Below are 144,179 nucleotides of genomic sequence, written 5' to 3' on the forward strand. Positions count from 1 at the left end.
TATTCATGCTTAGTTACCATGGAAGTTATCATAACAATAAATTAAACAATCTATTTGTGCATGATTGCAGTCGTTGTAGTGGATATTTGAAATAACCACTTTCATTGTTGAAACAATGTAATACATCCTTGGAATCACGTTTTAAAAAAAAAAATTATATAAAATTTCAAACTCGCATATCTCCGTTACTATAGAAGATACAGATGTGATTTTACACTCAATGGAATCAGGTCGAAGCTCTCTATTGGCTCATCCGGAAAAAATTTTCCCATGTGTAATATTCATGCTTAGTTACCATGGAAACTATCATAACAATAAAGTAAACAATCTATTTGTGCATGATTGTAGTCGTTGTAGTGGAGATTTGAAATAACCACTTTCATTGTTGAAACAATGTAATACATCCTTGGAATCACGTTTTACGAAAACATTATATGAAATTTCAAACTCGCATATCTCCGTTAGTATAGAAGATGCAGATGTGATTTTACACTCAATGTAATCAGGTCGAAGCTCTCTATTGGCTCATCCGGAAAAAAAATTCCCATGATTAATATTCAAGCTTAGTTACCAAGGAAACTATCATAACAATAAAGTAAACAATCTATTTGTGCATGATTGTAGTCGTTGTCGTGGAGATTTGAAATAACCACTTTCATTGTTGAAACAATGTAATACATCCTTGGAATCACGTTTTAAAAAAACATTATATAAAATTTCAAACTCGCATATCTCCGTAACTATAGAAGATACAGAAGTGATTTTACCCTCAATGTAATCATGTCGAAGCTCTCTATTGGCTCATCCGGAAAAATTTTACCCATGTGTAATATTCATGCTTAGTTACCATGGAAACTATCATAACAATAAAGTAAACAATCTATTTGTGCATGATTGTAATCGTTGTAGTGGATATTTGAAATAACCACTTTCATTGTTGAAACAATGTAATACATCCTTGGAATCACGTTTTACAAAAACATTATATAAAATTTCAAACTCGCATATCTCCGTTAGTATAGAAGATGCAGATGTGATTTTACACTCAATGTAATCAGGTCGAAGCTCTCTATTGGCTCATCCGGAGAAAATTTTCCCATGATTAATATTCAAGCTTAGTTACCAAGGAAACTATCATAACAATAAAGTAAACAATCTATTTGTGCATGATTGCAGTCGTTGTAGTGGATATTTGAAATAACCACTTTCATTGTTGAAACAATGTAATACATCCTTATAATCACGTTTTACAAAAACATTATATAAAAATTCAAACTCGCATATCTCCGTTACTATAGAAGATACAGATGTGATTTTACACTCAATGGAATCAGGTCGAAGCTCTCTATTGGCTCTTCCGGAAAACTTTTACCCATGTGTAATATTCATGCTTAGTTACCATGGAAACTATCATAACAATAAAGTAAACAATCTATTTGTGCATGATTGTAATCGTTGTAGTGGATATTTGAAATAACCACTTTCATTGTTGAAACAATGTAATACATCCTTGGAATCACGTTTTAAAAAAACATTATATAAAATTTCAAACTCGCATATCTCCGTTACTATAGAAGATACAGAAGTGATTTTACACTCAATGTAATCATGTCGAAGCTCTCTATTGGCTCATCCGGAAAAATTTTACCCATGTGTAATATTCATGCTTAGTTACCATGGAAACTCTCATAACAATAAAGTAAACAATCTATTTGTGCATGATTGTAGTCGTTGTCGTGGAGATTTGAAATAAACACTTTCATTGTTGAAACAATGTAATACATCCTTGGAATCACGTTTTACAAAAACATTATATAAAATTTCAAACTCGCATATCTCCGTTACTATAGAAGATACAGAAGTGATTTTACACTCAATGTAATCATGTCGAAGTTCTCTATTGGCTCATCCTGAAAAATTTTACCCATGTGTAATATTCATGCTTAGTTACCATGGAAGTTATCATAACAATAAATTAAACAATCTATTTGTGCATGATTGCAGTCGTTGTAGTGGATATTTGAAATAACCACTTTCATTGTTGAAACAATGTAATACATCCTTGGAATCACGTTTTAAAAAAAAAATTATATAAAATTTCAAACTCGCATATCTCCGTTACTATAGAAGATACAGATGTGATTTTACACTCAATGGAATCAGGTCGAAGCTCTCTATTGGCTCATCCGGAAAAATTTTACCCATGTGTAATATTCATGCTTAGTTACCATGGAAGTTATCATAACAATAAATTAAACAATCTATTTGTGCATGATTGCAGTCGTTGTAGTGGATATTTGAAATAACCACTTTCATTGTTGAAACAATGTAATACATCCTTGGAATCACGTTTTAAAAAAAAAAATTATATAAAATTTCAAACTCGCATATCTCCGTTACTATAGAAGATACAGATGTGATTTTACACTCAATGGAATCAGGTCGAAGCTCTCTATTGGCTCATCCGGAAAAAAATTTCCCATGTGTAATATTCATGCTTAGTTACCATGGAAACTATCATAACAATAAAGTAAACAATCTATTTGTGCATGATTGTAGTCGTTGTAGTGGAGATTTGAAATAACCACTTTCATTGTTGAAACAATGTAATACATCCTTGGAATCACGTTTTACGAAAACATTATATGAAATTTCAAACTCGCATATCTCCGTTAGTATAGAAGATGCAGATGTGATTTTACACTCAATGTAATCAGGTCGAAGCTCTCTATTGGCTCATCCGGAAAAAAAATTCCCATGATTAATATTCAAGCTTAGTTACCAAGGAAACTATCATAACAATAAAGTAAACAATCTATTTGTGCATGATTGTAGTCGTTGTCGTGGAGATTTGAAATAACCACTTTCATTGTTGAAACAATGTAATACATCCTTGGAATCACGTTTTAAAAAAACATTATATAAAATTTCAAACTCGCATATCTCCGTAACTATAGAAGATACAGAAGTGATTTTACCCTCAATGTAATCATGTCGAAGCTCTCTATTGGCTCATCCGGAAAAATTTTACCCATGTGTAATATTCATGCTTAGTTACCATGGAAACTATCATAACAATAAAGTAAACAATCTATTTGTGCATGATTGTAATCGTTGTAGTGGATATTTGAAATAACCACTTTCATTGTTGAAACAATGTAATACATCCTTGGAATCACGTTTTACAAAAACATTATATAAAATTTCAAACTCGCATATCTCCGTTAGTATAGAAGATGCAGATGTGATTTTACACTCAATGTAATCAGGTCGAAGCTCTCTATTGGCTCATCCGGAGAAAATTTTCCCATGATTAATATTCAAGCTTAGTTACCAAGGAAACTATCATAACAATAAAGTAAACAATCTATTTGTGCATGATTGCAGTCGTTGTAGTGGATATTTGAAATAACCACTTTCATTGTTGAAACAATGTAATACATCCTTATAATCACGTTTTACAAAAACATTATATAAAAATTCAAACTCGCATATCTCCGTTACTATAGAAGATACAGATGTGATTTTACACTCAATGGAATCAGGTCGAAGCTCTCTATTGGCTCTTCCGGAAAACTTTTACCCATGTGTAATATTCATGCTTAGTTACCATGGAAACTATCATAACAATAAAGTAAACAATCTATTTGTGCATGATTGTAATCGTTGTAGTGGATATTTGAAATAACCACTTTCATTGTTGAAACAATGTAATACATCCTTGGAATCACGTTTTAAAAAAACATTATATAAAATTTCAAACTCGCATATCTCCGTTACTATAGAAGATACAGAAGTGATTTTACACTCAATGTAATCATGTCGAAGCTCTCTATTGGCTCATCCGGAAAAATTTTACCCATGTGTAATATTCATGCTTAGTTACCATGGAAACTCTCATAACAATAAAGTAAACAATCTATTTGTGCATGATTGTAGTCGTTGTCGTGGAGATTTGAAATAAACACTTTCATTGTTGAAACAATGTAATACATCCTTGGAATCACGTTTTACAAAAACATTATATAAAATTTCAAACTCGCATATCTCCGTTACTATAGAAGATACAGAAGTGATTTTACACTCAATGTAATCATGTCGAAGTTCTCTATTGGCTCATCCTGAAAAATTTTACCCATGTGTAATATTCATGCTTAGTTACCATGGAAACTCTCATAACAATAAAGTAAACAATCTATTTGTGCATGATTGTAGTCGTTTTCGTCGAGATTTGAAATAACCACTTTCATTGTTGAAACAATGTAATACATCCTTGGAATCACGTTTTACAAAAACATTATATAAAATTTCAAACTCGCATATCTCCGTTACTATAGAAGATACAGAAGTGATTTTACACTCAAAGGAATCAGGTCGAAGCTCTCTATTGGCTCATCCGGAAAAATTTTACCCATGTGTAATATTCATGCTTAGTTACCATGGAAACTATCATAACAATAAACTAAACAATCAATTTGTGCATGATTGTAGTCGTTGTAGTGGAGATTTGAAAAAACCTCTTTCATTGTTGAAACAATGTAATACATCCTTGGAATCACGTTTTACGAAAACATTATATGAAATTTCAAACTCGCAAATCTCCGTTAGTATAGAAGATACAGAAGTGATTTTACCCTCAATGTAATCATGTCGAAGCTCTCTATTGGCTCATCCGGAAAAAATTTTCCCATGATTAATATTCAAGCTTAGTTACCAAGGAAACTATCATAACAATAAAGTAAACAATCTATTTGTGCATGATTGCAGTCGTTGTAGTGGATATTTGAAATAACCACTTTCATTGTTGAAACAATGTAATACATCCTTGGAATCACGTTTTAAAAAAACATTATATAAAATTTCAAACTCGCATATCTCCGTTACTATAGAAGATACAGAAGTGATTTTACACTCAATGTAATCATGTCGAAGCTCTCTATTGGCTCATCCGGAAAAATTTTACCCATGTGTAATATTCATGCTTAGTTACCATGGAAACTCTCATAACAATAAAGTAAACAATCTATTTGTGCATGATTGTAGTCGTTGTCGTGGAGATTTGAAATAACCACTTTCATTGTTGAAACAATGTAATACATCCTTGGAATCACGTTTTAAAAAAACATTATATAAAATTTCAAACTCGCATATCTCCGTTACTATAGAAGATACAGAAGTGATTTTACACTCAATGTAATCATGTCGAAGCTCTCTATTGGCTCATCCGGAAAAATTTTACCCATGTGTAATATTCATGCTTAGTTAACATGGAAGTTATCATAACAATAAATTAAACAATCTATTTGTGCATGATTGCAGTCGTTGTAGTGGAGATTTGAAATAACCACTTTCATTGTTGAAACAATGTAATACATCCTTGGAATCACGTTTTACGAAAACATTATATGAAATTTCAAACTCGCATATCTCCGTTAGTATAGAAGATGCAGATGTGATTTTACACTCAATGTAATCAGGTCGAAGCTCTCTATTGGCTCATCCGGAAAAAAAATTCCCATGATTAATATTCAAGCTTAGTTACCAAGGAAACTATCATAACAATAAAGTAAACAATCTATTTGTGCATGATTGTAGTCGTTGTCGTGGAGATTTGAAATAACCACTTTCATTGTTGAAACAATGTAATACATCCTTGGAATCACGTTTTAAAAAAACATTATATAAAATTTCAAACTCGCATATCTCCGTAACTATAGAAGATACAGAAGTGATTTTACACTCAATGTAATCATGTCGAAGCTCTCTATTGGCTCATCCGGAAAAATTTTACCCATGTGTAATATTCATGCTTAGTTACCATGGAAGTTATCATAACAATAAATTAAACAATCTATTTGTGCATGATTGCAGTCGTTGTAGTGGATATTTGAAATAACCACTTTCATTGTTGAAACAATGTAATACATCCTTGGAATCACGTTTTAAAAAAAAAAATTATATAAAATTTCAAACTCGCATATCTCCGTTACTATAGAAGATACAGATGTGATTTTACACTCAATGGAATCAGGTCGAAGCTCTCTATTGGCTCATCCGGAAAAAATTTTCCCATGTGTAATATTCATGCTTAGTTACCATGGAAACTATCATAACAATAAAGTAAACAATCTATTTGTGCATGATTGTAGTCGTTGTAGTGGAGATTTGAAATAACCACTTTCATTGTTGAAACAATGTAATACATCCTTGGAATCACGTTTTACGAAAACATTATATGAAATTTCAAACTCGCATATCTCCGTTAGTATAGAAGATGCAGATGTGATTTTACACTCAATGTAATCAGGTCGAAGCTCTCTATTGGCTCATCCGGAAAAAAAATTCCCATGATTAATATTCAAGCTTAGTTACCAAGGAAACTATCATAACAATAAAGTAAACAATCTATTTGTGCATGATTGTAGTCGTTGTCGTGGAGATTTGAAATAACCACTTTCATTGTTGAAACAATGTAATACATCCTTGGAATCACGTTTTAAAAAAACATTATATAAAATTTCAAACTCGCATATCTCCGTAACTATAGAAGATACAGAAGTGATTTTACCCTCAATGTAATCATGTCGAAGCTCTCTATTGGCTCATCCGGAAAAATTTTACCCATGTGTAATATTCATGCTTAGTTACCATGGAAACTATCATAACAATAAAGTAAACAATCTATTTGTGCATGATTGTAATCGTTGTAGTGGATATTTGAAATAACCACTTTCATTGTTGAAACAATGTAATACATCCTTGGAATCACGTTTTACAAAAACATTATATAAAATTTCAAACTCGCATATCTCCGTTAGTATAGAAGATGCAGATGTGATTTTACACTCAATGTAATCAGGTCGAAGCTCTCTATTGGCTCATCCGGAGAAAATTTTCCCATGATTAATATTCAAGCTTAGTTACCAAGGAAACTATCATAACAATAAAGTAAACAATCTATTTGTGCATGATTGCAGTCGTTGTAGTGGATATTTGAAATAACCACTTTCATTGTTGAAACAATGTAATACATCCTTATAATCACGTTTTACAAAAACATTATATAAAAATTCAAACTCGCATATCTCCGTTACTATAGAAGATACAGATGTGATTTTACACTCAATGGAATCAGGTCGAAGCTCTCTATTGGCTCTTCCGGAAAACTTTTACCCATGTGTAATATTCATGCTTAGTTACCATGGAAACTATCATAACAATAAAGTAAACAATCTATTTGTGCATGATTGTAATCGTTGTAGTGGATATTTGAAATAACCACTTTCATTGTTGAAACAATGTAATACATCCTTGGAATCACGTTTTAAAAAAACATTATATAAAATTTCAAACTCGCATATCTCCGTTACTATAGAAGATACAGAAGTGATTTTACACTCAATGTAATCATGTCGAAGCTCTCTATTGGCTCATCCGGAAAAATTTTACCCATGTGTAATATTCATGCTTAGTTACCATGGAAACTCTCATAACAATAAAGTAAACAATCTATTTGTGCATGATTGTAGTCGTTGTCGTGGAGATTTGAAATAAACACTTTCATTGTTGAAACAATGTAATACATCCTTGGAATCACGTTTTACAAAAACATTATATAAAATTTCAAACTCGCATATCTCCGTTACTATAGAAGATACAGAAGTGATTTTACACTCAATGTAATCATGTCGAAGTTCTCTATTGGCTCATCCTGAAAAATTTTACCCATGTGTAATATTCATGCTTAGTTACCATGGAAGTTATCATAACAATAAATTAAACAATCTATTTGTGCATGATTGCAGTCGTTGTAGTGGATATTTGAAATAACCACTTTCATTGTTGAAACAATGTAATACATCCTTGGAATCACGTTTTACAAAAACATCATATAAAATTTCAAACTCGCATATCTCCGTTAGTATAGAAGATGCAGATGTGATTTTACACTCAATGTAATCAGGTCGAAGCTCTCTATTGGCTCATCCGGAAAAAAATTTCCCATGTGTAATATTCATGCTTAGTTACCATGGAAACTATCATAACAATAAAGTAAACAATCTATTTGTGCATGATTGTAGTCGTTGTAGTGGAGATTTGAAATAACCACTTTCATTGTTGAAACAATGTAATACATCCTTGGAATCACGTTTTACGAAAACATTATATGAAATTTCAAACTCGCATATCTCCGTTAGTATAGAAGATGCAGATGTGATTTTACACTCAATGTAATCAGGTCGAAGCTCTCTATTGGCTCATCCGGAAAAAAAATTCCCATGATTAATATTCAAGCTTAGTTACCAAGGAAACTATCATAACAATAAAGTAAACAATCTATTTGTGCATGATTGTAGTCGTTGTCGTGGAGATTTGAAATAACCACTTTCATTGTTGAAACAATGTAATACATCCTTGGAATCACGTTTTAAAAAAACATTATATAAAATTTCAAACTCGCATATCTCCGTAACTATAGAAGATACAGAAGTGATTTTACACTCAATGTAATCAGGTCGAAGCTCTCTATTGGCTCATCCGGAAAAAATTTTCCCATGTTTAATATTCAAGCTTAGTTACCAAGGAAACTATCATAACAATAAAGTAAACAATCTATTTGTGCATGATTGTAATCGTTGTAGTGGATATTTGAAATAACCACTTTCATTGTTGAAACAATGTAATACATCCTTGGAATCACGTTTTACAAAAACATTATATAAAATTTCAAACTCGCATATCTCCGTTAGTATAGAAGATGCAGATGTGATTTTACACTCAATGTAATCAGGTCGAAGCTCTCTATTGGCTCATCCAAAGAAAATTTTCCCATGATTAATATTCAAGCTTAGTTACCAAGGAAACTATCATAACAATAAAGTAAACAATCTATTTGTGCATGATTGCAGTCGTTGTAGTGGATATTTGAAATAACCACTTTCATTGTTGAAACAATGTAATACATCCTTATAATCACGTTTTACAAAAACATTATATAAAAATTCAAACTCGCATATCTCCGTTACTATAGAAGATACAGATGTGATTTTACACTCAATGGAATCAGGTCGAAGCTCTCTATTGGCTCTTCCGGAAAACTTTTACCCATGTGTAATATTCATGCTTAGTTACCATGGAAACTATCATAACAATAAAGTAAACAATCTATTTGTGCATGATTGTAATCGTTGTAGTGGATATTTGAAATAACCACTTTCATTGTTGAAACAATGTAATACATCCTTGGAATCACGTTTTAAAAAAACATTATATAAAATTTCAAACTCGCATATCTCCGTTACTATAGAAGATACAGAAGTGATTTTACACTCAATGTAATCATGTCGAAGCTCTCTATTGGCTCATCCGGAAAAATTTTACCCATGTGTAATATTCATGCTTAGTTACCATGGAAACTCTCATAACAATAAAGTAAACAATCTATTTGTGCATGATTGTAGTCGTTGTCGTGGAGATTTGAAATAAACACTTTCATTGTTGAAACAATGTAATACATCCTTGGAATCACGTTTTACAAAAACATTATATAAAATTTCAAACTCGCATATCTCCGTTACTATAGAAGATACAGAAGTGATTTTACACTCAATGTAATCATGTCGAAGTTCTCTATTGGCTCATCCTGAAAAATTTTACCCATGTGTAATATTCATGCTTAGTTACCATGGAAACTCTCATAACAATAAAGTAAACAATCTATTTGTGCATGATTGTAGTCGTTTTCGTCGAAATTTGAAATAACCACTTTCATTGTTGAAACAATGTAATACATCCTTGGAATCACGTTTTACAAAAACATTATATAAAATTTCAAACTCGCATATCTCCGTTACTATAGAAGATACAGAAGTGATTTTACACTCAAAGGAATCAGGTCGAAGCTCTCTATTGGCTCATCCGGAAAAATTTTACCCATGTGTAATATTCATGCTTAGTTACCATGGAAACTATCATAACAATAAACTAAACAATCAATTTGTGCATGATTGTAGTCGTTGTAGTGGAGATTTGAAAAAACCTCTTTCATTGTTGAAACAATGTAATACATCCTTGGAATCACGTTTTACGAAAACATTATATGAAATTTCAAACTCGCAAATCTCCGTTAGTATAGAAGATACAGAAGTGATTTTACACTCAATGTAATCATGTCGAAGCTCTCTATTGGCTCATCCGGAAAAATTTTACCCATGTGTAATATTCATGCTTAGTTACCATGGAAACTATCATAACAATAAAGTAAACAATCTATTTGTGCATGATTGTAATCGTTGTAGTGGATATTTGAAATAACCACTTTCATTGTTGAAACAATGTAATACATCCTTGGAATCACGTTTTAAAAAAACATTATATAAAATTTCAAACTCGCATATCTCCGTTACTATAGAAGATACAGAAGTGATTTTACACTCAATGTAATCATGTCGAAGCTCTCTATTGGCTCATCCGGAAAAATTTTACCCATGTGTAATATTCATGCTTAGTTACCATGGAAACTCTCATAACAATAAAGTAAACAATCTATTTGTGCATGATTGTAGTCGTTGTCGTGGAGATTTGAAATAACCACTTTCATTGTTGAAACAATGTAATACATCCTTGGAATCACGTTTTAAAAAAACATTATATAAAATTTCAAACTCGCATATCTCCGTTACTATAGAAGATACAGAAGTGATTTTACACTCAATGTAATCATGTCGAAGCTCTCTATTGGCTCATCCGGAAAAATTTTACCCATGTGTAATATTCATGCTTAGTTAACATGGAAGTTATCATAACAATAAATTAAACAATCTATTTGTGCATGATTGCAGTCGTTGTAGTGGAGATTTGAAATAACCACTTTCATTGTTGAAACAATGTAATACATCCTTGGAATCACGTTTTACGAAAACATTATATGAAATTTCAAACTCGCATATCTCCGTTAGTATAGAAGATGCAGATGTGATTTTACACTCAATGTAATCAGGTCGAAGCTCTCTATTGGCTCATCCGGAAAAAAATTTCCCATGATTAATATTCAAGCTTAGTTACCAAGGAAACTATCATAACAATAAAGTAAACAATCTATTTGTGCATGATTGCAGTCGTTGTAGTGGATATTTGAAATAACCACTTTCATTGTTGAAACAATGTAATACATCCTTGGAATCACGTTTTACAAAAACATTATATAAAAATTCAAACTCGCATATCTCCGTAACTATAGAAGATACAGAAGTGATTTTACCCTCAATGTAATCATGTCGAAGCTCTCTATTGGCTCATCCGGAAAAATTTTACCCATGTGTAATATTCATGCTTAGTTACCATGGAAACTCTCATAACAATAAAGTAAACAATCTATTTGTGCATGATTGTAGTCGTTTTCGTCGAGATTTGAAATAACCACTTTCATTGTTGAAACAATGTAATACATCCTTGGAATCACGTTTTACAAAAACATTATATAAAATTTCAAACTCGCATATCTCCGTTACTATAGAAGATACAGAAGTGATTTTACACTCAAAGGAATCAGGTCGAAGCTCTCTATTGGCTCATCCGGAAAAATTTTACCCATGTGTAATATTCATGCTTAGTTACCATGGAAACTATCATAACAATAAACTAAACAATCAATTTGTGCATGATTGTAGTCGTTGTAGTGGAGATTTGAAAAAACCTCTTTCATTGTTGAAACAATGTAATACATCCTTGGAATCACGTTTTACGAAAACATTATATGAAATTTCAAACTCGCAAATCTCCGTTAGTATAGAAGATACAGAAGTGATTTTACACTCAATGTAATCATGTCGAAGCTCTCTATTGGCTCATCCGGAAAAATTTTACCCATGTGTAATATTCATGCTTAGTTACCATGGAAACTATCATAACAATAAAGTAAACAATCTATTTGTGCATGATTGTAATCGTTGTAGTGGATATTTGAAATAACCACTTTCATTGTTGAAACAATGTAATACATCCTTGGAATCACGTTTTAAAAAAACATTATATAAAATTTCAAACTCGCATATCTCCGTTACTATAGAAGATACAGAAGTGATTTTACACTCAATGTAATCATGTCGAAGCTCTCTATTGGCTCATCCGGAAAAATTTTACCCATGTGTAATATTCATGCTTAGTTACCATGGAAACTCTCATAACAATAAAGTAAACAATCTATTTGTGCATGATTGTAGTCGTTGTCGTGGAGATTTGAAATAACCACTTTCATTGTTGAAACAATGTAATACATCCTTGGAATCACGTTTTAAAAAAACATTATATAAAATTTCAAACTCGCATATCTCCGTTACTATAGAAGATACAGAAGTGATTTTACACTCAATGTAATCATGTCGAAGCTCTCTATTGGCTCATCCGGAAAAATTTTACCCATGTGTAATATTCATGCTTAGTTAACATGGAAGTTATCATAACAATAAATTAAACAATCTATTTGTGCATGATTGCAGTCGTTGTAGTGGAGATTTGAAATAACCACTTTCATTGTTGAAACAATGTAATACATCCTTGGAATCACGTTTTACGAAAACATTATATGAAATTTCAAACTCGCATATCTCCGTTAGTATAGAAGATGCAGATGTGATTTTACACTCAATGTAATCAGGTCGAAGCTCTCTATTGGCTCATCCGGAAAAAAATTTCCCATGATTAATATTCAAGCTTAGTTACCAAGGAAACTATCATAACAATAAAGTAAACAATCTATTTGTGCATGATTGCAGTCGTTGTAGTGGATATTTGAAATAACCACTTTCATTGTTGAAACAATGTAATACATCCTTGGAATCACGTTTTACGAAAACATTATATGAAATTTCAAACTCGCATATCTCCGTTAGTATAGAAGATGCAGATGTGATTTTACACTCAATGTAATCAGGTCGAAGCTCTCTATTGGCTCATCCGGAAAAAAAATTCCCATGATTAATATTCAAGCTTAGTTACCAAGGAAACTATCATAACAATAAAGTAAACAATCTATTTGTGCATGATTGTAGTCGTTGTCGTGGAGATTTGAAATAACCACTTTCATTGTTGAAACAATGTAATACATCCTTGGAATCACGTTTTAAAAAAACATTATATAAAATTTCAAACTCGCATATCTCCGTAACTATAGAAGATACAGAAGTGATTTTACCCTCAATGTAATCATGTCGAAGCTCTCTATTGGCTCATCCGGAAAAATTTTACCCATGTGTAATATTCATGCTTAGTTACCATGGAAACTATCATAACAATAAAGTAAACAATCTATTTGTGCATGATTGTAATCGTTGTAGTGGATATTTGAAATAACCACTTTCATTGTTGAAACAATGTAATACATCCTTGGAATCACGTTTTACAAAAACATTATATAAAATTTCAAACTCGCATATCTCCGTTAGTATAGAAGATGCAGATGTGATTTTACACTCAATGTAATCAGGTCGAAGCTCTCTATTGGCTCATCCGGAGAAAATTTTCCCATGATTAATATTCAAGCTTAGTTACCAAGGAAACTATCATAACAATAAAGTAAACAATCTATTTGTGCATGATTGCAGTCGTTGTAGTGGATATTTGAAATAACCACTTTCATTGTTGAAACAATGTAATACATCCTTATAATCACGTTTTACAAAAACATTATATAAAAATTCAAACTCGCATATCTCCGTTACTATAGAAGATACAGATGTGATTTTACACTCAATGGAATCAGGTCGAAGCTCTCTATTGGCTCTTCCGGAAAACTTTTACCCATGTGTAATATTCATGCTTAGTTACCATGGAAACTATCATAACAATAAAGTAAACAATCTATTTGTGCATGATTGTAATCGTTGTAGTGGATATTTGAAATAACCACTTTCATTGTTGAAACAATGTAATACATCCTTGGAATCACGTTTTAAAAAAACATTATATAAAATTTCAAACTCGCATATCTCCGTTACTATAGAAGATACAGAAGTGATTTTACACTCAATGTAATCATGTCGAAGCTCTCTATTGGCTCATCCGGAAAAATTTTACCCATGTGTAATATTCATGCTTAGTTACCATGGAAACTCTCATAACAATAAAGTAAACAATCTATTTGTGCATGATTGTAGTCGTTGTCGTGGAGATTTGAAATAAACACTTTCATTGTTGAAACAATGTAATACATCCTTGGAATCACGTTTTACAAAAACATTATATAAAATTTCAAACTCGCATATCTCCGTTACTATAGAAGATACAGAAGTGATTTTACACTCAATGTAATCATGTCGAAGTTCTCTATTGGCTCATCCTGAAAAATTTTACCCATGTGTAATATTCATGCTTAGTTACCATGGAAACTCTCATAACAATAAAGTAAACAATCTATTTGTGCATGATTGTAGTCGTTTTCGTCGAGATTTGAAATAACCACTTTCATTGTTGAAACAATGTAATACATCCTTGGAATCACGTTTTACAAAAACATTATATAAAATTTCAAACTCGCATATCTCCGTTACTATAGAAGATACAGAAGTGATTTTACACTCAAAGGAATCAGGTCGAAGCTCTCTATTGGCTCATCCGGAAAAATTTTACCCATGTGTAATATTCATGCTTAGTTACCATGGAAACTATCATAACAATAAACTAAACAATCAATTTGTGCATGATTGTAGTCGTTGTAGTGGAGATTTGAAAAAACCTCTTTCATTGTTGAAACAATGTAATACATCCTTGGAATCACGTTTTACGAAAACATTATATGAAATTTCAAACTCGCAAATCTCCGTTAGTATAGAAGATACAGAAGTGATTTTACACTCAATGTAATCATGTCGAAGCTCTCTATTGGCTCATCCGGAAAAATTTTACCCATGTGTAATATTCATGCTTAGTTACCATGGAAACTATCATAACAATAAAGTAAACAATCTATTTGTGCATGATTGTAGTCGTTGTCGTGGAGATTTGAAATAAACACTTTCATTGTTGAAACAATGTAATACATCCTTGGAATCACGTTTTACAAAAACATTATATAAAATTTCAAACTCGCATATCTCCGTTACTATAGAAGATACAGAAGTGATTTTACACTCAATGTAATCATGTCGAAGTTCTCTATTGGCTCATCCTGAAAAATTTTACCCATGTGTAATATTCATGCTTAGTTACCATGGAAACTCTCATAACAATAAAGTAAACAATCTATTTGTGCATGATTGTAGTCGTTTTCGTCGAGATTTGAAATAACCACTTTCATTGTTGAAACAATGTAATACATCCTTGGAATCACGTTTTACAAAAACATTATATAAAATTTCAAACTCGCATATCTCCGTTACTATAGAAGATACAGAAGTGATTTTACACTCAAAGGAATCAGGTCGAAGCTCTCTATTGGCTCATCCGGAAAAATTTTACCCATGTGTAATATTCAAGCTTAGTTACCAAGGAAACTATCATAACAATAAAGTAAACAATCTATTTGTGCATGATTGCAGTCGTTGTAGTGGATATTTGAAATAACCACTTTCATTGTTGAAACAATGTAATACATCCTTATAATCACGTTTTACAAAAACATTATATAAAAATTCAAACTCGCATATCTCCGTTACTATAGAAGATACAGATGTGATTTTACACTCAATGGAATCAGGTCGAAGCTCTCTATTGGCTCTTCCGGAAAACTTTTACCCATGTGTAATATTCATGCTTAGTTACCATGGAAACTATCATAACAATAAACTAAACAATCAATTTGTGCATGATTGTAGTCGTTGTAGTGGAGATTTGAAAAAACCTCTTTCATTGTTGAAACAATGTAATACATCCTTGGAATCACGTTTTACGAAAACATTATATGAAATTTCAAACTCGCAAATCTCCGTTAGTATAGAAGATACAGAAGTGATTTTACACTCAATGTAATCATGTCGAAGCTCTCTATTGGCTCATCCGGAAAAATTTTACCCATGTGTAATATTCATGCTTAGTTACCATGGAAACTATCATAACAATAAAGTAAACAATCTATTTGTGCATGATTGTAATCGTTGTAGTGGATATTTGAAATAACCACTTTCATTGTTGAAACAATGTAATACATCCTTGGAATCACGTTTTAAAAAAACATTATATAAAATTTCAAACTCGCATATCTCCGTTACTATAGAAGATACAGAAGTGATTTTACACTCAATGTAATCATGTCGAAGCTCTCTATTGGCTCATCCGGAAAAATTTTACCCATGTGTAATATTCATGCTTAGTTACCATGGAAACTCTCATAACAATAAAGTAAACAATCTATTTGTGCATGATTGTAGTCGTTGTCGTGGAGATTTGAAATAACCACTTTCATTGTTGAAACAATGTAATACATCCTTGGAATCACGTTTTAAAAAAACATTATATAAAATTTCAAACTCGCATATCTCCGTTACTATAGAAGATACAGAAGTGATTTTACACTCAATGTAATCATGTCGAAGCTCTCTATTGGCTCATCCGGAAAAATTTTACCCATGTGTAATATTCATGCTTAGTTAACATGGAAGTTATCATAACAATAAATTAAACAATCTATTTGTGCATGATTGCAGTCGTTGTAGTGGAGATTTGAAATAACCACTTTCATTGTTGAAACAATGTAATACATCCTTGGAATCACGTTTTACGAAAACATTATATGAAATTTCAAACTCGCATATCTCCGTTAGTATAGAAGATGCAGATGTGATTTTACACTCAATGTAATCAGGTCGAAGCTCTCTATTGGCTCATCCGGAAAAAAATTTCCCATGATTAATATTCAAGCTTAGTTACCAAGGAAACTATCATAACAATAAAGTAAACAATCTATTTGTGCATGATTGCAGTCGTTGTAGTGGATATTTGAAATAACCACTTTCATTGTTGAAACAATGTAATACATCCTTGGAATCACGTTTTACGAAAACATTATATGAAATTTCAAACTCGCATATCTCCGTTAGTATAGAAGATGCAGATGTGATTTTACACTCAATGTAATCAGGTCGAAGCTCTCTATTGGCTCATCCGGAAAAAAAATTCCCATGATTAATATTCAAGCTTAGTTACCAAGGAAACTATCATAACAATAAAGTAAACAATCTATTTGTGCATGATTGCAGTCGTTGTAGTGGATATTTGAAATAACCACTTTCATTGTTGAAACAATGTAATACATCCTTATAATCACGTTTTACAAAAACATTATATAAAAATTCAAACTCGCATATCTCCGTTACTATAGAAGATACAGATGTGATTTTACACTCAATGGAATCAGGTCGAAGCTCTCTATTGGCTCTTCCGGAAAACTTTTACCCATGTGTAATATTCATGCTTAGTTACCATGGAAACTATCATAACAATAAAGTAAACAATCTATTTGTGCATGATTGTAATCGTTGTAGTGGATATTTGAAATAACCACTTTCATTGTTGAAACAATGTAATACATCCTTGGAATCACGTTTTAAAAAAACATTATATAAAATTTCAAACTCGCATATCTCCGTTACTATAGAAGATACAGAAGTGATTTTACACTCAATGTAATCATGTCGAAGCTCTCTATTGGCTCATCCGGAAAAATTTTACCCATGTGTAATATTCATGCTTAGTTACCATGGAAACTCTCATAACAATAAAGTAAACAATCTATTTGTGCATGATTGTAGTCGTTGTCGTGGAGATTTGAAATAAACACTTTCATTGTTGAAACAATGTAATACATCCTTGGAATCACGTTTTACAAAAACATTATATAAAATTTCAAACTCGCATATCTCCGTTACTATAGAAGATACAGAAGTGATTTTACACTCAATGTAATCATGTCGAAGTTCTCTATTGGCTCATCCTGAAAAATTTTACCCATGTGTAATATTCATGCTTAGTTACCATGGAAACTCTCATAACAATAAAGTAAACAATCTATTTGTGCATGATTGTAGTCGTTTTCGTCGAGATTTGAAATAACCACTTTCATTGTTGAAACAATGTAATACATCCTTGGAATCACGTTTTACAAAAACATTATATAAAATTTCAAACTCGCATATCTCCGTTACTATAGAAGATACAGAAGTGATTTTACACTCAAAGGAATCAGGTCGAAGCTCTCTATTGGCTCATCCGGAAAAATTTTACCCATGTGTAATATTCAAGCTTAGTTACCAAGGAAACTATCATAACAATAAAGTAAACAATCTATTTGTGCATGATTGCAGTCGTTGTAGTGGATATTTGAAATAACCACTTTCATTGTTGAAACAATGTAATACATCCTTATAATCACGTTTTACAAAAACATTATATAAAATTTCAAACTCGCATATCTCCGTTACTATAGAAGATACAGAAGTGATTTTACACTCAATGTAATCATGTCGAAGTTCTCTATTGGCTCATCCTGAAAAATTTTACCCATGTGTAATATTCATGCTTAGTTACCATGGAAACTCTCATAACAATAAAGTAAACAATCTATTTGTGCATGATTGTAGTCGTTTTCGTCGAGATTTGAAATAACCACTTTCATTGTTGAAACAATGTAATACATCCTTGGAATCACGTTTTACAAAAACATTATATAAAATTTCAAACTCGCATATCTCCGTTACTATAGAAGATACAGAAGTGATTTTACACTCAAAGGAATCAGGTCGAAGCTCTCTATTGGCTCATCCGGAAAAATTTTACCCATGTGTAATATTCATGCTTAGTTACCATGGAAACTCTCATAACAATAAAGTAAACAATCTATTTGTGCATGATTGTAGTCGTTGTAGTGGATATTTGAAATAACCACTTTCATTGTTGAAACAATGTAATACATCCTTGGAATCACGTTTTACAAAAACATTATATAAAATTTCAAACTCGCATATCTCCGTTACTATAGAAGATACAGAAGTGATTTTACACTCAAAGGAATCAGGTCGAAGCTCTCTATTGGCTCATCCGGAAAAATTTTACCCATGTGTAATATTCATGCTTAGTTACCATGGAAACTATCATAACAATAAAGTAAACAATCTATTTGTGCATGATTGTAGTCGTTGTCGTGGAGATTTGAAATAAACACTTTCATTGTTGAAACAATGTAATACATCCTTGGAATCACGTTTTACAAAAACATTATATAAAATTTCAAACTCGCATATCTCCGTTACTATAGAAGATACAGAAGTGATTTTACACTCAATGTAATCATGTCGAAGTTCTCTATTGGCTCATCCTGAAAAATTTTACCCATGTGTAATATTCATGCTTAGTTACCATGGAAACTCTCATAACAATAAAGTAAACAATCTATTTGTGCATGATTGTAGTCGTTTTCGTCGAGATTTGAAATAACCACTTTCATTGTTGAAACAATGTAATACATCCTTGGAATCACGTTTTACAAAAACATTATATAAAATTTCAAACTCGCATATCTCCGTTACTATAGAAGATACAGAAGTGATTTTACACTCAAAGGAATCAGGTCGAAGCTCTCTATTGGCTCATCCGGAAAAATTTTACCCATGTGTAATATTCAAGCTTAGTTACCAAGGAAACTATCATAACAATAAAGTAAACAATCTATTTGTGCATGATTGCAGTCGTTGTAGTGGATATTTGAAATAACCACTTTCATTGTTGAAACAATGTAATACATCCTTATAATCACGTTTTACAAAAACATTATATAAAAATTCAAACTCGCATATCTCCGTTACTATAGAAGATACAGATGTGATTTTACACTCAATGGAATCAGGTCGAAGCTCTCTATTGGCTCATCCGGAAAAATTTTACCCATGTGTAATATTCAAGCTTAGTTACCATGGAAACTCTCATAACAATAAAGTAAACAATCTATTTGTGCATGATTGTAGTCGTTTTCGTCGAGATTTGAAATAACCACTTTCATTGTTGAAACAATGTAATACATCCTTGGAATCACGTTTTACAAAAACATTATATAAAATTTCAAACTCGCATATCTCCGTTACTATAGAAGATACAGAAGTGATTTTACACTCAAAGGAATCAGGTCGAAGCTCTCTATTGGCTCATCCGGAAAAATTTTACCCATGTGTAATATTCAAGCTTAGTTACCAAGGAAACTATCATAACAATAAAGTAAAGAATCTATTTGTGCATGATTGCAGTCGTTGTAGTGGATATTTGAAATAACCACTTTCATTGTTGAAACAATGTAATACATCCTTATAATCACGTTTTACAAAAACATTATATAAAATTTCAAACTCGCATATCTCCGTTACTATAGAAGATACAGAAGTGATTTTACACTCAATGTAATCATGTCGAAGTTCTCTATTGGCTCATCCTGAAAAATTTTACCCATGTGTAATATTCATGCTTAGTTACCATGGAAACTCTCATAACAATAAAGTAAACAATCTATTTGTGCATGATTGTAGTCGTTTTCGTCGAGATTTGAAATAACCACTTTCATTGTTGAAACAATGTAATACATCCTTGGAATCACGTTTTACAAAAACATTATATAAAATTTCAAACTCGCATATCTCCGTTACTATAGAAGATACAGAAGTGATTTTACACTCAAAGGAATCAGGTCGAAGCTCTCTATTGGCTCATCCGGAAAAATTTTACCCATGTGTAATATTCATGCTTAGTTACCATGGAAACTCTCATAACAATAAAGTAAACAATCTATTTGTGCATGATTGTAGTCGTTGTAGTGGATATTTGAAATAACCACTTTCATTGTTGAAACAATGTAATACATCCTTGGAATCACGTTTTACAAAAACATTATATAAAATTTCAAACTCGCATATCTCCGTTACTATAGAAGATACAGAAGTGATTTTACACTCAATGTAATCATGTCGAAGTTCTCTATTGGCTCATCCTGAAAAATTTTACCCATGTGTAATATTCATGCTTAGTTACCATGGAAACTCTCATAACAATAAACTAAACAATCAATTTGTGCATGATTGTAGTCGTTGTAGTGGAGATTTGAAAAAACCTCTTTCATTGTTGAAACAATGTAATACATCCTTGGAATCACGTTTTACGAAAACATTATATGAAATTTCAAACTCGCAAATCTCCGTTAGTATAGAAGATACAGAAGTGATTTTACACTCAATGTAATCATGTCGAAGCTCTCTATTGGCTCATCCGGAAAAATTTTACCCATGTGTAATATTCATGCTTAGTTACCATGGAAACTATCATAACAATAAAGTAAACAATCTATTTGTGCATGATTGTAGTCGTTGTCGTGGAGATTTGAAATAAACACTTTCATTGTTGAAACAATGTAATACATCCTTGGAATCACGTTTTACAAAAACATTATATAAAATTTCAAACTCGCATATCTCCGTTACTATAGAAGATACAGAAGTGATTTTACACTCAATGTAATCATGTCGAAGTTCTCTATTGGCTCATCCTGAAAAATTTTACCCATGTGTAATATTCATGCTTAGTTACCATGGAAACTCTCATAACAATAAAGTAAACAATCTATTTGTGCATGATTGTAGTCGTTTTCGTCGAGATTTGAAATAACCACTTTCATTGTTGAAACAATGTAATACATCCTTGGAATCACGTTTTACAAAAACATTATATAAAATTTCAAACTCGCATATCTCCGTTACTATAGAAGATACAGAAGTGATTTTACACTCAAAGGAATCAGGTCGAAGCTCTCTATTGGCTCATCCGGAAAAATTTTACCCATGTGTAATATTCAAGCTTAGTTACCATGGAAACTATCATAACAATAAAGTAAACAATCTATTTGTGCATGATTGCAGTCGTTGTAGTGGATATTTGAAATAACCACTTTCATTGTTGAAACAATGTAATACATCCTTATAATCACGTTTTACAAAAACATTATATAAAAATTCAAACTCGCATATCTCCGTTACTATAGAAGATACAGATGTGATTTTACACTCAATGGAATCAGGTCGAAGCTCTCTATTGGCTCTTCCGGAAAACTTTTACCCATGTGTAATATTCATGCTTAGTTACCATGGAAACTATCATAACAATAAACTAAACAATCAATTTGTGCATGATTGTAGTCGTTGTAGTGGAGATTTGAAAAAACCTCTTTCATTGTTGAAACAATGTAATACATCCTTGGAATCACGTTTTACGAAAACATTATATGAAATTTCAAACTCGCAAATCTCCGTTAGTATAGAAGATACAGAAGTGATTTTACACTCAATGTAATCATGTCGAAGCTCTCTATTGGCTCATCCGGAAAAATTTTACCCATGTGTAATATTCATGCTTAGTTACCATGGAAACTCTCATAACAATAAAGTAAACAATCTATTTGTGCATGATTGTAGTCGTTTTCGTCGAGATTTGAAATAACCACTTTCATTGTTGAAACAATGTAATACATCCTTGGAATCACGTTTTACAAAAACATTATATAAAATTTCAAACTCGCATATCTCCGTTACTATAGAAGATACAGAAGTGATTTTACACTCAAAGGAATCAGGTCGAAGCTCTCTATTGGCTCATCCGGAAAAATTTTACCCATGTGTAATATTCAAGCTTAGTTACCAAGGAAACTATCATAACAATAAAGTAAACAATCTATTTGTGCATGATTGCAGTCGTTGTAGTGGATATTTGAAATAACCACTTTCATTGTTGAAACAATGTAATACATCCTTATAATCACGTTTTACAAAAACATTATATAAAATTTCAAACTCGCATATCTCCGTTACTATAGAAGATACAGAAGTGATTTTACACTCAATGTAATCATGTCGAAGTTCTCTATTGGCTCATCCTGAAAAATTTTACCCATGTGTAATATTCATGCTTAGTTACCATGGAAACTCTCATAACAATAAAGTAAACAATCTATTTGTGCATGATTGTAGTCGTTTTCGTCGAGATTTGAAATAACCACTTTCATTGTTGAAACAATGTAATACATCCTTGGAATCACGTTTTACAAAAACATTATATAAAATTTCAAACTCGCATATCTCCGTTACTATAGAAGATACAGAAGTGATTTTACACTCAAAGGAATCAGGTCGAAGCTCTCTATTGGCTCATCCGGAAAAATTTTACCCATGTGTAATATTCATGCTTAGTTACCATGGAAACTCTCATAACAATAAAGTAAACAATCTATTTGTGCATGATTGTAGTCGTTGTAGTGGATATTTGAAATAACCACTTTCATTGTTGAAACAATGTAATACATCCTTGGAATCACGTTTTACAAAAACATTATATAAAATTTCAAACTCGCATATCTCCGTTACTATAGAAGATACAGAAGTGATTTTACACTCAATGTAATCATGTCGAAGTTCTCTATTGGCTCATCCTGAAAAATTTTACCCATGTGTAATATTCATGCTTAGTTACCATGGAAACTCTCATAACAATAAACTAAACAATCAATTTGTGCATGATTGTAGTCGTTGTAGTGGAGATTTGAAAAAACCTCTTTCATTGTTGAAACAATGTAATACATCCTTGGAATCACGTTTTACGAAAACATTATATGAAATTTCAAACTCGCAAATCTCCGTTAGTATAGAAGATACAGAAGTGATTTTACACTCAATGTAATCATGTCGAAGCTCTCTATTGGCTCATCCGGAAAAATTTTACCCATGTGTAATATTCATGCTTAGTTACCATGGAAACTATCATAACAATAAAGTAAACAATCTATTTGTGCATGATTGTAGTCGTTGTCGTGGAGATTTGAAATAAACACTTTCATTGTTGAAACAATGTAATACATCCTTGGAATCACGTTTTACAAAAACATTATATAAAATTTCAAACTCGCATATCTCCGTTACTATAGAAGATACAGAAGTGATTTTACACTCAATGTAATCATGTCGAAGTTCTCTATTGGCTCATCCTGAAAAATTTTACCCATGTGTAATATTCATGCTTAGTTACCATGGAAACTCTCATAACAATAAAGTAAACAATCTATTTGTGCATGATTGTAGTCGTTTTCGTCGAGATTTGAAATAACCACTTTCATTGTTGAAACAATGTAATACATCCTTGGAATCACGTTTTACAAAAACATTATATAAAATTTCAAACTCGCATATCTCCGTTACTATAGAAGATACAGAAGTGATTTTACACTCAAAGGAATCAGGTCGAAGCTCTCTATTGGCTCATCCGGAAAAATTTTACCCATGTGTAATATTCAAGCTTAGTTACCAAGGAAACTATCATAACAATAAAGTAAACAATCTATTTGTGCATGATTGCAGTCGTTGTAGTGGATATTTGAAATAACCACTTTCATTGTTGAAACAATGTAATACATCCTTATAATCACGTTTTACAAAAACATTATATAAAAATTCAAACTCGCATATCTCCGTTACTATAGAAGATACAGATGTGATTTTACACTCAATGGAATCAGGTCGAAGCTCTCTATTGGCTCATCCGGAAAAATTTTACCCATGTGTAATATTCAAGCTTAGTTACCATGGAAACTCTCATAACAATAAAGTAAACAATCTATTTGTGCATGATTGTAGTCGTTTTCGTCGAGATTTGAAATAACCACTTTCATTGTTGAAACAATGTAATACATCCTTGGAATCACGTTTTACAAAAACATTATATAAAATTTCAAACTCGCATATCTCCGTTACTATAGAAGATACAGAAGTGATTTTACACTCAAAGGAATCAGGTCGAAGCTCTCTATTGGCTCATCCGGAAAAATTTTACCCATGTGTAATATTCAAGCTTAGTTACCAAGGAAACTATCATAACAATAAAGTAAAGAATCTATTTGTGCATGATTGCAGTCGTTGTAGTGGATATTTGAAATAACCACTTTCATTGTTGAAACAATGTAATACATCCTTATAATCACGTTTTACAAAAACATTATATAAAATTTCAAACTCGCATATCTCCGTTACTATAGAAGATACAGAAGTGATTTTACACTCAATGTAATCATGTCGAAGTTCTCTATTGGCTCATCCTGAAAAATTTTACCCATGTGTAATATTCATGCTTAGTTACCATGGAAACTCTCATAACAATAAAGTAAACAATCTATTTGTGCATGATTGTAGTCGTTTTCGTCGAGATTTGAAATAACCACTTTCATTGTTGAAACAATGTAATACATCCTTGGAATCACGTTTTACAAAAACATTATATAAAATTTCAAACTCGCATATCTCCGTTACTATAGAAGATACAGAAGTGATTTTACACTCAAAGGAATCAGGTCGAAGCTCTCTATTGGCTCATCCGGAAAAATTTTACCCATGTGTAATATTCATGCTTAGTTACCATGGAAACTCTCATAACAATAAAGTAAACAATCTATTTGTGCATGATTGTAGTCGTTGTAGTGGATATTTGAAATAACCACTTTCATTGTTGAAACAATGTAATACATCCTTGGAATCACGTTTTACAAAAACATTATATAAAATTTCAAACTCGCATATCTCCGTTACTATAGAAGATACAGAAGTGATTTTACACTCAATGTAATCATGTCGAAGTTCTCTATTGGCTCATCCTGAAAAATTTTACCCATGTGTAATATTCATGCTTAGTTACCATGGAAACTCTCATAACAATAAACTAAACAATCAATTTGTGCATGATTGTAGTCGTTGTAGTGGAGATTTGAAAAAACCTCTTTCATTGTTGAAACAATGTAATACATCCTTGGAATCACGTTTTACGAAAACATTATATGAAATTTCAAACTCGCAAATCTCCGTTAGTATAGAAGATACAGAAGTGATTTTACACTCAATGTAATCATGTCGAAGCTCTCTATTGGCTCATCCGGAAAAATTTTACCCATGTGTAATATTCATGCTTAGTTACCATGGAAACTATCATAACAATAAAGTAAACAATCTATTTGTGCATGATTGTAGTCGTTGTCGTGGAGATTTGAAATAAACACTTTCATTGTTGAAACAATGTAATACATCCTTGGAATCACGTTTTACAAAAACATTATATAAAATTTCAAACTCGCATATCTCCGTTACTATAGAAGATACAGAAGTGATTTTACACTCAATGTAATCATGTCGAAGTTCTCTATTGGCTCATCCTGAAAAATTTTACCCATGTGTAATATTCATGCTTAGTTACCATGGAAACTCTCATAACAATAAAGTAAACAATCTATTTGTGCATGATTGTAGTCGTTTTCGTCGAGATTTGAAATAACCACTTTCATTGTTGAAACAATGTAATACATCCTTGGAATCACGTTTTACAAAAACATTATATAAAATTTCAAACTCGCATATCTCCGTTACTATAGAAGATACAGAAGTGATTTTACACTCAAAGGAATCAGGTCGAAGCTCTCTATTGGCTCATCCGGAAAAATTTTACCCATGTGTAATATTCAAGCTTAGTTACCAAGGAAACTATCATAACAATAAAGTAAACAATCTATTTGTGCATGATTGCAGTCGTTGTAGTGGATATTTGAAATAACCACTTTCATTGTTGAAACAATGTAATACATCCTTATAATCACGTTTTACAAAAACATTATATAAAAATTCAAACTCGCATATCTCCGTTACTATAGAAGATACAGATGTGATTTTACACTCAATGGAATCAGGTCGAAGCTCTCTATTGGCTCTTCCGGAAAACTTTTACCAATGTGTAATATTCATGCTTAGTTACCATGGAAACTATCATAACAATAAACTAAACAATCAATTTGTGCATGATTGTAGTCGTTGTAGTGGAGATTTGAAAAAACCTCTTTCATTGTTGAAACAATGTAATACATCCTTGGAATCACGTTTTACGAAAACATTATATGAAATTTCAAACTCGCAAATCTCCGTTAGTATAGAAGATACAGAAGTGATTTTACACTCAATGTAATCATGTCGAAGCTCTCTATTGGCTCATCCGGAAAAATTTTACCCATGTGTAATATTCATGCTTAGTTACCATGGAAACTATCATAACAATAAAGTAAACAATCTATTTGTGCATGATTGTAATCGTTGTAGTGGATATTTGAAATAACCACTTTCATTGTTGAAACAATGTAATACATCCTTGGAATCACGTTTTAAAAAAACATTATATAAAATTTCAAACTCGCATATCTCCGTTACTATAGAAGATACAGAAGTGATTTTACACTCAATGTAATCATGTCGAAGCTCTCTATTGGCTCATCCGGAAAAATTTTACCCATGTGTAATATTCATGCTTAGTTACCATGGAAACTCTCATAACAATAAAGTAAACAATCTATTTGTGCATGATTGTAGTCGTTGTCGTGGAGATTTGAAATAACCACTTTCATTGTTGAAACAATGTAATACATCCTTGGAATCACGTTTTAAAAAAACATTATATAAAATTTCAAACTCGCATATCTCCGTTACTATAGAAGATACAGAAGTGATTTTACACTCAATGTAATCATGTCGAAGCTCTCTATTGGCTCATCCGGAAAAATTTTACCCATGTGTAATATTCATGCTTAGTTAACATGGAAGTTATCATAACAATAAATTAAACAATCTATTTGTGCATGATTGCAGTCGTTGTAGTGGAGATTTGAAATAACCACTTTCATTGTTGAAACAATGTAATACATCCTTGGAATCACGTTTTACGAAAACATTATATGAAATTTCAAACTCGCATATCTCCGTTAGTATAGAAGATGCAGATGTGATTTTACACTCAATGTAATCAGGTCGAAGCTCTCTATTGGCTCATCCGGAAAAAAATTTCCCATGATTAATATTCAAGCTTAGTTACCAAGGAAACTATCATAACAATAAAGTAAACAATCTATTTGTGCATGATTGCAGTCGTTGTAGTGGATATTTGAAATAACCACTTTCATTGTTGAAACAATGTAATACATCCTTGGAATCACGTTTTACGAAAACATTATATGAAATTTCAAACTCGCATATCTCCGTTAGTATAGAAGATGCAGATGTGATTTTACACTCAATGTAATCAGGTCGAAGCTCTCTATTGGCTCATCCGGAAAAAAAATTCCCATGATTAATATTCAAGCTTAGTTACCAAGGAAACTATCATAACAATAAAGTAAACAATCTATTTGTGCATGATTGTAGTCGTTGTCGTGGAGATTTGAAATAACCACTTTCATTGTTGAAACAATGTAATACATCCTTGGAATCACGTTTTAAAAAAACATTATATAAAATTTCAAACTCGCATATCTCCGTAACTATAGAAGATACAGAAGTGATTTTACCCTCAATGTAATCATGTCGAAGCTCTCTATTGGCTCATCCGGAAAAATTTTACCCATGTGTAATATTCATGCTTAGTTACCATGGAAACTATCATAACAATAAAGTAAACAATCTATTTGTGCATGATTGTAATCGTTGTAGTGGATATTTGAAATAACCACTTTCATTGTTGAAACAATGTAATACATCCTTGGAATCACGTTTTACAAAAACATTATATAAAATTTCAAACTCGCATATCTCCGTTAGTATAGAAGATGCAGATGTGATTTTACACTCAATGTAATCAGGTCGAAGCTCTCTATTGGCTCATCCGGAGAAAATTTTCCCATGATTAATATTCAAGCTTAGTTACCAAGGAAACTATCATAACAATAAAGTAAACAATCTATTTGTGCATGATTGCAGTCGTTGTAGTGGATATTTGAAATAACCACTTTCATTGTTGAAACAATGTAATACATCCTTATAATCACGTTTTACAAAAACATTATATAAAAATTCAAACTCGCATATCTCCGTTACTATAGAAGATACAGATGTGATTTTACACTCAATGGAATCAGGTCGAAGCTCTCTATTGGCTCTTCCGGAAAACTTTTACCCATGTGTAATATTCATGCTTAGTTACCATGGAAACTATCATAACAATAAAGTAAACAATCTATTTGTGCATGATTGTAATCGTTGTAGTGGATATTTGAAATAACCACTTTCATTGTTGAAACAATGTAATACATCCTTGGAATCACGTTTTAAAAAAACATTATATAAAATTTCAAACTCGCATATCTCCGTTACTATAGAAGATACAGAAGTGATTTTACACTCAATGTAATCATGTCGAAGCTCTCTATTGGCTCATCCGGAAAAATTTTACCCATGTGTAATATTCATGCTTAGTTACCATGGAAACTCTCATAACAATAAAGTAAACAATCTATTTGTGCATGATTGTAGTCGTTGTCGTGGAGATTTGAAATAAACACTTTCATTGTTGAAACAATGTAATACATCCTTGGAATCACGTTTTACAAAAACATTATATAAAATTTCAAACTCGCATATCTCCGTTACTATAGAAGATACAGAAGTGATTTTACACTCAATGTAATCATGTCGAAGTTCTCTATTGGCTCATCCTGAAAAATTTTACCCATGTGTAATATTCATGCTTAGTTACCATGGAAACTCTCATAACAATAAAGTAAACAATCTATTTGTGCATGATTGTAGTCGTTTTCGTCGAGATTTGAAATAACCACTTTCATTGTTGAAACAATGTAATACATCCTTGGAATCACGTTTTACAAAAACATTATATAAAATTTCAAACTCGCATATCTCCGTTACTATAGAAGATACAGAAGTGATTTTACACTCAAAGGAATCAGGTCGAAGCTCTCTATTGGCTCATCCGGAAAAATTTTACCCATGTGTAATATTCATGCTTAGTTACCATGGAAACTATCATAACAATAAACTAAACAATCAATTTGTGCATGATTGTAGTCGTTGTAGTGGAGATTTGAAAAAACCTCTTTCATTGTTGAAACAATGTAATACATCCTTGGAATCACGTTTTACGAAAACATTATATGAAATTTCAAACTCGCAAATCTCCGTTAGTATAGAAGATACAGAAGTGATTTTACACTCAATGTAATCATGTCGAAGCTCTCTATTGGCTCATCCGGAAAAATTTTACCCATGTGTAATATTCATGCTTAGTTACCATGGAAACTATCATAACAATAAAGTAAACAATCTATTTGTGCATGATTGTAATCGTTGTAGTGGATATTTGAAATAACCACTTTCATTGTTGAAACAATGTAATACATCCTTGGAATCACGTTTTAAAAAAACATTATATAAAATTTCAAACTCGCATATCTCCGTTACTATAGAAGATACAGAAGTGATTTTACACTCAATGTAATCATGTCGAAGCTCTCTATTGGCTCATCCGGAAAAATTTTACCCATGTGTAATATTCATGCTTAGTTACCATGGAAACTCTCATAACAATAAAGTAAACAATCTATTTGTGCATGATTGTAGTCGTTGTCGTGGAGATTTGAAATAACCACTTTCATTGTTGAAACAATGTAATACATCCTTGGAATCACGTTTTAAAAAAACATTATATAAAATTTCAAACTCGCATATCTCCGTTACTATAGAAGATACAGAAGTGATTTTACACTCAATGTAATCATGTCGAAGCTCTCTATTGGCTCATCCGGAAAAATTTTACCCATGTGTAATATTCATGCTTAGTTAACATGGAAGTTATCATAACAATAAATTAAACAATCTATTTGTGCATGATTGCAGTCGTTGTAGTGGAGATTTGAAATAACCACTTTCATTGTTGAAACAATGTAATACATCCTTGGAATCACGTTTTACGAAAACATTATATGAAATTTCAAACTCGCATATCTCCGTTAGTATAGAAGATGCAGATGTGATTTTACACTCAATGTAATCAGGTCGAAGCTCTCTATTGGCTCATCCGGAAAAAAATTTCCCATGATTAATATTCAAGCTTAGTTACCAAGGAAACTATCATAACAATAAAGTAAACAATCTATTTGTGCATGATTGCAGTCGTTGTAGTGGATATTTGAAATAACCACTTTCATTGTTGAAACAATGTAATACATCCTTGGAATCACGTTTTACAAAAACATTATATAAAAATTCAAACTCGCATATCTCCGTAACTATAGAAGATACAGAAGTGATTTTACCCTCAATGTAATCATGTCGAAGCTCTCTATTGGCTCATCCGGAAAAATTTTACCCATGTGTAATATTCATGCTTAGTTACCATGGAAACTCTCATAACAATAAAGTAAACAATCTATTTGTGCATGATTGTAGTCGTTTTCGTCGAGATTTGAAATAACCACTTTCATTGTTGAAACAATGTAATACATCCTTGGAATCACGTTTTACAAAAACATTATATAAAATTTCAAACTCGCATATCTCCGTTACTATAGAAGATACAGAAGTGATTTTACACTCAAAGGAATCAGGTCGAAGCTCTCTATTGGCTCATCCGGAAAAATTTTACCCATGTGTAATATTCATGCTTAGTTACCATGGAAACTATCATAACAATAAACTAAACAATCAATTTGTGCATGATTGTAGTCGTTGTAGTGGAGATTTGAAAAAACCTCTTTCATTGTTGAAACAATGTAATACATCCTTGGAATCACGTTTTACGAAAACATTATATGAAATTTCAAACTCGCAAATCTCCGTTAGTATAGAAGATACAGAAGTGATTTTACACTCAATGTAATCATGTCGAAGCTCTCTATTGGCTCATCCGGAAAAATTTTACCCATGTGTAATATTCATGCTTAGTTACCATGGAAACTATCATAACAATAAAGTAAACAATCTATTTGTGCATGATTGTAATCGTTGTAGTGGATATTTGAAATAACCACTTTCATTGTTGAAACAATGTAATACATCCTTGGAATCACGTTTTAAAAAAACATTATATAAAATTTCAAACTCGCATATCTCCGTTACTATAGAAGATACAGAAGTGATTTTACACTCAATGTAATCATGTCGAAGCTCTCTATTGGCTCATCCGGAAAAATTTTACCCATGTGTAATATTCATGCTTAGTTACCATGGAAACTCTCATAACAATAAAGTAAACAATCTATTTGTGCATGATTGTAGTCGTTGTCGTGGAGATTTGAAATAACCACTTTCATTGTTGAAACAATGTAATACATCCTTGGAATCACGTTTTAAAAAAACATTATATAAAATTTCAAACTCGCATATCTCCGTTACTATAGAAGATACAGAAGTGATTTTACACTCAATGTAATCATGTCGAAGCTCTCTATTGGCTCATCCGGAAAAATTTTACCCATGTGTAATATTCATGCTTAGTTAACATGGAAGTTATCATAACAATAAATTAAACAATCTATTTGTGCATGATTGCAGTCGTTGTAGTGGAGATTTGAAATAACCACTTTCATTGTTGAAACAATGTAATACATCCTTGGAATCACGTTTTACGAAAACATTATATGAAATTTCAAACTCGCATATCTCCGTTAGTATAGAAGATGCAGATGTGATTTTACACTCAATGTAATCAGGTCGAAGCTCTCTATTGGCTCATCCGGAAAAAAATTTCCCATGATTAATATTCAAGCTTAGTTACCAAGGAAACTATCATAACAATAAAGTAAACAATCTATTTGTGCATGATTGCAGTCGTTGTAGTGGATATTTGAAATAACCACTTTCATTGTTGAAACAATGTAATACATCCTTGGAATCACGTTTTACAAAAACATTATATAAAAATTCAAACTCGCATATCTCCGTTACTATAGAAGATACAGATGTGATTTTACACTCAATGGAATCAGGTCGAAGCTCTCTATTGGCTCTTCCGGAAAAAATTTACCCATGTGTAATATTCATGCTTAGTTACCATGGAAACTATCATAACAATAAAGTAAACAATCTATTTGTGCATGATTGTAATCGTTGTAGTGGATATTTGAAATAACCACTTTCATTGTTGAAACAATGTAATACATCCTTGGAATCACGTTTTAAAAAAACATTATATAAAATTTCAAACTCGCATATCTCCGTTACTATAGAAGATACAGAAGTGATTTTACACTCAATGTAATCATGTCGAAGCTCTCTATTGGCTCATCCGGAAAAATTTTACCCATGTGTAATATTCATGCTTAGTTACCATGGAAACTCTCATAACAATAAAGTAAACAATCTATTTGTGCATGATTGTAGTCGTTGTCGTGGAGATTTGAAATAAACACTTTCATTGTTGAAACAATGTAATACATCCTTGGAATCACGTTTTACAAAAACATTATATAAAATTTCAAACTCGCATATCTCCGTTACTATAGAAGATACAGAAGTGATTTTACACTCAATGTAATCATGTCGAAGTTCTCTATTGGCTCATCCTGAAAAATTTTACCCATGTGTAATATTCATGCTTAGTTACCATGGAAACTCTCATAACAATAAAGTAAACAATCTATTTGTGCATGATTGTAGTCGTTGTCGTGGAGATTTGAAATAACCACTTTCATTGTTGAAACAATGTAATACATCCTTGGAATCACGTTTTAAAAAAACATTATATAAAATTTCAAACTCGCATATCTCCGTAACTATAGAAGATACAGAAGTGATTTTACCCTCAATGTAATCATGTCGAAGCTCTCTATTGGCTCATCCGGAAAAATTTTACCCATGTGTAATATTCATGCTTAGTTACCATGGAAACTATCATAACAATAAAGTAAACAATCTATTTGTGCATGATTGTAATCGTTGTAGTGGATATTTGAAATAACCACTTTCATTGTTGAAACAATGTAATACATCCTTGGAATCACGTTTTACAAAAACATTATATAAAATTTCAAACTCGCATATCTCCGTTAGTATAGAAGATGCAGATGTGATTTTACACTCAATGTAATCAGGTCGAAGCTCTCTATTGGCTCATCCGGAGAAAATTTTCCCATGATTAATATTCAAGCTTAGTTACCAAGGAAACTATCATAACAATAAAGTAAACAATCTATTTGTGCATGATTGCAGTCGTTGTAGTGGATATTTGAAATAACCACTTTCATTGTTGAAACAATGTAATACATCCTTATAATCACGTTTTACAAAAACATTATATAAAAATTCAAACTCGCATATCTCCGTTACTATAGAAGATACAGATGTGATTTTACACTCAATGGAATCAGGTCGAAGCTCTCTATTGGCTCTTCCGGAAAAAATTTACCCATGTGTAATATTCATGCTTAGTTACCATGGAAACTATCATAACAATAAAGTAAACAATCTATTTGTGCATGATTGTAATCGTTGTAGTGGATATTTGAAATAACCACTTTCATTGTTGAAACAATGTAATACATCCTTGGAATCACGTTTTAAAAAAACATTATATAAAATTTCAAACTCGCATATCTCCGTTACTATAGAAGATACAGAAGTGATTTTACACTCAATGTAATCATGTCGAAGCTCTCTATTGGCTCATCCGGAAAAATTTTACCCATGTGTAATATTCATGCTTAGTTACCATGGAAACTCTCATAACAATAAAGTAAACAATCTATTTGTGCATGATTGTAGTCGTTGTCGTGGAGATTTGAAATAAACACTTTCATTGTTGAAACAATGTAATACATCCTTGGAATCACGTTTTACAAAAACATTATATAAAATTTCAAACTCGCATATCTCCGTTACTATAGAAGATACAGAAGTGATTTTACACTCAATGTAATCATGTCGAAGTTCTCTATTGGCTCATCCTGAAAAATTTTACCCATGTGTAATATTCATGCTTAGTTACCATGGAAACTCTCATAACAATAAAGTAAACAATCTATTTGTGCATGATTGTAGTCGTTTTCGTCGAGATTTGAAATAACCACTTTCATTGTTGAAACAATGTAATACATCCTTGGAATCACGTTTTACAAAAACATTATATAAAATTTCAAACTCGCATATCTCCGTTACTATAGAAGATACAGAAGTGATTTTACACTCAAAGGAATCAGGTCGAAGCTCTCTATTGGCTCATCCGGAAAAATTTTACCCATGTGTAATATTCATGCTTAGTTACCATGGAAACTATCATAACAATAAACTAAACAATCAATTTGTGCATGATTGTAGTCGTTGTAGTGGAGATTTGAAAAAACCTCTTTCATTGTTGAAACAATGTAATACATCCTTGGAATCACGTTTTACGAAAACATTATATGAAATTTCAAACTCGCATATCTCCGTTACTATAGAAGATACAGATGTGATTTTACACTCAATGGAATCAGGTCGAAGCTCTCTATTGGCTCTTCCGGAAAAAATTTACCCATGTGTAATATTCATGCTTAGTTACCATGGAAACTATCATAACAATAAAGTAAACAATCTATTTGTGCATGATTGTAATCGTTGTAGTGGATATTTGAAATAACCACTTTCATTGTTGAAACAATGTAATACATCCTTGGAATCACGTTTTACAAAAACATTATATAAAAATTCAAACTCGCATATCTCCGTTACTATAGAAGATACAGATGTGATTTTACACTCAATGGAATCAGGTCGAAGCTCTCTATTGGCTCTTCCGGAAAAAATTTACCCATGTGTAATATTCATGCTTAGTTACCATGGAAACTATCATAACAATAAAGTAAACAATCTATTTGTGCATGATTGTAATCGTTGTAGTGGATATTTGAAATAACCACTTTCATTGTTGAAACAATGTAATACATCCTTGGAATCACGTTTTAAAAAAACATTATATAAAATTTCAAACTCGCATATCTCCGTTACTATAGAAGATACAGAAGTGATTTTACACTCAATGTAATCATGTCGAAGCTCTCTATTGGCTCATCCGGAAAAATTTTACCCATGTGTAATATTCATGCTTAGTTACCATGGAAACTCTCATAACAATAAAGTAAACAATCTATTTGTGCATGATTGTAGTCGTTGTCGTGGAGATTTGAAATAAACACTTTCATTGTTGAAACAATGTAATACATCCTTGGAATCACGTTTTACAAAAACATTATATAAAATTTCAAACTCGCATATCTCCGTTACTATAGAAGATACAGAAGTGATTTTACACTCAATGTAATCATGTCGAAGTTCTCTATTGGCTCATCCTGAAAAATTTTACCCATGTGTAATATTCATGCTTAGTTACCATGGAAACTCTCATAACAATAAAGTAAACAATCTATTTGTGCATGATTGTAGTCGTTGTCGTGGAGATTTGAAATAACCACTTTCATTGTTGAAACAATGTAATACATCCTTGGAATCACGTTTTAAAAAAACATTATATAAAATTTCAAACTCGCATATCTCCGTAACTATAGAAGATACAGAAGTGATTTTACCCTCAATGTAATCATGTCGAAGCTCTCTATTGGCTCATCCGGAAAAATTTTACCCATGTGTAATATTCATGCTTAGTTACCATGGAAACTATCATAACAATAAAGTAAACAATCTATTTGTGCATGATTGTAATCGTTGTAGTGGATATTTGAAATAACCACTTTCATTGTTGAAACAATGTAATACATCCTTGGAATCACGTTTTACAAAAACATTATATAAAATTTCAAACTCGCATATCTCCGTTAGTATAGAAGATGCAGATGTGATTTTACACTCAATGTAATCAGGTCGAAGCTCTCTATTGGCTCATCCGGAGAAAATTTTCCCATGATTAATATTCAAGCTTAGTTACCAAGGAAACTATCATAACAATAAAGTAAACAATCTATTTGTGCATGATTGCAGTCGTTGTAGTGGATATTTGAAATAACCACTTTCATTGTTGAAACAATGTAATACATCCTTATAATCACGTTTTACAAAAACATTATATAAAAATTCAAACTCGCATATCTCCGTTACTATAGAAGATACAGATGTGATTTTACACTCAATGGAATCAGGTCGAAGCTCTCTATTGGCTCTTCCGGAAAAAATTTACCCATGTGTAATATTCATGCTTAGTTACCATGGAAACTATCATAACAATAAAGTAAACAATCTATTTGTGCATGATTGTAATCGTTGTAGTGGATATTTGAAATAACCACTTTCATTGTTGAAACAATGTAATACATCCTTGGAATCACGTTTTAAAAAAACATTATATAAAATTTCAAACTCGCATATCTCCGTTACTATAGAAGATACAGAAGTGATTTTACACTCAATGTAATCATGTCGAAGCTCTCTATTGGCTCATCCGGAAAAATTTTACCCATGTGTAATATTCATGCTTAGTTACCATGGAAACTCTCATAACAATAAAGTAAACAATCTATTTGTGCATGATTGTAGTCGTTGTCGTGGAGATTTGAAATAAACACTTTCATTGTTGAAACAATGTAATACATCCTTGGAATCACGTTTTACAAAAACATTATATAAAATTTCAAACTCGCATATCTCCGTTACTATAGAAGATACAGAAGTGATTTTACACTCAATGTAATCATGTCGAAGTTCTCTATTGGCTCATCCTGAAAAATTTTACCCATGTGTAATATTCATGCTTAGTTACCATGGAAACTCTCATAACAATAAAGTAAACAATCTATTTGTGCATGATTGTAGTCGTTTTCGTCGAGATTTGAAATAACCACTTTCATTGTTGAAACAATGTAATACATCCTTGGAATCACGTTTTACAAAAACATTATATAAAATTTCAAACTCGCATATCTCCGTTACTATAGAAGATACAGAAGTGATTTTACACTCAAAGGAATCAGGTCGAAGCTCTCTATTGGCTCATCCGGAAAAATTTTACCCATGTGTAATATTCATGCTTAGTTACCATGGAAACTATCATAACAATAAACTAAACAATCAATTTGTGCATGATTGTAGTCGTTGTAGTGGAGATTTGAAAAAACCTCTTTCATTGTTGAAACAATGTAATACATCCTTGGAATCACGTTTTACGAAAACATTATATGAAATTTCAAACTCGCAAATCTCCGTTAGTATAGAAGATACAGAAGTGATTTTACACTCAATGTAATCATGTCGAAGCTCTCTATTGGCTCATCCGGAAAAATTTTACCCATGTGTAATATTCATGCTTAGTTACCATGGAAACTATCATAACAATAAAGTAAACAATCTATTTGTGCATGATTGTAATCGTTGTAGTGGATATTTGAAATAACCACTTTCATTGTTGAAACAATGTAATACATCCTTGGAATCACGTTTTAAAAAAACATTATATAAAATTTCAAACTCGCATATCTCCGTTACTATAGAAGATACAGAAGTGATTTTACACTCAATGTAATCATGTCGAAGCTCTCTATTGGCTCATCCGGAAAAATTTTACCCATGTGTAATATTCATGCTTAGTTACCATGGAAACTCTCATAACAATAAAGTAAACAATCTATTTGTGCATGATTGTAGTCGTTGTCGTGGAGATTTGAAATAACCACTTTCATTGTTGAAACAATGTAATACATCCTTGGAATCACGTTTTAAAAAAACATTATATAAAATTTCAAACTCGCATATCTCCGTTACTATAGAAGATACAGAAGTGATTTTACACTCAATGTAATCATGTCGAAGCTCTCTATTGGCTCATCCGGAAAAATTTTACCCATGTGTAATATTCATGCTTAGTTAACATGGAAGTTATCATAACAATAAATTAAACAATCTATTTGTGCATGATTGCAGTCGTTGTAGTGGAGATTTGAAATAACCACTTTCATTGTTGAAACAATGTAATACATCCTTGGAATCACGTTTTACGAAAACATTATATGAAATTTCAAACTCGCATATCTCCGTTAGTATAGAAGATGCAGATGTGATTTTACACTCAATGTAATCAGGTCGAAGCTCTCTATTGGCTCATCCGGAAAAAAATTTCCCATGATTAATATTCAAGCTTAGTTACCAAGGAAACTATCATAACAATAAAGTAAACAATCTATTTGTGCATGATTGCAGTCGTTGTAGTGGATATTTGAAATAACCACTTTCATTGTTGAAACAATGTAATACATCCTTGGAATCACGTTTTACAAAAACATTATATAAAAATTCAAACTCGCATATCTCCGTTACTATAGAAGATACAGATGTGATTTTACACTCAATGGAATCAGGTCGAAGCTCTCTATTGGCTCTTCCGGAAAAAATTTACCCATGTGTAATATTCATGCTTAGTTACCATGGAAACTATCATAACAATAAAGTAAACAATCTATTTGTGCATGATTGTAATCGTTGTAGTGGATATTTGAAATAACCACTTTCATTGTTGAAACAATGTAATACATCCTTGGAATCACGTTTTAAAAAAACATTATATAAAATTTCAAACTCGCATATCTCCGTTACTATAGAAGATACAGAAGTGATTTTACACTCAATGTAATCATGTCGAAGCTCTCTATTGGCTCATCCGGAAAAATTTTACCCATGTGTAATATTCATGCTTAGTTACCATGGAAACTCTCATAACAATAAAGTAAACAATCTATTTGTGCATGATTGTAGTCGTTGTCGTGGAGATTTGAAATAAACACTTTCATTGTTGAAACAATGTAATACATCCTTGGAATCACGTTTTACAAAAACATTATATAAAATTTCAAACTCGCATATCTCCGTTACTATAGAAGATACAGAAGTGATTTTACACTCAATGTAATCATGTCGAAGTTCTCTATTGGCTCATCCTGAAAAATTTTACCCATGTGTAATATTCATGCTTAGTTACCATGGAAACTCTCATAACAATAAAGTAAACAATCTATTTGTGCATGATTGTAGTCGTTGTCGTGGAGATTTGAAATAACCACTTTCATTGTTGAAACAATGTAATACATCCTTGGAATCACGTTTTAAAAAAACATTATATAAAATTTCAAACTCGCATATCTCCGTAACTATAGAAGATACAGAAGTGATTTTACCCTCAATGTAATCATGTCGAAGCTCTCTATTGGCTCATCCGGAAAAATTTTACCCATGTGTAATATTCATGCTTAGTTACCATGGAAACTATCATAACAATAAAGTAAACAATCTATTTGTGCATGATTGTAATCGTTGTAGTGGATATTTGAAATAACCACTTTCATTGTTGAAACAATGTAATACATCCTTGGAATCACGTTTTACAAAATCATTATATAAAATTTCAAACTCGCATATCTCCGTTAGTATAGAAGATGCAGATGTGATTTTACACTCAATGTAATCAGGTCGAAGCTCTCTATTGGCTCATCCGGAAAAAAATTTCCCATGATTAATATTCAAGCTTAGTTACCAAGGAAACTATCATAACAATAAAGTAAACAATCTATTTGTGCATGATTGCAGTCGTTGTAGTGGATATTTGAAATAACCACTTTCATTGTTGAAACAATGTAATACATCCTTGGAATCACGTTTTACAAAAACATTATATAAAAATTCAAACTCGCATATCTCCGTTACTATAGAAGATACAGATGTGATTTTACACTCAATGGAATCAGGTCGAAGCTCTCTATTGGCTCTTCCGGAAAAAATTTACCCATGTGTAATATTCATGCTTAGTTACCATGGAAACTATCATAACAATAAAGTAAACAATCTATTTGTGCATGATTGTAATCGTTGTAGTGGATATTTGAAATAACCACTTTCATTGTTGAAACAATGTAATACATCCTTGGAATCACGTTTTAAAAAAACATTATATAAAATTTCAAACTCGCATATCTCCGTTACTATAGAAGATACAGAAGTGATTTTACACTCAATGTAATCATGTCGAAGCTCTCTATTGGCTCATCCGGAAAAATTTTACCCATGTGTAATATTCATGCTTAGTTACCATGGAAACTCTCATAACAATAAAGTAAACAATCTATTTGTGCATGATTGTAGTCGTTGTCGTGGAGATTTGAAATAAACACTTTCATTGTTGAAACAATGTAATACATCCTTGGAATCACGTTTTACAAAAACATTATATAAAATTTCAAACTCGCATATCTCCGTTACTATAGAAGATACAGAAGTGATTTTACACTCAATGTAATCATGTCGAAGTTCTCTATTGGCTCATCCTGAAAAATTTTACCCATGTGTAATATTCATGCTTAGTTACCATGGAAACTCTCATAACAATAAAGTAAACAATCTATTTGTGCATGATTGTAGTCGTTTTCGTCGAGATTTGAAATAACCACTTTCATTGTTGAAACAATGTAATACATCCTTGGAATCACGTTTTACAAAAACATTATATAAAATTTCAAACTCGCATATCTCCGTTACTATAGAAGATACAGAAGTGATTTTACACTCAAAGGAATCAGGTCGAAGCTCTCTATTGGCTCATCCGGAAAAATTTTACCCATGTGTAATATTCATGCTTAGTTACCATGGAAACTATCATAACAATAAACTAAACAATCAATTTGTGCATGATTGTAGTCGTTGTAGTGGAGATTTGAAAAAACCTCTTTCATTGTTGAAACAATGTAATACATCCTTGGAATCACGTTTTACGAAAACATTATATGAAATTTCAAACTCGCAAATCTCCGTTAGTATAGAAGATACAGAAGTGATTTTACACTCAATGTAATCATGTCGAAGCTCTCTATTGGCTCATCCGGAAAAATTTTACCCATGTGTAATATTCATGCTTAGTTACCATGGAAACTATCATAACAATAAAGTAAACAATCTATTTGTGCATGATTGTAATCGTTGTAGTGGATATTTGAAATAACCACTTTCATTGTTGAAACAATGTAATACATCCTTGGAATCACGTTTTAAAAAAACATTATATAAAATTTCAAACTCGCATATTTCCGTTACTATAGAAGATACAGAAGTGATTTTACACTCAATGTAATCATGTCGAAGCTCTCTATTGGCTCATCCGGAAAAATTTTACCCATGTGTAATATTCATGCTTAGTTACCATGGAAACTCTCATAACAATAAAGTAAACAATCTATTTGTGCATGATTGTAGTCGTTGTCGTGGAGATTTGAAATAACCACTTTCATTGTTGAAACAATGTAATACATCCTTGGAATCACGTTTTAAAAAAACATTATATAAAATTTCAAACTCGCATATCTCCGTTACTATAGAAGATACAGAAGTGATTTTACACTCAATGTAATCATGTCGAAGCTCTCTATTGGCTCATCCGGAAAAATTTTACCCATGTGTAATATTCATGCTTAGTTACCATGGAAACTATCATAACAATAAAGTAAACAATCTATTTGTGCATGATTGTAATCGTTGTAGTGGATATTTGAAATAACCACTTTCATTGTTGAAACAATGTAATACATCCTTGGAATCACGTTTTACAAAAACATTATATAAAATTTCAAACTCGCATATCTCCGTTAGTATAGAAGATGCAGATGTGATTTTACACTCAATGTAATCAGGTCGAAGCTCTCTATTGGCTCATCCGGAAAAAAATTTCCCATGATTAATATTCAAGCTTAGTTACCAAGGAAACTATCATAACAATAAAGTAAACAATCTATTTGTGCATGATTGCAGTCGTTGTAGTGGATATTTGAAATAACCACTTTCATTGTTGAAACAATGTAATACATCCTTGGAATCACGTTTTACAAAAACATTATATAAAAATTCAAACTCGCATATCTCCGTTACTATAGAAGATACAGATGTGATTTTACACTCAATGGAATCAGGTCGAAGCTCTCTATTGGCTCTTCCGGAAAAATTTTACCCATGTGTAATATTCATGCTTAGTTACCATGGAAACTATCATAACAATAAAGTAAACAATCTATTTGTGCATGATTGTAATCGTTGTAGTGGATATTTGAAATAACCACTTTCATTGTTGAAACAATGTAATACATCCTTGGAATCACGTTTTAAAAAAACATTATATAAAATTTCAAACTCGCATATCTCCGTTACTATAGAAGATACAGAAGTGATTTTACACTCAATGTAATCATGTCGAAGCTCTCTATTGGCTCATCCGGAAAAATTTTACCCATGTGTAATATTCATGCTTAGTTACCATGGAAACTCTCATAACAATAAAGTAAACAATCTATTTGTGCATGATTGTAGTCGTTGTCGTGGAGATTTGAAATAAACACTTTCATTGTTGAAACAATGTAATACATCCTTGGAATCACGTTTTACAAAAACATTATATAAAATTTCAAACTCGCATATCTCCGTTACTATAGAAGTTACAGAAGTGATTTTACACTCAATGTAATCATGTCGAAGTTCTCTATTGGCTCATCCTGAAAAATTTTACCCATGTGTAATATTCATGCTTAGTTACCATGGAAACTCTCATAACAATAAAGTAAACAATCTATTTGTGCATGATTGTAGTCGTTTTCGTCGAGATTTGAAATAACCACTTTCATTGTTGAAACAATGTAATACATCCTTGGAATCACGTTTTAAAAAAACATTATATAAAATTTCAAACTCGCATATCTCCGTAACTATAGAAGATACAGAAGTGATTTTACCCTCAATGTAATCATGTCGAAGCTCTCTATTGGCTCATCCGGAAAAATTTTACCCATGTGTAATATTCATGCTTAGTTACCATGGAAACTATCATAACAATAAAGTAAACAATCTATTTGTGCATGATTGTAATCGTTGTAGTGGATATTTGAAATAACCACTTTCATTGTTGAAACAATGTAATACATCCTTGGAATCACGTTTTACAAAAACATTATATAAAATTTCAAACTCGCATATCTCCGTTAGTATAGAAGATGCAGATGTGATTTTACACTCAATGTAATCAGGTCGAAGCTCTCTATTGGCTCATCCGGAAAAAAATTTCCCATGATTAATATTCAAGCTTAGTTACCAAGGAAACTATCATAACAATAAAGTAAACAATCTATTTGTGCATGATTGCAGTCGTTGTAGTGGATATTTGAAATAACCACTTTCATTGTTGAAACAATGTAATACATCCTTGGAATCACGTTTTACAAAAACATTATATAAAAATTCAAACTCGCATATCTCCGTTACTATAGAAGATACAGATGTGATTTTACACTCAATGGAATCAGGTCGAAGCTCTCTATTGGCTCTTCCGGAAAAATTTTACCCATGTGTAATATTCATGCTTAGTTACCATGGAAACTATCATAACAATAAAGTAAACAATCTATTTGTGCATGATTGTAATCGTTGTAGTGGATATTTGAAATAACCACTTTCATTGTTGAAACAATGTAATACATCCTTGGAATCACGTTTTAAAAAAACATTATATAAAATTTCAAACTCGCATATCTCCGTTACTATAGAAGATACAGAAGTGATTTTACACTCAATGTAATCATGTCGAAGCTCTCTATTGGCTCATCCGGAAAAATTTTACCCATGTGTAATATTCATGCTTAGTTACCATGGAAACTCTCATAACAATAAAGTAAACAATCTATTTGTGCATGATTGTAGTCGTTGTCGTGGAGATTTGAAATAAACACTTTCATTGTTGAAACAATGTAATACATCCTTGGAATCACGTTTTACAAAAACATTATATAAAATTTCAAACTCGCATATCTCCGTTACTATAGAAGATACAGAAGTGATTTTACACTCAATGTAATCATGTCGAAGCTCTCTATTGGCTCATCCGGAAAAATTTTACCCATGTGTAATATTCATGCTTAGTTACCATGGAAACTATCATAACAATAAAGTAAACAATCTATTTGTGCATGATTGTAATCGTTGTAGTGGATATTTGAAATAACCACTTTCATTGTTGAAACAATGTAATACATCCTTGGAATCACGTTTTAAAAAAACATTATATAAAATTTCAAACTCGCATATCTCCGTTACTATAGAAGATACAGAAGTGATTTTACACTCAATGTAATCATGTCGAAGCTCTCTATTGGCTCATCCGGAAAAATTTTACCCATGTGTAATATTCATGCTTAGTTACCATGGAAACTCTCATAAGAATAAAGTAAACAATCTATTTGTGCATGATTGTAGTCGTTGTCGTGGAGATTTGAAATAACCACTTTCATTGTTGAAACAATGTAATACATCCTTGGAATCACGTTTTAAAAAAACATTATATAAAATTTCAAACTCGCATATCTCCGTTACTATAGAAGATACAGAAGTGATTTTACACTCAATGTAATCATGTCGAAGCTCTCTATTGGCTCATCCGGAAAAATTTTACCCATGTGTAATATTCATGCTTAGTTAACATGGAAGTTATCATAACAATAAATTAAACAATCTATTTGTGCATGATTGCAGTCGTTGTAGTGGAGATTTGAAATAACCACTTTCATTGTTGAAACAATGTAATACATCCTTGGAATCACGTTTTACGAAAACATTATATGAAATTTCAAACTCGCATATCTCCGTTAGTATAGAAGATGCAGATGTGATTTTACACTCAATGTAATCAGGTCGAAGCTCTCTATTGGCTCATCCGGAAAAAAAATTCCCATGATTAATATTCAAGCTTAGTTACCAAGGAAACTATCATAACAATAAAGTAAACAATCTATTTGTGCATGATTGTAGTCGTTGTCGTGGAGATTTGAAATAACCACTTTCATTGTTGAAACAATGTAATACATCCTTGGAATCACGTTTTAAAAAAACATTATACAAAATTTCAAACTCGCATATCTCCGTAACTATAGAAGATACAGAAGTGATTTTACCCTCAATGTAATCATGTCGAAGCTCTCTATTGGCTCATCCGGAAAAATTTTACCCATGTGTAATATTCATGCTTAGTTACCATGGAAACTATCATAACAATAAAGTAAACAATCTATTTGTGCATGATTGTAATCGTTGTAGTGGATATTTGAAATAACCACTTTCATTGTTGAAACAATGTAATACATCCTTGGAATCACGTTTTACAAAAACATTATATAAAATTTCAAACTCGCATATCTCCGTTAGTATAGAAGATGCAGATGTGATTTTACACTCAATGTAATCAGGTCGAAGCTCTCTATTGGCTCATCCGGAAAAAAATTTCCCATGATTAATATTCAAGCTTAGTTACCAAGGAAACTATCATAACAATAAAGTAAACAATCTATTTGTGCATGATTGCAGTCGTTGTAGTGGATATTTGAAATAACCACTTTCATTGTTGAAACAATGTAATACATCCTTGGAATCACGTTTTACAAAAACATTATATAAAAATTCAAACTCGCATATCTCCGTTACTATAGAAGATACAGATGTGATTTTACACTCAATGGAATCAGGTCGAAGCTCTCTATTGGCTCTTCCGGAAAAATTTTACCCATGTGTAATATTCATGCTTAGTTACCATGGAAACTATCATAACAATAAAGTAAACAATCTATTTGTGCATGATTGTAATCGTTGTAGTGGATATTTGAAATAACCACTTTCATTGTTGAAACAATGTAATACATCCTTGGAATCACGTTTTAAAAAAACATTATATAAAATTTCAAACTCGCATATCTCCGTTACTATAGAAGATACAGAAGTGATTTTACACTCAATGTAATCATGTCGAAGCTCTCTATTGGCTCATCCGTGAACATTTTACCCATGTGTAATATTCATGCTTAGTTACCATGGAGACTCTCATAACAATAAAGTAAACAATCTATTTGTGCATGATTGTAGTCGTTGTCGTGGAGATTTGAAATAAACACTTTCATTGTTGAAACAATGTAATACATCCTTGGAATCACGTTTTACAAAAACATTATATAAAATTTCAAACTCGCATATCTCCGTTACTATAGAAGTTACAGAAGTGATTTTACACTCAATGTAATCATGTCGAAGTTCTCTATTGGCTCATCCTGAAAAATTTTACCCATGTGTAATATTCATGCTTAGTTACCATGGAAACTCTCATAACAATAAAGTAAACAATCTATTTGTGCATGATTGTAGTCGTTTTCGTCGAGATTTGAAATAACCACTTTCATTGTTGAAACAATGTAATACATCCTTGGAATCACGTTTTAAAAAAACATTATATAAAATTTCAAACTCGCATATCTCCGTAACTATAGAAGATACAGAAGTGATTTTACCCTCAATGTAATCATGTCGAAGCTCTCTATTGGCTCATCCGGAAAAATTTTACCCATGTGTAATATTCATGCTTAGTTACCATGGAAACTATCATAACAATAAAGTAAACAATCTATTTGTGCATGATTGTAATCGTTGTAGTGGATATTTGAAATAACCACTTTCATTGTTGAAACAATGTAATACATCCTTGGAATCACGTTTTACAAAAACATTATATAAAATTTCAAACTCGCATATCTCCGTTAGTATAGAAGATGCAGATGTGATTTTACACTCAATGTAATCAGGTGGAAGCTCTCTATTGGCTCATCCGGAAAAAAATTTCCCATGATTAATATTCAAGCTTAGTTACCAAGGAAACTATCATAACAATAAAGTAAACAATCTATTTGTGCATGATTGCAGTCGTTGTAGTGGATATTTGAAATAACCACTTTCATTGTTGAAACAATGTAATACATCCTTGGAATCACGTTTTACAAAAACATTATATAAAAATTCAAACTCGCATATCTCCGTTACTATAGAAGATACAGATGTGATTTTACACTCAATGGAATCAGGTCGAAGCTCTCTATTGGCTCTTCCGGAAAAATTTTACCCATGTGTAATATTCATGCTTAGTTACCATGGAAACTATCATAACAATAAAGTAAACAATCTATTTGTGCATGATTGTAATCGTTGTAGTGGATATTTGAAATAACCACTTTCATTGTTGAAACAATGTAATACATCCTTGGAATCACGTTTTAAAAAAACATTATATAAAATTTCAAACTCGCATATCTCCGTTACTATAGAAGATACAGAAGTGATTTTACACTCAATGTAATCATGTCGAAGCTCTCTATTGGCTCATCCGGAAAAATTTTACCCATGTGTAATATTCATGCTTAGTTACCATGGAAACTCTCATAACAATAAAGTAAACAATCTATTTGTGCATGATTGTAGTCGTTGTCGTGGAGATTTGAAATAAACACTTTCATTGTTGAAACAATGTAATACATCCTTGGAATCACGTTTTACAAAAACATTATATAAAATTTCAAACTCGCATATCTCCGTTACTATAGAAGATACAGAAGTGATTTTACACTCAATGTAATCATGTCGAAGTTCTCTATTGGCTCATCCTGAAAAATTTTACCCATGTGTAATATTCATGCTTAGTTACCATGGAAACTCGCATAACAATAAAGTAAACAATCTATTTGTGCATGATTGTAGTCGTTGTAGTGGATATTTGAAATAACCACTTTCATTGTTGAAACAATGTAATACATCCTTGGAATCACGTTTTACAAAAACATTATATAAAATTTCAAACTCGCATATCTCCGTTACTATAGAAGATACAGAAGTGATTTTACACTCAAAGGAATCAGGTCGAAGCTCTCTATTGGCTCATCCGGAAAAATTTTACCCATGTGTAATATTCATGCTTAGTTACCATGGAAACTATCATAACAATAAACTAAACAATCAATTTGTGCATGATTGTAGTCGTTGTAGTGGAGATTTGAAAAAACCTCTTTCATTGTTGAAACAATGTAATACATCCTTGGAATCACGTTTTACGAAAACATTATATGAAATTTCAAACTCGCAAATCTCCGTTAGTATAGAAGATACAGAAGTGATTTTACACTCAATGTAATCATGTCGAAGCTCTCTATTGGCTCATCCGGAAAAATTTTACCCATGTGTAATATTCATGCTTAGTTACCATGGAAACTATCATAACAATAAAGTAAACAATCTATTTGTGCATGATTGTAATCGTTGTAGTGGATATTTGAAATAACCACTTTCATTGTTGAAACAATGTAATACATCCTTGGAATCACGTTTTAAAAAAACATTATATAAAATTTCAAACTCGCATATCTCCGTTACTATAGAAGATACAGAAGTGATTTTACACTCAATGTAATCATGTCGAAGCTCTCTATTGGCTCATCCGGAAAAATTTTACCCATGTGTAATATTCATGCTTAGTTACCATGGAAACTCTCATAACAATAAAGTAAACAATCTATTTGTGCATGATTGTAGTCGTTGTCGTGGAGATTTGAAATAACCACTTTCATTGTTGAAACAATGTAATACATCCTTGGAATCACGTTTTAAAAAAACATTATATAAAATTTCAAACTCGCATATCTCCGTTACTATAGAAGATACAGAAGTGATTTTACACTCAATGTAATCATGTCGAAGCTCTCTATTGGCTCATCCGGAAAAATTTTACCCATGTGTAATATTCATGCTTAGTTAACATGGAAGTTATCATAACAATAAATTAAACAATCTATTTGTGCATGATTGCAGTCGTTGTAGTGGAGATTTGAAATAACCACTTTCATTGTTGAAACAATGTAATACATCCTTGGAATCACGTTTTACGAAAACATTATATGAAATTTCAAACTCGCATATCTCCGTTAGTATAGAAGATGCAGATGTGATTTTACACTCAATGTAATCAGGTCGAAGCTCTCTATTGGCTCATCCGGAAAAAAAATTCCCATGATTAATATTCAAGCTTAGTTACCAAGGAAACTATCATAACAATAAAGTAAACAATCTATTTGTGCATGATTGTAGTCGTTGTCGTGGAGATTTGAAATAACCACTTTCATTGTTGAAACAATGTAATACATCCTTGGAATCACGTTTTACAAAAACATTATATAAAAATTCAAACTCGCATATCTCCGTTACTATAGAAGATACAGATGTGATTTTACACTCAATGGAATCAGGTCGAAGCTCTCTATTGGCTCTTCCGGAAAAATTTTACCCATGTGTAATATTCATGCTTAGTTACCATGGAAACTATCATAACAATAAAGTAAACAATCTATTTGTGCATGATTGTAATCGTTGTAGTGGATATTTGAAATAACCACTTTCATTGTTGAAACAATGTAATACATCCTTGGAATCACGTTTTAAAAAAACATTATATAAATTTTCAAACTCGCATATCTCCGTTACTATAGAAGATACAGAAGTGATTTTACACTCAATGTAATCATGTCGAAGCTCTCTATTGGCTCATCCGGAAAAATTTTACCCATGTGTAATATTCATGCTTAGTTACCATGGAAACTCTCATAACAATAAAGTAAACAATCTATTTGTGCATGATTGTAGTCGTTGTCGTGGAGATTTGAAATAAACACTTTCATTGTTGAAACAATGTAATACATCCTTGGAATCACGTTTTACAAAAACATTATATAAAATTTCAAACTCGCATATCTCCGTTACTATAGAAGATACAGAAGTGATTTTACACTCAATGTAATCATGTCGAAGTTCTCTATTGGCTCATCCTGAAAAATTTTACCCATGTGTAATATTCATGCTTAGTTACCATGGAAACTATCATAACAATAAAGTAAACAATCTATTTGTGCATGATTGTAATCGTTGTAGTGGATATTTGAAATAACCACTTTCATTGTTGAAACAATGTAATACATCCTTGGAATCACGTTTTACAAAAACATTATATAAAATTTCAAACTCGCATATCTCCGTTAGTATAGAAGATGCAGATGTGATTTTACACTCAATGTAATCAGGTCGAAGCTCTCTATTGGCTCATCCGGAAAAAAATTTCCCATGATTAATATTCAAGCTTAGTTACCAAGGAAACTATCATAACAATAAAGTAAACAATCAATTTGTGCATGATTGTAGTCGTTGTAGTGGAGATTTGAAAAAACCTCTTTCATTGTTGAAACAATGTAATACATCCTTGGAATCACGTTTTACGAAAACATTATATGAAATTTCAAACTCGCAAATCTCCGTTAGTATAGAAGATACAGAAGTGATTTTACACTCAATGTAATCATGTCGAAGCTCTCTATTGGCTCATCCGGAAAAATTTTACCCATGTGTAATATTCATGCTTAGTTACCATGGAAACTATCATAACAATAAAGTAAACAATCTATTTGTGCATGATTGTAATCGTTGTAGTGGATATTTGAAATAACCACTTTCATTGTTGAAACAATGTAATACATCCTTGGAATCACGTTTTAAAAAAACATTATATAAAATTTCAAACTCGCATATCTCCGTTACTATAGAAGATACAGAAGTGATTTTACACTCAATGTAATCATGTCGAAGCTCTCTATTGGCTCATCCGGAAAAATTTTACCCATGTGTAATATTCATGCTTAGTTACCATGGAAACTCTCATAACAATAAAGTAAACAATCTATTTGTGCATGATTGTAGTCGTTGTCGTGGAGATTTGAAATAACCACTTTCATTGTTGAAACAATGTAATACATCCTTGGAATCACGTTTTAAAAAAACATTATATAAAATTTCAAACTCGCATATCTCCGTTACTATAGAAGATACAGAAGTGATTTTACACTCAATGTAATCATGTCGAAGCTCTCTATTGGCTCATCCGGAAAAATTTTACCCATGTGTAATATTCATGCTTAGTTAACATGGAAGTTATCATAACAATAAATTAAACAATCTATTTGTGCATGATTGCAGTCGTTGTAGTGGAGATTTGAAATAACCACTTTCATTGTTGAAACAATGTAATACATCCTTGGAATCACGTTTTACGAAAACATTATATGAAATTTCAAACTCGCATATCTCCGTTAGTATAGAAGATGCAGATGTGATTTTACACTCAATGTAATCAGGTCGAAGCTCTCTATTGGCTCATCCGGAAAAAAAATTCCCATGATTAATATTCAAGCTTAGTTACCAAGGAAACTATCATAACAATAAAGTAAACAATCTATTTGTGCATGATTGTAGTCGTTGTCGTGGAGATTTGAAATAACCACTTTCATTGTTGAAACAATGTAATACATCCTTGGAATCACGTTTTACAAAAACATTATATAAAAATTCAAACTCGCATATCTCCGTTACTATAGAAGATACAGATGTGATTTTACACTCAATGGAATCAGGTCGAAGCTCTCTATTGGCTCTTCCGGAAAAATTTTACCCATGTGTAATATTCATGCTTAGTTACCATGGAAACTATCATAACAATAAAGTAAACAATCTATTTGTGCATGATTGTAATCGTTGTAGTGGATATTTGAAATAACCACTTTCATTGTTGAAACAATGTAATACATCCTTGGAATCACGTTTTAAAAAAACATTATATAAATTTTCAAACTCGCATATCTCCGTTACTATAGAAGATACAGAAGTGATTTTACACTCAATGTAATCATGTCGAAGCTCTCTATTGGCTCATCCGGAAAAATTTTACCCATGTGTAATATTCATGCTTAGTTACCATGGAAACTCTCATAACAATAAAGTAAACAATCTATTTGTGCATGATTGTAGTCGTTGTCGTGGAGATTTGAAATAAACACTTTCATTGTTGAAACAATGTAATACATCCTTGGAATCACGTTTTACAAAAACATTATATAAAATTTCAAACTCGCATATCTCCGTTACTATAGAAGATACAGAAGTGATTTTACACTCAATGTAATCATGTCGAAGTTCTCTATTGGCTCATCCTGAAAAATTTTACCCATGTGTAATATTCATGCTTAGTTACCATGGAAACTATCATAACAATAAAGTAAACAATCTATTTGTGCATGATTGTAATCGTTGTAGTGGATATTTGAAATAACCACTTTCATTGTTGAAACAATGTAATACATCCTTGGAATCACGTTTTACAAAAACATTATATAAAATTTCAAACTCGCATATCTCCGTTAGTATAGAAGATGCAGATGTGATTTTACACTCAATGTAATCAGGTCGAAGCTCTCTATTGGCTCATCCGGAAAAAAATTTCCCATGATTAATATTCAAGCTTAGTTACCAAGGAAACTATCATAACAATAAAGTAAACAATCTATTTGTGCATGATTGTAGTCGTTGTCGTGGAGATTTGAAATAACCACTTTCATTGTTGAAACAATGTAATACATCCTTGGAATCACGTTTTAAAAAAACATTATATAAAATTTCAAACTCGCATATCTCCGTAACTATAGAAGATACAGAAGTGATTTTACCCTCAATGTAATCATGTCGAAGCTCTCTATTGGCTCATCCGGAAAAATTTTACCCATGTGTAATATTCATGCTTAGTTACCATGGAAACTATCATAACAATAAAGTAAACAATCTATTTGTGCATGATTGTAATCGTTGTAGTGGATATTTGAAATAACCACTTTCATTGTTGAAACAATGTAATACATCCTTGGAATCACGTTTTACAAAAACATTATATAAAATTTCAAACTCGCATATCTCCGTTAGTATAGAAGATGCAGATGTGATTTTACACTCAATGTAATCAGGTCGAAGCTCTCTATTGGCTCATCCGGAAAAAAATTTCCCATGATTAATATTCAAGCTTAGTTACCAAGGAAACTATCATAACAATAAAGTAAACAATCTATTTGTGCATGATTGCAGTCGTTGTAGTGGATATTTGAAATAACCACTTTCATTGTTGAAACAATGTAATACATCCTTGGAATCACGTTTTACAAAAACATTATATAAAAATTCAAACTCGCATATCTCCGTTACTATAGAAGTTACAGAAGTGATTTTACACTCAATGTAATCATGTCGAAGTTCTCTATTGGCTCATCCTGAAAAATTTTACCCATGTGTAATATTCATGCTTAGTTACCATGGAAACTCTCATAACAATAAAGTAAACAATCTATTTGTGCATGATTGTAGTCGTTTTCGTCGAGATTTGAAATAACCACTTTCATTGTTGAAACAATGTAATACATCCTTGGAATCACGTTTTAAAAAAACATTATATAAAATTTCAAACTCGCATATCTCCGTAACTATAGAAGATACAGAAGTGATTTTACCCTCAATGTAATCATGTCGAAGCTCTCTATTGGCTCATCCGGAAAAATTTTACCCATGTGTAATATTCATGCTTAGTTACCATGGAAACTATCATAACAATAAAGTAAACAATCTATTTGTGCATGATTGTAATCGTTGTAGTGGATATTTGAAATAACCACTTTCATTGTTGAAACAATGTAATACATCCTTGGAATCACGTTTTACAAAAACATTATATAAAATTTCAAACTCGCATATCTCCGTTAGTATAGAAGATGCAGATGTGATTTTACACTCAATGTAATCAGGTGGAAGCTCTCTATTGGCTCATCCGGAAAAAAATTTCCCATGATTAATATTCAAGCTTAGTTACCAAGGAAACTATCATAACAATAAAGTAAACAATCTATTTGTGCATGATTGCAGTCGTTGTAGTGGATATTTGAAATAACCACTTTCATTGTTGAAACAATGTAATACATCCTTGGAATCACGTTTTACAAAAACATTATATAAAAATTCAAACTCGCATATCTCCGTTACTATAGAAGATACAGATGTGATTTTACACTCAATGGAATCAGGTCGAAGCTCTCTATTGGCTCTTCCGGAAAAATTTTACCCATGTGTAATATTCATGCTTAGTTACCATGGAAACTATCATAACAATAAAGTAAACAATCTATTTGTGCATGATTGTAATCGTTGTAGTGGATATTTGAAATAACCACTTTCATTGTTGAAACAATGTAATACATCCTTGGAATCACGTTTTAAAAAAACATTATATAAAATTTCAAACTCGCATATCTCCGTTACTATAGAAGATACAGAAGTGATTTTACACTCAATGTAATCATGTCGAAGCTCTCTATTGGCTCATCCGGAAAAATTTTACCCATGTGTAATATTCATGCTTAGTTACCATGGAAACTCTCATAACAATAAAGTAAACAATCTATTTGTGCATGATTGTAGTCGTTGTCGTGGAGATTTGAAATAAACACTTTCATTGTTGAAACAATGTAATACATCCTTGGAATCACGTTTTAAAAAAACATTATATAAAATTTCAAACTCGCATATCTCCGTTACTATAGAAGATACAGAAGTGATTTTACACTCAATGTAATCATGTCGAAGCTCTCTATTGGCTCATCCGGAAAAATTTTACCCATGATTAATATTCAAGCTTAGTTACCAAGGAAACTATCATAACAATAAAGTAAACAATCTATTTGTGCATGATTGTAGTCGTTGTCGTGGAGATTTGAAATAACCACTTTCATTGTTGAAACAATGTAATACATCCTTGGAATCACGTTTTACAAAAACATTATATAAAAATTCAAACTCGCATATCTCCGTTACTATAGAAGATACAGATGTGATTTTACACTCAATGGAATCAGGTCGAAGCTCTCTATTGGCTCTTCCGGAAAAATTTTACCCATGTGTAATATTCATGCTTAGTTACCATGGAAACTATCATAACAATAAAGTAAACAATCTATTTGTGCATGATTGTAATCGTTGTAGTGGATATTTGAAATAACCACTTTCATTGTTGAAACAATGTAATACATCCTTGGAATCACGTTTTAAAAAAACATTATATAAAATTTCAAACTCGCATATCTCCGTTACTATAGAAGATACAGAAGTGATTTTACACTCAATGTAATCATGTCGAAGCTCTCTATTGGCTCATCCGGAAAAATTTTACCCATGTGTAATATTCATGCTTAGTTACCATGGAAACTCTCATAACAATAAAGTAAACAATCTATTTGTGCATGATTGTAGTCGTTGTCGTGGAGATTTGAAATAAACACTTTCATTGTTGAAACAATGTAATACATCCTTGGAATCACGTTTTACAAAAACATTATATAAAATTTCAAACTCGCATATCTCCGTTACTATAGAAGATACAGAAGTGATTTTACACTCAATGTAATCATGTCGAAGTTCTCTATTGGCTCATCCTGAAAAATTTTACCCATGTGTAATATTCATGCTTAGTTACCATGGAAACTATCATAACAATAAAGTAAACAATCTATTTGTGCATGATTGTAATCGTTGTAGTGGATATTTGAAATAACCACTTTCATTGTTGAAACAATGTAATACATCCTTGGAATCACGTTTTACAAAAACATTATATAAAATTTCAAACTCGCATATCTCCGTTAGTATAGAAGATGCAGATGTGATTTTACACTCAATGTAATCAGGTCGAAGCTCTCTATTGGCTCATCCGGAAAAAAATTTCCCATGATTAATATTCAAGCTTAGTTACCAAGGAAACTATCATAACAATAAAGTAAACAATCTATTTGTGCATGATTGTAGTCGTTGTCGTGGAGATTTGAAATAACCACTTTCATTGTTGAAACAATGTAATACATCCTTGGAATCACGTTTTAAAAAAACATTATATAAAATTTCAAACTCGCATATCTCCGTAACTATAGAAGATACAGAAGTGATTTTACCCTCAATGTAATCATGTCGAAGCTCTCTATTGGCTCATCCGGAAAAATTTTACCCATGTGTAATATTCATGCTTAGTTACCATGGAAACTATCATAACAATAAAGTAAACAATCTATTTGTGCATGATTGTAATCGTTGTAGTGGATATTTGAAATAACCACTTTCATTGTTGAAACAATGTAATACATCCTTGGAATCACGTTTTACAAAAACATTATATAAAATTTCAAACTCGCATATCTCCGTTAGTATAGAAGATGCAGATGTGATTTTACACTCAATGTAATCAGGTCGAAGCTCTCTATTGGCTCATCCGGAAAAAAATTTCCCATGATTAATATTCAAGCTTAGTTACCAAGGAAACTATCATAACAATAAAGTAAACAATCTATTTGTGCATGATTGCAGTCGTTGTAGTGGATATTTGAAATAACCACTTTCATTGTTGAAACAATGTAATACATCCTTGGAATCACGTTTTACAAAAACATTATATAAAAATTCAAACTCGCATATCTCCGTTACTATAGAAGTTACAGAAGTGATTTTACACTCAATGTAATCATGTCGAAGTTCTCTATTGGCTCATCCTGAAAAATTTTACCCATGTGTAATATTCATGCTTAGTTACCATGGAAACTCTCATAACAATAAAGTAAACAATCTATTTGTGCATGATTGTAGTCGTTTTCGTCGAGATTTGAAATAACCACTTTCATTGTTGAAACAATGTAATACATCCTTGGAATCACGTTTTAAAAAAACATTATATAAAATTTCAAACTCGCATATCTCCGTAACTATAGAAGATACAGAAGTGATTTTACCCTCAATGTAATCATGTCGAAGCTCTCTATTGGCTCATCCGGAAAAATTTTACCCATGTGTAATATTCATGCTTAGTTACCATGGAAACTATCATAACAATAAAGTAAACAATCTATTTGTGCATGATTGTAATCGTTGTAGTGGATATTTGAAATAACCACTTTCATTGTTGAAACAATGTAATACATCCTTGGAATCACGTTTTACAAAAACATTATATAAAATTTCAAACTCGCATATCTCCGTTAGTATAGAAGATGCAGATGTGATTTTACACTCAATGTAATCAGGTGGAAGCTCTCTATTGGCTCATCCGGAAAAAAATTTCCCATGATTAATATTCAAGCTTAGTTACCAAGGAAACTATCATAACAATAAAGTAAACAATCTATTTGTGCATGATTGCAGTCGTTGTAGTGGATATTTGAAATAACCACTTTCATTGTTGAAACAATGTAATACATCCTTGGAATCACGTTTTACAAAAACATTATATAAAAATTCAAACTCGCATATCTCCGTTACTATAGAAGATACAGATGTGATTTTACACTCAATGGAATCAGGTCGAAGCTCTCTATTGGCTCTTCCGGAAAAATTTTACCCATGTGTAATATTCATGCTTAGTTACCATGGAAACTATCATAACAATAAAGTAAACAATCTATTTGTGCATGATTGTAATCGTTGTAGTGGATATTTGAAATAACCACTTTCATTGTTGAAACAATGTAATACATCCTTGGAATCACGTTTTAAAAAAACATTATATAAAATTTCAAACTCGCATATCTCCGTTACTATAGAAGATACAGAAGTGATTTTACACTCAATGTAATCATGTCGAAGCTCTCTATTGGCTCATCCGGAAAAATTTTACCCATGTGTAATATTCATGCTTAGTTACCATGGAAACTCTCATAACAATAAAGTAAACAATCTATTTGTGCATGATTGTAGTCGTTGTCGTGGAGATTTGAAATAAACACTTTCATTGTTGAAACAATGTAATACATCCTTGGAATCACGTTTTAAAAAAACATTATATAAAATTTCAAACTCGCATATCTCCGTTACTATAGAAGATACAGAAGTGATTTTACACTCAATGTAATCATGTCGAAGCTCTCTATTGGCTCATCCGGAAAAATTTTACCCATGTGTAATATTCATGCTTAGTTACCATGGAAACTCTCATAACAATAAAGTAAACAATCTATTTGTGCATGATTGTAGTCGTTGTCGTGGAGATTTGAAATAAACACTTTCATTGTTGAAACAATGTAATACATCCTTGGAATCACGTTTTACAAAAACATTATATAACATTTCAAACTCGCATATCTCCGTTACTATAGAAGATACAGAAGTGATTTTACACTCAATGTAATCATGTCGAAGTTCTCTATTGGCTCATCCTGAAAAATTTTACCCATGTGTAATATTCATGCTTAGTTACCATGGAAACTATCATAACAATAAAGTAAACAATCTATTTGTGCATGATTGTAATCGTTGTAGTGGATATTTGAAATAACCACTTTCATTGTTGAAACAATGTAATACATCCTTGGAATCACGTTTTACAAAAACATTATATAAAATTTCAAACTCGCATATCTCCGTTAGTATAGAAGATGCAGATGTGATTTTACACTCAATGTAATCAGGTCGAAGCTCTCTATTGGCTCATCCGGAAAAAAATTTCCCATGATTAATATTCAAGCTTAGTTACCAAGGAAACTATCATAACAATAAAGTAAACAATCTATTTGTGCATGATTGTAGTCGTTGTCGTGGAGATTTGAAATAACCACTTTCATTGTTGAAACAATGTAATACATCCTTGGAATCACGTTTTAAAAAAACATTATATAAAATTTCAAACTCGCATATCTCCGTAACTATAGAAGATACAGAAGTGATTTTACCCTCAATGTAATCATGTCGAAGCTCTCTATTGGCTCATCCGGAAAAATTTTACCCATGTGTAATATTCATGCTTAGTTACCATGGAAACTATCATAACAATAAAGTAAACAATCTATTTGTGCATGATTGTAATCGTTGTAGTGGATATTTGAAATAACCACTTTCATTGTTGAAACAATGTAATACATCCTTGGAATCACGTTTTACAAAAACATTATATAAAATTTCAAACTCGCATATCTCCGTTAGTATAGAAGATGCAGATGTGATTTTACACTCAATGTAATCAGGTCGAAGCTCTCTATTGGCTCATCCGGAAAAAAATTTCCCATGATTAATATTCAAGCTTAGTTACCAAGGAAACTATCATAACAATAAAGTAAACAATCTATTTGTGCATGATTGCAGTCGTTGTAGTGGATATTTGAAATAACCACTTTCATTGTTGAAACAATGTAATACATCCTTGGAATCACGTTTTACAAAAACATTATATAAAAATTCAAACTCGCATATCTCCGTTACTATAGAAGTTACAGAAGTGATTTTACACTCAATGTAATCATGTCGAAGTTCTCTATTGGCTCATCCTGAAAAATTTTACCCATGTGTAATATTCATGCTTAGTTACCATGGAAACTCTCATAACAATAAAGTAAACAATCTATTTGTGCATGATTGTAGTCGTTTTCGTCGAGATTTGAAATAACCACTTTCATTGTTGAAACAATGTAATACATCCTTGGAATCACGTTTTAAAAAAACATTATATAAAATTTCAAACTCGCATATCTCCGTAACTATAGAAGATACAGAAGTGATTTTACCCTCAATGTAATCATGTCGAAGCTCTCTATTGGCTCATCCGGAAAAATTTTACCCATGTGTAATATTCATGCTTAGTTACCATGGAAACTATCATAACAATAAAGTAAACAATCTATTTGTGCATGATTGTAATCGTTGTAGTGGATATTTGAAATAACCACTTTCATTGTTGAAACAATGTAATACATCCTTGGAATCACGTTTTACAAAAACATTATATAAAATTTCAAACTCGCATATCTCCGTTAGTATAGAAGATGCAGATGTGATTTTACACTCAATGTAATCAGGTGGAAGCTCTCTATTGGCTCATCCGGAAAAAAATTTCCCATGATTAATATTCAAGCTTAGTTACCAAGGAAACTATCATAACAATAAAGTAAACAATCTATTTGTGCATGATTGCAGTCGTTGTAGTGGATATTTGAAATAACCACTTTCATTGTTGAAACAATGTAATACATCCTTGGAATCACGTTTTACAAAAACATTATATAAAAATTCAAACTCGCATATCTCCGTTACTATAGAAGATACAGATGTGATTTTACACTCAATGGAATCAGGTCGAAGCTCTCTATTGGCTCTTCCGGAAAAATTTTACCCATGTGTAATATTCATGCTTAGTTACCATGGAAACTATCATAACAATAAAGTAAACAATCTATTTGTGCATGATTGTAATCGTTGTAGTGGATATTTGAAATAACCACTTTCATTGTTGAAACAATGTAATACATCCTTGGAATCACGTTTTAAAAAAACATTATATAAAATTTCAAACTCGCATATCTCCGTTACTATAGAAGATACAGAAGTGATTTTACACTCAATGTAATCATGTCGAAGCTCTCTATTGGCTCATCCGGAAAAATTTTACCCATGTGTAATATTCATGCTTAGTTACCATGGAAACTCTCATAACAATAAAGTAAACAATCTATTTGTGCATGATTGTAGTCGTTGTCGTGGAGATTTGAAATAAACACTTTCATTGTTGAAACAATGTAATACATCCTTGGAATCACGTTTTACAAAAACATTATATAAAATTTCAAACTCGCATATCTCCGTTACTATAGAAGATACAGAAGTGATTTTACACTCAATGTAATCATGTCGAAGTTCTCTATTGGCTCATCCTGAAAAATTTTACCCATGTGTAATATTCATGCTTAGTTACCATGGAAACTCGCATAACAATAAAGTAAACAATCTATTTGTGCATGATTGTAGTCGTTGTAGTGGATATTTGAAATAACCACTTTCATTGTTGAAACAATGTAATACATCCTTGGAATCACGTTTTACAAAAACATTATATAAAATTTCAAACTCGCATATCTCCGTTACTATAGAAGATACAGAAGTGATTTTACACTCAAAGGAATCAGGTCGAAGCTCTCTATTGGCTCATCCGGAAAAATTTTACCCATGTGTAATATTCATGCTTAGTTACCATGGAAACTATCATAACAATAAACTAAACAATCAATTTGTGCATGATTGTAGTCGTTGTAGTGGAGATTTGAAAAAACCTCTTTCATTGTTGAAACAATGTAATACATCCTTGGAATCACGTTTTACGAAAACATTATATGAAATTTCAAACTCGCAAATCTCCGTTAGTATAGAAGATACAGAAGTGATTTTACACTCAATGTAATCATGTCGAAGCTCTCTATTGGCTCATCCGGAAAAATTTTACCCATGTGTAATATTCATGCTTAGTTACCATGGAAACTATCATAACAATAAAGTAAACAATCTATTTGTGCATGATTGTAATCGTTGTAGTGGATATTTGAAATAACCACTTTCATTGTTGAAACAATGTAATACATCCTTGGAATCACGTTTTAAAAAAACATTATATAAAATTTCAAACTCGCATATCTCCGTTACTATAGAAGATACAGAAGTGATTTTACACTCAATGTAATCATGTCGAAGCTCTCTATTGGCTCATCCGGAAAAATTTTACCCATGTGTAATATTCATGCTTAGTTACCATGGAAACTCTCATAACAATAAAGTAAACAATCTATTTGTGCATGATTGTAGTCGTTGTCGTGGAGATTTGAAATAACCACTTTCATTGTTGAAACAATGTAATACATCCTTGGAATCACGTTTTAAAAAAACATTATATAAAATTTCAAACTCGCATATCTCCGTTACTATAGAAGATACAGAAGTGATTTTACACTCAATGTAATCATGTCGAAGCTCTCTATTGGCTCATCCGGAAAAATTTTACCCATGTGTAATATTCATGCTTAGTTAACATGGAAGTTATCATAACAATAAATTAAACAATCTATTTGTGCATGATTGCAGTCGTTGTAGTGGAGATTTGAAATAACCACTTTCATTGTTGAAACAATGTAATACATCCTTGGAATCACGTTTTACGAAAACATTATATGAAATTTCAAACTCGCATATCTCCGTTAGTATAGAAGATGCAGATGTGATTTTACACTCAATGTAATCAGGTCGAAGCTCTCTATTGGCTCATCCGGAAAAAAAATTCCCATGATTAATATTCAAGCTTAGTTACCAAGGAAACTATCATAACAATAAAGTAAACAATCTATTTGTGCATGATTGTAGTCGTTGTCGTGGAGATTTGAAATAACCACTTTCATTGTTGAAACAATGTAATACATCCTTGGAATCACGTTTTACAAAAACATTATATAAAAATTCAAACTCGCATATCTCCGTTACTATAGAAGATACAGATGTGATTTTACACTCAATGGAATCAGGTCGAAGCTCTCTATTGGCTCTTCCGGAAAAATTTTACCCATGTGTAATATTCATGCTTAGTTACCATGGAAACTATCATAACAATAAAGTAAACAATCTATTTGTGCATGATTGTAATCGTTGTAGTGGATATTTGAAATAACCACTTTCATTGTTGAAACAATGTAATACATCCTTGGAATCACGTTTTAAAAAAACATTATATAAAATTTCAAACTCGCATATCTCCGTTACTATAGAAGATACAGAAGTGATTTTACACTCAATGTAATCATGTCGAAGCTCTCTATTGGCTCATCCGGAAAAATTTTACCCATGTGTAATATTCATGCTTAGTTACCATGGAAACTCTCATAACAATAAAGTAAACAATCTATTTGTGCATGATTGTAGTCGTTGTCGTGGAGATTTGAAATAAACACTTTCATTGTTGAAACAATGTAATACATCCTTGGAATCACGTTTTACAAAAACATTATATAAAATTTCAAACTCGCATATCTCCGTTACTATAGAAGATACAGAAGTGATTTTACACTCAATGTAATCATGTCGAAGTTCTCTATTGGCTCATCCTGAAAAATTTTACCCATGTGTAATATTCATGCTTAGTTACCATGGAAACTATCATAACAATAAAGTAAACAATCTATTTGTGCATGATTGTAATCGTTGTAGTGGATATTTGAAATAACCACTTTCATTGTTGAAACAATGTAATACATCCTTGGAATCACGTTTTACAAAAACATTATATAAAATTTCAAACTCGCATATCTCCGTTAGTATAGAAGATGCAGATGTGATTTTACACTCAATGTAATCAGGTCGAAGCTCTCTATTGGCTCATCCGGAAAAAAATTTCCCATGATTAATATTCAAGCTTAGTTACCAAGGAAACTATCATAACAATAAAGTAAACAATCTATTTGTGCATGATTGCAGTCGTTGTAGTGGATATTTGAAATAACCACTTTCATTGTTGAAACAATGTAATACATCCTTGGAATCACGTTTTACAAAAACATTATATAAAAATTCAAACTCGCATATCTCCGTTACTATAGAAGATACAGATGTGATTTTACACTCAATGGAATCAGGTCGAAGCTCTCTATTGGCTCTTCCGGAAAAATTTTACCCATGTGTAATATTCATGCTTAGTTACCATGGAAACTATCATAACAATAAAGTAAACAATCTATTTGTGCATGATTGTAATCGTTGTAGTGGATATTTGAAATAACCACTTTCATTGTTGAAACAATGTAATACATCCTTGGAATCACGTTTTAAAAAAACATTATATAAAATTTCAAACTCGCATATCTCCGTTACTATAGAAGATACAGAAGTGATTTTACACTCAATGTAATCATGTCGAAGCTCTCTATTGGCTCATCCGGAAAAATTTTACCCATGTGTAATATTCATGCTTAGTTACCATGGAAACTCTCATAACAATAAAGTAAACAATCTATTTGTGCATGATTGTAGTCGTTTTCGTCGAGATTTGAAATAACCACTTTCATTGTTGAAACAATGTAATACATCCTTGGAATCACGTTTTAAAAAAACATTATATAAAATTTCAAACTCGCATATCTCCGTAACTATAGAAGATACAGAAGTGATTTTACCCTCAATGTAATCATGTCGAAGCTCTCTATTGGCTCATCCGGAAAAATTTTACCCATGTGTAATATTCATGCTTAGTTACCATGGAAACTATCATAACAATAAAGTAAACAATCTATTTGTGCATGATTGTAATCGTTGTAGTGGATATTTGAAATAACCACTTTCATTGTTGAAACAATGTAATACATCCTTGGAATCACGTTTTACAAAAACATTATATAAAATTTCAAACTCGCATATCTCCGTTAGTATAGAAGATGCAGATGTGATTTTACACTCAATGTAATCAGGTCGAAGCTCTCTATTGGCTCATCCGGAAAAAAATTTCCCATGATTAATATTCAAGCTTAGTTACCAAGGAGACTATCATAACAATAAAGTAAACAATCTATTTGTGCATGATTGCAGTCGTTGTAGTGGATATTTGAAATAACCACTTTCATTGTTGAAACAATGTAATACATCCTTGGAATCACGTTTTACAAAAACATTATATAAAAATTCAAACTCGCATATCTCCGTTACTATAGAAGATACAGATGTGATTTTACACTCAATGGAATCAGGTCGAAGCTCTCTATTGGCTCTTCCGGAAAAATTTTACCCATGTGTAATATTCATGCTTAGTTACCATGGAAACTATCATAACAATAAAGTAAACAATCTATTTGTGCATGATTGTAATCGTTGTAGTGGATATTTGAAATAACCACTTTCATTGTTGAAACAATGTAATACATCCTTGGAATCACGTTTTAAAAAAACATTATATAAAATTTCAAACTCGCATATCTCCGTTACTATAGAAGATACAGAAGTGATTTTACACTCAATGTAATCATGTCGAAGCTCTCTATTGGCTCATCCGGAAAAATTTTACCCATGTGTAATATTCATGCTTAGTTACCATGGAAACTCTCATAACAATAAAGTAAACAATCTATTTGTGCATGATTGTAGTCGTTGTCGTGGAGATTTGAAATAAACACTTTCATTGTTGAAACAATGTAATACATCCTTGGAATCACGTTTTACAAAAACATTATATAAAATTTCAAACTCGCATATCTCCGTTACTATAGAAGATACAGAAGTGATTTTACACTCAATGTATTAATGTCGAAGTTCTCTATTGGCTCATCCTGAAAAATTTTACCCATGTGTAATATTCATGCTTAGTTACCATGGAAACTCTCATAACAATAAAGTAAACAATCTATTTGTGCATGATTGTAGTCGTTTTCGTCGAGATTTGAAATAACCACTTTCATTGTTGAAACAATGTAATACATCCTTGGAATCACGTTTTACAAAAACATTATATAAAATTTCAAACTCGCATATCTCCGTTACTATAGAAGATACAGAAGTGATTTTACACTCAAAGGAATCAGGTCGAAGCTCTCTATTGGCTCATCCGGAAAAATTTTACCCATGTGTAATATTCATGCTTAGTTACCATGGAAACTATCATAACAATAAACTAAACAATCAATTTGTGCATGATTGTAGTCGTTGTAGTGGAGATTTGAAAAAACCTCTTTCATTGTTGAAACAATGTAATACATCCTTGGAATCACGTTTTACGAAAACATTATATGAAATTTCAAACTCGCAAATCTCCGTTAGTATAGAAGATGCAGATGTGATTTTACACTCAATGTAATCAGGTCGAAGCTCTCTATTGGCTCATCCGGAAAAAATTTTCCCATGTTTAATATTCAAGCTTAGTTACCAAGGAAACTATCATAACAATAAAGTAAACAATCTATTTGTGCATGATTGTAGTCGTTGTCGTGGAGATTTGAAATAAACACTTTCATTGTTGAAACAATGTAATACATCCTTGGAATCACGTTTTACAAAAACATTATATAAAAATTCAAACTCGCATATCTCCGTTACTATAGAAGATACAGATGTGATTTTACACTCAATGGAATCAGGTCGAAGCTCTCTATTGGCTCTTCCGGAAAAATTTTACCCATGTGTAATATTCATGCTTAGTTACCATGGAAACTATCATAACAATAAAGTAAACAATCTATTTGTGCATGATTGTAATCGTTGTAGTGGATATTTGAAATAACCACTTTCATTGTTGAAACAATGTAATACATCCTTGGAATCACGTTTTAAAAAAACATTATATAAAATTTCAAACTCGCATATCTCCGTTACTATAGAAGATACAGAAGTGATTTTACACTCAATGTAATCATGTCGAAGCTCTCTATTGGCTCATCCGGAAAAAAATTTCCCATGATTAATATTCAAGCTTAGTTACCAAGGAAACTATCATAACAATAAAGTAAACAATCTATTTGTGCATGATTGCAGTCGTTGTAGTGGATATTTGAAATAACCACTTTCATTGTTGAAACAATGTAATACATCCTTGGAATCACGTTTTACAAAAACATTATATAAAAATTCAAACTCGCATATCTCCGTTACTATAGAAGATACAGATGTGATTTTACACTCAATGGAATCAGGTCGAAGCTCTCTATTGGCTCTTCCGGAAAAATTTTACCCATGTGTAATATTCATGCTTAGTTACCATGGAAACTATCATAACAATAAAGTAAACAATCTATTTGTGCATGATTGTAATCGTTGTAGTGGATATTTGAAATAACCACTTTCATTGTTGAAACAATGTAATACATCCTTGGAATCACGTTTTAAAAAAACATTATATAAAATTTCAAACTCGCATATCTCCGTTACTATAGAAGATACAGAAGTGATTTTACACTCAATGTAATCATGTCGAAGCTCTCTATTGGCTCATCCGGAAAAATTTTACCCATGTGTAATATTCATGCTTAGTTACCATGGAAACTCTCATAACAATAAAGTAAACAATCTATTTGTGCATGATTGTAGTCGTTGTCGTGGAGATTTGAAATAAACACTTTCATTGTTGAAACAATGTAATACATCCTTGGAATCACGTTTTACAAAAACATTATATAAAATTTCAAACTCGCATATCTCCGTTACTATAGAAGATACAGAAGTGATTTTACACTCAATGTAATCATGTCGAAGTTCTCTATTGGCTCATCCTGAAAAATTTTACCCATGTGTAATATTCATGCTTAGTTACCATGGAAACTCTCATAACAATAAAGTAAACAATCTATTTGTGCATGATTGTAGTCGTTTTCGTCGAGATTTGAAATAACCACTTTCATTGTTGAAACAATGTAATACATCCTTGGAATCACGTTTTACAAAAACATTATATAAAATTTCAAACTCGCATATCTCCGTTACTATAGAAGATACAGAAGTGATTTTACACTCAAAGGAATCAGGTCGAAGCTCTCTATTGGCTCATCCGGAAAAATTTTACCCATGTGTAATATTCATGCTTAGTTACCATGGAAACTATCATAACAATAAACTAAACAATCAATTTGTGCATGATTGTAGTCGTTGTAGTGGAGATTTGAAAAAACCTCTTTCATTGTTGAAACAATGTAATACATCCTTGGAATCACGTTTTACGAAAACATTATATGAAATTTCAAACTCGCAAATCTCCGTTAGTATAGAAGATACAGAAGTGATTTTACACTCAATGTAATCATGTCGAAGCTCTCTATTGGCTCATCCGGAAAAATTTTACCCATGTGTAATATTCATGCTTAGTTACCATGGAAACTATCATAACAATAAAGTAAACAATCTATTTGTGCATGATTGTAATCGTTGTAGTGGATATTTGAAATAACCACTTTCATTGTTGAAACAATGTAATACATCCTTGGAATCACGTTTTAAAAAAACATTATATAAAATTTCAAACTCGCATATCTCCGTTACTATAGAAGATACAGAAGTGATTTTACACTCAATGTAATCATGTCGAAGCTCTCTATTGGCTCATCCGGAAAAATTTTACCCATGTGTAATATTCATGCTTAGTTAACATGGAAGTTATCATAACAATAAATTAAACAATCTATTTGTGCATGATTGCAGTCGTTGTAGTGGAGATTTGAAATAACCACTTTCATTGTTGAAACAATGTAATACATCCTTGGAATCACGTTTTACGAAAACATTATATGAAATTTCAAACTCGCATATCTCCGTTAGTATAGAAGATGCAGATGTGATTTTACACTCAATGTAATCAGGTCGAAGCTCTCTATTGGCTCATCCGGAAAAAAAATTCCCATGATTAATATTCAAGCTTAGTTACCAAGGAAACTATCATAACAATAAAGTAAACAATCTATTTGTGCATGATTGTAGTCGTTGTCGTGGAGATTTGAAATAACCACTTTCATTGTTGAAACAATGTAATACATCCTTGGAATCACGTTTTAAAAAAACATTATATAAAATTTCAAACTCGCATATCTCCGTTACTATAGAAGATACAGAAGTGATTTTACACTCAATGTAATCATGTCGAAGCTCTCTATTGGCTCATCCGGAAAAATTTTACCCATGTGTAATATTCATGCTTAGTTACCATGGAAACTCTCATAACAATAAAGTAAACAATCTATTTGTGCATGATTGTAGTCGTTGTCGTGGAGATTTGAAATAAACACTTTCATTGTTGAAACAATGTAATACATCCTTGGAATCACGTTTTACAAAAACATTATATAAAATTTCAAACTCGCATATCTCCGTTACTATAGAAGATACAGAAGTGATTTTACACTCAATGTAATCATGTCGAAGCTCTCTATTGGCTCATCCGGAAAAATTTTACCCATGTGTAATATTCATGCTTAGTTACCATGGAAACTCTCATAACAATAAAGTAAACAATCTATTTGTGCATGATTGTAGTCGTTGTCGTGGAGATTTGAAATAAACACTTTCATTGTTGAAACAATGTAATACATCCTTGGAATCACGTTTTACAAAAACATTATATAAAATTTCAAACTCGCATATCTCCGTTACTATAGAAGATACAGAAGTGATTTTACACTCAATGTATTAATGTCGAAGTTCTCTATTGGCTCATCCTGAAAAATTTTACCCATGTGTAATATTCATGCTTAGTTACCATGGAAACTCTCATAACAATAAAGTAAACAATCTATTTGTGCATGATTGTAGTCGTTTTCGTCGAGATTTGAAATAACCACTTTCATTGTTGAAACAATGTAATACATCCTTGGAATCACGTTTTACAAAAACATTATATAAAATTTCAAACTCGCATATCTCCGTTACTATAGAAGATACAGAAGTGATTTTACACTCAAAGGAATCAGGTCGAAGCTCTCTATTGGCTCATCCGGAAAAATTTTACCCATGTGTAATATTCATGCTTAGTTACCATGGAAACTATCATAACAATAAACTAAACAATCAATTTGTGCATGATTGTAGTCGTTGTAGTGGAGATTTGAAAAAACCTCTTTCATTGTTGAAACAATGTAATACATCCTTGGAATCACGTTTTACGAAAACATTATATGAAATTTCAAACTCGCAAATCTCCGTTAGTATAGAAGATGCAGATGTGATTTTACACTCAATGTAATCAGGTCGAAGCTCTCTATTGGCTCATCCGGAAAAAATTTTCCCATGTTTAATATTCAAGCTTAGTTACCAAGGAAACTATCATAACAATAAAGTAAACAATCTATTTGTGCATGATTGTAGTCGTTGTCGTGGAGATTTGAAATAAACACTTTCATTGTTGAAACAATGTAATACATCCTTGGAATCACGTTTTACAAAAACATTATATAAAAATTCAAACTCGCATATCTCCGTTACTATAGAAGATACAGATGTGATTTTACACTCAATGGAATCAGGTCGAAGCTCTCTATTGGCTCTTCCGGAAAAATTTTACCCATGTGTAATATTCATGCTTAGTTACCATGGAAACTATCATAACAATAAAGTAAACAATCTATTTGTGCATGATTGTAATCGTTGTAGTGGATATTTGAAATAACCACTTTCATTGTTGAAACAATGTAATACATCCTTGGAATCACGTTTTAAAAAAACATTATATAAAATTTCAAACTCGCATATCTCCGTTACTATAGAAGATACAGAAGTGATTTTACACTCAATGTAATCATGTCGAAGCTCTCTATTGGCTCATCCGGAAAAAAATTTCCCATGATTAATATTCAAGCTTAGTTACCAAGGAAACTATCATAACAATAAAGTAAACAATCTATTTGTGCATGATTGCAGTCGTTGTAGTGGATATTTGAAATAACCACTTTCATTGTTGAAACAATGTAATACATCCTTGGAATCACGTTTTACAAAAACATTATATAAAAATTCAAACTCGCATATCTCCGTTACTATAGAAGATACAGATGTGATTTTACACTCAATGGAATCAGGTCGAAGCTCTCTATTGGCTCTTCCGGAAAAATTTTACCCATGTGTAATATTCATGCTTAGTTACCATGGAAACTATCATAACAATAAAGTAAACAATCTATTTGTGCATGATTGTAATCGTTGTAGTGGATATTTGAAATAACCACTTTCATTGTTGAAACAATGTAATACATCCTTGGAATCACGTTTTAAAAAAACATTATATAAAATTTCAAACTCGCATATCTCCGTTACTATAGAAGATACAGAAGTGATTTTACACTCAATGTAATCATGTCGAAGCTCTCTATTGGCTCATCCGGAAAAATTTTACCCATGTGTAATATTCATGCTTAGTTACCATGGAAACTCTCATAACAATAAAGTAAACAATCTATTTGTGCATGATTGTAGTCGTTGTCGTGGAGATTTGAAATAAACACTTTCATTGTTGAAACAATGTAATACATCCTTGGAATCACGTTTTACAAAAACATTATATAAAATTTCAAACTCGCATATCTCCGTTACTATAGAAGATACAGAAGTGATTTTACACTCAATGTAATCATGTCGAAGTTCTCTATTGGCTCATCCTGAAAAATTTTACCCATGTGTAATATTCATGCTTAGTTACCATGGAAACTCTCATAACAATAAAGTAAACAATCTATTTGTGCATGATTGTAGTCGTTTTCGTCGAGATTTGAAATAACCACTTTCATTGTTGAAACAATGTAATACATCCTTGGAATCACGTTTTACAAAAACATTATATAAAATTTCAAACTCGCATATCTCCGTTACTATAGAAGATACAGAAGTGATTTTACACTCAAAGGAATCAGGTCGAAGCTCTCTATTGGCTCATCCGGAAAAATTTTACCCATGTGTAATATTCATGCTTAGTTACCATGGAAACTATCATAACAATAAACTAAACAATCAATTTGTGCATGATTGTAGTCGTTGTAGTGGAGATTTGAAAAAACCTCTTTCATTGTTGAAACAATGTAATACATCCTTGGAATCACGTTTTACGAAAACATTATATGAAATTTCAAACTCGCAAATCTCCGTTAGTATAGAAGATACAGAAGTGATTTTACACTCAATGTAATCATGTCGAAGCTCTCTATTGGCTCATCCGGAAAAATTTTACCCATGTGTAATATTCATGCTTAGTTACCATGGAAACTATCATAACAATAAAGTAAACAATCTATTTGTGCATGATTGTAATCGTTGTAGTGGATATTTGAAATAACCACTTTCATTGTTGAAACAATGTAATACATCCTTGGAATCACGTTTTAAAAAAACATTATATAAAATTTCAAACTCGCATATCTCCGTTACTATAGAAGATACAGAAGTGATTTTACACTCAATGTAATCATGTCGAAGCTCTCTATTGGCTCATCCGGAAAAATTTTACCCATGTGTAATATTCATGCTTAGTTAACATGGAAGTTATCATAACAATAAATTAAACAATCTATTTGTGCATGATTGCAGTCGTTGTAGTGGAGATTTGAAATAACCACTTTCATTGTTGAAACAATGTAATACATCCTTGGAATCACGTTTTACGAAAACATTATATGAAATTTCAAACTCGCATATCTCCGTTAGTATAGAAGATGCAGATGTGATTTTACACTCAATGTAATCAGGTCGAAGCTCTCTATTGGCTCATCCGGAAAAAAAATTCCCATGATTAATATTCAAGCTTAGTTACCAAGGAAACTATCATAACAATAAAGTAAACAATCTATTTGTGCATGATTGTAGTCGTTGTCGTGGAGATTTGAAATAACCACTTTCATTGTTGAAACAATGTAATACATCCTTGGAATCACGTTTTAAAAAAACATTATATAAAATTTCAAACTCGCATATCTCCGTTACTATAGAAGATACAGAAGTGATTTTACACTCAATGTAATCATGTCGAAGCTCTCTATTGGCTCATCCGGAAAAATTTTACCCATGTGTAATATTCATGCTTAGTTACCATGGAAACTCTCATAACAATAAAGTAAACAATCTATTTGTGCATGATTGTAGTCGTTGTCGTGGAGATTTGAAATAAACACTTTCATTGTTGAAACAATGTAATACATCCTTGGAATCACGTTTTACAAAAACATTATATAAAATTTCAAACTCGCATATCTCCGTTACTATAGAAGATACAGAAGTGATTTTACACTCAATGTAATCATGTCGAAGTTCTCTATTGGCTCATCCTGAAAAATTTTACCCATGTGTAATATTCATGCTTAGTTACCATGGAAACTCTCATAACAATAAAGTAAACAATCTATTTGTGCATGATTGTAGTCGTTTTCGTCGAGATTTGAAATAACCACTTTCATTGTTGAAACAATGTAATACATCCTTGGAATCACGTTTTACAAAAACATTATATAAAATTTCAAACTCGCATATCTCCGTTACTATAGAAGATACAGAAGTGATTTTACACTCAAAGGAATCAGGTCGAAGCTCTCTATTGGCTCATCCGGAAAAATTTTACCCATGTGTAATATTCATGCTTAGTTACCATGGAAACTATCATAACAATAAACTAAACAATCAATTTGTGCATGATTGTAGTCGTTGTAGTGGAGATTTGAAAAAACCTCTTTCATTGTTGAAACAATGTAATACATCCTTGGAATCACGTTTTACGAAAACATTATATGAAATTTCAAACTCGCAAATCTCCGTTAGTATAGAAGATGCAGATGTGATTTTACACTCAATGTAATCAGGTCGAAGCTCTCTATTGGCTCATCCGGAAAAAATTTTCCCATGTTTAATATTCAAGCTTAGTTACCAAGGAAACTATCATAACAATAAAGTAAACAATCTATTTGTGCATGATTGTAGTCGTTGTCGTGGAGATTTGAAATAAACACTTTCATTGTTGAAACAATGTAATACATCCTTGGAATCACGTTTTACAAAAACATTATATAAAAATTCAAACTCGCATATCTCCGTTACTATAGAAGATACAGATGTGATTTTACACTCAATGGAATCAGGTCGAAGCTCTCTATTGGCTCTTCCGGAAAAATTTTACCCATGTGTAATATTCATGCTTAGTTACCATGGAAACTATCATAACAATAAAGTAAACAATCTATTTGTGCATGATTGTAATCGTTGTAGTGGATATTTGAAATAACCACTTTCATTGTTGAAACAATGTAATACATCCTTGGAATCACGTTTTAAAAAAACATTATATAAAATTTCAAACTCGCATATCTCCGTTACTATAGAAGATACAGAAGTGATTTTACACTCAATGTATTAATGTCGAAGTTCTCTATTGGCTCATCCTGAAAAATTTTACCCATGTGTAATATTCATGCTTAGTTACCATGGAAACTCTCATAACAATAAAGTAAACAATCTATTTGTGCATGATTGTAGTCGTTTTCGTCGAGATTTGAAATAACCACTTTCATTGTTGAAACAATGTAATACATCCTTGGAATCACGTTTTACAAAAACATTATATAAAATTTCAAACTCGCATATCTCCGTTACTATAGAAGATACAGAAGTGATTTTACACTCAAAGGAATCAGGTCGAAGCTCTCTATTGGCTCATCCGGAAAAATTTTACCCATGTGTAATATTCATGCTTAGTTACCATGGAAACTATCATAACAATAAACTAAACAATCAATTTGTGCATGATTGTAGTCGTTGTAGTGGAGATTTGAAAAAACCTCTTTCATTGTTGAAACAATGTAATACATCCTTGGAATCACGTTTTACGAAAACATTATATGAAATTTCAAACTCGCAAATCTCCGTTAGTATAGAAGATGCAGATGTGATTTTACACTCAATGTAATCAGGTCGAAGCTCTCTATTGGCTCATCCGGAAAAAATTTTCCCATGTTTAATATTCAAGCTTAGTTACCAAGGAAACTATCATAACAATAAAGTAAACAATCTATTTGTGCATGATTGTAGTCGTTGTCGTGGAGATTTGAAATAAACACTTTCATTGTTGAAACAATGTAATACATCCTTGGAATCACGTTTTACAAAAACATTATATAAAAATTCAAACTCGCATATCTCCGTTACTATAGAAGATACAGATGTGATTTTACACTCAATGGAATCAGGTCGAAGCTCTCTATTGGCTCTTCCGGAAAAATTTTACCCATGTGTAATATTCATGCTTAGTTACCATGGAAACTATCATAACAATAAAGTAAACAATCTATTTGTGCATGATTGTAATCGTTGTAGTGGATATTTGAAATAACCACTTTCATTGTTGAAACAATGTAATACATCCTTGGAATCACGTTTTAAAAAAACATTATATAAAATTTCAAACTCGCATATCTCCGTTACTATAGAAGATACAGAAGTGATTTTACACTCAATGTAATCATGTCGAAGCTCTCTATTGGCTCATCCGGAAAAAAATTTCCCATGATTAATATTCAAGCTTAGTTACCAAGGAAACTATCATAACAATAAAGTAAACAATCTATTTGTGCATGATTGCAGTCGTTGTAGTGGATATTTGAAATAACCACTTTCATTGTTGAAACAATGTAATACATCCTTGGAATCACGTTTTACAAAAACATTATATAAAAATTCAAACTCGCATATCTCCGTTACTATAGAAGATACAGATGTGATTTTACACTCAATGGAATCAGGTCGAAGCTCTCTATTGGCTCTTCCGGAAAAATTTTACCCATGTGTAATATTCATGCTTAGTTACCATGGAAACTATCATAACAATAAAGTAAACAATCTATTTGTGCATGATTGTAATCGTTGTAGTGGATATTTGAAATAACCACTTTCATTGTTGAAACAATGTAATACATCCTTGGAATCACGTTTTAAAAAAACATTATATAAAATTTCAAACTCGCATATCTCCGTTACTATAGAAGATACAGAAGTGATTTTACACTCAATGTAATCATGTCGAAGCTCTCTATTGGCTCATCCGGAAAAATTTTACCCATGTGTAATATTCATGCTTAGTTACCATGGAAACTCTCATAACAATAAAGTAAACAATCTATTTGTGCATGATTGTAGTCGTTGTCGTGGAGATTTGAAATAAACACTTTCATTGTTGAAACAATGTAATACATCCTTGGAATCACGTTTTACAAAAACATTATATAAAATTTCAAACTCGCATATCTCCGTTACTATAGAAGATACAGAAGTGATTTTACACTCAATGTAATCATGTCGAAGTTCTCTATTGGCTCATCCTGAAAAATTTTACCCATGTGTAATATTCATGCTTAGTTACCATGGAAACTCTCATAACAATAAAGTAAACAATCTATTTGTGCATGATTGTAGTCGTTTTCGTCGAGATTTGAAATAACCACTTTCATTGTTGAAACAATGTAATACATCCTTGGAATCACGTTTTACAAAAACATTATATAAAATTTCAAACTCGCATATCTCCGTTACTATAGAAGATACAGAAGTGATTTTACACTCAAAGGAATCAGGTCGAAGCTCTCTATTGGCTCATCCGGAAAAATTTTACCCATGTGTAATATTCATGCTTAGTTACCATGGAAACTATCATAACAATAAACTAAACAATCAATTTGTGCATGATTGTAGTCGTTGTAGTGGAGATTTGAAAAAACCTCTTTCATTGTTGAAACAATGTAATACATCCTTGGAATCACGTTTTACGAAAACATTATATGAAATTTCAAACTCGCAAATCTCCGTTAGTATAGAAGATACAGAAGTGATTTTACACTCAATGTAATCATGTCGAAGCTCTCTATTGGCTCATCCCGAAAAATTTTACCCATGTGTAATATTCATGCTTAGTTACCATGGAAACTATCATAACAATAAAGTAAACAATCTATTTGTGCATGATTGTAATCGTTGTAGTGGATATTTGAAATAACCACTTTCATTGTTGAAACAATGTAATACATCCTTGGAATCACGTTTTAAAAAAACATTATATAAAATTTCAAACTCGCATATCTCCGTTACTATAGAAGATACAGAAGTGATTTTACACTCAATGTAATCATGTCGAAGCTCTCTATTGGCTCATCCGGAAAAATTTTACCCATGTGTAATATTCATGCTTAGTTAACATGGAAGTTATCATAACAATAAATTAAACAATCTATTTGTGCATGATTGCAGTCGTTGTAGTGGAGATTTGAAATAACCACTTTCATTGTTGAAACAATGTAATACATCCTTGGAATCACGTTTTACGAAAACATTATATGAAATTTCAAACTCGCATATCTCCGTTAGTATAGAAGATGCAGATGTGATTTTACACTCAATGTAATCAGGTCGAAGCTCTCTATTGGCTCATCCGGAAAAAAAATTCCCATGATTAATATTCAAGCTTAGTTACCAAGGAAACTATCATAACAATAAAGTAAACAATCTATTTGTGCATGATTGTAGTCGTTGTCGTGGAGATTTGAAATAACCACTTTCATTGTTGAAACAATGTAATACATCCTTGGAATCACGTTTTAAAAAAACATTATATAAAATTTCAAACTCGCATATCTCCGTTACTATAGAAGATACAGAAGTGATTTTACACTCAATGTAATCATGTCGAAGCTCTCTATTGGCTCATCCGGAAAAATTTTACCCATGTGTAATATTCATGCTTAGTTACCATGGAAACTCTCATAACAATAAAGTAAACAATCTATTTGTGCATGATTGTAGTCGTTGTCGTGGAGATTTGAAATAAACACTTTCATTGTTGAAACAATGTAATACATCCTTGGAATCACGTTTTACAAAAACATTATATAAAATTTCAAACTCGCATATCTCCGTTACTATAGAAGATACAGAAGTGATTTTACACTCAATGTAATCATGTCGAAGTTCTCTATTGGCTCATCCTGAAAAATTTTACCCATGTGTAATATTCATGCTTAGTTACCATGGAAACTCTCATAACAATAAAGTAAACAATCTATTTGTGCATGATTGTAGTCGTTTTCGTCGAGATTTGAAATAACCACTTTCATTGTTGAAACAATGTAATACATCCTTGGAATCACGTTTTACAAAAACATTATATAAAATTTCAAACTCGCATATCTCCGTTACTATAGAAGATACAGAAGTGATTTTACACTCAAAGGAATCAGGTCGAAGCTCTCTATTGGCTCATCCGGAAAAATTTTACCCATGTGTAATATTCATGCTTAGTTACCATGGAAACTATCATAACAATAAACTAAACAATCAATTTGTGCATGATTGTAGTCGTTGTAGTGGAGATTTGAAAAAACCTCTTTCATTGTTGAAACAATGTAATACATCCTTGGAATCACGTTTTACGAAAACATTATATGAAATTTCAAACTCGCAAATCTCCGTTAGTATAGAAGATGCAGATGTGATTTTACACTCAATGTAATCAGGTCGAAGCTCTCTATTGGCTCATCCGGAAAAAATTTTCCCATGTTTAATATTCAAGCTTAGTTACCAAGGAAACTATCATAACAATAAAGTAAACAATCTATTTGTGCATGATTGTAGTCGTTGTCGTGGAGATTTGAAATAAACACTTTCATTGTTGAAACAATGTAATACATCCTTGGAATCACGTTTTACAAAAACATTATATAAAAATTCAAACTCGCATATCTCCGTTACTATAGAAGATACAGATGTGATTTTACACTCAATGGAATCAGGTCGAAGCTCTCTATTGGCTCTTCCGGAAAAATTTTACCCATGTGTAATATTCATGCTTAGTTACCATGGAAACTATCATAACAATAAAGTAAACAATCTATTTGTGCATGATTGTAATCGTTGTAGTGGATATTTGAAATAACCACTTTCATTGTTGAAACAATGTAATACATCCTTGGAATCACGTTTTAAAAAAACATTATATAAAATTTCAAACTCGCATATCTCCGTTACTATAGAAGATACAGAAGTGATTTTACACTCAATGTATTAATGTCGAAGTTCTCTATTGGCTCATCCTGAAAAATTTTACCCATGTGTAATATTCATGCTTAGTTACCATGGAAACTCTCATAACAATAAAGTAAACAATCTATTTGTGCATGATTGTAGTCGTTTTCGTCGAGATTTGAAATAACCACTTTCATTGTTGAAACAATGTAATACATCCTTGGAATCACGTTTTACAAAAACATTATATAAAATTTCAAACTCGCATATCTCCGTTACTATAGAAGATACAGAAGTGATTTTACACTCAAAGGAATCAGGTCGAAGCTCTCTATTGGCTCATCCGGAAAAATTTTACCCATGTGTAATATTCATGCTTAGTTACCATGGAAACTATCATAACAATAAACTAAACAATCAATTTGTGCATGATTGTAGTCGTTGTAGTGGAGATTTGAAAAAACCTCTTTCATTGTTGAAACAATGTAATACATCCTTGGAATCACGTTTTACGAAAACATTATATGAAATTTCAAACTCGCAAATCTCCGTTAGTATAGAAGATGCAGATGTGATTTTACACTCAATGTAATCAGGTCGAAGCTCTCTATTGGCTCATCCGGAAAAAATTTTCCCATGTTTAATATTCAAGCTTAGTTACCAAGGAAACTATCATAACAATAAAGTAAACAATCTATTTGTGCATGATTGTAGTCGTTGTCGTGGAGATTTGAAATAAACACTTTCATTGTTGAAACAATGTAATACATCCTTGGAATCACGTTTTACAAAAACATTATATAAAAATTCAAACTCGCATATCTCCGTTACTATAGAAGATACAGATGTGATTTTACACTCAATGGAATCAGGTCGAAGCTCTCTATTGGCTCTTCCGGAAAAATTTTACCCATGTGTAATATTCATGCTTAGTTACCATGGAAACTATCATAACAATAAAGTAAACAATCTATTTGTGCATGATTGTAATCGTTGTAGTGGATATTTGAAATAACCACTTTCATTGTTGAAACAATGTAATACATCCTTGGAATCACGTTTTAAAAAAACATTATATAAAATTTCAAACTCGCATATCTCCGTTACTATAGAAGATACAGAAGTGATTTTACACTCAATGTAATCATGTCGAAGCTCTCTATTGGCTCATCCGGAAAAAAATTTCCCATGATTAATATTCAAGCTTAGTTACCAAGGAAACTATCATAACAATAAAGTAAACAATCTATTTGTGCATGATTGCAGTCGTTGTAGTGGATATTTGAAATAACCACTTTCATTGTTGAAACAATGTAATACATCCTTGGAATCACGTTTTACAAAAACATTATATAAAAATTCAAACTCGCATATCTCCGTTACTATAGAAGATACAGATGTGATTTTACACTCAATGGAATCAGGTCGAAGCTCTCTATTGGCTCTTCCGGAAAAATTTTACCCATGTGTAATATTCATGCTTAGTTACCATGGAAACTATCATAACAATAAAGTAAACAATCTATTTGTGCATGATTGTAATCGTTGTAGTGGATATTTGAAATAACCACTTTCATTGTTGAAACAATGTAATACATCCTTGGAATCACGTTTTAAAAAAACATTATATAAAATTTCAAACTCGCATATCTCCGTTACTATAGAAGATACAGAAGTGATTTTACACTCAATGTAATCATGTCGAAGCTCTCTATTGGCTCATCCGGAAAAATTTTACCCATGTGTAATATTCATGCTTAGTTACCATGGAAACTCTCATAACAATAAAGTAAACAATCTATTTGTGCATGATTGTAGTCGTTTTCGTCGAGATTTGAAATAACCACTTTCATTGTTGAAACAATGTAATACATCCTTGGAATCACGTTTTAAAAAAACATTATATAAAATTTCAAACTCGCATATCTCCGTAACTATAGAAGATACAGAAGTGATTTTACCCTCAATGTAATCATGTCGAAGCTCTCTATTGGCTCATCCGGAAAAATTTTACCCATGTGTAATATTCATGCTTAGTTACCATGGAAACTATCATAACAATAAAGTAAACAATCTATTTGTGCATGATTGTAATCGTTGTAGTGGATATTTGAAATAACCACTTTCATTGTTGAAACAATGTAATACATCCTTGGAATCACGTTTTACAAAAACATTATATAAAATTTCAAACTCGCATATCTCCGTTAGTATAGAAGATGCAGATGTGATTTTACACTCAATGTAATCAGGTCGAAGCTCTCTATTGGCTCATCCGGAAAAAAATTTCCCATGATTAATATTCAAGCTTAGTTACCAAGGAGACTATCATAACAATAAAGTAAACAATCTATTTGTGCATGATTGCAGTCGTTGTAGTGGATATTTGAAATAACCACTTTCATTGTTGAAACAATGTAATACATCCTTGGAATCACGTTTTACAAAAACATTATATAAAAATTCAAACTCGCATATCTCCGTTACTATAGAAGATACAGATGTGATTTTACACTCAATGGAATCAGGTCGAAGCTCTCTATTGGCTCTTCCGGAAAAATTTTACCCATGTGTAATATTCATGCTTAGTTACCATGGAAACTATCATAACAATAAAGTAAACAATCTATTTGTGCATGATTGTAATCGTTGTAGTGGATATTTGAAATAACCACTTTCATTGTTGAAACAATGTAATACATCCTTGGAATCACGTTTTAAAAAAACATTATATAAAATTTCAAACTCGCATATCTCCGTTACTATAGAAGATACAGAAGTGATTTTACACTCAATGTAATCATGTCGAAGCTCTCTATTGGCTCATCCGGAAAAATTTTACCCATGTGTAATATTCATGCTTAGTTACCATGGAAACTCTCATAACAATAAAGTAAACAATCTATTTGTGCATGATTGTAGTCGTTGTCGTGGAGATTTGAAATAAACACTTTCATTGTTGAAACAATGTAATACATCCTTGGAATCACGTTTTACAAAAACATTATATAAAATTTCAAACTCGCATATCTCCGTTACTATAGAAGATACAGAAGTGATTTTACACTCAATGTATTAATGTCGAAGTTCTCTATTGGCTCATCCTGAAAAATTTTACCCATGTGTAATATTCATGCTTAGTTACCATGGAAACTCTCATAACAATAAAGTAAACAATCTATTTGTGCATGATTGTAGTCGTTTTCGTCGAGATTTGAAATAACCACTTTCATTGTTGAAACAATGTAATACATCCTTGGAATCACGTTTTACAAAAACATTATATAAAATTTCAAACTCGCATATCTCCGTTACTATAGAAGATACAGAAGTGATTTTACACTCAAAGGAATCAGGTCGAAGCTCTCTATTGGCTCATCCGGAAAAATTTTACCCATGTGTAATATTCATGCTTAGTTACCATGGAAACTATCATAACAATAAACTAAACAATCAATTTGTGCATGATTGTAGTCGTTGTAGTGGAGATTTGAAAAAACCTCTTTCATTGTTGAAACAATGTAATACATCCTTGGAATCACGTTTTACGAAAACATTATATGAAATTTCAAACTCGCAAATCTCCGTTAGTATAGAAGATGCAGATGTGATTTTACACTCAATGTAATCAGGTCGAAGCTCTCTATTGGCTCATCCGGAAAAAATTTTCCCATGTTTAATATTCAAGCTTAGTTACCAAGGAAACTATCATAACAATAAAGTAAACAATCTATTTGTGCATGATTGTAGTCGTTGTCGTGGAGATTTGAAATAAACACTTTCATTGTTGAAACAATGTAATACATCCTTGGAATCACGTTTTACAAAAACATTATATAAAAATTCAAACTCGCATATCTCCGTTACTATAGAAGATACAGATGTGATTTTACACTCAATGGAATCAGGTCGAAGCTCTCTATTGGCTCTTCCGGAAAAATTTTACCCATGTGTAATATTCATGGTTAGTTACCATGGAAACTATCATAACAATAAAGTAAACAATCTATTTGTGCATGATTGTAATCGTTGTAGTGGATATTTGAAATAACCACTTTCATTGTTGAAACAATGTAATACATCCTTGGAATCACGTTTTAAAAAAACATTATATAAAATTTCAAACTCGCATATCTCCGTTACTATAGAAGATACAGAAGTGATTTTACACTCAATGTAATCATGTCGAAGCTCTCTATTGGCTCATCCGGAAAAAAATTTCCCATGATTAATATTCAAGCTTAGTTACCAAGGAAACTATCATAACAATAAAGTAAACAATCTATTTGTGCATGATTGCAGTCGTTGTAGTGGATATTTGAAATAACCACTTTCATTGTTGAAACAATGTAATACATCCTTGGAATCACGTTTTACAAAAACATTATATAAAAATTCAAACTCGCATATCTCCGTTACTATAGAAGATACAGATGTGATTTTACACTCAATGGAATCAGGTCGAAGCTCTCTATTGGCTCTTCCGGAAAAATTTTACCCATGTGTAATATTCATGCTTAGTTACCATGGAAACTATCATAACAATAAAGTAAACAATCTATTTGTGCATGATTGTAATCGTTGTAGTGGATATTTGAAATAACCACTTTCATTGTTGAAACAATGTAATACATCCTTGGAATCACGTTTTAAAAAAACATTATATAAAATTTCAAACTCGCATATCTCCGTTACTATAGAAGATACAGAAGTGATTTTACACTCAATGTAATCATGTCGAAGCTCTCTATTGGCTCATCCGGAAAAATTTTACCCATGTGTAATATTCATGCTTAGTTACCATGGAAACTCTCATAACAATAAAGTAAACAATCTATTTGTGCATGATTGTAGTCGTTGTCGTGGAGATTTGAAATAAACACTTTCATTGTTGAAACAATGTAATACATCCTTGGAATCACGTTTTACAAAAACATTATATAAAATTTCAAACTCGCATATCTCCGTTACTATAGAAGATACAGAAGTGATTTTACACTCAATGTAATCATGTCGAAGTTCTCTATTGGCTCATCCTGAAAAATTTTACCCATGTGTAATATTCATGCTTAGTTACCATGGAAACTCTCATAACAATAAAGTAAACAATCTATTTGTGCATGATTGTAGTCGTTTTCGTCGAGATTTGAAATAACCACTTTCATTGTTGAAACAATGTAATACATCCTTGGAATCACGTTTTACAAAAACATTATATAAAATTTCAAACTCGCATATCTCCGTTACTATAGAAGATACAGAAGTGATTTTACACTCAAAGGAATCAGGTCGAAGCTCTCTATTGGCTCATCCGGAAAAATTTTACCCATGTGTAATATTCATGCTTAGTTACCATGGAAACTATCATAACAATAAACTAAACAATCAATTTGTGCATGATTGTAGTCGTTGTAGTGGAGATTTGAAAAAACCTCTTTCATTGTTGAAACAATGTAATACATCCTTGGAATCACGTTTTACGAAAACATTATATGAAATTTCAAACTCGCAAATCTCCGTTAGTATAGAAGATACAGAAGTGATTTTACACTCAATGTAATCATGTCGAAGCTCTCTATTGGCTCATCCGGAAAAATTTTACCCATGTGTAATATTCATGCTTAGTTACCATGGAAACTATCATAACAATAAAGTAAACAATCTATTTGTGCATGATTGTAATCGTTGTAGTGGATATTTGAAATAACCACTTTCATTGTTGAAACAATGTAATACATCCTTGGAATCACGTTTTAAAAAAACATTATATAAAATTTCAAACTCGCATATCTCCGTTACTATAGAAGATACAGAAGTGATTTTACACTCAATGTAATCATGTCGAAGCTCTCTATTGGCTCATCCGGAAAAATTTTACCCATGTGTAATATTCATGCTTAGTTAACATGGAAGTTATCATAACAATAAATTAAACAATCTATTTGTGCATGATTGCAGTCGTTGTAGTGGAGATTTGAAATAACCACTTTCATTGTTGAAACAATGTAATACATCCTTGGAATCACGTTTTACGAAAACATTATATGAAATTTCAAACTCGCATATCTCCGTTAGTATAGAAGATGCAGATGTGATTTTACACTCAATGTAATCAGGTCGAAGCTTTCTATTGGCTCATCCGGAAAAAAAATTCCCATGATTAATATTCAAGCTTAGTTACCAAGGAAACTATCATAACAATAAAGTAAACAATCTATTTGTGCATGATTGTAGTCGTTGTCGTGGAGATTTGAAATAACCACTTTCATTGTTGAAACAATGTAATACATCCTTGGAATCACGTTTTAAAAAAACATTATATAAAATTTCAAACTCGCATATCTCCGTTACTATAGAAGATACAGAAGTGATTTTACACTCAATGTAATCATGTCGAAGCTCTCTATTGGCTCATCCGGAAAAATTTTACCCATGTGTAATATTCATGCTTAGTTACCATGGAAACTCTCATAACAATAAAGTAAACAATCTATTTGTGCATGATTGTAGTCGTTGTCGTGGAGATTTGAAATAAACACTTTCATTGTTGAAACAATGTAATACATCCTTGGAATCACGTTTTACAAAAACATTATATAAAATTTCAAACTCGCATATCTCCGTTACTATAGAAGATACAGAAGTGATTTTACACTCAATGTAATCATGTCGAAGTTCTCTATTGGCTCATCCTGAAAAATTTTACCCATGTGTAATATTCATGCTTAGTTACCATGGAAACTCTCATAACAATAAAGTAAACAATCTATTTGTGCATGATTGTAGTCGTTTTCGTCGAGATTTGAAATAACCACTTTCATTGTTGAAACAATGTAATACATCCTTGGAATCACGTTTTACAAAAACATTATATAAAATTTCAAACTCGCATATCTCCGTTACTATAGAAGATACAGAAGTGATTTTACACTCAAAGGAATCAGGTCGAAGCTCTCTATTGGCTCATCCGGAAAAATTTTACCCATGTGTAATATTCATGCTTAGTTACCATGGAAACTATCATAACAATAAACTAAACAATCAATTTGTGCATGATTGTAGTCGTTGTAGTGGAGATTTGAAAAAACCTCTTTCATTGTTGAAACAATGTAATACATCCTTGGAATCACGTTTTACGAAAACATTATATGAAATTTCAAACTCGCAAATCTCCGTTAGTATAGAAGATGCAGATGTGATTTTACACTCAATGTAATCAGGTCGAAGCTCTCTATTGGCTCATCCGGAAAAAATTTTCCCATGTTTAATATTCAAGCTTAGTTACCAAGGAAACTATCATAACAATAAAGTAAACAATCTATTTGTGCATGATTGTAGTCGTTGTCGTGGAGATTTGAAATAAACACTTTCATTGTTGAAACAATGTAATACATCCTTGGAATCACGTTTTACAAAAACATTATATAAAAATTCAAACTCGCATATCTCCGTTACTATAGAAGATACAGATGTGATTTTACACTCAATGGAATCAGGTCGAAGCTCTCTATTGGCTCTTCCGGAAAAATTTTACCCATGTGTAATATTCATGCTTAGTTACCATGGAAACTATCATAACAATAAAGTAAACAATCTATTTGTGCATGATTGTAATCGTTGTAGTGGATATTTGAAATAACCACTTTCATTGTTGAAACAATGTAATACATCCTTGGAATCACGTTTTAAAAAAACATTATATAAAATTTCAAACTCGCATATCTCCGTTACTATAGAAGATACAGAAGTGATTTTACACTCAATGTATTAATGTCGAAGTTCTCTATTGGCTCATCCTGAAAAATTTTACCCATGTGTAATATTCATGCTTAGTTACCATGGAAACTCTCATAACAATAAAGTAAACAATCTATTTGTGCATGATTGTAGTCGTTTTCGTCGAGATTTGAAATAACCACTTTCATTGTTGAAACAATGTAATACATCCTTGGAATCACGTTTTACAAAAACATTATATAAAATTTCAAACTCGCATATCTCCGTTACTATAGAAGATACAGAAGTGATTTTACACTCAAAGGAATCAGGTCGAAGCTCTCTATTGGCTCATCCGGAAAAATTTTACCCATGTGTAATATTCATGCTTAGTTACCATGGAAACTATCATAACAATAAACTAAACAATCAATTTGTGCATGATTGTAGTCGTTGTAGTGGAGATTTGAAAAAACCTCTTTCATTGTTGAAACAATGTAATACATCCTTGGAATCACGTTTTACGAAAACATTATATGAAATTTCAAACTCGCAAATCTCCGTTAGTATAGAAGATGCAGATGTGATTTTACACTCAATGTAATCAGGTCGAAGCTCTCTATTGGCTCATCCGGAAAAAATTTTCCCATGTTTAATATTCAAGCTTAGTTACCAAGGAAACTATCATAACAATAAAGTAAACAATCTATTTGTGCATGATTGTAGTCGTTGTCGTGGAGATTTGAAATAAACACTTTCATTGTTGAAACAATGTAATACATCCTTGGAATCACGTTTTACAAAAACATTATATAAAAATTCAAACTCGCATATCTCCGTTACTATAGAAGATACAGATGTGATTTTACACTCAATGGAATCAGGTCGAAGCTCTCTATTGGCTCTTCCGGAAAAATTTTACCCATGTGTAATATTCATGCTTAGTTACCATGGAAACTATCATAACAATAAAGTAAACAATCTATTTGTGCATGATTGTAATCGTTGTAGTGGATATTTGAAATAACCACTTTCATTGTTGAAACAATGTAATACATCCTTGGAATCACGTTTTAAAAAAACATTATATAAAATTTCAAACTCGCATATCTCCGTTACTATAGAAGATACAGAAGTGATTTTACACTCAATGTAATCATGTCGAAGCTCTCTATTGGCTCATCCGGAAAAATTTTACCCATGTGTAATATTCATGCTTAGTTACCATGGAAACTCTCATAACAATAAAGTAAACAATCTATTTGTGCATGATTGTAGTCGTTGTCGTGGAGATTTGAAATAAACACTTTCATTGTTGAAACAATGTAATACATCCTTGGAATCACGTTTTACAAAAACATTATATAAAATTTCAAACTCGCATATCTCCGTTACTATAGAAGATACAGAAGTGATTTTACACTCAATGTAATCATGTCGAAGTTCTCTATTGGCTCATCCTGAAAAATTTTACCCATGTGTAATATTCATGCTTAGTTACCATGGAAACTCTCATAACAATAAAGTAAACAATCTATTTGTGCATGATTGTAGTCGTTTTCGTCGAGATTTGAAATAACCACTTTCATTGTTGAAACAATGTAATACATCCTTGGAATCACGTTTTACAAAAACATTATATAAAATTTCAAACTCGCATATCTCCGTTACTATAGAAGATACAGAAGTGATTTTACACTCAAAGGAATCAGGTCGAAGCTCTCTATTGGCTCATCCGGAAAAATTTTACCCATGTGTAATATTCATGCTTAGTTACCATGGAAACTATCATAACAATAAACTAAACAATCAATTTGTGCATGATTGTAGTCGTTGTAGTGGAGATTTGAAAAAACCTCTTTCATTGTTGAAACAATGTAATACATCCTTGGAATCACGTTTTACGAAAACATTATATGAAATTTCAAACTCGCAAATCTCCGTTAGTATAGAAGATACAGAAGTGATTTTACACTCAATGTAATCATGTCGAAGCTCTCTATTGGCTCATCCGGAAAAATTTTACCCATGTGTAATATTCATGCTTAGTTACCATGGAAACTATCATAACAATAAAGTGAACAATCTATTTGTGCATGATTGTAATCGTTGTAGTGGATATTTGAAATAACCACTTTCATTGTTGAAACAATGTAATACATCCTTGGAATCACGTTTTAAAAAAACATTATATAAAATTTCAAACTCGCATATCTCCGTTACTATAGAAGATACAGAAGTGATTTTACACTCAATGTAATCATGTCGAAGCTCTCTATTGGCTCATCCGGAAAAATTTTACCCATGTGTAATATTCATGCTTAGTTAACATGGAAGTTATCATAACAATAAATTAAACAATCTATTTGTGCATGATTGCAGTCGTTGTAGTGGAGATTTGAAATAACCACTTTCATTGTTGAAACAATGTAATACATCCTTGGAATCACGTTTTACGAAAACATTATATGAAATTTCAAACTCGCATATCTCCGTTAGTATAGAAGATGCAGATGTGATTTTACACTCAATGTAATCAGGTCGAAGCTTTCTATTGGCTCATCCGGAAAAAAAATTCCCATGATTAATATTCAAGCTTAGTTACCAAGGAAACTATCATAACAATAAAGTAAACAATCTATTTGTGCATGATTGTAGTCGTTGTCGTGGAGATTTGAAATAACCACTTTCATTGTTGAAACAATGTAATACATCCTTGGAATCACGTTTTAAAAAAACATTATATAAAATTTCAAACTCGCATATCTCCGTTACTATAGAAGATACAGAAGTGATTTTACACTCAATGTAATCATGTCGAAGCTCTCTATTGGCTCATCCGGAAAAATTTTACCCATGTGTAATATTCATGCTTAGTTACCATGGAAACTCTCATAACAATAAAGTAAACAATCTATTTGTGCATGATTGTAGTCGTTGTCGTGGAGATTTGAAATAAACACTTTCATTGTTGAAACAATGTAATACATCCTTGGAATCACGTTTTACAAAAACATTATATAAAATTTCAAACTCGCATATCTCCGTTACTATAGAAGATACAGAAGTGATTTTACACTCAATGTAATCATGTCGAAGTTCTCTATTGGCTCATCCTGAAAAATTTTACCCATGTGTAATATTCATGCTTAGTTACCATGGAAACTCTCATAACAATAAAGTAAACAATCTATTTGTGCATGATTGTAGTCGTTTTCGTCGAGATTTGAAATAACCACTTTCATTGTTGAAACAATGTAATACATCCTTGGAATCACGTTTTACAAAAACATTATATAAAATTTCAAACTCGCATATCTCCGTTACTATAGAAGATACAGAAGTGATTTTACACTCAAAGGAATCAGGTCGAAGCTCTCTATTGGCTCATCCGGAAAAATTTTACCCATGTGTAATATTCATGCTTAGTTACCATGGAAACTATCATAACAATAAACTAAACAATCAATTTGTGCATGATTGTAGTCGTTGTAGTGGAGATTTGAAAAAACCTCTTTCATTGTTGAAACAATGTAATACATCCTTGGAATCACGTTTTACGAAAACATTATATGAAATTTCAAACTCGCAAATCTCCGTTAGTATAGAAGATGCAGATGTGATTTTACACTCAATGTAATCAGGTCGAAGCTCTCTATTGGCTCATCCGGAAAAAATTTTCCCATGTTTAATATTCAAGCTTAGTTACCAAGGAAACTATCATAACAATAAAGTAAACAATCTATTTGTGCATGATTGTAGTCGTTGTCGTGGAGATTTGAAATAAACACTTTCATTGTTGAAACAATGTAATACATCCTTGGAATCACGTTTTACAAAAACATTATATAAAAATTCAAACTCGCATATCTCCGTTACTATAGAAGATACAGATGTGATTTTACACTCAATGGAATCAGGTCGAAGCTCTCTATTGGCTCTTCCGGAAAAATTTTACCCATGTGTAATATTCATGCTTAGTTACCATGGAAACTATCATAACAATAAAGTAAACAATCTATTTGTGCATGATTGTAATCGTTGTAGTGGATATTTGAAATAACCACTTTCATTGTTGAAACAATGTAATACATCCTTGGAATCACGTTTTAAAAAAACATTATATAAAATTTCAAACTCGCATATCTCCGTTACTATAGAAGATACAGAAGTGATTTTACACTCAATGTATTAATGTCGAAGTTCTCTATTGGCTCATCCTGAAAAATTTTACCCATGTGTAATATTCATGCTTAGTTACCATGGAAACTCTCATAACAATAAAGTAAACAATCTATTTGTGCATGATTGTAGTCGTTTTCGTCGAGATTTGAAATAACCACTTTCATTGTTGAAACAATGTAATACATCCTTGGAATCACGTTTTACAAAAACATTATATAAAATTTCAAACTCGCATATCTCCGTTACTATAGAAGATACAGAAGTGATTTTACACTCAAAGGAATCAGGTCGAAGCTCTCTATTGGCTCATCCGGAAAAATTTTACCCATGTGTAATATTCATGCTTAGTTACCATGGAAACTATCATAACAATAAACTAAACAATCAATTTGTGCATGATTGTAGTCGTTGTAGTGGAGATTTGAAAAAACCTCTTTCATTGTTGAAACAATGTAATACATCCTTGGAATCACGTTTTACGAAAACATTATATGAAATTTCAAACTCGCAAATCTCCGTTAGTATAGAAGATGCAGATGTGATTTTACACTCAATGTAATCAGGTCGAAGCTCTCTATTGGCTCATCCGGAAAAAATTTTCCCATGTTTAATATTCAAGCTTAGTTACCAAGGAAACTATCATAACAATAAAGTAAACAATCTATTTGTGCATGATTGTAGTCGTTGTCGTGGAGATTTGAAATAAACACTTTCATTGTTGAAACAATGTAATACATCCTTGGAATCACGTTTTACAAAAACATTATATAAAAATTCAAACTCGCATATCTCCGTTACTATAGAAGATACAGATGTGATTTTACACTCAATGGAATCAGGTCGAAGCTCTCTATTGGCTCTTCCGGAAAAATTTTACCCATGTGTAATATTCATGCTTAGTTACCATGGAAACTATCATAACAATAAAGTAAACAATCTATTTGTGCATGATTGTAATCGTTGTAGTGGATATTTGAAATAACCACTTTCATTGTTGAAACAATGTAATACATCCTTGGAATCACGTTTTAAAAAAACATTATATAAAATTTCAAACTCGCATATCTCCGTTACTATAGAAGATACAGAAGTGATTTTACACTCAATGTAATCATGTCGAAGCTCTCTATTGGCTCATCCGGAAAAAAATTTCCCATGATTAATATTCAAGCTTAGTTACCAAGGAAACTATCATAACAATAAAGTAAACAATCTATTTGTGCATGATTGCAGTCGTTGTAGTGGATATTTGAAATAACCACTTTCATTGTTGAAACAATGTAATACATCCTTGGAATCACGTTTTACAAAAACATTATATAAAAATTCAAACTCGCATATCTCCGTTACTATAGAAGATACAGATGTGATTTTACACTCAATGGAATCAGGTCGAAGCTCTCTATTGGCTCTTCCGGAAAAATTTTACCCATGTGTAATATTCATGCTTAGTTACCATGGAAACTATCATAACAATAAAGTAAACAATCTATTTGTGCATGATTGTAATCGTTGTAGTGGATATTTGAAATAACCACTTTCATTGTTGAAACAATGTAATACATCCTTGGAATCACGTTTTAAAAAAACATTATATAAAATTTCAAACTCGCATATCTCCGTTACTATAGAAGATACAGAAGTGATTTTACACTCAATGTAATCATGTCGAAGCTCTCTATTGGCTCATCCGGAAAAATTTTACCCATGTGTAATATTCATGCTTAGTTACCATGGAAACTCTCATAACAATAAAGTAAACAATCTATTTGTGCATGATTGTAGTCGTTGTCGTGGAGATTTGAAATAAACACTTTCATTGTTGAAACAATGTAATACATCCTTGGAATCACGTTTTACAAAAACATTATATAAAATTTCAAACTCGCATATCTCCGTTACTATAGAAGATACAGAAGTGATTTTACACTCAATGTAATCATGTCGAAGTTCTCTATTGGCTCATCCTGAAAAATTTTACCCATGTGTAATATTCATGCTTAGTTACCATGGAAACTCTCATAACAATAAAGTAAACAATCTATTTGTGCATGATTGTAGTCGTTTTCGTCGAGATTTGAAATAACCACTTTCATTGTTGAAACAATGTAATACATCCTTGGAATCACGTTTTACAAAAACATTATATAAAATTTCAAACTCGCATATCTCCGTTACTATAGAAGATACAGAAGTGATTTTACACTCAAAGGAATCAGGTCGAAGCTCTCTATTGGCTCATCCGGAAAAATTTTACCCATGTGTAATATTCATGCTTAGTTACCATGGAAACTATCATAACAATAAACTAAACAATCAATTTGTGCATGATTGTAGTCGTTGTAGTGGAGATTTGAAAAAACCTCTTTCATTGTTGAAACAATGTAATACATCCTTGGAATCACGTTTTACGAAAACATTATATGAAATTTCAAACTCGCAAATCTCCGTTAGTATAGAAGATACAGAAGTGATTTTACACTCAATGTAATCATGTCGAAGCTCTCTATTGGCTCATCCGGAAAAATTTTACCCATGTGTAATATTCATGCTTAGTTACCATGGAAACTATCATAACAATAAAGTAAACAATCTATTTGTGCATGATTGTAATCGTTGTAGTGGATATTTGAAATAACCACTTTCATTGTTGAAACAATGTAATACATCCTTGGAATCACGTTTTAAAAAAACATTATATAAAATTTCAAACTCGCATATCTCCGTTACTATAGAAGATACAGAAGTGATTTTACACTCAATGTAATCATGTCGAAGCTCTCTATTGGCTCATCCGGAAAAATTTTACCCATGTGTAATATTCATGCTTAGTTAACATGGAAGTTATCATAACAATAAATTAAACAATCTATTTGTGCATGATTGCAGTCGTTGTAGTGGAGATTTGAAATAACCACTTTCATTGTTGAAACAATGTAATACATCCTTGGAATCACGTTTTACGAAAACATTATATGAAATTTCAAACTCGCATATCTCCGTTAGTATAGAAGATGCAGATGTGATTTTACACTCAATGTAATCAGGTCGAAGCTCTCTATTGGCTCATCCGGAAAAAAAATTCCCATGATTAATATTCAAGCTTAGTTACCAAGGAAACTATCATAACAATAAAGTAAACAATCTATTTGTGCATGATTGTAGTCGTTGTCGTGGAGATTTGAAATAACCACTTTCATTGTTGAAACAATGTAATACATCCTTGGAATCACGTTTTAAAAAAACATTATATAAAATTTCAAACTCGCATATCTCCGTTACTATAGAAGATACAGAAGTGATTTTACACTCAATGTAATCATGTCGAAGCTCTCTATTGGCTCATCCGGAAAAATTTTACCCATGTGTAATATTCATGCTTAGTTACCATGGAAACTCTCATAACAATAAAGTAAACAATCTATTTGTGCATGATTGTAGTCGTTGTCGTGGAGATTTGAAATAAACACTTTCATTGTTGAAACAATGTAATACATCCTTGGAATCACGTTTTACAAAAACATTATATAAAATTTCAAACTCGCATATCTCCGTTACTATAGAAGATACAGAAGTGATTTTACACTCAATGTAATCATGTCGAAGTTCTCTATTGGCTCATCCTGAAAAATTTTACCCATGTGTAATATTCATGCTTAGTTACCATGGAAACTCTCATAACAATAAAGTAAACAATCTATTTGTGCATGATTGTAGTCGTTTTCGTCGAGATTTGAAATAACCACTTTCATTGTTGAAACAATGTAATACATCCTTGGAATCACGTTTTACAAAAACATTATATAAAATTTCAAACTCGCATATCTCCGTTACTATAGAAGATACAGAAGTGATTTTACACTCAAAGGAATCAGGTCGAAGCTCTCTATTGGCTCATCCGGAAAAATTTTACCCATGTGTAATATTCATGCTTAGTTACCATGGAAACTATCATAACAATAAACTAAACAATCAATTTGTGCATGATTGTAGTCGTTGTAGTGGAGATTTGAAAAAACCTCTTTCATTGTTGAAACAATGTAATACATCCTTGGAATCACGTTTTACGAAAACATTATATGAAATTTCAAACTCGCAAATCTCCGTTAGTATAGAAGATACAGAAGTGATTTTACACTCAATGTAATCATGTCGAAGCTCTCTATTGGCTCATCCGGAAAAATTTTACCCATGTGTAATATTCATGCTTAGTTACCATGGAAACTATCATAACAATAAAGTAAACAATCTATTTGTGCATGATTGTAATCGTTGTAGTGGATATTTGAAATAACCACTTTCATTGTTGAAACAATGTAATACATCCTTGGAATCACGTTTTAAAAAAACATTATATAAAATTTCAAACTCGCATATCTCCGTTACTATAGAAGATACAGAAGTGATTTTACACTCAATGTAATCATGTCGAAGCTCTCTATTGGCTCATCCGGAAAAATTTTACCCATGTGTAATATTCATGCTTAGTTAACATGGAAGTTATCATAACAATAAATTAAACAATCTATTTGTGCATGATTGCAGTCGTTGTAGTGGAGATTTGAAATAACCACTTTCATTGTTGAAACAATGTAATACATCCTTGGAATCACGTTTTACGAAAACATTATATGAAATTTCAAACTCGCATATCTCCGTTAGTATAGAAGATGCAGATGTGATTTTACACTCAATGTAATCAGGTCGAAGCTCTCTATTGGCTCATCCGGAAAAAAAATTCCCATGATTAATATTCAAGCTTAGTTACCAAGGAAACTATCATAACAATAAAGTAAACAATCTATTTGTGCATGATTGTAGTCGTTGTCGTGGAGATTTGAAATAACCACTTTCATTGTTGAAACAATGTAATACATCCTTGGAATCACGTTTTAAAAAAACATTATATAAAATTTCAAACTCGCATATCTCCGTTACTATAGAAGATACAGAAGTGATTTTACACTCAATGTAATCATGTCGAAGCTCTCTATTGGCTCATCCGGAAAAATTTTACCCATGTGTAATATTCATGCTTAGTTACCATGGAAACTCTCATAACAATAAAGTAAACAATCTATTTGTGCATGATTGTAGTCGTTGTCGTGGAGATTTGAAATAAACACTTTCATTGTTGAAACAATGTAATACATCCTTGGAATCACGTTTTACAAAAACATTATATAAAATTTCAAACTCGCATATCTCCGTTACTATAGAAGATACAGAAGTGATTTTACACTCAATGTAATCATGTCGAAGTTCTCTATTGGCTCATCCTGAAAAATTTTACCCATGTGTAATATTCATGCTTAGTTACCATGGAAACTCTCATAACAATAAAGTAAACAATCTATTTGTGCATGATTGTAGTCGTTTTCGTCGAGATTTGAAATAACCACTTTCATTGTTGAAACAATGTAATACATCCTTGGAATCACGTTTTACAAAAACATTATATAAAATTTCAAACTCGCATATCTCCGTTACTATAGAAGATACAGAAGTGATTTTACACTCAAAGGAATCAGGTCGAAGCTCTCTATTGGCTCATCCGGAAAAATTTTACCCATGTGTAATATTCATGCTTAGTTACCATGGAAACTATCATAACAATAAACTAAACAATCAATTTGTGCATGATTGTAGTCGTTGTAGTGGAGATTTGAAAAAACCTCTTTCATTGTTGAAACAATGTAATACATCCTTGGAATCACGTTTTACGAAAACATTATATGAAATTTCAAACTCGCAAATCTCCGTTAGTATAGAAGATGCAGATGTGATTTTACACTCAATGTAATCAGGTCGAAGCTCTCTATTGGCTCATCCGGAAAAAATTTTCCCATGTTTAATATTCAAGCTTAGTTACCAAGGAAACTATCATAACAATAAAGTAAACAATCTATTTGTGCATGATTGTAGTCGTTGTCGTGGAGATTTGAAATAAACACTTTCATTGTTGAAACAATGTAATACATCCTTGGAATCACGTTTTACAAAAACATTATATAAAAATTCAAACTCGCATATCTCCGTTACTATAGAAGATACAGATGTGATTTTACACTCAATGGAATCAGGTCGAAGCTCTCTATTGGCTCTTCCGGAAAAATTTTACCCATGTGTAATATTCATGCTTAGTTACCATGGAAACTATCATAACAATAAAGTAAACAATCTATTTGTGCATGATTGTAATCGTTGTAGTGGATATTTGAAATAACCACTTTCATTGTTGAAACAATGTAATACATCCTTGGAATCACGTTTTAAAAAAACATTATATAAAATTTCAAACTCGCATATCTCCGTTACTATAGAAGATACAGAAGTGATTTTACACTCAATGTAATCATGTCGAAGCTCTCTATTGGCTCATCCGGAAAAAAATTTCCCATGATTAATATTCAAGCTTAGTTACCAAGGAAACTATCATAACAATAAAGTAAACAATCTATTTGTGCATGATTGCAGTCGTTGTAGTGGATATTTGAAATAACCACTTTCATTGTTGAAACAATGTAATACATCCTTGGAATCACGTTTTACAAAAACATTATATAAAAATTCAAACTCGCATATCTCCGTTACTATAGAAGATACAGATGTGATTTTACACTCAATGGAATCAGGTCGAAGCTCTCTATTGGCTCTTCCGGAAAAATTTTACCCATGTGTAATATTCATGCTTAGTTACCATGGAAACTATCATAACAATAAAGTAAACAATCTATTTGTGCATGATTGTAATCGTTGTAGTGGATATTTGAAATAACCACTTTCATTGTTGAAACAATGTAATACATCCTTGGAATCACGTTTTAAAAAAACATTATATAAAATTTCAAACTCGCATATCTCCGTTACTATAGAAGATACAGAAGTGATTTTACACTCAATGTAATCATGTCGAAGCTCTCTATTGGCTCATCCGGAAAAATTTTACCCATGTGTAATATTCATGCTTAGTTACCATGGAAACTCTCATAACAATAAAGTAAACAATCTATTTGTGCATGATTGTAGTCGTTGTCGTGGAGATTTGAAATAAACACTTTCATTGTTGAAACAATGTAATACATCCTTGGAATCACGTTTTACAAAAACATTATATAAAATTTCAAACTCGCATATCTCCGTTACTATAGAAGATACAGAAGTGATTTTACACTCAATGTAATCATGTCGAAGTTCTCTATTGGCTCATCCTGAAAAATTTTACCCATGTGTAATATTCATGCTTAGTTACCCTGGAAACTCTCATAACAATAAAGTAAACAATCTATTTGTGCATGATTGTAGTCGTTTTCGTCGAGATTTGAAATAACCACTTTCATTGTTGAAACAATGTAATACATCCTTGGAATCACGTTTTACAAAAACATTATATAAAATTTCAAACTCGCATATCTCCGTTACTATAGAAGATACAGAAGTGATTTTACACTCAAAGGAATCAGGTCGAAGCTCTCTATTGGCTCATCCGGAAAAATTTTACCCATGTGTAATATTCATGCTTAGTTACCATGGAAACTATCATAACAATAAACTAAACAATCAATTTGTGCATGATTGTAGTCGTTGTAGTGGAGATTTGAAAAAACCTCTTTCATTGTTGAAACAATGTAATACATCCTTGGAATCACGTTTTACGAAAACATTATATGAAATTTCAAACTCGCAAATCTCCGTTAGTATAGAAGATGCAGATGTGATTTTACACTCAATGTAATCAGGTCGAAGCTCTCTATTGGCTCATCCGGAAAAAATTTTCCCATGTTTAATATTCAAGCTTAGTTACCAAGGAAACTATCATAACAATAAAGTAAACAATCTATTTGTGCATGATTGTAGTCGTTGTCGTGGAGATTTGAAATAAACACTTTCATTGTTGAAACAATGTAATACATCCTTGGAATCACGTTTTACAAAAACATTATATAAAATTTCAAACTCGCATATCTCCGTTACTATAGAAGATACAGAAGTGATTTTACACTCAATGGAATCAGGTCGATGGTCTCTATTGGCTCATCCGGAAAAATTTTACCCATGTGTAATATTCATGCTTAGTTACCATGGAAACTATCATAACAATAAAGTAAACAATCTATTTGTGCATGATTGTAATCGTTGTAGTGGATATTTGAAATAACCACTTTCATTGTTGAAACAATGTAATACATCCTTGGAATCACGTTTTACAAAAACATTATATAAAATTTCAAACTCGCATATCTCCGTTAGTATAGAAGATGCAGATGTGATTTTACACTCAATGTAATCAGGTCGAAGCTCTCTATTGGCTCATCCGGAAAAATTTTACCCATGTGTAATATTCATGCTTAGTTACCATGGAAGTTATCATAACAATAAATTAAACAATCTATTTGTGCATGATTGCAGTCGTTGTAGTGGATATTTGAAATAACCACTTTCATTGTTGAAACAATGTAATACATCCTTGGAATCACGTTTTAAAAAAAAAAATTATATAAAATTTCAAACTCGCATATCTCCGTTACTATAGAAGATACAGATGTGATTTTACACTCAATGTAATCAGGTCGAAGCTCTCTATTGGCTCATCCGGAAAAAATTTTCCCATGATTAATATTCAAGCTTAGTTACCAAGGAAACTATCATAACAATAAAGTAAACAATCTATTTGTGCATGATTGCAGTCGTTGTAGTGGATATTTGAAATAACCACTTTCATTGTTGAAAAAATGTAATACATCCTTGGAATCACGTTTTACAAAAACATTATATAAAAATTCAAACTCGCATATCTCCGTTACTATAGACGATACAGATGTGATTTTACACTCAATGGAATCAGGTCGAAGCTCTCTATTGGCTCTTCCGGAAAAATTTTACCCATGTGTAATATTCATGCTTAGTTACCATGGAAACTATCATAACAATAAAGTAAACAATCTATTTGTGCATGATTGTAATCGTTGTAGTGGATATTTGAAATAACCACTTTCATTGTTGAAACAATGTAATACATCCTTGGAATCACGTTTTAAAGAAACATTATATAAAATTTCAAACTCGCATATCTCCGTTACTATAGAAGATACAGAAGTGATTTTACACTCAATGCAATCATGTCGAAGCTCTCTATTGGCTCATCCGGAAAAATTTTACCCATGTGTAATATTCATGCTTAGTTACCATGGAAACTCTCATAACAATAAAGTAAACAATCTATTTGTGCATGATTGTAGTCGTTGTCGTGGAGATTTGAAATAACCACTTTCATTGTTGAAACAATGTAATACATCCTTGGAATCACGTTTTAAAAAAACATTATATAAAATTTCAAACTCGCATATCTCCGTTACTATAGAAGATAGAGAAGTGATTTTACACTCAATGTAATCATGTCGAAGTTCTCTATTGGCTCATCCGGAAAAATTTTACCCATGTGTAATATTCATGCTTAGTTACCCTGGAAACTCTCATAACAATAAAGTAAACAATCTATTTGTGCATGATTGTAGTCGTTTTCGTCGAGATTTGAAATAACCACTTTCATTGTTGAAACAATGTAATACATCCTTGGAATCACGTTTTACAAAAACATTATATAAAATTTCAAACTCGCATATCTCCGTTACTATAGAAGATACAGAAGTGATTTTACACTCAAAGGAATCAGGTCGAAGCTCTCTATTGGCTCATCCGGAAAAATTTTACCCATGTGTAATATTCATGCTTAGTTACCATGGAAACTATCATAACAATAAACTAAACAATCAATTTGTGCATGATTGTAGTCGTTGTAGTGGAGATTTGAAAAAACCTCTTTCATTGTTGAAACAATGTAATACATCCTTGGAATCACGTTTTACGAAAACATTATATGAAATTTCAAACTCGCAAATCTCCGTTAGTATAGAAGATGCAGATGTGATTTTACACTCAATGTAATCAGGTCGAAGCTCTCTATTGGCTCATCCGGAAAAAATTTTCCCATGTTTAATATTCAAGCTTAGTTACCAAGGAAACTATCATAACAATAAAGTAAACAATCTATTTGTGCATGATTGTAGTCGTTGTCGTGGAGATTTGAAATAAACACTTTCATTGTTGAAACAATGTAATACATCCTTGGAATCACGTTTTACAAAAACATTATATAAAATTTCAAACTCGCATATCTCCGTTACTATAGAAGATACAGAAGTGATTTTACACTCAATGGAATCAGGTCGATGGTCTCTATTGGCTCATCCGGAAAAATTTTACCCATGTGTAATATTCATGCTTAGTTACCATGGAAACTATCATAACAATAAAGTAAACAATCTATTTGTGCATGATTGTAATCGTTGTAGTGGATATTTGAAATAACCACTTTCATTGTTGAAACAATGTAATACATCCTTGGAATCACGTTTTACAAAAACATTATATAAAATTTCAAACTCGCATATCTCCGTTAGTATAGAAGATGCAGATGTGATTTTACACTCAATGTAATCAGGTCGAAGCTCTCTATTGGCTCATCCGGAAAAATTTTACCCATGTGTAATATTCATGCTTAGTTACCATGGAAACTCTCATAACAATAAAGTAAACAATCTATTTGTGCATGATTGTAGTCGTTGTAGTGGAGATTTGAAATAACCACTTTCATTGTTGAAACAATGTAATACATCCTTGGAATCACGTTTTACGAAAACATTATATGAAATTTCAAACTCGCATATCTCCGTTAGTATAGAAGATGCAGATGTGATTTTACACTCAATGTAATCAGGTCGAAGCTCTCTATTGGCTCATCCGGAAAAAAAATTCCCATGATTAATATTCAAGCTTAGTTACCAAGGAAACTATCATAACAATAAAGTAAACAATCTATTTGTGCATGATTGTAGTCGTTGTCGTGGAGATTTGAAATAACCACTTTCATTGTTGAAACAATGTAATACATCCTTGGAATCACGTTTTAAAAAAACATTATATAAAATTTCAAACTCGCATATCTCCGTAACTATAGAAGATACAGAAGTGATTTTACCCTCAATGTAATCATGTCGAAGCTCTCTATTGGCTCATCCGGAAAAAATTTACCCATGTGTAATATTCATGCTTAGTTACCATGGAAACTATCATAACAATAAAGTAAACAATCTATTTGTGCATGATTGTAATCGTTGTAGTGGATATTTGAAATAACCACTTTCATTGTTGAAACAATGTAATACATCCTTGGAATCACGTTTTAAAAAAACATTATATAAAATTTCAAACTCGCATATCTCCGTTACTATAGAAGATACAGAAGTGATTTTACACTCAATGTAATCATGTCGAAGCTCTCTATTGGCTCATCCGGAAAAATTTTACCCATGTGTAATATTCATGCTTAGTTACCATGGAAACTCTCATAACAATAAAGTAAACAATCTATTTGTGCATGATTGTAGTCGTTGTCGTGGAGATTTGAAATAAACACTTTCATTGTTGAAACAATGTAATACATCCTTGGAATCACGTTTTACAAAAACATTATATAAAATTTCAAACTCGCATATCTCCGTTACTATAGAAGATACAGAAGTGATTTTACACTCAATGTAATCATGTCGAAGTTCTCTATTGGCTCATCCTGAAAAATTTTACCCATGTGTAATATTCATGCTTAGTTACCCTGGAAACTCTCATAACAATAAAGTAAACAATCTATTTGTGCATGATTGTAGTCGTTTTCGTCGAGATTTGAAATAACCACTTTCATTGTTGAAACAATGTAATACATCCTTGGAATCACGTTTTACAAAAACATTATATAAAATTTCAAACTCGCATATCTCCGTTACTATAGAAGATACAGAAGTGATTTTACACTCAAAGGAATCAGGTCGAAGCTCTCTATTGGCTCATCCGGAAAAATTTTACCCATGTGTAATATTCATGCTTAGTTACCATGGAAACTATCATAACAATAAACTAAACAATCAATTTGTGCATGATTGTAGTCGTTGTAGTGGAGATTTGAAAAAACCTCTTTCATTGTTGAAACAATGTAATACATCCTTGGAATCACGTTTTACGAAAACATTATATGAAATTTCAAACTCGCAAATCTCCGTTAGTATAGAAGATGCAGATGTGATTTTACACTCAATGTAATCAGGTCGAAGCTCTCTATTGGCTCATCCGGAAAAAATTTTCCCATGTTTAATATTCAAGCTTAGTTACCAAGGAAACTATCATAACAATAAAGTAAACAATCTATTTGTGCATGATTGTAGTCGTTGTCGTGGAGATTTGAAATAAACACTTTCATTGTTGAAACAATGTAATACATCCTTGGAATCACGTTTTACAAAAACATTATATAAAATTTCAAACTCGCATATCTCCGTTACTATAGAAGATACAGAAGTGATTTTACACTCAATGGAATCAGGTCGATGGTCTCTATTGGCTCATCCGGAAAAATTTTACCCATGTGTAATATTCATGCTTAGTTACCATGGAAACTATCATAACAATAAAGTAAACAATCTATTTGTGCATGATTGTAATCGTTGTAGTGGATATTTGAAATAACCACTTTCATTGTTGAAACAATGTAATACATCCTTGGAATCACGTTTTACAAAAACATTATATAAAATTTCAAACTCGCATATCTCCGTTAGTATAGAAGATGCAGATGTGATTTTACACTCAATGTAATCAGGTCGAAGCTCTCTATTGGCTCATCCGGAAAAATTTTACCCATGTGTAATATTCATGCTTAGTTACCATGGAAGTTATCATAACAATAAATTAAACAATCTATTTGTGCATGATTGCAGTCGTTGTAGTGGATATTTGAAATAACCACTTTCATTGTTGAAACAATGTAATACATCCTTGGAATCACGTTTTAAAAAAAAAAATTATATAAAATTTCAAACTCGCATATCTCCGTTACTATAGAAGATACAGATGTGATTTTACACTCAATGGAATCAGGTCGAAGCTCTCTATTGGCTCATCCGTAAAAAATTTTCCCATGTGTAATATTCATGCTTAGTTACCATGGAAACTATCATAACAATAAAGTAAACAATCTATTTGTGCATGATTGTAGTCGTTGTAGTGGAGATTTGAAATAACCACTTTCATTGTTGAAACAATGTAATACATCCTTGGAATCACGTTTTACGAAAACATTATATGAAATTTCAAACTCGCATATCTCCGTTAGTATAGAAGATGCAGATGTGATTTTACACTCAATGTAATCAGGTCGAAACTCTCTATTGGCTCATCCGGAAAAAAAATTTCCATGATTAATATTCAAGCTTAGTTACCAAGGAAACTATCATAACAATAAAGTAAACAATCTATTTGTGCATGATTGTAGTCGTTGTCGTGGAGATTTGAAATAACCACTTTCATTGTTGAAACAATGTAATACATCCTTGGAATCACGTTTTAAAAAAACATTATATAAAATTTCAAACTCGCATATCTCCGTAACTATAGAAGATACAGAAGTGATTTTACCCTCAATGTAATCATGTCGAAGCTCTCTATTGGCTCATCCGGAAAAATTTTACCCATGTGTAATATTCATGCTTAGTTACCATGGAAACTATCATAACAATAAAGTAAACAATCTATTTGTGCATGATTGTAATCGTTGTAGTGGATATTTGAAATAACCACTCTCATTGTTGAAACAATGTAATACATCCTTGGAATCACGTTTTACAAAAACATTATATAAAATTTCAAACTCGCATATCTCCGTTAGTATAGAAGATGGAGATGTGATTTTACACTCAATGTAATCAGGTCGAAGCTCTCTATTGGCTCATCCGGAAAAAATTTTCCCATGATTAATATTCAAGCTTAGTTACCAAGGAAACTATCATAACAATAAAGTAAACAATCTATTTGTGCATGATTGCAGTCGTTGTAGTGGATATTTGAAATAACCACTTTCATTGTTGAAAAAATGTAATACATCCTTGGAATCACGTTTTACAAAAACATTATATAAAAATTCAAACTCGCATATCTCCGTTACTATAGACGATACAGATGTGATTTTACACTCAATGGAATCAGGTCGAAGCTCTCTATTGGCTCTTCCGGAAAAATTTTACCCATGTGTAATATTCATGCTTAGTTACCATGGAAACTATCATAACAATAAAGTAAACAATCTATTTGTGCATGATTGTAATCGTTGTAGTGGATATTTGAAATAACCACTTTCATTGTTGAAACAATGTAATACATCCTTGGAATCACGTTTTAAAGAAACATTATATAAAATTTCAAACTCGCATATCTCCGTTACTATAGAAGATACAGAAGTGATTTTACACTCAATGCAATCATGTCGAAGCTCTCTATTGGCTCATCCGGAAAAATTTTACCCATGTGTAATATTCATGCTTAGTTACCATGGAAACTCTCATAACAATAAAGTAAACAATCTATTTGTGCATGATTGTAGTCGTTGTCGTGGAGATTTGAAATAACCACTTTCATTGTTGAAACAATGTAATACATCCTTGGAATCACGTTTTAAAAAAACATTATATAAAATTTCAAACTCGCATATCTCCGTTACTATAGAAGATACAGAAGTGATTTTACACTCAATGTAATCATGTCGAAGCTCTCTATTGGCTCATCCGGAAAAATTTTACCCATGTGTAATATTCATGCTTAGTTAACATGGAAGTTATCATAACAATAAATTAAACAATCTATTTGTGCATGATTGCAGTCGTTGTAGTGGATATTTGAAATAACCACTTTCATTGTTGAAACAATGTAATACATCCTTGGAATCACGTTTTACAAAAAAAAAATATATAAAATTTCAAACTCGCATATCTCCGTTACTATAGAAGATACAGATGTGATTTTACACTCAATGGAATCAGGTCGAAGCTCTCTATTGGCTCATCCGGAAAAAATTTCCCATGTGTAATATTCATGCTTAGTTACCATGGAAACTATCATAACAATAAAGTAAACAATCTATTTGTGCATGATTGTAGTCGTTGTAGTGGAGATTTGAAATAACCACTTTCATTGTTGAAACAATGTAATACATCCTTGGAATCACGTTTTACGAAAACATTATATGAAATTTCAAACTCGCATATCTCCGTTAGTATAGAAGATGCAGATGTGATTTTACACTCAATGTAATCAGGTCGAAGCTCTCTATTGGCTCATCCGGAAAAAATTTACCCATGTGTAATATTCATGCTTAGTTACCATGGAAACTATCATAACAATAAAGTAAACAATCTATTTGTGCATGATTGTAATCGTTGTAGTGGATATTTGAAATAACCACTTTCATTGTTGAAACAATGTAATACATCCTTGGAATCACGTTTTACAAAAACATTATATAAAATTTCAAACTCGCATATCTCCGTTAGTATAGAAGATGCAGATGTGATTTTACACTCAATGTAATCAGGTCGAAGCTCTCTATTGGCTCATCCGGAAAAAAATTTCCCATGATTAATATTCAAGCTTAGTTACCAAGGAAACTATCATAACAATAAAGTAAACAATCTATTTGTGCATGATTGCAGTCGTTGTAGTGGATATTTGAAATAACCACTTTCATTGTTGAAACAATGTAATACATCCTTGGAATCACGTTTTACAAAAACATTATATAAAAATTCAAACTCGCATATCTCCGTTACTATAGAAGATACAGATGTGATTTTACACTCAATGGAATCAGGTCGAAGCTCTCTATTGGCTCTTCCGGAAAAATTTTACCCATGTGTAATATTCATGCTTAGTTACCATGGAAACTATCATAACAATAAAGTAAACAATCTATTTGTGCATGATTGTAATCGTTGTAGTGGATATTTGAAATAACCACTTTCATTGTTGAAACAATGTAATACATCCTTGGAATCACGTTTTAAAAAAACATTATATAAAATTTCAAACTCGCATATCTCCGTTACTATAGAAGATACAGAAGTGATTTTACACTCAATGTAATCATGTCGAAGCTCTCTATTGGCTCATCCGGAAAAATTTTACCCATGTGTAATATTCATGCTTAGTTACCATGGAAACTCTCATAACAATAAAGTAAACAATCTATTTGTGCATGATTGTAGTCGTTTTCGTCGAGATTTGAAATAACCACTTTCATTGTTGAAACAATGTAATACATCCTTGGAATCACGTTTTACAAAAACATTATATAAAATTTCAAACTCGCATATCTCCGTTACTATAGAAGATACAGAAGTGATTTTACACTCAAAGGAATCAGGTCGAAGCTCTCTATTGGCTCATCCGGAAAAATTTTACCCATGTGTAATATTCATGCTTAGTTACCATGGAAACTATCATAACAATAAACTAAACAATCAATTTGTGCATGACTGTAGTCGTTGTAGTGGAGATTTGAAAAAACCTCTTTCATTGTTGAAACAATGTAATACATCCTTGGAATCACGTTTTACGAAAAACATTATATGAAATTTCAAACTCGCAAATCTCCGTTAGTATAGAAGATGCAGATGTGATTTTACACTCAATGTAATCAGGTCGAAGCTCTCTATTGGCTCATCCGGAAAAAATTTTCCCATGTTTAATATTCAAGCTTAGTTACCAAGGAAACTATCATAACAATAAAGTAAACAATCTATTTGTGCATGATTGTAGTCGTTGTCGTGGAGATTTGAAATAAACACTTTCATTGTTGAAACAATGTAATACATCCTTGGAATCACGTTTTACAAAAACATTATATAAAATTTCAAACTCGCATATCTCCGTTATTATAGAAGATACAGAAGTGATTTTACACTCAATGGAATCAGGTCGAAGGTCTCTATTGGCTCATCCGGAAAAAAAATTCCCATGTGTAATATTCATGCTTAGTTACCATGGAAACTATCATAACAATAAAGTAAACAATCTATTTGTGCATGATTGTAGTCGTTGTAGTGGAGATTTGAAAAAACCTCTTTCATTGTTGAAACAATGTAATACATCCTTGGAATCACGTTTTACGAAAACATTATATGAAATTTCAAACTCGCATATCTCCGTTAGTATAGAAGATGCAGATGTGATTTTACACTCAATGTAATCAGGTCGAAGCTCTCTATTGGCTCATCCGGAAAAAATTTTCCCATGATTAATATTCAAGCTTAGTTACCAAGGAAACTATCATAACAATAAAGTAAACAATGTATTTGTGCATGATTGTAGTCGTTGTCGTGGAGATTTGAAATAACCACTTTCATTGTTGAAACAATGTAATACATCCTTGGAATCACGTTTTAAAAAAACATTATATAAAATTTCAAACTCGCATATCTCCGTAACTATAGAAGATACAGAAGTGATTTTACCCTCAATGTAATCATGTCGAAGCTCTCTATTGGCTCATCCGGAAAAATTTTACCCATGTGTAATATTCATGCTTAGTTACCATGGAAACTATCATAACAATAAAGTAAACAATCTATTTGTGCATGATTGTAATCGTTGTAGTGGATATTTGAAATAACCACTTTCATTGTTGAAACAATGTAATACATCCTTGGAATCACGTTTTACAAAAACATTATATAAAATTTCAAACTCGCATATCTCCGTTAGTATAGAAGATGCAGATGTGATTTTACACTCAATGTAATCAGGTCGAAGCTCTCTATTGGCTCATCCGGAAAAAAATTTCCCATGATTAATATTCAAGCTTAGTTACCAAGGAAACTATCATAACAATAAAGTAAACAATCTATTTGTGCATGATTGTAGTCGTTGTCGTGGAGATTTGAAATAACCACTTTCATTGTTGAAACAATGTAATACATCCTTGGAATCACGTTTTAAAAAAACATTATATAAAATTTCAAACTCGCATATCTCCGTTACTATAGAAGATACAGAAGTGATTTTACACTCAATGTAATCATGTCGAAGCTCTCTATTGGCTCATCCGGAAAAATTTTACCCATGTGTAATATTCATGCTTAGTTACCATGGAAGTTATCATAACAATAAATTAAACAATCTATTTGTGCATGATTGCAGTCGTTGTAGTGGATATTTGAAATAACCACTTTCATTGTTGAAACAATGTAATACATCCTTGGAATCACGTTTTAAAAAAAAAATTATATAAAATTTCAAACTCGCATATCTCCGTTACTATAGAAGATACAGATGTGATTTTACACTCAATGGAATCAGGTCGAAGCTCTCTATTGGCTCATCCGGAAAAAATTTTCCCATGTGTAATATTCATGCTTAGTTACCATGGAAACTATCATAACAATAAAGTAAACAATCTATTTGTGCATGATTGTAGTCGTTGTAGTGGAGATTTGAAATAACCACTTTCATTGTTGAAACAATGTAATACATCCTTGGAATCACGTTTTACGAAAACATTATATGAAATTTCAAACTCGCATATCTCCGTTATTATAGAAGATGCAGATGTGATTTTACACTCAATGTAATCAGGTCGAAGCTCTCTATTGGCTCATCCGGAAAAATTTTACCCATGTGTAATATTCATGCTTAGTTACCATGGAAACTATCATAACAATAAAGTAAACAATCTATTTGTGCATGATTGTAATCGTTGTAGTGGATATTTGAAATAACCACTTTCATTGTTGAAACAATGTAATACATCCTTGGAATCACGTTTTACAAAAACATTATATAAAATTTCAAACTCGCATATCTCCGTTAGTATAGAAGATGCAGATGTGATTTTACACTCAATGTAATCAGGTCGAAGCTCTCTATTGGCTCATCCGGAAAAAATTTTCCCATGATTAATATTCAAGCTTAGTTACCAAGGAAACTATCATAACAATAAAGTAAACAATCTATTTGTGCATGATTGCAGTCGTTGTAGTGGATATTTGAAATAACCACTTTCATTGTTGAAAAAATGTAATACATCCTTGGAATCACGTTTTACAAAAACATTATATAAAAATTCAAACTCGCATATCTCCGTTACTATAGACGATACAGATGTGATTTTACACTCAATGGAATCAGGTGGAAGCTCTCTATTGGCTCTTCCGGAAAAATTTTACCCATGTGTAATATTCATGCTTAGTTACCATGGAAACTATCATAACAATAAAGTAAACAATCTATTTGTGCATGATTGTAATCGTTGTAGTGGATATTTGAAATAACCACTTTCATTGTTGAAACAATGTAATACATCCTTGGAATCACGTTTTAAAAAAACATTATATAAAATTTCAAACTCGCATATCTCCGTTACTATAGAAGATACAGAAGTGATTTTACACTCAATGCAATCATGTCGAAGCTCTCTATTGGCTCATCCGGAAAAATTTTACCCATGTGTAATATTCATGCTTAGTTACCATGGAAACTCTCATAACAATAAAGTAAACAATCTATTTGTGCATGATTGTAGTCGTTGTCGTGGAGATTTGAAATAACCACTTTCATTGTTGAAACAATGTAATACATCCTTGGAATCACGTTTTAAAAAAACATTATATAAAATTTCAAACTCGCATATCTCCGTTACTATAGAAGATACAGAAGTGATTTTACACTCAATGTAATCATGTCGAAGCTCTCTATTGGCTCATCCGGAAAAATTTTACCCATGTGTAATATTCATGCTTAGTTAACATGGAAGTTATCATAACAATAAATTAAACAATCTATTTGTGCATGATTGCAGTCGTTGTAGTGGATATTTGAAATAACCACTTTCATTGTTGAAACAATGTAATACATCCTTGGAATCACGTTTTAAAAAAAAAAAATATATAAAATTTCAAACTCGCATATCTCCGTTACTATAGAAGATACAGATGTGATTTTACACTCAATGGAATCAGGTCGAAGCTCTCTATTGGCTCATCCGGAAAAAATTTTCCCATGTGTAATATTCATGCTTAGTTACCATGGAAACTATCATAACAATAAAGTAAACAATCTATTTGTGCATGATTGTAGTCGTTGTAGTGGAGATTTGAAATAACCACTTTCATTGTTGAAACAATGTAATACATCCTTGGAATCACGTTTTACGAAAACATTATATGAAATTTCAAACTCGCATATCTCCGTTAGTATAGAAGATGCAGATGTGATTTTACACTCAATGTAATCAGGTCGAAGCTCTCTATTGGCTCATCCGGAAAAAAAATTCCCATGATTAATATTCAAGCTTAGTTACCAAGGAAACTATCATAACAATAAAGTAAACAATCTATTTGTGCATGATTGTAGTCGTTGTCGTGGAGATTTGAAATAACCACTTTCATTGTTGAAACAATGTAATACATCCTTGGAATCACGTTTTAAAAAAACATTATATAAAATTTCAAACTCGCATATCTCCGTAACTATAGAAGATACAGAAGTGATTTTACCCTCAATGTAATCATGTCGAAGCTCTCTATTGGCTCATCCGGAAAAAATTTACCCATGTGTAATATTCATGCTTAGTTACCATGGAAACTATCATAACAATAAAGTAAACAATCTATTTGTGCATGATTGTAATCGTTGTAGTGGATATTTGAAATAACCACTTTCATTGTTGAAACAATGTAATACATCCTTGGAATCACGTTTTACAAAAACCATATATAAAATTTCAAACTCGCATATCTCCGTTAGTATAGAAGATGCAGATGTGATTTTACACTCAATGTAATCAGGTCGAAGCTCTCTATTGGCTCATCCGGAAAAAAATTTCCCATGATTAATATTCAAGCTTAGTTACCAAGGAAACTATCATAACAATAAAGTAAACAATCTATTTGTGCATGATTGCAGTCGTTGTAGTGGATATTTGAAATAACCACTTTCATTGTTGAAACAATGTAATACATCCTTGGAATCACGTTTTACAAAAACATTATATAAAAATTCAAACTCGCATATCTCCGTTACTATAGAAGATACAGATGTGATTTTACACTCAATGGAATCAGGTCGAAGCTCTCTATTGGCTCTTCCGGAAAAATTTTACCCATGTGTAATATTCATGCTTAGTTACCATGGAAACTATCATAACAATAAAGTAAACAATCTATTTGTGCATGATTGTAATCGTTGTAGTGGATATTTGAAATAACCACTTTCATTGTTGAAACAATGTAATACATCCTTGGAATCACGTTTTAAAAAAACATTATATAAAATTTCAAACTCGCATATCTCCGTTACTATAGAAGATACAGAAGTGATTTTACACTCAATGTAATCATGTCGAAGCTCTCTATTGGCTCATCCGGAAAAATTTTACCCATGTGTAATATTCATGCTTAGTTACCATGGAAACTCTCATAACAATAAAGTAAACAATCTATTTGTGCATGATTGTAGTCGTTTTCGTCGAGATTTGAAATAACCACTTTCATTGTTGAAACAATGTAATACATCCTTGGAATCACGTTTTACAAAAACATTATATAAAATTTCAAACTCGCATATCTCCGTTACTATAGAAGATACAGAAGTGATTTTACACTCAAAGGAATCAGGTCGAAGCTCTCTATTGGCTCATCCGGAAAAATTTTACCCATGTGTAATATTCATGCTTAGTTACCATGGAAACTATCATAACAATAAACTAAACAATCAATTTGTGCATGACTGTAGTCGTTGTAGTGGAGATTTGAAAAAACCTCTTTCATTGTTGAAACAATGTAATACATCCTTGGAATCACGTTTTACGAAAAACATTATATGAAATTTCAAACTCGCAAATCTCCGTTAGTATAGAAGATGCAGATGTGATTTTACACTCAATGTAATCAGGTCGAAGCTCTCTATTGGCTCATCCGGAAAAAATTTTCCCATGTTTAATATTCAAGCTTAGTTACCAAGGAAACTATCATAACAATAAAGTAAACAATCTATTTGTGCATGATTGTAGTCGTTGTCGTGGAGATTTGAAATAAACACTTTCATTGTTGAAACAATGTAATACATCCTTGGAATCACGTTTTACAAAAACATTATATAAAATTTCAAACTCGCATATCTCCGTTACTATAGAAGATACAGAAGTGATTTTACACTCAATGGAATCAGGTCGAAGGTCTCTATTGGCTCATCCGGAAAAAAATTTCCCATGTGTAATATTCATGCTTAGTTACCATGGAAACTATCATAACAATAAAGTAAACAATCTATTTGTGCATGATTGTAGTCGTTGTAGTGGAGATTTGAAAAAACCTCTTTCATTGTTGAAACAATGTAATACATCCTTGGAATCACGTTTTACGAAAACATTATATGAAATTTCAAACTCGCATATCTCCGTTAGTATAGAAGATGCAGATGTGATTTTACACTCAATGTAATCAGGTCGAAGCTCTCTATTGGCTCATCCGGAAAAAAATTTCCCATGATTAATATTCAAGCTTAGTTACCAAGGAAACTATCATAACAATAAAGTAAACAATGTATTTGTGCATGATTGTAGTCGTTGTCGTGGAGATTTGAAATAACCACTTTCATTGTTGAAACAATGTAATACATCCTTGGAATCACGTTTTAAAAAAACATTATATAAAATTTCAAACTCGCATATCTCCGTAACTATAGAAGATACAGAAGTGATTTAACCCTCAATGTAATCATGTCGAAGCTCTCTATTGGCTCATCCGGAAAAATTTTACCCATGTGTAATATTCATGCTTAGTTACCATGGAAACTATCATAACAATAAAGTAAACAATCTATTTGTGCATGATTGTAATCGTTGTAGTGGATATTTGAAATAACCACTTTCATTGTTGAAACAATGTAATACATCCTTGGAATCACGTTTTACAAAAACATTATATAAAATTTCAAACTCGCATATCTCCGTTAGTATAGAAGATGCAGATGTGATTTTACACTCAATGTAATCAGGTCGAAGCTCTCTATTGGCTCATCCGGAAAAAAATTTCCCATGATTAATATTCAAGCTTAGTTACCAAGGAAACTATCATAACAATAAAGTAAACAATCTATTTGTGCATGATTGTAGTCGTTGTCGTGGAGATTTGAAATAACCACTTTCATTGTTGAAACAATGTAATACATCCTTGGAATCACGTTTTAAAAAAACATTATATAAAATTTCAAACTCGCATATCTCCGTTACTATAGAAGATACAGAAGTGATTTTACACTCAATGTAATCATGTCGAAGCTCTCTATTGGCTCATCCGGAAAAATTTTACCCATGTGTAATATTCATGCTTAGTTACCATGGAAGTTATCATAACAATAAATTAAACAATCTATTTGTGCATGATTGCAGTCGTTGTAGTGGATATTTGAAATAACCACTTTCATTGTTGAAACAATGTAATACATCCTTGGAATCACGTTTTAAAAAAAAAAAATTATATAAAATTTCAAACTCGCATATCTCCGTTACTATAGAAGATACAGATGTGATTTTACACTCAATGGAATCAGGTCGAAGCTCTCTATTGGCTCATCCGGAAAAAATTTTCCCATGTGTAATATTCATGCTTAGTTACAATGGAAACTATCATAACAATAAAGTAAACAATCTATTTGTGCATGATTGTAGTCGTTGTAGTGGAGATTTGAAATAACCACTTTCATTGTTGAAACAATGTAATACATCCTTGGAATCACGTTTTACGAAAACATTATATGAAATTTCAAACTCGCATATCTCCGTTAGTATAGAAGATGCAGATGTGATTTTACACTCAATGTAATCAGGTCGAAGCTCTCTATTGGCTCATCCGGAAAAATTTTACCCATGTGTAATATTCATGCTTAGTTACCATGGAAACTATCATAACAATAAAGTAAACAATCTATTTGTGCATGATTGTAATCGTTGTAGTGGATATTTGAAATAACCACTTTCATTGTTGAAACAATGTAATACATCCTTGGAATCACGTTTTACAAAAACATTATATAAAATTTCAAACTCGCATATCTCCGTTAGTATAGAAGATGCAGATGTGATTTTACACTCAATGTAATCAGGTCGAAGCTCTCTATTGGCTCATCCGGAAAAAATTTTCCCATGATTAATATTCAAGCTTAGTTACCAAGGAAACTATCATAACAATAAAGTAAACAATCTATTTGTGCATGATTGCAGTCGTTGTAGTGGATATTTGAAATAACCACTTTCATTGTTGAAAAAATGTAATACATCCTTGGAATCACGTTTTACAAAAACATTATATAAAAATTCAAACTCGCATATCTCCGTTACTATAGACGATACAGATGTGATTTTACACTCAATGGAATCAGGTCGAAGCTCTCTATTGGCTCTTCCGGAAAAATTTTACCCATGTGTAATATTCATGCTTAGTTACCATGGAAACTATCATAACAATAAAGTAAACAATCTATTTGTGCATGATTGTAATCGTTGTAGTGGATATTTGAAATAACCACTTTCATTGTTGAAACAATGTGATACATCCTTGGAATCACGTTTTAAAAAAACATTATATAAAATTTCAAACTCGCATATCTCCGTTACTATAGAAGATACAGAAGTGATTTTACACTCAATGCAATCATGTCGAAGCTCTCTATTGGCTCATCCGGAAAAATTTTACCCATGTGTAATATTCATGCTTAGTTACCATGGAAACTCTCATAACAATAAAGTAAACAATCTATTTGTGCATGATTGTAGTCGTTGTCGTGGAGATTTGAAATAACCACTTTCATTGTTGAAACAATGTAATACATCCTTGGAATCACGTTTTAAAAAAACATTATATAAAATTTCAAACTCGCATATCTCCGTTACTATAGAAGATACAGAAGTGATTTTACACTCAATGTAATCATGTCGAAGCTCTCTATTGGCTCATCCGGAAAAATTTTACCCATGTGTAATATTCATGCTTAGTTAACATGGAAGTTATCATAACAATAAATTAAACAATCTATTTGTGCATGATTGCAGTCGTTGTAGTGGATATTTGAAATAACCACTTTCATTGTTGAAACAATGTAATACATCCTTGGAATCACGTTTTAAAAAAAAAAAATTATATAAAATTTCAAACTCGCATATCTCCGTTACTATAGAAGATACAGATGTGATTTTACACTCAATGTAATCAGGTCGAAGCTCTCTATTGGCTCATCCGGAAAAATTTTACCCATGTGTAATATTCATGCTTAGTTACCATGGAAACTATCATAACAATAAAGTAAACAATCTATTTGTGCATGATTGTAATCGTTGTAGTGGATATTTGAAATAACCACTTTCATTGTTGAAACAATGTAATACATCCTTGGAATCACGTTTTACAAAAACATTATATAAAATTTCAAACTCGCATATCTCCGTAACTATAGAAGATACAGAAGTGATTTTACCCTCAATGTAATCATGTCGAAGCTCTCTATTGGCTCATCCGGAAAAATTTTACCCATGTGTAATATTCATGCTTAGTTACCATGGAAACTATCATAACAATAAAGTAAACAATCTATTTGTGCATGATTGTAATCGTTGTAGTGGATATTTGAAATAACCACTTTCATTGTTGAAACAATGTAATACATCCTTGGAATCACGTTTTACAAAAACATTATATAAAATTTCAAACTCGCATATCTCCGTTAGTATAGAAGATGCAGATGTGATTTTACACTCAATGTAATCAGGTCGAAGCTCTCTATTGGCTCATCCGGAAAAAATTTTCCCATGTTTAATATTCAAGCTTAGTTACCAAGGAAACTATCATAACAATAAAGTAAACAATCTATTTGTGCATGATTGTAGTCGTTGTCGTGGAGATTTGAAATAAACACTTTCATTGTTGAAACAATGTAATACATCCTTGGAATCACGTTTTACAAAAACATTATATAAAATTTCAAACTCGCATATCTCCGTTACTATAGAAGATACAGAAGTGATTTTACACTCAATGGAATCAGGTCGAAGGTCTCTATTGGCTCATCCGGAAAAAAATTTCCCATGTGTAATATTCATGCTTAGTTACCATGGAAACTATCATAACAATAAAGTAAACAATCTATTTGTGCATGATTGTAGTCGTTGTAGTGGAGATTTGAAAAAACCTCTTTCATTGTTGAAACAATGTAATACATCCTTGGAATCACGTTTTACGAAAACATTATATGAAATTTCAAACTCGCATATCTCCGTTAGTATAGAAGATGCAGATGTGATTTTACACTCAATGTAATCAGGTCGAAGCTCTCTATTGGCTCATCCGGAAAAAATTTTCCCATGATTAATATTCAAGCTTAGTTACCAAGGAAACTATCATAACAATAAAGTAAACAATGTATTTGTGCATGATTGTAGTCGTTGTCGTGGAGATTTGAAATAACCACTTTCATTGTTGAAACAATGTAATACATCCTTGGAATCACGTTTTAAAAAAACATTATATAAAATTTCAAACTCGCATATCTCCGTAACTATAGAAGATACAGAAGTGATTTAACCCTCAATGTAATCATGTCGAAGCTCTCTATTGGCTCATCCGGAAAAATTTTACCCATGTGTAATATTCATGCTTAGTTACCATGGAAACTATCATAACAATAAAGTAAACAATCTATTTGTGCATGATTGTAATCGTTGTAGTGGATATTTGAAATAACCACTTTCATTGTTGAAACAATGTAATACATCCTTGGAATCACGTTTTACAAAAACATTATATAAAATTTCAAACTCGCATATCTCCGTTAGTATAGAAGATGCAGATGTGATTTTACACTCAATGTAATCAGGTCGAAGCTCTCTATTGGCTCATCCGGAAAAAAATTTCCCATGATTAATATTCAAGCTTAGTTACCAAGGAAACTATCATAACAATAAAGTAAACAATCTATTTGTGCATGATTGTAGTCGTTGTCGTGGAGATTTGAAATAACCACTTTCATTGTTGAAACAATGTAATACATCCTTGGAATCACGTTTTAAAAAAACATTATATAAAATTTCAAACTCGCATATCTCCGTTACTATAGAAGATACAGAAGTGATTTTACACTCAATGTAATCATGTCGAAGCTCTCTATTGGCTCATCCGGAAAAATTTTACCCATGTGTAATATTCATGCTTAGTTACCATGGAAGTTATCATAACAATAAATTAAACAATCTATTTGTGCATGATTGCAGTCGTTGTAGTGGATATTTGAAATAACCACTTTCATTGTTGAAACAATGTAATACATCCTTGGAATCACGTTTTAAAAAAAAAAAATTATATAAAATTTCAAACTCGCATATCTCCGTTACTATAGAAGATACAGATGTGATTTTACACTCAATGGAATCAGGTCGAAGCTCTCTATTGGCTCATCCGGAAAAAATTTTCCCATGTGTAATATTCATGCTTAGTTACAATGGAAACTATCATAACAATAAAGTAAACAATCTATTTGTGCATGATTGTAGTCGTTGTAGTGGAGATTTGAAATAACCACTTTCATTGTTGAAACAATGTAATACATCCTTGGAATCACGTTTTACGAAAACATTATATGAAATTTCAAACTCGCATATCTCCGTTAGTATAGAAGATGCAGATGTGATTTTACACTCAATGTAATCAGGTCGAAGCTCTCTATTGGCTCATCCGGAAAAATTTTACCCATGTGTAATATTCATGCTTAGTTACCATGGAAACTATCATAACAATAAAGTAAACAATCTATTTGTGCATGATTGTAATCGTTGTAGTGGATATTTGAAATAACCACTTTCATTGTTGAAACAATGTAATACATCCTTGGAATCACGTTTTACAAAAACATTATATAAAATTTCAAACTCGCATATCTCCGTTAGTATAGAAGATGCAGATGTGATTTTACACTCAATGTAATCAGGTCGAAGCTCTCTATTGGCTCATCCGGAAAAAATTTTCCCATGATTAATATTCAAGCTTAGTTACCAAGGAAACTATCATAACAATAAAGTAAACAATCTATTTGTGCATGATTGCAGTCGTTGTAGTGGATATTTGAAATAACCACTTTCATTGTTGAAAAAATGTAATACATCCTTGGAATCACGTTTTACAAAAACATTATATAAAAATTCAAACTCGCATATCTCCGTTACTATAGACGATACAGATGTGATTTTACACTCAATGGAATCAGGTCGAAGCTCTCTATTGGCTCTTCCGGAAAAATTTTACCCATGTGTAATATTCATGCTTAGTTACCATGGAAACTATCATAACAATAAAGTAAACAATCTATTTGTGCATGATTGTAATCGTTGTAGTGGATATTTGAAATAACCACTTTCATTGTTGAAACAATGTAATACATCCTTGGAATCACGTTTTAAAAAAACATTATATAAAATTTCAAACTCGCATATCTCCGTTACTATAGAAGATACAGAAGTGATTTTACACTCAATGCAATCATGTCGAAGCTCTCTATTGGCTCATCCGGAAAAATTTTACCCATGTGTAATATTCATGCTTAGTTACCATGGAAACTCTCATAACAATAAAGTAAACAATCTATTTGTGCATGATTGTAGTCGTTGTCGTGGAGATTTGAAATAACCACTTTCATTGTTGAAACAATGTAATACATCCTTGGAATCACGTTTTAAAAAAACATTATATAAAATTTCAAACTCGCATATCTCCGTTACTATAGAAGATACAGAAGTGATTTTACACTCAATGTAATCATGTCGAAGCTCTCTATTGGCTCATCCGGAAAAATTTTACCCATGTGTAATATTCATGCTTAGTTAACATGGAAGTTATCATAACAATAAATTAAACAATCTATTTGTGCATGATTGCAGTCGTTGTAGTGGATATTTGAAATAACCACTTTCATTGTTGAAACAATGTAATACATCCTTGGAATCACGTTTTAAAAAAAAAAAATTATATAAAATTTCAAACTCGCATATCTCCGTTACTATAGAAGATACAGATGTGATTTTACACTCAATGTAATCAGGTCGAAGCTCTCTATTGGCTCATCCGGAAAAATTTTACCCATGTGTAATATTCATGCTTAGTTACCATGGAAACTATCATAACAATAAAGTAAACAATCTATTTGTGCATGATTGTAATCGTTGTAGTGGATATTTGAAATAACCACTTTCATTGTTGAAACAATGTAATACATCCTTGGAATCACGTTTTACAAAAACATTATATAAAATTTCAAACTCGCATATCTCCGTAACTATAGAAGATACAGAAGTGATTTTACCCTCAATGTAATCATGTCGAAGCTCTCTATTGGCTCATCCGGAAAAATTTTACCCATGTGTAATATTCATGCTTAGTTACCATGGAAACTATCATAACAATAAAGTAAACAATCTATTTGTGCATGATTGTAATCGTTGTAGTGGATATTTGAAATAACCACTTTCATTGTTGAAACAATGTAATACATCCTTGGAATCACGTTTTACAAAAACATTATATAAAATTTCAAACTCGCATATCTCCGTTAGTATAGAAGATGCAGATGTGATTTTACACTCAATGTAATCAGGTCGAAGCTCTCTATTGGCTCATCCGGAAAAAAATTTCCCATGATTAATATTCAAGCTTAGTTACCAAGGAAACTATCATAACAATAAAGTAAACAATCTATTTGTGCATGATTGCAGTCGTTGTAGTGGATATTTGAAATAACCACTTTCATTGTTGAAACAATGTAATACATCCTTGGAATCACGTTTTACAAAAACATTATATAAAAATTCAAACTCGCATATCTCCGTTACTATAGAAGATACAGATGTGATTTTACACTCAATGGAATCAGGTCGAAGCTCTCTATTGGCTCTTCCGGAAAAATTTTACCCATGTGTAATATTCATGCTTAGTTACCATGGAAACTATCATAACAATAAAGTAAACAATCTATTTGTGCATGATTGTAATCGTTGTAGTGGATATTTGAAATAACCACTTTCATTGTTGAAACAATGTAATACATCCTTGGAATCACGTTTTAAAAAAACATTATATAAAATTTCAAACTCGCATATCTCCGTTACTATAGAAGATACAGAAGTGATTTTACACTCAATGTAATCATGTCGAAGCTCTCTATTGGCTCATCCGGAAAAATTTTACCCATGTGTAATATTCATGCTTAGTTACCATGGAAACTCTCATAACAATAAAGTAAACAATCTATTTGTGCATGATTGTAGTCGTTGTCGTGGAGATTTGAAATAAACACTTTCATTGTTGAAACAATGTAATACATCCTTGGAATCACGTTTTACAAAAACATTATATAAAATTTCAAACTCGCATATCTCCGTTACTATAGAAGATACAGAAGTGATTTTACACTCAAAGGAATCAGGTCGAAGCTCTCTATTGGCTCATCCGGAAAAATTTTACCCATGTGTAATATTCATGCTTAGTTACCATGGAAACTATCATAACAATAAACTAAACAATCAATTTGTGCATGATTGTAGTCGTTGTAGTGGAGATTTGAAAAAACCTCTTTCATTGTTGAAACAATGTAATACATCCTTGGAATCACGTTTTACAAATACATTATAAAAAATTTCAAACTCGCATATCTCCGTTACTATAGAAGATGCAGATGTGATTTTACACTCAATGTAATCAGGTCGAAGCTCTCTATTGGCTCATCCGGAAAAAAATTTCCCATGATTAATAGTCAAGCTTAGTTACCAAGGAAACTATCATAACAATAAAGTAAACAATCTATTTGTGCATGATTGTAGTCGTTGTCGTGGAGATTTGAAATAACCACTTTCATTGTTGAAACAATGTAATACATCCTTGGAATCACGTTTTAAAAAACATTATATAAAATTTCAAATTCGCATATCTCCGTTACTATAGAAGATACAGAAGTGATTTTACACTCAATGGAATCAGGTCGAAGCTCTCTATTGGCTCATCCGGAAAAAATTTTCCCATGATTAATATTCAAGCTTAGTTACCAAGGAAACTATCATAACAATAAAGTAAACAATGTATTTGTGCATGATTGTAGTCGTTGTCGTGGAGATTTGAAATAACCACTTTCATTGTTGAAACAATGTAATACATCCTTGGAATCACGTTTTAAAAAAACATTATATAAAATTTCAAACTCGCATATCTCCGTAACTATAGAAGATACAGAAGTGATTTAACCCTCAATGTAATCATGTCGAAGCTCTCTATTGGCTCATCCGGAAAAATTTTACCCATGTGTAATATTCATGCTTAGTTACCATGGAAACTATCATAACAATAAAGTAAACAATCTATTTGTGCATGATTGTAATCGTTGTAGTGGATATTTGAAATAACCACTTTCATTGTTGAAACAATGTAATACATCCTTGGAATCACGTTTTACAAAAACATTATATAAAATTTCAAACTCGCATATCTCCGTTAGTATAGAAGATGCAGATGTGATTTTACACTCAATGTAATCAGGTCGAAGCTCTCTATTGGCTCATCCGGAAAAAAATTTCCCATGATTAATATTCAAGCTTAGTTACCAAGGAAACTATCATAACAATAAAGTAAACAATCTATTTGTGCATGATTGTAGTCGTTGTCGTGGAGATTTGAAATAACCACTTTCATTGTTGAAACAATGTAATACATCCTTGGAATCACGTTTTAAAAAAACATTATATAAAATTTCAAACTCGCATATCTCCGTTACTATAGAAGATACAGAAGTGATTTTACACTCAATGTAATCATGTCGAAGCTCTCTATTGGCTCATCCGGAAAAATTTTACCCATGTGTAATATTCATGCTTAGTTACCATGGAAGTTATCATAACAATAAATTAAACAATCTATTTGTGCATGATTGCAGTCGTTGTAGTGGATATTTGAAATAACCACTTTCATTGTTGAAACAATGTAATACATCCTTGGAATCACGTTTTAAAAAAAAAAAATTATATAAAATTTCAAACTCGCATATCTCCGTTACTATAGAAGATACAGATGTGATTTTACACTCAATGGAATCAGGTCGAAGCTCTCTATTGGCTCATCCGGAAAAAATTTTCCCATGTGTAATATTCATGCTTAGTTACAATGGAAACTATCATAACAATAAAGTAAACAATCTATTTGTGCATGATTGTAGTCGTTGTAGTGGAGATTTGAAATAACCACTTTCATTGTTGAAACAATGTAATACATCCTTGGAATCACGTTTTACGAAAACATTATATGAAATTTCAAACTCGCATATCTCCGTTAGTATAGAAGATGCAGATGTGATTTTACACTCAATGTAATCAGGTCGAAGCTCTCTATTGGCTCATCCGGAAAAATTTTACCCATGTGTAATATTCATGCTTAGTTACCATGGAAACTATCATAACAATAAAGTAAACAATCTATTTGTGCATGATTGTAATCGTTGTAGTGGATATTTGAAATAACCACTTTCATTGTTGAAACAATGTAATACATCCTTGGAATCACGTTTTACAAAAACATTATATAAAATTTCAAACTCGCATATCTCCGTTAGTATAGAAGATGCAGATGTGATTTTACACTCAATGTAATCAGGTCGAAGCTCTCTATTGGCTCATCCGGAAAAAATTTTCCCATGATTAATATTCAAGCTTAGTTACCAAGGAAACTATCATAACAATAAAGTAAACAATCTATTTGTGCATGATTGCAGTCGTTGTAGTGGATATTTGAAATAACCACTTTCATTGTTGAAAAAATGTAATACATCCTTGGAATCACGTTTTACAAAAACATTATATAAAAATTCAAACTCGCATATCTCCGTTACTATAGACGATACAGATGTGATTTTACACTCAATGGAATCAGGTCGAAGCTCTCTATTGGCTCTTCCGGAAAAATTTTACCCATGTGTAATATTCATGCTTAGTTACCATGGAAACTATCATAACAATAAAGTAAACAATCTATTTGTGCATGATTGTAATCGTTGTAGTGGATATTTGAAATAACCACTTTCATTGTTGAAACAATGTAATACATCCTTGGAATCACGTTTTAAAAAAACATTATATAAAATTTCAAACTCGCATATCTCCGTTACTATAGAAGATACAGAAGTGATTTTACACTCAATGCAATCATGTCGAAGCTCTCTATTGGCTCATCCGGAAAAATTTTACCCATGTGTAATATTCATGCTTAGTTACCATGGAAACTCTCATAACAATAAAGTAAACAATCTATTTGTGCATGATTGTAGTCGTTGTCGTGGAGATTTGAAATAACCACTTTCATTGTTGAAACAATGTAATACATCCTTGGAATCACGTTTTAAAAAAACATTATATAAAATTTCAAACTCGCATATCTCCGTTACTATAGAAGATACAGAAGTGATTTTACACTCAATGTAATCATGTCGAAGCTCTCTATTGGCTCATCCGGAAAAATTTTACCCATGTGTAATATTCATGCTTAGTTAACATGGAAGTTATCATAACAATAAATTAAACAATCTATTTGTGCATGATTGCAGTCGTTGTAGTGGATATTTGAAATAACCACTTTCATTGTTGAAACAATGTAATACATCCTTGGAATCACGTTTTAAAAAAAAAAAATTATATAAAATTTCAAACTCGCATATCTCCGTTACTATAGAAGATACAGATGTGATTTTACACTCAATGTAATCAGGTCGAAGCTCTCTATTGGCTCATCCGGAAAAATTTTACCCATGTGTAATATTCATGCTTAGTTACCATGGAAACTATCATAACAATAAAGTAAACAATCTATTTGTGCATGATTGTAATCGTTGTAGTGGATATTTGAAATAACCACTTTCATTGTTGAAACAATGTAATACATCCTTGGAATCACGTTTTACAAAAACATTATATAAAATTTCAAACTCGCATATCTCCGTAACTATAGAAGATACAGAAGTGATTTTACCCTCAATGTAATCATGTCGAAGCTCTCTATTGGCTCATCCGGAAAAATTTTACCCATGTGTAATATTCATGCTTAGTTACCATGGAAACTATCATAACAATAAAGTAAACAATCTATTTGTGCATGATTGTAATCGTTGTAGTGGATATTTGAAATAACCACTTTCATTGTTGAAACAATGTAATACATCCTTGGAATCACGTTTTACAAAAACATTATATAAAATTTCAAACTCGCATATCTCCGTTAGTATAGAAGATGCAGATGTGATTTTACACTCAATGTAATCAGGTCGAAGCTCTCTATTGGCTCATCCGGAAAAAAATTTCCCATGATTAATATTCAAGCTTAGTTACCAAGGAAACTATCATAACAATAAAGTAAACAATCTATTTGTGCATGATTGCAGTCGTTGTAGTGGATATTTGAAATAACCACTTTCATTGTTGAAACAATGTAATACATCCTTGGAATCACGTTTTACAAAAACATTATATAAAAATTCAAACTCGCATATCTCCGTTACTATAGAAGATACAGATGTGATTTTACACTCAATGGAATCAGGTCGAAGCTCTCTATTGGCTCTTCCGGAAAAATTTTACCCATGTGTAATATTCATGCTTAGTTACCATGGAAACTATCATAACAATAAAGTAAACAATCTATTTGTGCATGATTGTAATCGTTGTAGTGGATATTTGAAATAACCACTTTCATTGTTGAAACAATGTAATACATCCTTGGAATCACGTTTTAAAAAAACATTATATAAAATTTCAAACTCGCATATCTCCGTTACTATAGAAGATACAGAAGTGATTTTACACTCAATGTAATCATGTCGAAGCTCTCTATTGGCTCATCCGGAAAAATTTTACCCATGTGTAATATTCATGCTTAGTTACCATGGAAACTCTCATAACAATAAAGTAAACAATCTATTTGTGCATGATTGTAGTCGTTGTCGTGGAGATTTGAAATAAACACTTTCATTGTTGAAACAATGTAATACATCCTTGGAATCACGTTTTACAAAAACATTATATAAAATTTCAAACTCGCATATCTCCGTTACTATAGAAGATACAGAAGTGATTTTACACTCAAAGGAATCAGGTCGAAGCTCTCTATTGGCTCATCCGGAAAAATTTTACCCATGTGTAATATTCATGCTTAGTTACCATGGAAACTATCATAACAATAAACTAAACAATCAATTTGTGCATGATTGTAGTCGTTGTAGTGGAGATTTGAAAAAACCTCTTTCATTGTTGAAACAATGTAATACATCCTTGGAATCACGTTTTACAAATACATTATAAAAAATTTCAAACTCGCATATCTCCGTTACTATAGAAGATGCAGATGTGATTTTACACTCAATGTAATCAGGTCGAAGCTCTCTATTGGCTCATCCGGAAAAAAATTTCCCATGATTAATAGTCAAGCTTAGTTACCAAGGAAACTATCATAACAATAAAGTAAACAATCTATTTGTGCATGATTGTAGTCGTTGTCGTGGAGATTTGAAATAACCACTTTCATTGTTGAAACAATGTAATACATCCTTGGAATCACGTTTTAAAAAACATTATATAAAATTTCAAATTCGCATATCTCCGTTACTATAGAAGATACAGAAGTGATTTTACACTCAATGGAATCAGGTCGAAGCTCTCTATTGGCTCATCCGGAAAAAATTTTCCCATGATTAATATTCATGCTTAGTTACCATGGAAACTATCATAACAATAAACTAAACAATCAATTTGTGCATGATTGTAGTCGTTTTAGTGGAGATTTGAAAAAACCTCTTTCATTGTTGAAACAATGTAATACATCCTTGGAATCACGTTTTACAAATACATTATATAAAATTTCAAACTCGCATATCTCCGTTACTATACAAGATACAGAAGTGATTTTACACTCAATGTAATCATGTCGAAGCTCTCTATTGGCTCATCCGGAAAAATTTTACCCATGTGTAATATTCATGCTTAGTTACCATGGAAGTTATCATAACAATAAATTAAACAATCTATTTGTGCATGATTGCAGTCGTTGTAGTGGATATTTGAAATAACCACTTTCATTGTTGAAACAATGTAATACATCCTTGGAATCACGTTTTAAAAAAAAAAATTATATAAAATTTCAAACTCGCATATCTCCGTTACTATAGAAGATACAGATGTGATTTTACACTCAATGGAATCAGGTCGAAGCTCTCTATTGGCTCATCCGGAAAAAATTTTCCCATGATTAATATTCATGCTTAGTTACCATGGAAACTATCATAACAATAAAGTAAACAATCTATTTGTGCATGATTGTAGTCGTTGTAGTGGAGATTTGAAATAACCACTTTCATTGTTGAAACAATGTAATACATCCTTGGAATCACGTTTTACAAAAACATTATATAAAATTTCAAACTCGCATATCTCCGTTAGTATAGAAGATGCAGATGTGATTTTACACTCAATGTAATCAGGTCGAAGCTCTCTATTGGCTCATCCGGAAAAAATTTTCCCATGATTAATATTCAAGCTTAGTTACCAAGGAAACTATCATAACAATAAAGTAAACAATCTATTTGTGCATGATTGCAGTCGTTGTAGTGGATATTTGAAATAACCACTTTCATTGTTGAAAAAATGTAATACATCCTTGGAATCACGTTTTACAAAAACATTATATAAAAATTCAAACTCGCATATCTCCGTTACTATAGACGATACAGATGTGATTTTACACTCAATGGAATCAGGTCGAAGCTCTCTATTGGCTCTTCCGGAAAAATTTTACCCATGTGTAATATTCATGCTTAGTTACCATGGAAACTATCATAACAATAAAGTAAACAATCTATTTGTGCATGATTGTAATCGTTGTAGTGGATATTTGAAATAACCACTTTCATTGTTGAAACAATGTAATACATCCTTGGAATCACGTTTTACAAAAACATTATATAAAATTTCAAACTCGCATATCTCCGTTAGTATAGAAGATGCAGATGTGATTTTACACTCAATGTAATCAGGTCGAAGCTCTCTATTGGCTCATCCGGAAAAAAATTTCCCATGATTAATATTCAAGCTTAGTTACCAAGGAAACTATCATAACAATAAAGTAAACAATCTATTTGTGCATGATTGTAGTCGTTGTCGTGGAGATTTGAAATAACCACTTTCATTGTTGAAACAATGTAATACATCCTTGGAATCACGTTTTAAAAAAACATTATATAAAATTTCAAACTCGCATATCTCCGTTACTATAGAAGATACAGAAGTGATTTTACACTCAATGTAATCATGTCGAAGCTCTCTATTGGCTCATCCGGAAAAATTTTACCCATGTGTAATATTCATGCTTAGTTACCATGGAAGTTATCATAACAATAAATTAAACAATCTATTTGTGCATGATTGCAGTCGTTGTAGTGGATATTTGAAATAACCACTTTCATTGTTGAAACAATGTAATACATCCTTGGAATCACGTTTTAAAAAAAAAATTATATAAAATTTCAAACTCGCATATCTCCGTTACTATAGAAGATACAGATGTGATTTTACACTCAATGGAATCAGGTCGAAGCTCTCTATTGGCTCATCCGGAAAAAATTTTCCCATGTGTAATATTCATGCTTAGTTACCATGGAAACTATCATAACAATAAAGTAAACAATCTATTTGTGCATGATTGTAGTCGTTGTAGTGGAGATTTGAAATAACCACTTTCATTGTTGAAACAATGTAATACATCCTTGGAATCACGTTTTACGAAAACATTATATGAAATTTCAAACTCGCATATCTCCGTTAGTATAGAAGATGCAGATGTGATTTTACACTCAATGTAATCAGGTCGAAGCTCTCTATTGGCTCATCCGGAAAAATTTTACCCATGTGTAATATTCATGCTTAGTTACCATGGAAACTATCATAACAATAAAGTAAACAATCTATTTGTGCATGATTGTAATCGTTGTAGTGGATATTTGAAATAACCACTTTCATTGTTGAAACAATGTAATACATCCTTGGAATCACGTTTTACAAAAACATTATATAAAATTTCAAACTCGCATATCTCCGTTAGTATAGAAGATGCAGATGTGATTTTACACTCAATGTAATCAGGTCGAAGCTCTCTATTGGCTCATCCGGAAAAAATTTTCCCATGATTAATATTCAAGCTTAGTTACCAAGGAAACTATCATAACAATAAAGTAAACAATCTATTTGTGCATGATTGCAGTCGTTGTAGTGGATATTTGAAATAACCACTTTCATTGTTGAAAAAATGTAATACATCCTTGGAATCACGTTTTACAAAAACATTATATAAAAATTCAAACTCGCATATCTCCGTTACTATAGACGATACAGATGTGATTTTACACTCAATGGAATCAGGTCGAAGCTCTCTATTGGCTCTTCCGGAAAAATTTTACCCATGTGTAATATTCATGCTTAGTTACCATGGAAACTATCATAACAATAAAGTAAACAATCTATTTGTGCATGATTGTAATCGTTGTAGTGGATATTTGAAATAACCACTTTCATTGTTGAAACAATGTAATACATCCTTGGAATCACGTTTTAAAAAAACATTATATAAAATTTCAAACTCGCATATCTCCGTTACTATAGAAGATACAGAAGTGATTTTACACTCAATGCAATCATGTCGAAGCTCTCTATTGGCTCATCCGGAAAAATTTTACCCATGTGTAATATTCATGCTTAGTTACCATGGAAACTCTCATAACAATAAAGTAAACAATCTATTTGTGCATGATTGTAGTCGTTGTCGTGGAGATTTGAAATAACCACTTTCATTGTTGAAACAATGTAATACATCCTTGGAATCACGTTTTAAAAAAACATTATATAAAATTTCAAACTCGCATATCTCCGTTACTATAGAAGATACAGAAGTGATTTTACACTCAATGTAATCATGTCGAAGCTCTCTATTGGCTCATCCGGAAAAATTTTACCCATGTGTAATATTCATGCTTAGTTAACATGGAAGTTATCATAACAATAAATTAAACAATCTATTTGTGCATGATTGCAGTCGTTGTAGTGGATATTTGAAATAACCACTTTCATTGTTGAAACAATGTAATACATCCTTGGAATCACGTTTTAAAAAAAAAATTATATAAAATTTCAAACTCGCATATCTCCGTTACTATAGAAGATACAGATGTGATTTTACACTCAATGGAATCAGGTCGAAGCTCTCTATTGGCTCATCCGGAAAAAATTTTCCCATGTGTAATATTCATGCTTAGTTACCATGGAAACTATCATAACAATAAAGTAAACAATCTATTTGTGCATGATTGTAGTCGTTGTAGTGGAGATTTGAAATAACCACTTTCATTGTTGAAACAATGTAATACATCCTTGGAATCACGTTTTACGAAAACATTATATGAAATTTCAAACTCGCATATCTCCGTTAGTATAGAAGATGCAGATGTGATTTTACACTCAATGTAATCAGGTCGAAGCTCTCTATTGGCTCATCCGGAAAAATTTTACCCATGTGTAATATTCATGCTTAGTTACCATGGAAACTATCATAACAATAAAGTAAACAATCTATTTGTGCATGATTGTAATCGTTGTAGTGGATATTTGAAATAACCACTTTCATTGTTGAAACAATGTAATACATCCTTGGAATCACGTTTTACAAAAACATTATATAAAATTTCAAACTCGCATATCTCCGTTAGTATAGAAGATGCAGATGTGATTTTACACTCAATGTAATCAGGTCGAAGCTCTCTATTGGCTCATCCGGAAAAAATTTTCCCATGATTAATATTCAAGCTTAGTTACCAAGGAAACTATCATAACAATAAAGTAAACAATCTATTTGTGCATGATTGCAGTCGTTGTAGTGGATATTTGAAATAACCACTTTCATTGTTGAAAAAATGTAATACATCCTTGGAATCACGTTTTACAAAAACATTATATAAAAATTCAAACTCGCATATCTCCGTTACTATAGACGATACAGATGTGATTTTACACTCAATGGAATCAGGTCGAAGCTCTCTATTGGCTCTTCCGGAAAAATTTTACCCATGTGTAATATTCATGCTTAGTTACCATGGAAACTATCATAACAATAAAGTAAACAATCTATTTGTGCATGATTGTAATCGTTGTAGTGGATATTTGAAATAACCACTTTCATTGTTGAAACAATGTAATACATCCTTGGAATCACGTTTTAAAAAAACATTATATAAAATTTCAAACTCGCATATCTCCGTTACTATAGAAGATACAGAAGTGATTTTACACTCAATGCAATCATGTCGAAGCTCTCTATTGGCTCATCCGGAAAAATTTTACCCATGTGTAATATTCATGCTTAGTTACCATGGAAACTCTCATAACAATAAAGTAAACAATCTATTTGTGCATGATTGTAGTCGTTGTCGTGGAGATTTGAAATAACCACTTTCATTGTTGAAACAATGTAATACATCCTTGGAATCACGTTTTAAAAAAACATTATATAAAATTTCAAACTCGCATATCTCCGTTACTATAGAAGATACAGAAGTGATTTTACACTCAATGTAATCATGTCGAAGCTCTCTATTGGCTCATCCGGAAAAATTTTACCCATGTGTAATATTCATGCTTAGTTAACATGGAAGTTATCATAACAATAAATTAAACAATCTATTTGTGCATGATTGCAGTCGTTGTAGTGGATATTTGAAATAACCACTTTCATTGTTGAAACAATGTAATACATCCTTGGAATCACGTTTTAAAAAAAAAAAATATATAAAATTTCAAACTCGCATATCTCCGTTACTATAGAAGATACAGATGTGATTTTACACTCAATGGAATCAGGTCGAAGCTCTCTATTGGCTCATCCGGAAAAAATTTTCCCATGTGTAATATTCATGCTTAGTTACCATGGAAACTATCATAACAATAAAGTAAACAATCTATTTGTGCATGATTGTAGTCGTTGTAGTGGAGATTTGAAATAACCACTTTCATTGTTGAAACAATGTAATACATCCTTGGAATCACGTTTTACGAAAACATTATATGAAATTTCAAACTCGCATATCTCCGTTAGTATAGAAGATGCAGATGTGATTTTACACTCAATGTAATCAGGTCGAAGCTCTCTATTGGCTCATCCGGAAAAAAAATTCCCATGATTAATATTCAAGCTTAGTTACCAAGGAAACTATCATAACAATAAAGTAAACAATCTATTTGTGCATGATTGTAGTCGTTGTCGTGGAGATTTGAAATAACCACTTTCATTGTTGAAACAATGTAATACATCCTTGGAATCACGTTTTAAAAAAACATTATATAAAATTTCAAACTCGCATATCTCCGTAACTATAGAAGATACAGAAGTGATTTTACCCTCAATGTAATCATGTCGAAGCTCTCTATTGGCTCATCCGGAAAAATTTTACCCATGTGTAATATTCATGCTTAGTTACCATGGAAACTATCATAACAATAAAGTAAACAATCTATTTGTGCATGATTGTAATCGTTGTAGTGGATATTTGAAATAACCACTTTCATTGTTGAAACAATGTAATACATCCTTGGAATCACGTTTTACAAAAACATTATATAAAATTTCAAACTCGCATATCTCCGTTAGTATAGAAGATGCAGATGTGATTTTACACTCAATGTAATCAGGTCGAAGCTCTCTATTGGCTCATCCGGAAAAAATTTTCCCATGATTAATATTCAAGCTTAGTTACCAAGGAAACTATCATAACAATAAAGTAAACAATCTATTTGTGCATGATTGCAGTCGTTGTAGTGGATATTTGAAATAACCACTTTCATTGTTGAAAAAATGTAATACATCCTTGGAATCACGTTTTACAAAAACATTATATAAAAATTCAAACTCGCATATCTCCGTTACTATAGACGATACAGATGTGATTTTACACTCAATGGAATCAGGTCGAAGCTCTCTATTGGCTCTTCCGGAAAAATTTTACCCATGTGTAATATTCATGCTTAGTTACCATGGAAACTATCATAACAATAAAGTAAACAATCTATTTGTGCATGATTGTAATCGTTGTAGTGGATATTTGAAATAACCACTTTCATTGTTGAAACAATGTAATACATCCTTGGAATCACGTTTTAAAAAAACATTATATAAAATTTCAAACTCGCATATCTCCGTTACTATAGAAGATACAGAAGTGATTTTACACTCAATGCAATCATGTCGAAGCTCTCTATTGGCTCATCCGGAAAAATTTTACCCATGTGTAATATTCATGCTTAGTTACCATGGAAACTCTCATAACAATAAAGTAAACAATCTATTTGTGCATGATTGTAGTCGTTGTCGTGGAGATTTGAAATAACCACTTTCATTGTTGAAACAATGTAATACATCCTTGGAATCACGTTTTAAAAAAACATTATATAAAATTTCAAACTCGCATATCTCCGTTACTATAGAAGATACAGAAGTGATTTTACACTCAATGTAATCATGTCGAAGCTCTCTATTGGCTCATCCGGAAAAATTTTACCCATGTGTAATATTCATGCTTAGTTAACATGGAAGTTATCATAACAATAAATTAAACAATCTATTTGTGCATGATTGCAGTCGTTGTAGTGGATATTTGAAATAACCACTTTCATTGTTGAAACAATGTAATACATCCTTGGAATCACGTTTTAAAAAAAAAATTATATAAAATTTCAAACTCGCATATCTCCGTTACTATAGAAGATACAGATGTGATTTTACACTCAATGGAATCAGGTCGAAGCTCTCTATTGGCTCATCCGGAAAAAATTTTCCCATGTGTAATATTCATGCTTAGTTACCATGGAAACTATCATAACAATAAAGTAAACAATCTATTTGTGCATGATTGTAGTCGTTGTAGTGGAGATTTGAAATAACCACTTTCATTGTTGAAACAATGTAATACATCCTTGGAATCACGTTTTACGAAAACATTATATGAAATTTCAAACTCGCATATCTCCGTTAGTATAGAAGATGCAGATGTGATTTTACACTCAATGTAATCAGGTCGAAGCTCTCTATTGGCTCATCCGGAAAAATTTTACCCATGTGTAATATTCATGCTTAGTTACCATGGAAACTATCATAACAATAAAGTAAACAATCTATTTGTGCATGATTGTAATCGTTGTAGTGGATATTTGAAATAACCACTTTCATTGTTGAAACAATGTAATACATCCTTGGAATCACGTTTTACAAAAACATTATATAAAATTTCAAACTCGCATATCTCCGTTAGTATAGAAGATGCAGATGTGATTTTACACTCAATGTAATCAGGTCGAAGCTCTCTATTGGCTCATCCGGAAAAAATTTTCCCATGATTAATATTCAAGCTTAGTTACCAAGGAAACTATCATAACAATAAAGTAAACAATCTATTTGTGCATGATTGCAGTCGTTGTAGTGGATATTTGAAATAACCACTTTCATTGTTGAAAAAATGTAATACATCCTTGGAATCACGTTTTACAAAAACATTATATAAAAATTCAAACTCGCATATCTCCGTTACTATAGACGATACAGATGTGATTTTACACTCAATGGAATCAGGTCGAAGCTCTCTATTGGCTCTTCCGGAAAAATTTTACCCATGTGTAATATTCATGCTTAGTTACCATGGAAACTATCATAACAATAAAGTAAACAATCTATTTGTGCATGATTGTAATCGTTGTAGTGGATATTTGAAATAACCACTTTCATTGTTGAAACAATGTAATACATCCTTGGAATCACGTTTTAAAAAAACATTATATAAAATTTCAAACTCGCATATCTCCGTTACTATAGAAGATACAGAAGTGATTTTACACTCAATGCAATCATGTCGAAGCTCTCTATTGGCTCATCCGGAAAAATTTTACCCATGTGTAATATTCATGCTTAGTTACCATGGAAACTCTCATAACAATAAAGTAAACAATCTATTTGTGCATGATTGTAGTCGTTGTCGTGGAGATTTGAAATAACCACTTTCATTGTTGAAACAATGTAATACATCCTTGGAATCACGTTTTAAAAAAACATTATATAAAATTTCAAACTCGCATATCTCCGTTACTATAGAAGATACAGAAGTGATTTTACACTCAATGTAATCATGTCGAAGCTCTCTATTGGCTCATCCGGAAAAATTTTACCCATGTGTAATATTCATGCTTAGTTAACATGGAAGTTATCATAACAATAAATTAAACAATCTATTTGTGCATGATTGCAGTCGTTGTAGTGGATATTTGAAATAACCACTTTCATTGTTGAAACAATGTAATACATCCTTGGAATCACGTTTTAAAAAAAAAATTATATAAAATTTCAAACTCGCATATCTCCGTTACTATAGAAGATACAGATGTGATTTTACACTCAATGGAATCAGGTCGAAGCTCTCTATTGGCTCATCCGGAAAAAATTTTCCCATGTGTAATATTCATGCTTAGTTACCATGGAAACTATCATAACAATAAAGTAAACAATCTATTTGTGCATGATTGTAGTCGTTGTAGTGGAGATTTGAAATAACCACTTTCATTGTTGAAACAATGTAATACATCCTTGGAATCACGTTTTACGAAAACATTATATGAAATTTCAAACTCGCATATCTCCGTTAGTATAGAAGATGCAGATGTGATTTTACACTCAATGTAATCAGGTCGAAGCTCTCTATTGGCTCATCCGGAAAAATTTTACCCATGTGTAATATTCATGCTTAGTTACCATGGAAACTATCATAACAATAAAGTAAACAATCTATTTGTGCATGATTGTAATCGTTGTAGTGGATATTTGAAATAACCACTTTCATTGTTGAAACAATGTAATACATCCTTGGAATCACGTTTTACAAAAACATTATATAAAATTTCAAACTCGCATATCTCCGTTAGTATAGAAGATGCAGATGTGATTTTACACTCAATGTAATCAGGTCGAAGCTCTCTATTGGCTCATCCGGAAAAAATTTTCCCATGATTAATATTCAAGCTTAGTTACCAAGGAAACTATCATAACAATAAAGTAAACAATCTATTTGTGCATGATTGCAGTCGTTGTAGTGGATATTTGAAATAACCACTTTCATTGTTGAAAAAATGTAATACATCCTTGGAATCACGTTTTACAAAAACATTATATAAAAATTCAAACTCGCATATCTCCGTTACTATAGACGATACAGATGTGATTTTACACTCAATGGAATCAGGTCGAAGCTCTCTATTGGCTCTTCCGGAAAAATTTTACCCATGTGTAATATTCATGCTTAGTTACCATGGAAACTATCATAACAATAAAGTAAACAATCTATTTGTGCATGATTGTAATCGTTGTAGTGGATATTTGAAATAACCACTTTCATTGTTGAAACAATGTAATACATCCTTGGAATCACGTTTTAAAAAAACATTATATAAAATTTCAAACTCGCATATCTCCGTTACTATAGAAGATACAGAAGTGATTTTACACTCAATGCAATCATGTCGAAGCTCTCTATTGGCTCATCCGGAAAAATTTTACCCATGTGTAATATTCATGCTTAGTTACCATGGAAACTCTCATAACAATAAAGTAAACAATCTATTTGTGCATGATTGTAGTCGTTGTCGTGGAGATTTGAAATAACCACTTTCATTGTTGAAACAATGTAATACATCCTTGGAATCACGTTTTAAAAAAACATTATATAAAATTTCAAACTCGCATATCTCCGTTACTATAGAAGATACAGAAGTGATTTTACACTCAATGTAATCATGTCGAAGCTCTCTATTGGCTCATCCGGAAAAATTTTACCCATGTGTAATATTCATGCTTAGTTAACATGGAAGTTATCATAACAATAAATTAAACAATCTATTTGTGCATGATTGCAGTCGTTGTAGTGGATATTTGAAATAACCACTTTCATTGTTGAAACAATGTAATACATCCTTGGAATCACGTTTTAAAAAAAAAAAATATATAAAATTTCAAACTCGCATATCTCCGTTACTATAGAAGATACAGATGTGATTTTACACTCAATGGAATCAGGTCGAAGCTCTCTATTGGCTCATCCGGAAAAAATTTTCCCATGTGTAATATTCATGCTTAGTTACCATGGAAACTATCATAACAATAAAGTAAACAATCTATTTGTGCATGATTGTAGTCGTTGTAGTGGAGATTTGAAATAACCACTTTCATTGTTGAAACAATGTAATACATCCTTGGAATCACGTTTTACGAAAACATTATATGAAATTTCAAACTCGCATATCTCCGTTAGTATAGAAGATGCAGATGTGATTTTACACTCAATGTAATCAGGTCGAAGCTCTCTATTGGCTCATCCGGAAAAAAAATTCCCATGATTAATATTCAAGCTTAGTTACCAAGGAAACTATCATAACAATAAAGTAAACAATCTATTTGTGCATGATTGTAGTCGTTGTCGTGGAGATTTGAAATAACCACTTTCATTGTTGAAACAATGTAATACATCCTTGGAATCACGTTTTAAAAAAACATTATATAAAATTTCAAACTCGCATATCTCCGTAACTATAGAAGATACAGAAGTGATTTTACCCTCAATGTAATCATGTCGAAGCTCTCTATTGGCTCATCCGGAAAAAATTTACCCATGTGTAATATTCATGCTTAGTTACCATGGAAACTATCATAACAATAAAGTAAACAATCTATTTGTGCATGATTGTAATCGTTGTAGTGGATATTTGAAATAACCACTTTCATTGTTGAAACAATGTAATACATCCTTGGAATCACGTTTTACAAAAACCATATATAAAATTTCAAACTCGCATATCTCCGTTAGTATAGAAGATGCAGATGTGATTTTACACTCAATGTAATCAGGTCGAAGCTCTCTATTGGCTCATCCGGAAAAAAATTTCCCATGATTAATATTCAAGCTTAGTTACCAAGGAAACTATCATAACAATAAAGTAAACAATCTATTTGTGCATGATTGCAGTCGTTGTAGTGGATATTTGAAATAACCACTTTCATTGTTGAAACAATGTAATACATCCTTGGAATCACGTTTTACAAAAACATTATATAAAAATTCAAACTCGCATATCTCCGTTACTATAGAAGATACAGATGTGATTTTACACTCAATGGAATCAGGTCGAAGCTCTCTATTGGCTCTTCCGGAAAAATTTTACCCATGTGTAATATTCATGCTTAGTTACCATGGAAACTATCATAACAATAAAGTAAACAATCTATTTGTGCATGATTGTAATCGTTGTAGTGGATATTTGAAATAACCACTTTCATTGTTGAAACAATGTAATACATCCTTGGAATCACGTTTTAAAAAAACATTATATAAAATTTCAAACTCGCATATCTCCGTTACTATAGAAGATACAGAAGTGATTTTACACTCAATGTAATCATGTCGAAGCTCTCTATTGGCTCATCCGGAAAAATTTTACCCATGTGTAATATTCATGCTTAGTTACCATGGAAACTCTCATAACAATAAAGTAAACAATCTATTTGTGCATGATTGTAGTCGTTTTCGTCGAGATTTGAAATAACCACTTTCATTGTTGAAACAATGTAATACATCCTTGGAATCACGTTTTACAAAAACATTATATAAAATTTCAAACTCGCATATCTCCGTTAGTATAGAAGATGCAGATGTGATTTTACACTCAATGTAATCAGGTCGAAGCTCTCTATTGGCTCATCCGGAAAAAATTTTCCCATGATTAATATTCAAGCTTAGTTACCAAGGAAACTATCATAACAATAAAGTAAACAATCTATTTGTGCATGATTGCAGTCGTTGTAGTGGATATTTGAAATAACCACTTTCATTGTTGAAAAAATGTAATACATCCTTGGAATCACGTTTTACAAAAACATTATATAAAAATTCAAACTCGCATATCTCCGTTACTATAGACGATACAGATGTGATTTTACACTCAATGGAATCAGGTCGAAGCTCTCTATTGGCTCTTCCGGAAAAATTTTACCCATGTGTAATATTCATGCTTAGTTACCATGGAAACTATCATAACAATAAAGTAAACAATCTATTTGTGCATGATTGTAATCGTTGTAGTGGATATTTGAAATAACCACTTTCATTGTTGAAACAATGTAATACATCCTTGGAATCACGTTTTAAAAAAACATTATATAAAATTTCAAACTCGCATATCTCCGTTACTATAGAAGATACAGAAGTGATTTTACACTCAATGCAATCATGTCGAAGCTCTCTATTGGCTCATCCGGAAAAATTTTACCCATGTGTAATATTCATGCTTAGTTACCATGGAAACTCTCATAACAATAAAGTAAACAATCTATTTGTGCATGATTGTAGTCGTTGTCGTGGAGATTTGAAATAACCACTTTCATTGTTGAAACAATGTAATACATCCTTGGAATCACGTTTTAAAAAAACATTATATAAAATTTCAAACTCGCATATCTCCGTTACTATAGAAGATACAGAAGTGATTTTACACTCAATGTAATCATGTCGAAGCTCTCTATTGGCTCATCCGGAAAAATTTTACCCATGTGTAATATTCATGCTTAGTTAACATGGAAGTTATCATAACAATAAATTAAACAATCTATTTGTGCATGATTGCAGTCGTTGTAGTGGATATTTGAAATAACCACTTTCATTGTTGAAACAATGTAATACATCCTTGGAATCACGTTTTAAAAAAAAAAAATATATAAAATTTCAAACTCGCATATCTCCGTTACTATAGAAGATACAGATGTGATTTTACACTCAATGGAATCAGGTCGAAGCTCTCTATTGGCTCATCCGGAAAAAATTTTCCCATGTGTAATATTCATGCTTAGTTACCATGGAAACTATCATAACAATAAAGTAAACAATCTATTTGTGCATGATTGTAGTCGTTGTAGTGGAGATTTGAAATAACCACTTTCATTGTTGAAACAATGTAATACATCCTTGGAATCACGTTTTACGAAAACATTATATGAAATTTCAAACTCGCATATCTCCGTTAGTATAGAAGATGCAGATGTGATTTTACACTCAATGTAATCAGGTCGAAGCTCTCTATTGGCTCATCCGGAAAAAAAATTCCCATGATTAATATTCAAGCTTAGTTACCAAGGAAACTATCATAACAATAAAGTAAACAATCTATTTGTGCATGATTGTAGTCGTTGTCGTGGAGATTTGAAATAACCACTTTCATTGTTGAAACAATGTAATACATCCTTGGAATCACGTTTTAAAAAAACATTATATAAAATTTCAAACTCGCATATCTCCGTAACTATAGAAGATACAGAAGTGATTTTACCCTCAATGTAATCATGTCGAAGCTCTCTATTGGCTCATCCGGAAAAAATTTACCCATGTGTAATATTCATGCTTAGTTACCATGGAAACTATCATAACAATAAAGTAAACAATCTATTTGTGCATGATTGTAATCGTTGTAGTGGATATTTGAAATAACCACTTTCATTGTTGAAACAATGTAATACATCCTTGGAATCACGTTTTACAAAAACCATATATAAAATTTCAAACTCGCATATCTCCGTTAGTATAGAAGATGCAGATGTGATTTTACACTCAATGTAATCAGGTCGAAGCTCTCTATTGGCTCATCCGGAAAAAAATTTCCCATGATTAATATTCAAGCTTAGTTACCAAGGAAACTATCATAACAATAAAGTAAACAATCTATTTGTGCATGATTGCAGTCGTTGTAGTGGATATTTGAAATAACCACTTTCATTGTTGAAACAATGTAATACATCCTTGGAATCACGTTTTACAAAAACATTATATAAAAATTCAAACTCGCATATCTCCGTTACTATAGAAGATACAGATGTGATTTTACACTCAATGGAATCAGGTCGAAGCTCTCTATTGGCTCTTCCGGAAAAATTTTACCCATGTGTAATATTCATGCTTAGTTACCATGGAAACTATCATAACAATAAAGTAAACAATCTATTTGTGCATGATTGTAATCGTTGTAGTGGATATTTGAAATAACCACTTTCATTGTTGAAACAATGTAATACATCCTTGGAATCACGTTTTAAAAAAACATTATATAAAATTTCAAACTCGCATATCTCCGTTACTATAGAAGATACAGAAGTGATTTTACACTCAATGTAATCATGTCGAAGCTCTCTATTGGCTCATCCGGAAAAATTTTACCCATGTGTAATATTCATGCTTAGTTACCATGGAAACTCTCATAACAATAAAGTAAACAATCTATTTGTGCATGATTGTAGTCGTTTTCGTCGAGATTTGAAATAACCACTTTCATTGTTGAAACAATGTAATACATCCTTGGAATCACGTTTTACAAAAACATTATATAAAATTTCAAACTCGCATATCTCCGTTACTATAGAAGATACAGAAGTGATTTTACACTCAAAGGAATCAGGTCGAAGCTCTCTATTGGCTCATCCGGAAAAATTTTACCCATGTGTAATATTCATGCTTAGTTACCATGGAAACTATCATAACAATAAACTAAACAATCAATTTGTGCATGACTGTAGTCGTTGTAGTGGAGATTTGAAAAAACCTCTTTCATTGTTGAAACAATGTAATACATCCTTGGAATCACGTTTTACGAAAAACATTATATGAAATTTCAAACTCGCAAATCTCCGTTAGTATAGAAGATGCAGATGTGATTTTACACTCAATGTAATCAGGTCGAAGCTCTCTATTGGCTCATCCGGAAAAAATTTTCCCATGTTTAATATTCAAGCTTAGTTACCAAGGAAACTATCATAACAATAAAGTAAACAATCTATTTGTGCATGATTGTAGTCGTTGTCGTGGAGATTTGAAATAAACACTTTCATTGTTGAAACAATGTAATACATCCTTGGAATCACGTTTTACAAAAACATTATATAAAATTTCAAACTCGCATATCTCCGTTACTATAGAAGATACAGAAGTGATTTTACACTCAATGGAATCAGGTCGAAGGTCTCTATTGGCTCATCCGGAAAAAAATTTCCCATGTGTAATATTCATGCTTAGTTACCATGGAAACTATCATAACAATAAAGTAAACAATCTATTTGTGCATGATTGTAGTCGTTGTAGTGGAGATTTGAAAAAACCTCTTTCATTGTTGAAACAATGTAATACATCCTTGGAATCACGTTTTACGAAAACATTATATGAAATTTCAAACTCGCATATCTCCGTTAGTATAGAAGATGCAGATGTGATTTTACACTCAATGTAATCAGGTCGAAGCTCTCTATTGGCTCATCCGGAAAAAATTTTCCCATGATTAATATTCAAGCTTAGTTACCAAGGAAACTATCATAACAATAAAGTAAACAATGTATTTGTGCATGATTGTAGTCGTTGTCGTGGAGATTTGAAATAACCACTTTCATTGTTGAAACAATGTAATACATCCTTGGAATCACGTTTTAAAAAAACATTATATAAAATTTCAAACTCGCATATCTCCGTAACTATAGAAGATACAGAAGTGATTTAACCCTCAATGTAATCATGTCGAAGCTCTCTATTGGCTCATCCGGAAAAATTTTACCCATGTGTAATATTCATGCTTAGTTACCATGGAAACTATCATAACAATAAAGTAAACAATCTATTTGTGCATGATTGTAATCGTTGTAGTGGATATTTGAAATAACCACTTTCATTGTTGAAACAATGTAATACATCCTTGGAATCACGTTTTAAAAAAAAAAAATATATAAAATTTCAAACTCGCATATCTCCGTTACTATAGAAGATACAGATGTGATTTTACACTCAATGGAATCAGGTCGAAGCTCTCTATTGGCTCATCCGGAAAAAATTTTCCCATGTGTAATATTCATGCTTAGTTACCATGGAAACTATCATAACAATAAAGTAAACAATCTATTTGTGCATGATTGTAGTCGTTGTAGTGGAGATTTGAAATAACCACTTTCATTGTTGAAACAATGTAATACATCCTTGGAATCACGTTTTACGAAAACATTATATGAAATTTCAAACTCGCATATCTCCGTTAGTATAGAAGATGCAGATGTGATTTTACACTCAATGTAATCAGGTCGAAGCTCTCTATTGGCTCATCCGGAAAAAAAATTCCCATGATTAATATTCAAGCTTAGTTACCAAGGAAACTATCATAACAATAAAGTAAACAATCTATTTGTGCATGATTGTAGTCGTTGTCGTGGAGATTTGAAATAACCACTTTCATTGTTGAAACAATGTAATACATCCTTGGAATCACGTTTTAAAAAAACATTATATAAAATTTCAAACTCGCATATCTCCGTAACTATAGAAGATACAGAAGTGATTTTACCCTCAATGTAATCATGTCGAAGCTCTCTATTGGCTCATCCGGAAAAAATTTACCCATGTGTAATATTCATGCTTAGTTACCATGGAAACTATCATAACAATAAAGTAAACAATCTATTTGTGCATGATTGTAATCGTTGTAGTGGATATTTGAAATAACCACTTTCATTGTTGAAACAATGTAATACATCCTTGGAATCACGTTTTACAAAAACCATATATAAAATTTCAAACTCGCATATCTCCGTTAGTATAGAAGATGCAGATGTGATTTTACACTCAATGTAATCAGGTCGAAGCTCTCTATTGGCTCATCCGGAAAAAAATTTCCCATGATTAATATTCAAGCTTAGTTACCAAGGAAACTATCATAACAATAAAGTAAACAATCTATTTGTGCATGATTGCAGTCGTTGTAGTGGATATTTGAAATAACCACTTTCATTGTTGAAACAATGTAATACATCCTTGGAATCACGTTTTACAAAAACATTATATAAAAATTCAAACTCGCATATCTCCGTTACTATAGAAGATACAGATGTGATTTTACACTCAATGGAATCAGGTCGAAGCTCTCTATTGGCTCTTCCGGAAAAATTTTACCCATGTGTAATATTCATGCTTAGTTACCATGGAAACTATCATAACAATAAAGTAAACAATCTATTTGTGCATGATTGTAATCGTTGTAGTGGATATTTGAAATAACCACTTTCATTGTTGAAACAATGTAATACATCCTTGGAATCACGTTTTAAAAAAACATTATATAAAATTTCAAACTCGCATATCTCCGTTACTATAGAAGATACAGAAGTGATTTTACACTCAATGTAATCATGTCGAAGCTCTCTATTGGCTCATCCGGAAAAATTTTACCCATGTGTAATATTCATGCTTAGTTACCATGGAAACTCTCATAACAATAAAGTAAACAATCTATTTGTG

The sequence above is a fragment of the Lepisma saccharinum genome, chromosome 14, assembly GCF_977018435.1.
Source record: "Lepisma saccharinum chromosome 14, izLepSacc3.1, whole genome shotgun sequence".
In the NCBI taxonomy this organism is placed as follows: Eukaryota; Metazoa; Arthropoda; class Insecta; order Zygentoma; family Lepismatidae; genus Lepisma; species Lepisma saccharinum.